A 120,096-nucleotide genomic window follows, 5' to 3' on the forward strand; every position below is an offset into this window, starting at 1 on the left:
AACAGAGCTAGGTTGAGAATAGTAATTCTGTTTCACAAGGAGTTCTGAAGTTTGGGGAGGTTCCCACAAATAGGAACAAAACCAAAATTTGAAATCTCAAAAATTCTCTGCAAAACAGAATTATCATTCCAACCCTCTCACATAAAAACGGTATAGAGCAGGCCCAACACTTTCTATTGCACTCTGTAACCCCCTTTTCATGGTTATCTAGCTACCTAATCTAGTATTCAGACTTTCTTTGAGGTTCTCAGTGGCAATCAAGAACAGAAGGGTGAGACTGTGGGAGCAGGGATGTCATCCCCATCCTCCTAATGTTCTCCTCCTCCGTAAAATACTTCCCTTCCCTGGGGCCTAAAATCTCTGCACTCTGACATGAGCAATGCCCAGGGAGTCCACATCACACATCGTAAATCGAGTCTAATCAAGATCGGTTGAACTGGGGTTGGAGAGTTCTGTTCACATACATCGTCAAAGTAGGCCCGGATCTGTTCGGTGAGGTCTTTGAAGGAAGAACCGATGTCCTTCTCTTTCAGCTCCTTCAGGACTTTGGCCAGTGCTTTCATGCTCTCACCAATCACTTCAGAACTGAAAACGTCATGTAAGGCCCGATCAGTATGTCCAGAAGAAACTTCTTGTACTTTTTCACCTGTACAAACATACGACATTAAAGAAAACTTATCACTGATCACACTTCTAAGAACTTTTCTTTAGCAGTTATGAAGCTGTGGGAATTTCATCAACCCTCTCTCCCTCCTGAGATCTATAGCTATATTTCAGACCAGGTGCTAGCTACAATGAGCCAAACTCAGTAACATAATACACGTGCATAATCCTATTATTAGATTTCTAGTTACTTAGATTCCAAGGCCAAAAGGGTTCATTGTGATTATCCGGTCTGACCTCCTGCATAACATAGAACTTCTCCGAAATAGTCTCTGAACTAGAGTACATCTTTTAGAAAAACATCCAATCTTGATTTTAAAATTGCTAGTGACCGAAAATCCACCACAACAACTTTTGGTAAATTGTTCCAATGATTAATTAAAATTACTATTAAAAATGTACGCCTTATTACCAGTCTGAATTAATCTAGCTTCCTTTTTCTCCATTGAATCTTGTTATACCATTGTTTGCTAATGTGAAGAACCCATTATCAAAATTTGTTCCCCATGTGAGTAGTTATAGACTGTCCTCAAGTCACTCCTTAACCTTCTCTTTGTAAAGCTAAATAGATTGAGCTCCTTGAGTCTATCACTAAAGGTATATTTTCCAATCCTTTGATAGTTCTTGTGACTCTTCTCTGAATCCCCTCTAATTTATCAGCATCCTTCTTGAATTGTGGACATCTGATCTGGACACAGCATTCCAGCAGCACTCACATGAGTGCCATATTCAGAGGAAAATAACTTCTTTACTCTTCTTCAAGATTCCTCTATTTATGCCTCCAAGGATCATTTCAATCCTTTTGGCCACAACTTCGCATTGGGAGCTTATGTTCAACTGATTATCTGCCATGGCTCAAGTTTTTTCTCAGCATCATTGTTCCCTGGGATAGAGTCTCCCGTCCTGTAAGTATGGCCTGCATTTTTTGTTCCTAGATGTATACATTTACATATGGTTACATTAAAGTGCACATTGTTTGCTTATGCCCAGTTTACCAAAGGATCCAGCTTGCTCTGTATTGACTGCAAAAAGGTGACTAGGGTATGGGAGAGAGCAGAATTTGGCCTAGTGCATTGTGTGCAGCCTCTGTAAACTCTGAGCAATTATTTCCCTTGGATTCTCTACTTATGTTGCATCCTATTCAGTATTCTCTCATACCTTCACAGGCGCCCCATTGACTATATTTCCCAGGCCTCTTACAGCCATCTGACGGACAATGCTGTTCCTATCCTGTGACCTTTCTTCCAAGATCATAAGACACTCTTAAGCAACTTCTTCTCCTGAGCATGGGATCAGTCATTAGCTGAAATAAAATCAACATGTCCATTAGCACCAATATGATCCTTAAGATTGGGAATAGAATTTGAGCCGGCATAGAATACACTAAAAACAACAAGGAGTCCTCCTATAGCCACAGTCTTGTGGATACAGACTAATATGGCTACCCCTCTGATACGTGGCACATAACACACTAACTTTATCATTCCACACAAATGAGAAATGTCTTAAAAACATGCAGCTTTCCTTTTGGGCACTATAATAGGGATCCACTCACCTCTTGAGAGCCCCTTAGTGGCCAGGTCTGGTACCACAGTCCTTTTCTCACCCCTGGTGCACCCTGCCAGCTGACCTCAGTGAGTCTTCTGTGGCTCAGGCCTCTGGCTAAGTCCCAAAGTCCAAATGAACCCCTTCTGGGCTAGTCAAGAACAGTCCCATTGCCCTCACTAGGGTCTCAGCCCCAACTCTGGGTCCTTGAAATTCTGCTCTTTGTTCAAGCTCTCCGTAAGCATTGTCCCCTTCCTGGGGCTTATGCCACTGTAAGTGGTAGGGGATCCAAGGCCTGCCCATAACTCTGGGTTCCAAACCATGGACCCTGTAAACAGTAGTTAGGCACCGCTTGATTTCAGTTCATTGTTGCTTTTCCTACCAGCCACTTTTAGCTTCACCCTCACCTCAAGGTTCAAGTTCTTAAGGACTCTCTTCCTGCAAACCCAACTTAAGCAAATGCTGCCAGAATCAAACTCTGGCAATCCCTGGAATTTCTGTGGCCAGAGAGCAGCATCGTTTCTTGCCCCTCAGTTCCTGGCAGGAACTGACCTGCTAAGGCCCTGCAGCTCCTTTTAGCTGAGCCTGATGGGCTCCGATTGGCTGCTCTCATGAGGCCTCTCTAGACAGACCCAGATTTGTGGCTCTTTTCCTGGGGCAGGGTGCAGTAGGACCATGGGGCCTCTTGTAAGGAGCCTCAAAGCCCAGGAACAGCCCATCCCAGGCACAGATCGATTGTTTTCCTTAGAACCAGATGAGCCCCTAAGATAGTTACTTAGCATAAGTGGAAATATGATGCAGATGTTAGAGGAGGGCTGTAGAAAGGGAGGATGGTCCAGCAGTTAACACACTTGTCTAGGACTTAGGAGACCCAGGTTCAAATTCCTGCTCCCTCAAAGACTTCCTGGGTGACCTTGGCAAATCACTTAGCCCTTCTGTGCATCAGCTCCCTGCCTGTAAAATAGGAATAATAGTGCTTCCCTACCTCCCAGGAGTGTTGTGGGGATACATACATACATTACAGAGTTTTGAGGTACTCAGATACAATCGTCATGAGAACCTAAGACAGATGTGAATGTATTTGTATGTTGCTTGTTTTATAGTATTAGGACACTAGGTTCATTCCGAAGATCTGCTGAGTGAAACCAAAACCAGGAGCTGTTGGTTAGTATCAGCACTGGGACTTGGCAGAAGAGGTCCAGTACTTCAAACTCTGTCTGTATCTCTCTCAGCCAGCACCTGTGGTTGTGTAGCTAGTATAGGCAATGGCAGCAATACAAATATCAGCGAGAGAATGACTCCGAAAGGTAGAATGAAGTTCCTTGTCAGGTTTCCATATAAAGGGGGACCCAGTCTACTATCTAAAATGACAGTTACTCCTATGAACTGAACTGTACAACTCCTTAAAAGAAAGGCAAACAGACAATGGTCTAATGGTGAAACTGCTCTTCGGAGCCCTGTGTCTTACCTGGGCAAGGAAAGCTGTGCCGGTGATTCGGAAGTTTTCCATTGGGGAATTCACCCAGGGGAGGAGGCTCTGGATGATCTCAAGTGTTATTAGTCCAAATCTTAGCAGACCACTGGAAGGCAAAAAACCGCTTATGGGGTCGATTGCACACTTCAAAAACTCAGCTGCTCTGAGCAGACAGCTCTGATATCTATGGGTGGGAGCTGTGTGTTTCCACCCAGGGCACCCCCCACAAAGCTATAAACTGGAGGTTCCCTCTCAGCCACTCTATTTGCTACTGATTCCCAAGGATAAAATCATGCCTCTTAGATCTCTTACCTCACCAGCAGACACACTCCCTCATGGTGAGTCTGGGGGTTTTCAAGCAGAATCCATGTTTTCTGCTTCCTGAGCACTCTCACCAGTCTCTCATTCCCAACTTTGGAAAGCACAGACTCTAACGCTTGGACAGAAAACCTGGGGAAAGAGAGGCACAGAACTGCAGCAATCAGTAGGAAGGTGCAGCCTGAACAGAGTCAGGAAGCCCAGGTTACTTGTCAGGTCTGCTGTTCATCGACAGTTCATCCACTGGCAATATCCTGGACACCAGTGTCCCTGGAAGGACTTGATGCCAGGAGGTAAGTTTCTGTCTCATACATCTCATATGACTAGTTTTGCTAGGGACAAAATTTTGCAGTTATTTTCACTTTCTGCAAGGAGTATGGATACTAGCAGAGTACAAGGATATAAAAAAGATACACGATCAGGACCCAAAAACTGGGGGGCATAGAATGTGGTGATCACTAGTGGATATTTTGGGGTTGTATCTCCAGATATGATGTGACAGAGTGCTGAGGGTATGCACTTGAGTCAGCACTCTGGTCACTATTAGTACTAATTCAGTTCCTTACAGAAAGCCTAATTGGACAGAGGTGTAGCTGATTACGAGGTCAGATTGGGGCTAGTGAGTCATGGAACCAATCATTCCATTAACAGGGAAACTGTATAAAAGGACATGGGCAGGAGCCCTTTGAGGGGAACAGACAGAGAAAGAAACTTGGGTGACCAGATATCCTGATATTTGGGGCTTTTTCTTATACAGGTGCCTATTACCGCCCACCCCCATCCTGATTTTTCACACTTGCTGTCTGGTCACCCAAAGAGAAACAGAAAGACAAAAAGCTGGGAGAGCCTGACAAAGTGAGCTCTCTGAGTGGAAACACCTTCCCCCCATTTTGGAGAAGAGTTTAGAAAGTTGAGATACAAGATAAAGGTGCTATGTATTGGTAGGGGGATTAAATAGACTTCACGTTGGTGTTTACAAGCAAGAAAGTCTCAACGTGGTCTGTGTTTGTAGAAGATGTGGGGGTGCAACACCCCTCTCTGTCACAGCTGGGGGCTCATCAGGGATTTCCCTGTTATCTATGCAAATAGAGAGCCTGCTGGAGAAGCCGGGGTAGAGGTCTGGCAGTCCAGGTGATGGAGGGAACACACTGAAATGGGTGGTGAAGCAGCAAGGAGAAGTCTAGAACAGGGTTCTCAACCTTTCTGTTTCTGAGCCTCCTCTCACCTCAACAAGCTATAAATACTCCATGGCCCACTCCCAGGCCTCTGCCCTGCCAGGCATCAGAGTTTGGGGCTCCTGGCTCTAGATTTTAACTCCACAGGGTGCAGGGGCTGGGGCTTTAGTGCAGGTGCTGGGCCTCAGGGCTCCAGCCTGGCTGGGCTCAGAGATTCAGCTTTCTGCCCTAAGCCCCAGCTAGTCTACTGCCAGCCCTGCTTGGCGGACCCCCTAAAACCGGCCCAGTTGAGAACTGCTGGTGTAGAAGACCCCACAGACCTTCTAACAATCCCACCAGGCAGAAAAACAGCCTTTGCTTGCCTGGTAGGTTTAACAGCAAAAGAGCCTTCAGGAATTTATACAGGAACAAGCCCAGGTCTGGCAACAACTCCTCCAAAGTCTGGCAAGTCCCGTGACAGGAAATGGAAACCAGGCACAGGAGATCAGACTCTGTAAAATGGGACCTGCGAACAACCCTGATCTGGTTTTGGTTACTCTTAAAGGAGCAGCGGTGAGACCTCACAAGGACAGAACAATGTGGGCCTTTCGACTGACACCCCATTTAACCGGGAAGCACATATATGGCTCTTAGTGATTAGCGGGCAAGAGATTAGGGCGTGATTAAGGCAGCCATGCTGGACGAGGTGGGGCCTGTCCACAGAAAAGTACTGCCAGAAATGGAGAGTTGAAAGATGGATTGAGGATTAGGCCTCTGTGCATTTGCATAGAAATTGAAAGATTGGACCACTTACTGGTAAGGCCACATACTCAAACTGTGGGGGAGATCATGGACTGCATGATTCTGGAAGTTTCTTCAGAGTCACCCTGAGCATATCTGAGTATAGGTTACGTGGCACCAGCCAGTTAATCTGGACCCGCAGTTAAAATTACAGAGGAATTTGCAGGCGGACATTCCCAGAGTGAGTCAGTGGTTTAAGGGGCTAAAAGATCACTAAAAGATTGCCATATGAGTCTCAAATAAAAGCTCATGTCACCAATATCATTGTGAAACACATCTACAGATGCTGTGTAAAGAGCCATGTCTATGCATTGAAAATTACATTCTTATGATCTGTGTCTAGGGACTAGTCACCAGGAAAGGTGAAAAAATGGTTTTCTTTAAGGCAAGAAATGTTTCTCCATCTGTTTGTTTACATGTAAATTAAGCATGTAGGGTTCACATTCAGTTCAGGACTGTGAGAACTTCAAAGAAAGAAAAGTAACAGGAAGGAGACAGGGGTGGGGACCCAATTTTGGGGTACACCTCAAAGGTTTGCTCTAGTATATTTGGGGGACAAAGAAGACACCCTGGCATCTTTCACTTAGGAAGTAGATGGACAGCGAGACGGACAGCGGGGTCACTATCAGGCTTGGTTGAGAACGTTGGGTGAGAAACATCTTTAGACAGGAGGTTAACCTGTTGGGTAAGTTTAGTCTCTAGGACCATGTTATGATTTCATTTGACATGTAACCATTTTTTGCTTGCATTCTTTCTCACTGTCACTGGAAATTCTGTTCTTTGACCATCTCTGTTCTTGTTTGCCCTATAAATATATCTAAGTGCTGTGTGTTTTGCACTATAGAGTATAAGTAATAAAGTATAAAGTATAGAGTCTAAAGTATAAGAAGTAAACTGGTGTGTACTGTTCCATAGGGAACAGCATGCCCGGTAATTCTGTGGGTGTTCAGTGGATAAAGGTCTGGACACTATACGGAATGGTCAGAAGACTCGGGGGTTGGTGTGTGCCTATCACTAACCTGTACAAAGAGACTGGGGTCTGAGGAGGCCTGGATGGCAGTGCTTGTTTTGCCAGAGCCTGGTCATTTTAGGGAACTGACCCACAGCAGACACAGACAAGACTTCCTCACTCTAAGGGCAGGCAATGGTAAGGTGCCTCATAACCCTGGAAATTCCTGGGGAGTGTCACACAACTCTATTGGAATTCTTTGTTTCTCTCCCTTCCTTCTAATTACCGGCAAGGGTTGCCCTCAGTATGTTGTTGGTCTTTTTGGAATAGGCTCCAGCTGCTTATCCTTGGCAAAGGCATCTTTTGTCCTGAGGTTCGGCTGACCTGCTGCAGGAGAACAGGAAACAGCTCTGGGAGCAGCTCCTGCACAGCTTTGCTCGACTGCTGTGCTGACACCACCTCAAAGATGGCACATGTTGCCTGAAAGGAGAGCATGGTAAAAAATGAGATCTCCTCCCAACACCATCACATCCTCTTCTCCCCTTCTGATATCAGCTGTACTGAATTTTCACTTCTGCCGGTAACTTGAATGACTGCAAGCAACTCCCTTAACTCGTGGCTCAGTTTCCCACATCTGTAAAAATGTGTATGACCTACCAAGGCATGTTGTGAGTCCTAAGGAATATTTGCAAAGCACTGTGAGCAACCTGGTTCAAAGACTCTCTAATTGCCAGATGTTATTAAGTAAATCAGCCACATACTCTAAAACTGCGTATTTGTTCCACAGACAGCAGAGCTGGACTCAGGGAAACAGTACATCAGAGGAGAAGTGCCCACACAGCAATATTCTACCACACTTCTAGCTTTCCAGCAGCAGGATTGTCTCAGGGCAGAGGAAAGCCTGAAAGGCGTGTCTGTCATCTAACTTACTGAGAGAGGTTCAGCAGCTGCCAAATGCCTGTCAGTTTCAGTCTCTGAGGTGATGCTTTCTTCTTGGCTTGTTGACGTCTTTATTTTTTCTATTAGGACCTGTAGGACCTGAGTGGCAAGCAAGGGGTCTCCCCCCAGAGATCTCCACAGCTCACTGGTGTAACTGCAATTTAACAGAAGTTACATGTGACCCCTGGACACTTTTGTGGCTCAGACTGAATGCGTCCTATTTAAGTAAAGACCAACTTTTCTCCTTGCCTATGAGGAGAAAGTTAGGAGCACTGTCCTCCTTTAACGCTCCTCCTGTTTAAATATTGAGTTTCCAGTTACAGAACTAGGTTAAGTGACCTAGTCTTACTGCAGCCTAACCATTAATACTAGACTTCCGAAGGACAGGACACAGAGCGCCAATCTCAGTTCCTGTTTTACCACTTCCCAGTAAATATGGAATCCTGAGCATGTGGCTCCCAAAGATCCAGGGTTTGGAAGGCAAGTGGATGAAAGAAAAGCCACATTTCTACTAACTGGACATACAATTATGAGAACGAATATTCATGGCCATCCTAGTTCCCCTTCACAAAGGGTGTCCCTACCCTCTGTTTGCCAGAAGCTGGGACTGGGCAACAGGGGATGGATCATTTGACAGTTACCTGTTCTGTTCATTCCCTCTAGGACATGTGGCACTGGCCACTGTCGGAAGACAGGACACTGGGCTAGATGGACCTTTGGTCTGACCCAGTATGGCCGTTCTTATGGTCTTAGATTCCAGCACTGATAACTGATAACCCAGTTGGGGACCTTTAAATGAAATGATGGATCTGCGTCCAGTCCAGTTTTAAATCCCAAGGACAGCAACTCTATTCTAGCAGCCACACCCTCACCGATACCAAGCGGCGGTCTGATGACAATATTGGCCCTATTCTTTGTAATCAGCCAGGGATTGGACTTGAAGCTGTCATGCTACCAGGAAATCAACAGCAACTGCTAATTTCCAAAGTGAGGTCAATTCAGGTGTCTAGAGAGCCAGGCCGGTTCCAGGCACCAGCCCAGCAAGCAGCTGCTTGGGGCAGGCAAAGGTGAGGGGCAGCACATCTGGGTCTTCGGTGGCAATTCGGTGGCTGGTCCCTCACTCCTTCTCGGAGCGAAGGAGTATAGCTGCACATCGCGATCGCAGGGGTTTTTTTTATCCCCCCCCTTTTTTTTTTGCTGCTTGGGGCAGCAAAAGCCCTGGAGCCAGCCCTGCTAGAGAAGTCGATGTTTCCAACAATACACTCCAGTTATACCAGTAAAGTTAGGTCTTTAGGATGTCAAAGCAGTTATGAATTAATGGAAACAGAATGACACTTAATTTCTCTCCACACCCCACCTTACCATGCTCTTGGACCTTCCTGGAGAAAGACCCAGGCTATTAACCATCAGGAATTATCCCAAAATGTCCGCTGCTTAAATAAAGCCCTACATCTCCCAGCAAAGCTGTGGGATCCATGTTTTACCAAGATGAATGCAATAGGTAGCGGTATATACCTGTCCATTGGCAGATGGTTGCTGAGTAGGCTGGAGATCACTGCCTCTAGGTGATGGTGAGCTAAAATAGACACTGCCTCCAGCAGGAATTGCCTCAAGCTGCCCTCCTGGATAGTAGCCATGTGGCTATATATTATATCCACAATAGCTGGCACCTGGAAGGAACAAAACCAGAAAGAAATGTCCCTTTTTCTTTCTCTCCATTCATTCTACAGAATCAAAACCTTTATTTAGACATTTGCTGATTTTTTAGAAATTCCTCAAGAAACAAACGTTCAAATATGTCTGTGTAACTTTAACCCACAACAATTGCCCACACTTGGCTGTAAAAATTAACACTGACACACACACATACAGCGAAACCCCGCTATAACACGATGATCAGGGTCCAAAAAATTGGATCGCGCTAAATGCGGGGTCGCGGTATAGCGGGGTTTACCATTTCAAGCTGGTCAGTTTCAAGCTGGTCGATTTCTCTTGGGCAGAAAACTACTTGCATTTGCGAACTGCCCACCGCAGTAACTGAAAGGGTGGAGCTCCAGCAGCGGGAGCTCTCAGCCATGCGGTGAGAGAGGGAAACACTTGGGGAGAGCAGGGGAGATGTGCAACGGGCAGAGGAAGAGAGAGGAGCAGCTGGGGAGAGAGTGGCTCTTCTCACCAAAAGGGTAAGCGGGGGCAGGTGGGAAGAGGCAGTGGGGAAGGCACATTCCATTTTTTGCTTTTTTTTCCCCTTTGGGGGCACTCCAGCCCCTCTCCCTTCACAAAGCCTCTCTCTCTCTCTCTCTCTCTCTCTCTCTTTTTTCTCTCTCTTTTGCGCTTCCGCAGCGCTCCAGCTGCTTTTTTTTTTTTGGCCTGGGGCGGCCGGAGCCACTTTACAATCGTGTTATAGCGGTCGCATTATTACGGGGCGCATTATAGCAGGGTCAGGGGCGGCTCTAGCCATTTCGCCATCCCAAGCACGGTGGCACCCGTGGCTCCGGTGGACCTCCCGCAGGCGACCGGCAGAGCACCCCCGCGGCGTGCCGCCCCAAGCACGCGCTTTGCGTGCTGGGGCCTGGAGCCGCCCCTGAGCGGGGTTTCCCTGTACATACCAGGTAATTTAATGTGGTGGTGCCCAGCTATGCATTAAATAAACCAGCTGGCATGCACAAAAGAAGGCTTTGCTTGCCCAGATTTTGCAGGTGTGATTTAAGCAGCCAAATGCAACCATTTGCCTCGAAGGATGCACAGTTCATAAACAACCACAAGCACAAAATATGCAAGTGCTTTAAACACAGTGTGCAAATGCCTGGGACTATGAACAGGTGACGACCTCTCATTCATTCCTAGCCCTTCACATCTTCGAAACACTGTGCAAACGTGGCAGTTCTGCTGCGAGGGTTCCCTGTCCTGAGGCCTTTCACCAGCCTTGATAGAAGATTTGTGGAGTGCTCCTTTCATCTAGCCCTAACGCACTGGGCTCCAGAATAAGGCATATAAATAGTGGATCCCAAAGACACTATAGTTTTCTCCCTCCCTCCTTCTATTCTTAAAGGGTACGTCTACACACCAAAAAAATCCCACAGCAGTGAGTTTCAGAGCTCAGGTCAACCTGGGCCTGAGGGGCTTGCACTATGTGGCTAAAAGTGTAGCTGTTCCTGCTCGGGCTGCAGCCCAGGCTCTGAAACCTGGCAAGAGCTCAGGCTCCAGACTCACTGGGAATGACTACAGGACTATTTTTATCCAGGTAGCCCTTAGCCATAGGCCTCCTAAGAACTGGATGCCTCCAAGTGCCAGTCATTCTGTCTTCTTGTCTTTTCCCCAGAGTCTGTTTTTTCAAGCCTTTCTTGGCTGAATACTGTGGCAACAAGCCAGACAAATAAATAACCAACCATCTTCCTTTTCCCTTGGATTCTCTCTGTCTATTGCTATTGATTCTGCCATTGCCTAGTTTAGGGTGGGAACAGAGATGGAATCGACTCTACGTCCGAGGGGGAGAAACAGCAAGATTTTTGTTCATTACACATGAGGGCAAAGATCTAAAAGCCTCGAGTTTAGGCAGAAAACCTCTCCAGTTTCCCGTTTTACCTGGTCCAGCATGGCATCTCCACACTCCTTCAGTATAACCTTCATCCACAGTCCAGCTGCCGTGGCACAGGTGGGGCTGGCAGACAGCATACTTTCCACTGTGGCCTCAATAAAGGCTGTGGCCTGTTCTGGGGGAAAGTACTCACTAACAACCTGGGAATAAATCAAAAACAGGAGAGACTGCAATGATGTTTGGCTCCAGCACTTGTAAAAATGGAGGCCTAATTTCTCTATGGAAAAAGATCTATGCATCAGCAAATTGCATCTGACGAAGTGGGTATTCACCCACGAAAGCTCATGCTCCAATACGTCTGTTAGTCTATAAGGTGCCACAGGACTCTTTGCTGCTTTTACAGATCCAGACTAACACAGCTACCCCTCTGATTAATTAACAATTTGTTAATTAGCCTCATGTCCAGCTAGCCATTTGGGATTAAAATTCTCTCCATAGTCTATATACTACATTTTTGTATTCTACACTAATGAGATCAGGTTCGAGGCAAAGCTTCTGTTGCACAGTTAGCACAACATTGTACCGGCTATGCAGGAGGTAAGTTTCCAGTTTGTATTCTCTTAGATACACTGCATCTTTTTACAACATATACAATGAAGTCAAGAGAGGCATGCTCACAAATATAGGCAAACCCACAAGGTGACAGAATGAAGACTGGATGGGTTCTCAGCTTGATGTTCCACTAATACAGTTTTTCTCATGGATAGCTGGATAGGTACATGTGTGTGCATCTGCGTGTGCATTTTCATGGGCGTGCAACATTCTGTGGAATCTGGATTTTACATGGCATTCACGGCACACATCTATGAAAAGCATCTTGCTGGTTACTAGCAATGAATGCCCCGCACCCACAGCTCGCTCCAAGTACAGAAAGGCATCATGAAAGTGTAAATGTAAAATGAAGGGTGCCTGGTCACTAGAACATCCGCACAAGTTTTTTGAGTCAGTTACCCTGGCCATTTTGGAAGATGCCTGAAACAGAGCCTCGGGGTCCGGAGCTGCTGTTAGTTCGTCACGGAGACATCTCAGCTCCTCCTCCGCTGACCCCAGGTTCATGGGCTGGCCTGGAGTGGAGAAAAGGAAAAAAAGTACTGTAACGACTAATGAAACTGAACCTCTACTGCATGGATATTCATACAGGAGGATCCATGTGCTAGGCTGTTATCAGCATAGTGTAAAATCTTGGCCCCATCAAAGTCAATGGCAAAACTCCTGTTGACTATAATGGAGTCGGGATTACACCCTAAATGTCTGAAAGTTAACAGTAGTGGTATGTTATTGTGACTGATACAGGATTGAACAAGCATCGTATTCAGCTTGGAGCAGCTTTCTGGGGGTGTCTGGTTTCAGTAGTGTCTCTGCTCTCACTATTTACATCTAATCTCACATTCAAGTACAACTCATGCAGGTAGCTGTGAGGTTCCAATGTAGAGGTGAATCCCTCCACCAAACTCTCAAGATGGGGCTGGACAAAACCTTCGGCAGGAAACCCATGCTCATCCGTCACTTCTAAACAATGCTGGGATTTCTATGTTGTACACTCAAAGACTGGAGTCCCTTATTCTGTTTCTGAATCACCAACACTGTTTTTAGGACTGATTAATAATAATTAGAAATAGGGTCACCAGATGTCCCAATTTTATAGGGACAGTCCCAATTTTGGGGTCTTTTTCTTATATAGACTCATATTATCCCCCACCCCCGTCCTGCATGAGTTTCACATTTGCTGTCTGGTCACCCTAATTGGAAATGGCCTTAAATAATAACCAAGATCTATCCCATTAGGTGAAAAGAACATCCTACTCCAGGGGTCGGCAACCTTTCAGAAGTGCTGTGCCGAGTCTTCATTTATTCACTCAAATTTAAGGTTTCGCGTGCCAGTAAGACATTTTAACGTTTTGAGAAGGTCTCTTTCTATAAGTCTATAATATATAACTAAATTGTGGTTGTATGTAAAGTAAATAAGGCTTTTAAAATGTTTCAGAAGCTTCATTTAAAATTAAATTAAAATGCAGAGCCCCCCGGACTGGTGGACAGAACCTGGGCAGTGTGAGTGCCACTGAAAATCAGCTTGAGTGCCGCCTTCGGCACCCGTGCCATAGATTGCCTACCCCGTCCCACTCTTTCACAAAGGGAAAATGGCCTACACTTACTCCAATAGCTTTGAATGCTCATGACAGAGGGCTGCTGCAAGAACTTTTTGTTTAAAGAATTATTCCAGGAAACCCCTCCAATACAGCCAGTGGCAGGGTAAAGAGAATGAAAATGTTTAGTACCAAGGGCTTGTTTACATGGAGAAGTCAAGAAAGCTAATCAAATTCATTTTCAAACTGCATTAGTTAAACTTCATTAAACACCTCTGGGGACACACTTATTTAGAATTAAAGGGGCCTTTTTTCAGGTTAGTTTAATTCATGTAATTCACTTAAATTAAGAAGGGCCATTTTCATTCAGAATCAGAGCATCCACACGTGTTTAATGACACTTTAAAATTTACACCTTTAGTTCATTTGGATTAACTCTCCTTAGTGTCCCTGTGTAGAAGCCCTAAGGAACTGAGCAGTTATCTACCTGGTGCAGACCATTTATTATTTGTACAGTTCCCAGAAGTGTGCCACACTCTTTACACATCATAATCGTCTCTTCTAATGAGCTATTTACAAGATGCCCACCACTCTGTTATCTAAGTGCCAACAGACAGGACAGAAAGAACTAGACAGGCAGAAAAATGGACATTACAACAGTGAAAGAAGCTGAAGAATTACTTATACCTGCTAATGGTCTCCTCACCTTGTATACAGAGAAGGCAGCTGATACAGTCAACCACCCACTGACGAGACGTGGCCAGTGAATCACAGCTGTATGGTGCTATTGCTCCAATCAGAGATCCAAACTGATGAAAAGTTTCCTGAGTCTAATTAAAAAAGAATGAAGAATGAACGTTCTCCAGCTGTACTAGACTTCACTTGCCATCTTTATTGTTGATACCAGTCAGCTCTGTGTTTTTGGGGAACCAGGGCACAGTATCTAGCTTGTGTGACTCCTGAAGGACACCCCAATTCCCATCTCTGTTTGAACCAAAACCGATCAGAGAAAAGGCTTGCAGAGAACAATGAAGGGTTTGGGGAGACACACCTAGACGCCTCCTGACAAGGGTGACAAGATTAAGACATCTCCATTTGCATACAGAATGAAGAACAGAGACAACTCTCTAGCCTCAACTGCATGAAAGATGGAATAGGGATTAGCATAAAGAATGAAGAACAGAGAACCGCACTGAACTCTGGGACCAGAAAAGCAGGGACGCATTGAATCATGGGAATCCCTGCTCCAGATGCTAATGAACCTACGCCTGCACACACTCAGCTCAGCAATTATCAGACCAATTCTAGTAATAAATCTTTGACTCATATCCCAAAATACTGAAGCAGCCTAGTTGCCTTGTGAGCTCCCCGGAAGAAAACAACACCCATAGCCAAGAATGATCAGCTCCTATTGACTAGCCTAAAGAAAACCCTTGAGCCATCAGTTTACCCATAAACAAATCTAGTGTTCTCCCTTGAACCATTGTATTTTCTCTACAAAACCCCTACCTATGCCCAGGTAAGGGTTCTGATGTATAGGCCCAAACTCTGCATCAGTTCCACCGGGATTCCATCTCCTGACTGATCGTGCTGGGGGCTCTGCCTGTCTCCAGCACTCAGGACCCTGAGCGACCACCATCACCTGGGAACCCCGACCAGTTCAAGCCTCATGGAGTGGGTGGGATCCATCTCTCTCTCTCTCTCTGTTTTCTTTCCTACCTACCTTTAAAATGTAGCTGTTATGTTTGTTTAGCCCTCCTGGTGTGGTTATCACTATGATTCAATCAATAACTGTTATGGGTCAGCTGGTTGCTTCTCTCTCTCTCTCTCTCTCTCTCTCTCAATTTTATTCTTTTGTGTTTTTAGCTTCCCCCATTTACTCTGCAGCAACGCTTCTTGTACCTAAGCTAAAGATCCCTGTAGTGCCCCAAAATACAGTGGGGTTTGTTCATCAAGTGGGTTACTACCAGTACAATTGTAATGTGAAAGTGTGATAGGAATGTGTTAAACTTGGGGCACATAAGTGGGTGGGGGGAGCAGTGGAAAGTGCTGCTGAACCCAGCCTGTTGAGACCAGGGACACATGAGGGTACCAGCTTGAAAGTGCTGTTCAGCCCAGCCTACTGAATGCAGGGACATATGAGGGGATCAGCTGGGGAGTGCTGATTGACTTGCTCTGCTAGTGTGTGCGCATGTTCGTCTAGTTCTACTTATTAGCCCTGGGGAACCTAGTCCTGCAGGAGAGCTCCATTGGGAGGGGACTTGTAGAAGGAAGGAGTAGAACACACAAGTGACATAAGCAACACAGTAATAGAATTACAGAACCGCCCCACCCCTCCCTTCCCCCACAGAAGAGTAACCCTAATTAATGAGCCTCCCCAAAGTAACGGGCACATCTGGTAACATTGTGCCTCTGATTCCTGTACTGAACTGGGTAACGCACATTGGAAAATATAATCCCAATTGTACATACAAACGGATGGGGTCTAAATTAGCTGTTATCACTCAAAGAAGAGACCTCAGAGTCATTGTGTACAGTTCTCTGAAAGCATCTGCTCCACATGCAGTCAAAAACGCTAACAACATGTTAGGAACCATTAGGAAGCGGATCGATAATAAGGCAGTAAATATCATTATGCCGCTATAGAAATCTACAGTACCCCCACACCTTGAATACTGCGTGCAGTTTTGCTCATCTCACCTCAAAAAAGATATGTTAGAACTGGAAGAAATACAGAGAAGAGTAACAAAAATTATTGGGCGTATGGGACAACTTCTCATATAAGGAGAGATTAAAAAGACAGGGACTTTTCAGCTAGGAAAAGAGACGACTAAGAGGGACTATGATAGAGATCTATAGACTCATGACTGGTGTAGAGAAAGTCAATAAGGAAGTGTTATTTAGCCCTTCACATATCACAGGAACAAGGGTCACCCAATGAAATTAATAGGCAGCAGGTTTAAAACAAAAAAAGGAAGCATTTCTTCACACAATGCAGTCAACCTGTGGAACTCATCGCCAGGGAGATGTTGTGAAGGCCAAAAGTATAACTGGGTTCAAAAAAGAATGAGATGAGTTCATGGAGGATAGGTCCATCTCTGGCTATTAGCTAACACGGTCAGGGATGCAACCCTATGATCTGGATGTATCTAAACCTCTGACTGCCAGACGCTGGGGCTGGGACTGTCCAACAGGGGATGGTTCACTTGACAATTGCCTTGTTCTGTTCATTCCCTCTGATGCATCTGGCACCCACCACTGTCAGAAGACAGGATACTGGGTAGATGAACCATTCTTCTGGGGGATCCAGGATAGCCACTCTTATGTTTTATGTTCTTAGCGGATTACATAGAAATTCAGCTTTAGCATCCTGGGAGCATAAGAACCAAGAATGCATTTGTGACACTGGCAGACCAGTCAACCTGAGTATGACCCATAATAACTTAACAAGAGACACTTCTACTGTATCAAGACAGTTCACGTGCATGTGAATTTCAAAGAGACGCATTAGACTAGCAATCATCAACTCATTCAAAAATGAACAATAGATGCTAAGTGTATTTGTCTGTGGTTATCTATACCGGGTTAGAAGTTTCACAATGTAAATAAATTAGCTTGTAGATGCAAATTCCCTTTCATGGCTTAATTGCCTTAATTATGTGTGCAAGGTGTTCAGTTAGCCTTAAAATCAAAGATGTAAGACACTTCAGGAAACCAATCATTTCTACATTATCTTCAGCTTAACTATCTGTGTTATAATGGAAGAACGGCTAATTACCTTATGTGAATGAATGTAACTAGTTTACTGTGTATGCACAGGAAATAGAAGATTATCTTCAAAGCAAAGTACAACAGGCCATCTGCATTGTGGGAAGGCCCTTCTGTGACAATTTCTGTGAGGTAGGCTTGTCAGCCTGGTAGAATAGCTATAAAAGAGAAGGCTCGGGCCTGATCCTATCATCTCTAGACCGTTTAAATGTTGAACAGGGACAGTGTAAGCCATAGGACAGAGATCTTCCAAATAATCATTTGGAAGAACCTGGAAAATGCCTGGAAAAACTAACAGACATTACATCTAAGCTGCCTTTGGATTCTGATCTGTTGGGATGATTCCAGAGAGACTTTTACAAACCAGCAGTTTATTCCATCACTGTTGTGATCCTGAACTATGAACATGGAAAGTCACTTGTCTGGATATTGATCTTTTAACCATTTGTAACTCTTCTTTCTTTTAACAATAAATCTTAGATTTAGTTATTAAGGATTGGCTGACAGTGTGATATTTGGGGAAGACCTGAGATTCACATTGACCTGGGGATAAGCATCTGGGTCTTTATGATCAGTGAACCCCACATATGGTGAATCAGGTTTCCAGTAACCCCTCACTATATTAGACATAGAATATCAGGGTTAGAAAGGACCTCAGGAGATATCTAGTCCAACCCAAAGCAGGAGCAATCCCCAAACAGATTTTTACCCCAGTTCCCTAAATGGCCCCCTCAAGTATTGAACTCACAACCTGGGGTTTAGCAGGCCAATGCTCAAAGCACTGAGCTATCCCTCCCCTCTCTTCCAAGACATGGCTGTTTAGATGGGAGCCAAGGTCTGGAATGCCAAAAAGGGACCGTGTTTGGCATCTCATTAACTAGAGTGGAAGCTCTTTTGTTGTTGACTTGGTGAATCTAATGATAGAATAAGCCGTCAGTTTGGGGGTTGTCTCCCTCTACTTCTTGCAGTCTGCCCGCAGTGTGGTCACAGCATTGTTGTGTAAACCTCTCTCTCACGGAAGCAGAGGGATGTTAGTCACCTTGAGATCCCAGCTGCTGTCCTGGAAGAGTTTTTCATGCATTTGCGTTGAGTGTCAGATCTGATGTAAGCAGGGAAGTCAACTCAAGGAAGAGTAAGGCTATACTCACTGTGCTATGAACTACCTCTCGATAGGCAGTCAGCAGCTGGGTGCTGGCCTGCAAGGCCCTCTCTCTCTCCCACTCCTTCCCTGAACTGAACCATGTCCTTAGGAGCTGTTGGTAGAGCAGGGGAATGGACAGAGTTAGTACCAGAAAATCCCTCCCAAAAGTTCCTCTTAAACAGGTTTAATTGTCACTAAAATCCCTCTCCAAAGCATCTGACCTCCATGTAGCAAAGGAATTACATGTCTAATGGAAGAGCCCCTTAGATATACAAGTCCCAGGGACCAGATTCACCTCTGGTGATTGAAGCCAAAGGAGTTACATGAGAGATGAATCTGGGCCCGTGTATGTGATGTCTGCTGTAGACTGTCTGATGGGAGCTGTCTAGCACATTGCATGCTGTTTGATGTCTGCTGCTGTGTTCTATTTCCTGGGCAACTTCTCCCACATTGATTGGCAAAATGACAGAGAGAAGCATTTCTTTTTATTAATTTGAATAAGAGCAGAGAAGTCCCCCCAGCCCAGCTCCTTTTATAACTTCATTTTTATACTGAACGTGCATCAAACTCCCACCCTCAGCCCTTCACAATATTCTGTTCATGTCTGAGGAACAGGAAGTTTCCTCTGAATGAGTTTCCATACACAGGGCTTAACTCAATATTCATGAATTCCTCTTAGAAGAAGTGATCAGTTTCAACTGGTTCTCTTGGATTTGGCTACTGCAGTGGTGATTTTCTTGCCGCTCCAAGTAGTGTCAATGACACTGTAAGAACTTGGTCCCAATCCAGCCCTGGCATAAAATGGCATAGCTTCTGTGGATTTCAGTGGGGCACATGCCCGCTTATCCCAGGAAGAATTGGGTGCTTTCTCCCTAAAATTCACTCCATTGTGGAAAATTCCTCCACAACTGAAGCTTGACCCCCTAAATCTCTGACTCTTCCCTGCTGTAACACAAGAAACAATCTCCACCACAGTTCAATGTACTACTCACATCAAACATTTCCTGGAACCAGTCTGCGGTTGGTTCTTCCTCCAGCAAAGTCTCCACTAGCTTGCCAAGGGCTTCCAAGGATCTCACATAGAGTGACTGAAACCAGAAAAGAAGGAGTGAGGCTCAGCACAGATCATTTGTGTGTGTGGGCTGGGGAAAGCTAACTATAACCTTGCAGGGGGGCCATGTGGGACTGCCATCACCCAGTGCCTGCTGGGCAGAAATACAGTGGATGGTGCCGGAGGAGAATTGTTGTCACGTACTTGTATATGCTGAGCATCCTTTGCTGTCCCGTCTTCCTCTTTCATCTTCTCCAAGGGAGGAAGGGGAAATAAACTTTTGAAGCACTGACCAAGGAGCTCACGGTTTTCCTCCAGGGTCAGAGATGGTTTGAGCTTGCTGGCAGAAGAAAGATAGAGAGAAAAGTCATGCATTAGACTCAGTACCACCTCCAAGTAAAAGAAATGGGTCCAATGACTAGAGATTGTCCCAATCTAGAACCCCAAGTGCAAACAACCCTTCACTTTGCACCTCTCTTAAGTATTGGCTCCTCTAGAAGTAAAGCTAAAACTTCAAATCTCCTTTTAGAGAAACCCACAAGCTTCCTCCCCTGCCAGCTAGCCAGACACCTCCTCCCCATCTGAACTCTGCTCCATTGTACTGCATGCCCCACAACCTCCAATCTTGTGTCTTTCGAGCACAAACCCCCAAATGGACACATTCAAATCCTTAAGAACTAAAGTCCTGCTGGTGAGCAGCATGTGAGCCACAGGGCCACCCAGAGGATTCAGGGGGTCTGGGGTCTTTGGCGATGGGGAATTGCCGCCGAAGGCCCAGCACTTTGGCGGTGGGTCCCGGGGCGGAAGTTCCCCCCGCGGCCGAATTGCTGCTGAAGACCTGGGCCCCCGTGAGAGTTTTCCAGGGCCCCGGAGTGAAGGACCCCACCCAGGGGCCCTGAAAATTGCCCCATTTGCTCCCAGGCAGCCCTGGTGAGCCAAACCCTGCAGGCTTTAGACTGCTCCCAACCTGACACTCATGAATTAACAAATAAGAAGGCATCACAGTGCCAAGAAATATGGCAGAAAATAGCCTACCTCAGATGTCCAATGGCAAGAACTGCCTGGTAGCGAACTGGAGATGCCAGGGAATCCAGTGGTTCCTGTTTAATGAAGTCCTGAAATGCATGAATGGGGACATCAAAAATGGGAAATGGATTTGAAAGGCAGAGAGGCCTTCCTCTCACACCCTGAAACAGGGCTATATGCCAGACCTGGAATAAACAGACACCGTGCCCAGCAGACTCTCTGCCTCAGAAATGGGTTGTAGGGCCATCTGCAGGCTATACAGAGGACAGAAAGAGAACTCACAAGACACAAGCCATTCCTTCCAGTTACAGCCCACAATATATGTTAGCATCCCTGCCAAGCTCAGAGTGGACCCAGCATTCTGGGTGCCATGCAGGTAGCTCATGAGACTGCAGTAGTACAGTCACAGCCAATGGATAAAATATCATCTCCCCAGAAAACCAGTCTCATTACATTACAACAAACTCTCCTGTACTTCAGTCCTCAAAGCTCCTAATCACTCACCAACATGTAGCCAAGGAGCTCCAGTTTGTATGAGAATTCGAACTCCTGGGAGTCTCTGGTCTCCAAGATGGCACAGCTAATCTCCATGACATTCTGGATGAGGGTTAATTTTAGGTTCATGTCCTACATAATCCAGAAGGAGAAACAAGAGGATGTGGATGAGAAACTGAGAGAAGAACCAGAGTCCAGAAGATAAAGATCAGGAATTAAATCTAGCCTCGGAGAGGAGAGAGGTGTCCCCAGACCCCAGAAGGTAGAGGACCCTGGCTCTGCACCCACCTCAGAAGAAGAGAAAACCCAGGTTCATCAAATAAATCCAGGCCTACTTACACCAGAGCAGCCAGGACTCCTGCTTGATGTAGCAAGGAAACCAAACTCTGTGCAATTTAAACAAGCAACTTGTGTACAGAAAATGCAAGAGCTGAGGGCAGATTATTTAGAATGTACCTTGTTCGCAACAGTGATGCCCAGCACCTGAAAAACGAAATGCAAAACAGCTATTAGCAATGTTGATAGTCCCACATAACACACATCCTCAAAATGTCCTGGCTGGTGAATATGGAGCAGAGAGAAATCACTATTGTTAAATCTTCCAAAAGGCAGGAAAGGTATCCAGAGGGGGTGTTTTGCAGAGGTCATTATCAGGGGCCATCCTCTGTAGTATTTGCATTTGTGAACTACTGGAAGATCTCAGTTTGGTTCAACTGTTTTTGGCAATGCCTAAGTGAGAGTCTCAGTTAGACAAGGCAGAACTGAATGGCAAAGTGATGTGGAGAGGTTGCATTGAGATGAGAGTCAGGACCAGCAGTCAGGCACCTGGGGAACAGAAATAACGGAGCACACAGACAAACAAGACGACAGATAAGAGGTAAGGGAAGTAGTGAGCAAATCAACTAAATACAGGCTAGCACTAGACTCTCTTGGGTAGCAAAAGATAGAGCTAGATACACATCCATATGAGGGGAGTTAGATTGTTATTCTGAATAGCCTGAGTGTCACTGCATCTGAATTACTGTGTAGCTGGGGTCTACAGAATTTCAGAAGAATATAGAAAAACTAGAGAAAATACAAAGAAGAGCAACAAAAATGATACAACATGTGACAGCTCACGCTCCATCCATTACAGGTTTAAATTTGAGTTATGTGACACTTATCACGCAAAAGCTCTTACCTGACAACTGGCTCTGTAATGGAGAAGGATGTTCCTTGTGATGTCTGCCTCTACTCGGGAGAGAAGCTGCTCTTTTGGAGCATGGACAGCCACGCTGCTGTAGGTCAGCATCAGGGTGCTGCGAGTCTGGCCTCTTCTCCCATGGTGGTAGTCCTAGACAATCAGAAAGTTCTTCTGATGCCTTTTGCTTTGGAATTCTGATCTGCTGCTGACCGAGGAATTCCTCACAGCAGCAATAGCAGCTTGCACTTGCAAAGCTCTTTTCAGCCAAAGATCTCAAACCACTTGCAAAAAGTATTTAAGCAATATAATAACTGTGAGGCGTGGAGATATTAGTATCTCCATCATTCCCACTAGGTAACTCTGACACAGAGAGCCTAAAATGCTGAACCTACAGCAGTGAAGTACATGGGAGCTTAGTCATTGACACTGGTGGGTACAAGATCAGGCGCTAAATGTCTTGCCTAAGGCTGCACAGTGAGTAAATGGCAGAGCCAGCAGTGGAAGCCCAGAGGCCTAGTCTCCTGCTCTAGCCTTTAGATCAGTGGTTTTCAACCAGAGCTACTTGTGTACCCCTGAGGGTCTGCAGAGGTCTTCCAGGGGGTTTATCAACTCATCTAGCTATTTGCCTAGTTTTACAGCAGACTACTAAGAATGCAAGTACAATATTTATATTCCAGTTGATTTATTTTATAATTATATGGTAAATGTGAGAAAATAAGCAATTTTCAGTAATAATGTGCTATGACACTTTTTAATAATTTTATGCCTGATTTTGTAAGCAAGTAGTTTTTAAGGGAGGTGAAATTTGGGGTACACAAGACAAATCAGACTCCTGAAAGGGGTACACTAATCTGGACAAGTTGAGAACCACTGCTCTAAATCACAGGTTCCATAATTGTCATCCGTAGCCCACTGGTGGTCTACCTAAAGCAGGTTGGTTGGCCACATGTTGCTTGCAACACCTCCTCATTTCCAGCCACTAACTGGGATTAAAAAAAATGCTAAAAATCCCTAAAGCTTTCCCATGCAAGCGACTGAGGTAGTTCCCACACATTGTGCATGGGAGGGGCGCTCAAGCCATGAGACATCAGATGATAAAAATCATTTGAGAGAACCCCAGCTCCAGAGTGTGCTCCTCTCTGCTTAACTGCAGGCGTCACGTAGGACGCACACACTGGGGGCACAATGCGAGCTGAGCAGAGCAGACACTACCCCGGGGCTGCTGCCCCTGTTTTAGAGGGAGAGGAAGTTGTAGAGAAGCCCCTGGCTCCTTTACCTTCAGGCGGCTGATGAACCCAGGAATCGTAACCTTGCTCATTGCAGCCCCAAACTCCTGAAGTGCGTTGAGGGTGAGGTCCAAGTGGCTCTCAGCAGAGAGTGCAAGGATGGAAATGATTCCCTGTCACCCAAGAAAAATACTGGTTAGGATCTAACCCACGAGTCCCTTCCTTTCAGCTGAAGAGGTGTAAAGCGCCAGTCAGGCGTCAGACACATGGGCAGCGGGGGCTGAGTGAAACAGCAATGAAGAGGATATGAAGCGAAATGGCATCTGTCCCAATCCAGCTCAGAGCTGAGCCCCACAGGGAGCATTCAGGGGTTACTTGGTAAACTGGGGAGAGGGACAGAGTCCTCACCTGTCTCTCAGGGGCTTCCATATAATCTGTTGCTTTCAAAAATTGATGAAGCTGGGATTTAACGTGGCCCAGGTCCTGACAAACTGCTAAGGACGTTCCTAGCGCCTTATACAGGAAACTCTGAAAGAAAGAGACCGGCACTGAGATACCAGTAACAGAACGTGCCAGTCAGTACAGACCCAGCTCAGCAACACTCAGGAAAGAACAAGATAGCCAAGTCCAAGCACCCATACTGCAGAAACATCCCATCATCTAGCCCAGCCAGAGAACCAACAATGCAGCACAGACAAGCAGCCTGTCCAAGCAAATACTGGAAGGGCAGGGGGGCAAGAGAGCAGGGAACAAGTAAAAACAAATTTTATATGCAGAATAAAATATAAAGTAATGAAGCCTTGAGAGAAGCCTTATGCAGCCCCCCAATCAGAATTTCAAGGGAAATTAACTAGAAACTAAGCCTTAACAGAGAACAAACCTTCTCACGGGAGGGGCTGGTATAGCTGGCCATCTGCTGGTTCAACTCAAGGCTTATCTGGCTGCTCCAGGCACTGTCGTCTATCATCCCCAGAGATGTTCTTAGGAACTGAGTGTAAAAGAAGAGAGTTAAAGCAGATGGTTAATTGCAAGAATTTGGGGGTTGTTGTGGGGTTTGTTTATTTGGTGTTTTTTTTTCTTCCTTGTTCTCTCTTGTAAACTTTCCAATATTCAGGTGTCATGGGAAGGTTATTTCCCTATTGAGAACTATAAACATCGACAACCCAGATTTCCTCTGCTGTTGTTTTTTAACCTTTGTGTGATGATTCCTCTCAGTCCCCAAATCCAGATGGACAGTGAATTGGAGAATGAGATGGAGCCAAGAAATCTGACCATTGAGGAGTGATTTTATAGTGGATGGAGGATGGGTCTAGTAAACTTTGAGCAAAGGGCCCTGGACTACGAAGGACCAGGCACCTTCTCTGAAGTGCTATGAACCCTTTATGCCACCTCCTGAGGGTCCCCAGGGTTGTGAGGTACCTCACTACCCCTGCCCTTAGCATGAGAAAACCTTCTCTGTGCCTGCCAGGTGTCAGCTCCTGACTCAGCCAGCCACAGGAAACACAAGCACACCCTTCTCACCCCATCCAGGTTCCACTCTCCTTCTACAGATAAGCAATCGGTACAGTCCAACCGCCGAGCCCTCTCTGCAGCCCCACAACGTCCAGCCCCTGTTCCACTGGACACTCACAGAATTCATAGGTTTGCTACACATCACCTTACCAGTTTCACCTCAGCATCACCGCTCCATTTCACACACTTAGATACATTTATAGTGAAAACAAGCAGAGTTCAATTGACAAAGATCAGAGAGTTGGGAAGCAGCAAGTAAAATTAATGTAAACAAATGGTTATGTGAAAATAAAATCCTAACACACTTCTAGAGCTTGAATTTAGATAACCAAATATTCCCCTGTCTCACAAAGGATAGCTCCCCCAAATCTCTCTCCCAGCATGAAACACCCAGACCAAAGATCATCCTCCATTCATAAGACAAGGAGCTGTCAGTTCGTCCAATAGATGAAGGATACTTCTGGACCTCCAGATATAGTTCCATGCATCCATTGTCTTTATTTGAAAACAGGGTACCCCCTATTGTTTGCTTGTTTTTCTTGTATCAAATCTCCTCTGGAGACTTCACAATCACTTGATTAGAATTTTCCTCTGTTGATTAGCATCCACGGTGAATAATTACTCACAGGCAGATAAGCATCTCCTGCCTGAAAGAAACTTGTTTATCACTTTCTGGTGAGCAGCCCCAACTCACAGACCTTAAAAGCATCAATTTCAGTATAGAACCATAACACCTTATATATTATCCATCCAATCACTGTGCAATGATTATGATGAGCCGTGTGGCACGGGTATCCAGTAAAGGCTTTACATGACACCCTTTGATTATATAGAGATCAGATCCAGGGAATCCTGGGAATAAAAGGTAATAATTGGAGATACACCAATCTCCTAGAACTGGAAGGGACCTCGAAAGGTCATTGAGTCCAGCCCCCTGCCTTCACTAGCAGGACCAATTTTTGCCCCAGACCCCTAAGTGGCCCCCTCAAGGATTGCACTCACAACCCTGTGTTTAGCAGGCCAGTGCTCAAACCACTGAGCTATCCCTCCCCAATCCTGTGGCCTCCGTCAGTGCGCACCCAAAGGACCCAGGGTCACACCCTCAACTCCCATTGAAGTCAGCCAGAGGTTAGTAACTCTCAGCACTTTGCTGTTTCAGGCCCGAATTTTGAACAGCAGCCAGGAAATCTCAGAAACCTCACAAGAAAACCTAATCTTAGTTGATTTTTTAGCCCAAAGAATTTCAAAGGAGGCTGGATCTGCAATGGGGAACTCTAGAGTGTAATCCAACCCCAAATGGAACTGCAAACCTTCTGGGGCGTATTTGTCACTAGGTCCCTTCCTTTCATTTTCAGCACTCGCCATCAAAGTGTTCCTTGTCTGGATTTACACAAGGCTGCAAAGAGCCTTTCTGAGCAGAAAGGCTTCTCCCTGAGATACAGTCACCAAACCCTGTCTTGTCTCTTTTCCTTTTGGGGTTTCTCACAGCAAATTTTCCTTTGAGTGGCAAAGAGAAAAAAAGAATCCTTTCAATGTCCCCCAGTGGTGCATTAGCACCATGAGCATGCTAGTTTTCTGGTTATGTTGTGTGTTGTTCCCAGTGGTAACGCAGAGTTATTTATAACTAGCGCTGGTTGAACAATGGTAAGTCCATTTCACAAAATAAGTGGGATTTTTTTGTTTTCTTGATTTTTCAACACACATGAAAAGTGAAAGAAACAAAAATATTTTGCTTTTCAAAATAAAAAATGACCATTATTCATTCTTTGTTTTCCCCCTTTCCTTCTCTTTATCCCTCGTCCCCAGGCCTTTCCTCCTCTCTTCCACTTTGTGACTGAAAAAGCCGGGGGAGGAGGGGGAGGGAGGGCAGAGGGAAGGAGACAAACAGGAAAGTAAATGAAAAAAAAAACCCAAAAAACCAACTTCAGTTACAAAAAACTGAACATTTTCCGGTTGGATTGTTTTGTTTTGTGAAAAAAAAAATTGAAAATGTCCCATGAAAATAAAAAAGGCCAGTTTTCACTGAACAAAATGAAATGGTTTGACCAGCTCTGCTTATAATGAATAGTTTATCATTAATATTTTCCCCAGCTGATACATTTGGAGGGGGAAGGGAGGGCTGTGACAATACAGCTGAAAACCATCTTGTACCTGAAGCAGCATGTGCTCCCACCGCGCGTGGTCCAGGGAATTCTCTGTGTTTCCTATGAAGCAGGAGGCAAAACAATAATGTCAGCTAGGTTAGCAAGAAGAGTCGTCCCAGGAATCTCCTTTGCAATCAGTCCTTCGAAAACCCCTGCTCTGCCAAGCTGTAACATACCTGGGCTTTCAAGGCTAAATGGGACCTATGCCAACTTTCTTTGTTGGACCAACAGAAAGTATCATATTATGTACCCTGCTGGCATTTTTATTCAGGGTCAGTCAACCCACCAGGAGTGAGATGCTGAGCACTCCCAATTCCTTTTGACTTTAATGGGAGCTGAGGGTACTTAGCATCTCAGAAAACTGTTCAGCACATCAGAAGACTGGGTTTAATGTGAATACAAACTTTTCCTGCATAATAAGAGATTCTGGACTTGATCCTAACTTGATGTAAATCGGTGTAGCTTCACTGAAGTCAATGGAATGATACTGATTTACATCAGCTGAGAATCTGGCCCTGTTTCTGAATGTCCAGCTCTAACCTACCCTTCTTTAATGTCGGCACAAGGCAGTACTGGGGACTCTGTACAGCAACAACAACTAGGGAAGATACAGCTCATTTTTAAAATCTTTTTTTGACTATCAAACCCACTTGAACATTGTGGGTCCGACCTTCACCAGAAACATATCGGGTTTGGGCTCCACGTAGGGTCTGTCATACTCCACAGAGACTACAATGGCACAGCCATGGCATTGGCGCTCTGCTGGCATTACCCCATAGTGTAGACGCAGCCTACACTGACTGAGGAGGTCAATAGATTCATACCACTGTAAAATTGCTGAAAGACATTATTAGGCCCACAATACCTAGAGTCTACATGGGCACCCACTTGCTTTTATGGCTCAGGTTTCCTTACAGAAAGGAAAACTCTGGGTTTTTTAATTGAATCACCCTTGAAAGTAAACATGGGGTTTAATTTTCAGAAACATTCAGTTTGCAAAATCAGACTATATATGGAACCCCAAAATATTTCACTAACCTCCAGCTTCACGCGTAATTCACCTTCCCAAACATTAACCTAGCAAAGGTGTGGGGGGAACTGCTGTAAAATTTCCATTCAGCTGAAACCTTCCTGGCCTGATTCTGCCTGGACTGAATTGGCTTCAGTGGTTTAACTCTAGATTTACCCCAGTGGTTCACAGTTATCCAGATGAAGGAAAAGTGAGGGCCTAGAAGCCCAATTCCAATTCCCCACTGTTCCCACATACTGCAACAGGAACGGCACAACACGTGTCGATACGAAACTGCATTTTCTGGCTTCCCTTCTATTCTCCATAGACAGCACTCCTCCTAACTAGCACTTTACCTTCAATGTACTGCAGCAGAGATGGGATCTTTACTACCCACATCTCACCCACTGCTACATGGATATTTTGGTGCAGGGCCTGTAGTAACTTCAAGGCAGCACATCCGTGTCCTTCTCCTGCATAAGGGGATGAGGCCACTACCTGTCAGTGAGAGAGAAAGAACAGGCTCAGTTTGGTCAGCACAATACCAGTGTGTTCCTGAAGGAGGGAATAGTTCAGACTCTCTCATTGTGGAGACCATACAATAGAGTTGTTGATTCTACTGCAGTGTCTTCCTGAAGAAGAAAGCATTCTAGCTAGTACGAAGATACAGAACAGTGTGTCTCAGGAGAGGGCAGAGATAGAGAGATCCAATCATACACATTCCTCAGCCTGTCTACAAGCATCTAGCTAGAAAACCCATTTTTATAGTTAACTGTCCCACTTCACATTCCGCAGAAAACCTGTTCTCATGGTCTACTCACCAGGAGTCGTGCCAGCAGCCCCTGGGGTGTAGGGAGTTTCACTAGGGAAAGAAAGAGAATATCATTAATTCTGCCAGACTTTCAGAGAGTCCTGCTGATGTTATTCACCTAGCCGTTTCCAACGTGCCCACCAATGTTGAATGCAGCTGATCATAATTTGCATTTCCATAGTGCTTTCAGTCTGAGCTTCTCAAAATGCTTTACAGACATGAATGAATTCCGCCTCACAGCACCTCTATGAGGTTGGCATTAATTACTCCTTCATTTCACAAGTGGGGAAGCTGAGAGAGAAAGATCAAGTGATTTCCCCAAGGTCACATCAGAAGTTTGGTGGCAAGCTGGGAACAGAACCCACATTTCCTAGCTCCCTCCCATGGCCATGTTGTAATCACAAGACCATCCCTCATTTTAGCCTTCTCATTGCAGATGAGAGAACTGCAGCAGCCTGAACCTGTTCATTGCGTAGTGTGCCTGGAGAGCATAAATGAAAGAGTTTCTGTTATAAACCTGGTCCACTGTAGTCGAGGCAAGCAGCTTCTTCTCCTTCCTGCTGCTTTTTCTCAGCCAGCTCCTTAAGGCATCTGCAGAGAGGCTTCAAAGTACCAGTGTATTGAGCTGGCACCACATATTCGAGAAGCCTTGGCCATAACACCTGCAGAGAAGAGTGAGACTGTTCAGTGTGCAGCTATTTCCATCCCCCCACCTCCAATATCCTGCTGTCGGAATCCCTCCCTCTCATGTAGCTTCTCCTTTTATTCATCTCTGACCCTTCCCTTACCTATCACCTCATCTCTCTCTCTCCCCATCATCTCACTCCACCTGTCCGGTGCCCCCTCACTCTGTCTTTTAAATACACGGCCTTCTTTGGTGAACAATTTGGCTTTCACCCAGAGATGAATCCTCTTTCCCTGCATTAGAGCACTATGGAGCTATTTAGATGGTACCATCAACTCACCCAGAACTTTACAGACCTATATAAGGCACAGTCCCACCCCCAGCATCTGTTCAAATCCAGGATCACCAAATCTAAATATCAGAAGTATTCATGGGGGACCTAAGGGGCAGTTGCACTCAGACAGTGGAAAGAATGAAGAGAAGATCTCTGCAACATGATTCCTTCCAGTTCAGTTGCTTTCTATCTTTTCTCTAATGTGAACCACTTACTCCATGATGAAGGGGTCACATCCCTGACATGAATTTGACATGCTGGTCCTCCATTATGCTGACTGCGCAAAAAGGTTCCTTGTGGGGAGGTACAAGGAAGAACGTCCCTATTTCAAGAAGCAGTAGCAACAGGTCACTTACTTGGGTCATTCCAGTGACCGAGGTGTCCAGACATTGCAGGATGTCAGTGCACAGGGTTTGGATCGTGTTTTCTTCCGGAATAGCCTGGGTGAGAAATGTGGTACTCTGCTGTGAGACAGCTCTATAGAACTTATTAGCTAGTAGCAAGACACTGGCTAGAGAATCAGTGTCCTTCTCTTACAAAGCCATCTTGAACATTGACCTATGCCTGCTTTTATATTGCACTGGAAGTGCACAGCCATCTGAAGGGAAGAGAATAATGGAAACTCCGAACTGGTGGGTCAGATCCCAGGCTTAGGAAAACCCTAAAGTGAAGGGAATGATTCTCTGAACACAAGAGTTTCCCCAACAGAGTTAATTTTCTTTAAATTTGAAAAACTGTTTCATCTTTTTATCTCTGAGGAAAAACATTCAGACTCCGCCCCATGGAAATCAATATGCAGAACCAGGGGGGTCCACTCTGTTTGTTCTGATGCCCCAACCAGCTTGGTCATTCTGGGTGTAGTGAGTGTGATTGTATCAACGGGCCTAATTCTGCTCTTACTTACACCGGACTAAATATTGATTGACTTTACTGATTTCAGTGTAAAGGAGAGCAAAACTGGCCCGAGAAGAAAAAGCAGCCTTCCTTAAGATGGGGGTGTGTGTGAGTGTGTGTGTGGAAAAAAGGCCCTAGGAGAGTATTGCCACAAACTCCAACTTTGTAGAAAAGGGGCCAGGCAGAGCTAAGATCTTCAACAACTTACTGTAAAGTTGAACTGTTTATGTTAATACAGATCATGGATCCACTCATGGAGCACAAAGTGTCTGGAGCCCCTGGCTGTGTCCATGGATAGAAATACGGATTGAAGATATTTTTAAACTAGTACATGTAGATTAGAGCATGTAGTGAGGGAAATATGCAGCAAGCTTTTCCAGGCTCTTGACAGTCTGTGATGCAACCTGCATAACCTCGGTGTTTTGCTGATAGTTTATGTTTGCTTCAACAGTCACAGAATTGGGCATCATTATGTTCTCTGGAGAGTCTATTGAAAACAAAGAGATGTGCTTCCTTGTGCAAGAACATTTCACTGAAAAATGGTGTTTTCAGAATTTTCAATGACTCATCAGAGGGTTGAGGAACCTAGATGACTCTGTTAGATGTAAATACCCAGTGTGAGAGTCTGATCTGTTACACTAGTATAAATCCAGAGTAACGCCACTAAAGTCAGTGGAGTTACCTTGACTTTACACCAATATAACTGATCAGATTCTGGCTCTAATCCTTCAGTCCAGTTGTCCTTGAGTCAAAACTCCCACTGAAGGCAAGGGGAGCAGTCAGCATGCAAAAATGGTAGGACCGAGTCTTAAGTGTTAAGAAGTCTCCTTACCAGTTTGCTGGTGGACACACTGAACTCCGTGAAAACATGTGCTACCATATCCCAAGCTGCACAGTTCTCCACACTTTGTAAGCTGAGCAGCCTCTGGATGAAATGAAGAACTGCCTTCCTCACCTGCAAGGGCAGAGATGACACACATGAGTTATTGTTATCCCTTCTGCCTGAGATAGGAGATAGGATATGAGAGTCCTTATGCTTTTGATTTGATCTCCTTGGCTTATAAACATGGATCCATTTAAACACAGGCAGGAGAATGACATGCCTTCTCTAGTCTGCAGTCTCTCCTCTGGATCTGAATGAAAGCTCCACCCAGATGTCCATTCATCCCATATCATTGAAAAAAAATTGAAATATTTCACTGCTCCACACACAATCTTACCGTAGCATTCTGATCACTGAAAGTGGATTTCACTGCCTTCACAATCAGACACTTTTTCGGTCTTGTCTCAGGCACTGAAAGATAAGGAGAGGTGTACAGTACTTCTTTGTTCCACACACTCACTTTCCACATTGGAATGAATCCTGGATTTCAAAAGGTCCTATTTAAGAATAATCCCAAGCTTCTCTCATACACACAATCAATGGGGAAAACATAGGACCAGACTCTGGTCTCAGTTACACTAGTGTAAATCTAAAGTAATTCCAGTTCTATAAATAGTGCCATCATGCTGCCATGATGGAAATAGTATAAAAGAATTAGATAGACTGAGGTCAATCTGTGTTTACACAGTCTAACAGAACTCAGAATCTAGTCTATAGTGTCTAATACTGACGATTATCGAGTCAGGGGTATTATTTTATTTTTGATTATTGTTAATGTGCATTAGCCCCAAGTCAACTTCTGTATCTGAAGTTGAAAAATATCTTGGGCTACATTCAGCACTTAGTTGAACCTGTTGATTTCTGTGTGGCCATAGGGGGGTAACTTAGGGCAGCATTTTGCCCCTTAATGGATATCCAGACCACTGGTGACTGTGTGTTATAGAGATTCTGTGCCCCATTTGCAGAGGTGATGAGTCTGTTACAGCCCTGCTGGGCTTACAAAGCCTTGGTTCTTTAGCTCAATCTATAGTAGCTCATGCTTTTAGCTTTGGATCAGGACTGGCTTTAGGCCGATTCCCCTGATTCTCCTGAATCGGGCCCCGTGCCTGACAGGGCCCCGCACATAACAGGACCCCGCGCCCAGTGGCCTTTTAAATTTTTACTCACCCAGCAGTGCTATGGGTCTTCGGCCGCACTTCAGCGGCGGGTCCTTCACTCGCTCCGGGTCTTCGGCAGCACGTGAAGGACCCACTGCTGAAGTTCCACAGAAGACTCAGAGCGAGTGAAGGACCCGCCGCCGAAGTGCAGCCGAAGTCTCAGGGCACCGCCCGGTGAGTACAAGCCCCACAAATCAGGCCCCGCACTTCCTAAAGCCGGCCCTGCCCTGGACGCCCCCAACTCAACCCTCAGGATGTCGGCCAAGAGGGCAGCTGGCACAGTTGCTCCTGTGTTACTTACAGTCAGCATCAACAATAGCTCTGAGCAGCTTCAAAGAGGTCACACGAACAGCCTCATTCTTAATCTTCAGCTGCGAGTTCAGAAATGCTATCAGATCCTCCGGAGAAGAACGGGCTGCAAGGGAAGAAATCACGTCCTCACTGATGACAGAACTCTTATTGTTACCAGACCTTACAAAGGTAAGGAAGTTACAAGGAAACTACTGTGTAACTCAAGAGTCTCTTCTCCTTACCTAGTTGAACTATACAATGGACCAGCTCTGTGTGATTTTCCATGCTGAGCGGCCTAGCTTGAGAACAAATCTGTGGGAAGAAGGGAAATGGTCAAATTAAAACTAATCAGAAGCAATTGAAAAGAAAACATTCAATTAATTTCTAAGCTTCCACTTCCTTCTTGTCCAACTAGAGGTCTGAACCCCAGGTGGATGGTACTGAACGCACAGCAAGAATCAAACACAATGTCCAAGACATTAGATGAGAGAAGCTAAAGTGTTTTGAACAGCAGAGCTCATCGAATCAAGACACAGCCACAGTGTTTACTGTGCAACTCTGACTCCCCCTGATAATCGGCTTATGGTAGAATTGCTTTACAAACTGAGCTGGATATTAGCCAAGAAAATGAGACCTCTACCTGCTTACTCTTGAGCCTGCAGAAATCAGTAAGACATGAGGAGGTCCCCAGGCTCTGCACTATCATTCCATAGATTTTGATTGTTAATATGCTTCAGATCTGCTGTGCCTAAGCTCAAGGGATCCAAGCAAAACCATCCCTCACCTGGTTGTGCAGAGCACTGCAGATGGCTTGAAACTTCTCGTTAGGGAGAGGGATCTTATATTCACCAGAGACCTCCAAGAGCTGGCTCAGACTCTGCAACAGAGGGTGAAAGTCAGATGGTGGCACACACAGGAGCAATATGTAGTGAAGCAGATTCAGGGGATTCGTGGATTCCAAGGCCGGAACGGATTATTGCCATCATCTAGTCTGACCACCGGTATAACACAGGCCACAGACCTTGCCCAGAATAATTCCCAGAGCAGAGTTTTTAGAAAAACATCCCAATCTTGATTTTAAAACGGTCAGTGAGGGATAATCTGCCTCGGCCCTTGGTAAATGGTTCTAATGGTTAATTATCTCACCATTAAAAATGGATGCCCAATTTCCAGTCTGAATATGTCTTGCTTCAGTTTCTAGCCATTGGATCAAGTTACACCTTTCTCTGCTAGACTGAAGAGCCCGTTATAAAACATGACTCCCTCATGTAAGATATTATAGACTGTCATGAAGTCACCCTGTCACAGGATAGGTCCACCCCGTCAGGTGGTACCAGGTTGTGGAGGAACTGAAGTAGATCTAGGGCGGCCCAGCTGGCCTAGTCTCCCTAGCCACCGCAGCAGTCCTGACTCCTAGGGCAGCATAGCCTAATGGTTGGGATCAGCGCAGCAGCCCTTCAGTAAGGGTCCACGGCCCAACAGCCTGAGTCTGTAGGGCTCCCCTTCTAGGTATGGCAGTGCGGCCTAGTGGCCAAAGTCAATGGAACCACCCTTGGCAGCAGAGCAATGCGGCCTAGTGGCCAGAGTCATTAGAACCACCTTTTACAGCAGGGAAGTGTTGCCCAGTGGCCAGCCCTTCTCCATTGGGTCCTACGTATTCCACAGGTCCCAGCCCAGGGCCCAGTCTTGCCGTAGAGGTATCTGCCACCAAATCAGCGGGGATCCTTCCAAAACATGCCAAGTCAAAGCCCGGTGCCTCAACTGGATCAGTGCTTAGTCTACCTAGGCTACTTCCCACTCAGGGATTCTGTGGTCTCTCCTCCATCTCTGGCATTGGGCGGTTGGGGGTCGGTTGCAGCCACAGTCTGGCTGGCCTCTGAATCCTGGAGCACTGGCAGTTTCTCTGCAGGAGCCTGCAATGTACCCAGGGCCGGCGCTTCCATTTAGGCGAGCTAGGCAGTCGCCTAAGGCGCCAGGATTTGGGGTGGGAGGGCAGCATTTCGCCAGGAGGGCGGCAGGCGGCTCTGGTGGACCTCCCGTAGGCGTGCTGCGGAGGGTCCGCTGGTCCCGCGGCTCCAGTGGAGCATCTGCAGGCACACCTGCGGGAGGTCCACCGGAGTCGTGGGACCGGCGGCGAAATGGGTAGAGCCGGCCCTGCGCCTAGGGCACCAAAAACCCTGGCACCGCTCCTGAATGCACCTCTGCTCTCTTCGGCAGCCAACCCAGACTGAGCTGAGAGGCTCTCTTTTATATCCTGGTTCCAGCTGAAGCATGCCCAGCAGAGATGAGGGGCCATGGCCTCCTTGACCCATAAAGTATAATTAACCCATGTTGAACCAATGTGGGGTAGGTAAACCCAATCACGCACCCTTTTACTTTCTGTTTGTTAAACTAAATAGATTGAGTTCCTTGATTCTACCACTGTAAGGCATGTTTTCTTATCCTTTAATCACTGTGGCTCTTCTCTCAATCTCCTCTCCAATTTATCCACACCCTTTTTGAGCTGTGGGCACTAGAACTGGACACTGTATTCCAACAGTCGTCACACAAGTGCCAGATTTAGAGGTAAAATAACCACTGTACTCCTCCTTGAGATTCCCCTTTTTATGCTTTTCACCTTTTTTGGCCACAGCATGAGCTCGTGTTCAGCTGATTATTCATCATGATCCCCACAATCTTTTTCAGAGTCACTGCTTCCCAGGACAGCATCCTCCATCATGTATGTATGGTCTAAATTCTTTGTGCCTAGATGCTCACATTTACATTCAGCCATATTTAAATGCACCTTTGTTTGCACCCAGTTTACCAAGTGATCTAGATCTCTGTGAATCTGTCCTCTCCATTTTTTACCACTTCCCAATTTTTATCTCATCTCCCAACTTTATCAGAGATGTTTTTATGTCCTCTGCCAGGTTATTGATAAAAAAGGTGACAATCGAATTCTTCCTGCATCTAAACACTTTTCTCCTTTGCTGCTTCAAGCTTCCAGAATGTCTCTGATGCCATCTACAGATTTTACTACATTGAAGCAGTTCTGTAGTGCTCTGATGCTATCAAACAAGTCCATCATGCATTGGTTCCCTCCAAATCATGGGTATTTCAACCCCAAAAGTGACCACATACTCTGTACCAGAAAGCTTCAACCAACAGAGATGGTGAGTAAATATCACTACCAAGAAGTTATAGCTGTCTCGTGAGTTCATTTACAACAGTGTAGCCGCACTGAAGACAGAATATGGCCCCTTACTTCTTGCTCATGTGGTACTCAGGGTAGATGAAATAGAGAGAGAAGGGGAGTGAGACAATATCTTTAATTAGATTATCTCACCCACCTTGGCGCTGTTGGGACCAACATGGCTACAACAGCACTGCATAGAACGGGAGGTGAAATAGACAGGCAATGCTTTTAGATCCATCTAGTTCCATAATCCAAAGCAATCACCCTCAAGCCTTCTTAGTATTAATTTTCAGCCATTGACCATTGGCTTGGTACTGACCAGAGACAACATATGGCAGACCATGCTCTGAGGAGCTTATGAACTAAAAGAGAGACGCAGAGTTGACAGGATGTACTGGGAAATCATGAGGGAGGATCTTGTTGGGGAGGGGGGCAGGTGTTTTGTTTTTTATCTCCTTATCATCCTCCCCAGGAAACAGAGGATGCTTTTCATAAGAGGCATTTACCTACAAATCTTCTTGCCTGGCTCACCATGTGTATAATCCCAGAACTCGTGTGGATATTTATTTTCTAACAAGTCACTGTCTCAACCAGGAAACCCCACTGGCAGCAAATTCCTTGTGCAGTTCATACATGCACACACATAGACAGTTACCTTAAGGAGTGGTACCTCACCTTGGTGACGTGAAAAACATCAGTGTTTTCATTATATTGCTCAAGGAGCCATGAGAGGTGTTCAAATATCTGATCTTGATACTCCTCTTTGTGTAGCAGGAGGCTCATCATGGGACCAAGGGCTTTGATGATAGCCTGCTTGAGCTGCATAGATGAGACACAGAATTTATGTTCCTACTAATTCATTCAGTATCATCCAATGGGCACACCTTTTCTACTTCCAATGCCTGCAACTTCCCTTGTTCCACTCTAGGAATGGGCCTATCTCAATATTTCCTGGTAAAGAACCGGGACTCGTAGGGTTGGTTTCAGAATTATATCCTAATGCACCTCACAACTATACCAGGTAAAATATTCCCCAGATTAGTATGCATTCTAGGCCAACTCATCTCTGCTGGAACTCCACTGGGGCTGAATGGAGGAATTAATTTAAGCCACTATCCCGTGTTTATCTGCACATTAGGTGCATAAAACTAGAATCCATGTACACTGTGTACTGACAGAATTTCCATTGTCGAAGGTTGGGGTATCGAAGGAGGACTTTCCGTAAGGACATCTGTCTCTGTTGGGCTCACGCCATCTAAACTTATTAACTGTGCAGTAGAATCAAATGCAAAGTGGTATTAAAAAAAGGCCCCAATAAGGTTAGTTTATAGCAGTACTAAAAACTGCTAAGTTGGCCAAGAAAATGCATAAGGTAATGCATAAGGTAATGCATAGGTAAATGCATTAAAATGCACCGGTGCTGAGGGGTTTTTACCGCCTCAAAAGGGGTTGTCATACCGCCTCATAGTATTGGTCCAAACCAGGTAAAAATGCATCATGGTTTAAAAAAAAAAGTAAAAAAAAAAAAAGTAAAAAAAAAAAAAAAAAAACCCTGTCCAAAACTAAAGTGACCCTGTGTCCTATAGCACTCTCTCCCTCCATAGTAATTACTAAAAAAATAATAAAAAATTTAATTTTGCTGCACCCAAACAAAAAGCAAAAACTAAGTTTTTCTTCAACACCATGATGTGGTGACATTATAAATGTTTGGGTTTTAGATGTTTTACATGACACTCTGTTCCATCCAAAAGGACCTACCACTAAATGCCATCATCACAATGAGTGTCAGACACATAGAATTTAACGTTACAATTTCTGCTAAAGGTTTAGAGAACCAGCAATTCTCACCTCCGGCTCCTCACAGGTCAGCCAGTTGCTGGTCACATGAGTGTAGACAGGAAGAAAATGATTGCAGAGTCGCAATTGGCCCACTTTGGGGAATGAGCACTTTTCCCAGTTAGCCAAAAAGAGACGTACTGCCCTTGACCATTGTTCCAGAACTGCATGGACGGAGAGAAGACAGGCAATGTGAAAAGGACACATTAGTAACGAGGAGAAGTTGCTTTATCCATGAAGACACCCAGGCCAAAAGTTTACTACAATTCCATGGCAGCTACTGCTCTGTTCAGGACTAGACGCTGAAATCCAACATCAATTTTGAGCTATTTCTCTTCCCCCCATTCCGTGACTTGTTTCTCAAAAGGCTTTTTAATTTGCAGATCTCAATCTTTTTTCAATTACCAGCATCTGAAGACAATTTTTTCTCCCTTCCTTGTTACCTCTTAATTAGAGCTGCTTGAAAAAACAGTTTAAATTAAATTACAAATCTTTACTGATGGTGATTTTTTCTTTCAAAAATGAAAAGTATAAAAATAATTTATATTTTTCAAAATCAAAAATCCAGCCACCTCTTTAGATACCCAGAAACACTGGATGCACACTTCCTGATCAGACTTGTCACTGACATTTTTCACATTTGTTTTTCATCAAATTTGGGGGAAAAATTATGGAAAACATAATTAAAAATCAAAATATTTCAGCAAGCTCTCCTCTAAACGACTCGTGTCCTCTGCAGTTATTGTTTATTTAACTCTAACACTGGATGATTTTATCTCGAGTTACAGTCTGTCTGAAAGATGTTCAGTGCCCCTAACTGCCATTGGCTTTACTGGGATTTGAAGGTAGTGGGGAGCACTTTGCCCTAAAGGTAGGTGTATCTAGTGTCCTTGCTAAGAAGAATTAGGGCCCAATCCTGTTGTCTATGAAGTCGATGGCAAAATTCCCATTTACCTCAAAGGCACAGGATTAACCCCTTACTGAGCATCACCTGAAAAGCAAAGGAAGAGAGAAGTGGAGAGGAAGAGAAGACAGAGAAAGAGGGTGAAAGGAGATGATGATAAAGAAACTAAGAGGAGAGAATGGGTGAAGGAGTGGGAAATGGGATTTTTAAATGTACAGTATTGAAATCTGTTCCCTTCACCTCCTCCCCCAGGAGACTGCCGGCAGATGGGCAGCTTCAGCCTTTGTGTCTGTTTATTTTAAATTATATCCATGAGTCATAAAGGGCTTGAACTTACAAATGCTCAGTGCCTCCTGCAAAGTACAGAGCACTCTCAACTTCACTGAGTGCTGCGGGAGCCAAGGAACGCACCACCTGGTGCAATCCAGGGCAGGGAGCACAGTTCAGGGCATGTTTGCAAACTTGGTCAGTCACTCCAATCTGTACCAAGACTCCCTAAATATCCATTTGGGGCACCTGCTGGCACTTACCACCGCAAAATGCTTGTCTCAGCCTGCCGTCCTTGACGAACTCCAGCATGGAGAACATGGTGTTCAGGGTCACTCTCACAAAAGGGATACACTTACGTGCTGCAGAAGAGAAGGAAGATAGATAATCGGCTGCTCTCCGCCTTCTTAGAACACACTTAGAAACACTGAGGGGCAGGATACTATGGGCTCCTGGGTCATTTTGCACTGTGTAAGCAGAGCAGACTGGCTTTAAAGGAGCCATTGAAAGCCAGTGGGGGATTCACCCTGAAGAGAGGAATCCTGCACCAGTGCACAGCTGTGCCCGATGCTCAACTCACTCCCAGCATAAGGGGAGAGCACTGGGGCCGGATGGGAAGTGGGGTGGAGAAGAGCTCCACTAGACCTGATCTTCCACTCATTCCCATCCTTAAGGAACTTCAGTTGGGGGCAGAAGTTAGAGCTTCCACTGCCGTCTGGACAGCTCATGATCTGGAAGCCAGAACTAGCAAGAGCAGTGAATCCTTTGTCTCTCCACACACGCACGCACACACTCAAGCAGAGCTCTGTTTAGCTGCAACATTTTTAGGTAGAGAGAGTAATCCCCTGTCCTTAAATGAAAGACGATAACTTTGAAACAAAAGATGGAAGTTACCATACCATAGGCTGATGACAGGTTGGCCAGCGTAACTAAAATAAACTCTTCAGGCAGCTTCGGTGGTTTCAGATGACAGTGTAGCTCATACATGACATGATCAAAATAGCAGCTTGCCAGAGTCACTAACGTGTTGCTAGCTGCCACTTTTACTTCATTTGTTGCTTCCTACAAAAAAAAAAAAAAAAAAAAAAAAAAGAGAAAGACTGAAGTAACTGAAGCCGGTTGCACTAGCCAGAGTTGTTTATATGAGTCAAGATCTTATTTCTGTGCATAAGTTCCGAATGAACTCACCCAACTTTCTGCGGATACAGTCATTAGTCATAAATATTCATTGAGTCGTTTGGCTAAACAATTTTCAGCCTTCGAGTTGCTTGCAAGCTGCTTAGTTAGACTATTCATTATTAGCTCCTTGTGGGTGGATGACTGGTCACCTTAGTCACGTGATATTTTGCCCTGCCCTTCCCTGAGGAGGTAGTGAGACACAGACAGCTTCAAGATATTCAGAGAGCTTTCCTGGAATAAACTGTCCCCCAAAAGGAGGCTGATTTCCTTTGGAACAAGAGAGAGATTTTTCCATGGGTTTTCCTGCTGCCAAACTAGATTCTAAATCCAATGCTGCTGCTTTTGGAGATAGCTCAGATTCTGTCTGTCTTAGATCTTTATACTGCCACTTATCCCTATAGTATCAGAGCGCCTCCCACATAACATCAGTATCAAAAATGAAATCCCTAGTAGACTTTGGGAAAGACGTGCTCATTAAGAAACCACAGGCCTGCCTCCGTGTCTGAGATCATGTGTCTCGGGTCCTGATCCTGCAAAGCACTTAAGCACATGTGTAACTTTCACATGTGAGTTTTCCCATCTTATGCATGTGCACAAGTGCTGTCTAGGACCTGGGCTTTGGTCTGGAGGAAGGTGTGGGCCTCTAACAGAAGAATACATTTTCATTTCAGTATATAGTTTACCCCCCACCCCAAAAAAAGAGAGTTTTAATTAGTTAAAGCTTTGGATTCTTTGATTAGTAGCTCAGGAGAACTAACTTACCTGAGTCTCTCTCATCTGGTCTGAGGCTAGGCTTACAATGTTTTTCACTAGCCTTATCTCTAGGCCCCCGGTGTCCTGCTGTAATACCTCCTCCAGGATATAGTAGATGGCTACTCTGTTTTGCTGGGGACAAACCAGAAAAGAGAAAAAAAAATTCGGAAAAGTTTTTCTTGATGACCACACAGTAATTTGACAAATAAGCCCCTGCCCTAAAGAGCTTCCAATCCAAACATGAAATGATTAGCCTAAGTCTTATCATAACAGAGCAGGTCTGTGGCCAGGAAGAGAATCCATATCTCCTGAGTCATTATCCAGAGTTCTATCCCCTAGGCCACACTGACTCCTCAGCCAGCGTGCTCACACAACTACTCCATTGACTTAATTGGTGTAAAACATGCCATGCCCTCCATAATCACCATATTAGCAGCACTTCAGAAGCAGCCGAACAATTGACATATTTTAATCTTCCTGCAGAGAAAAAAGCCAGAAGAAGCCTCCTTCACTGCCCCCTTCTCGAGTTTCATTTATTGAAAACAAACAATAAAAAGGAGCCCCTTGCCCTTGCTCTAGTCATTCCAGACAGAATTGGTAAATGTGTAATTACAAAATACCCAACTCCCGCAGTAAGTCCTCAACAGCTCCTAGGGGAAATTAGCTCAGCAGTTAGATCTTCATTGACAGTCGCACAGTTAAAGGTGTCTTTTATGAGGCCCTTCAGTGTAGAAATTCACAGATGATACTAAATATGGGGGAGTTTAGTATCAGCTGGGACAGAAAAAAAATAAAGAGGGACACAGAGAAATTAAAAACCTGAGCAGAGAACAAGATTCCTTTCAGAAAACTGCAAACTAGCACATCTGGAAAGGATGTAACTGACATAATGGGAGGGAGAAAAGTGGGAAGCAACAAGTGCCCTGGGGGTGACAGTGAAAAACCAAGTCAACATGTATATGCAAGGGGTGACGGCTACCACAAAGAGCCATGTGGGTTGGGTCTTTTCCACACAGGGATCATGGCACAAAGCAGGAAGATGACAGTTCCTCTCTGTTCATCTAAGGTGTGACTGCATCTGGATTATTGCATTTTCTAGCACCACATTCCCAGAGAGATCAACAAACTGGAAGTAATTCATGGGAGAGCAAAAAAGAATGCAGGGGATGGCAGAATTGACTTCTGAATAGAGCCCTGCAACCTGACCCAAATCCTATGGGACCTGACTACAGGCATCAGGGTCAGGTTGGATGAAAAAACAACTGGCTCTTGGGCTCAGGTCAGGTCGGCTCTCCTCCTTTAGCCCATGGGATCGGCACAACAGGGGGCAGTGTCAGAGGATGAAGCCATCGATGCACATCGTTGCCGCTGCGCTGCTCCATGAGCAGGATGCAGTGGCAATATCTGGTTTGGGGGGAAGGGTTGGGACCAGGATGGAAAATGATTCAACCCTCTCAAGGTGAGGTGAGTGGGCTTGGGGCCAGTTCGGGTTGGGCTTCAAAACTGGGCCTGAGCAGACCTCTACTTCTGAAGACAGACTGAAAGAACCGGTTGTTCCAGGACAAATGGTTCTAAAAAGCTTTTAAATTTAACAAAGGCTAGGGCAGCTGTCCACCCGGCCCGGCCCCAACTCACCTCACTCTCTCCCCTGAATGCTCCACCCTCCTTCTCCTCCCCTTCCCCTGCTTCCCGTGAATCAAATGTTCGCGGGAAGCCTGAAAAATGCAGCAGGCAGGTAAGCTGGGCGCGGGGGGGACGGTGTGTGCATGGCCCAGTCCTGCTCCCCCTGGCCCTGGCCGAGCACCCCAGCCAAGCACCACCGGCTGGGGCTGGTCCCGGCTGAGCGGCTCGGACCCGGCCCAGCTGGGGACCCGCAGCTCCGGCCTGGCCCGGGGAGTCAGGCACCGACGCCCCGGCCGCCCCGGCCCTGGCCCCCCCGCGCTGGCCGAGCAGCCCCCTGGCGCCGGCCGAGCGGCCCCAGCCCCGCGGCCCCCCGGCGCCAGCCGAGCGGCCCTGGCCCGGGGAGTCGTGCCCCGTGGCTCCGACCCTGGCGCCGGCTGCGGCCCTGGCCCAGCCCAGGAGTCGGGACCCGCGGCTCCAGCCCCGTGCCGGCCGAGCGGCTCCAGCCCGCCCGGGAGTCGGGCCCCGCTCCGGCCCCGTGCCGCCGAGCGGCCCGCCCGGCCCGGGAGTCGGGCCCCGCGGCCCGCCCCGTGCCGCCGAGCGGCTCGCCCGCCCAGGCTGGGAGTCGGGCCCGTGGTGCCGCCGAGCGCGCCGATGAGCAGCCCCGGCCCCGCGGCGCCAGCCGAGCGGCGCCGGCCCGGGGAGTCGGGCCCAGCGGCGCCAGCTGAGCGGCTCTGGCCCGGCCCGGCAAGTCGGGCCCCACAGCTCTGGCCCCGGTGCTGGCTGAGTGGCTCCGGCCCGGCAAGTCGGGCCCCGTGGCTCCGGTCCGGCAAGTCGGGCCCCGCAGCTCCGGCCCCGGTGCCGGCCGAGTGGCTCTGGCCTGGCCCGGGGAGTCGGGCCCCGCGGCTCCGGCCCCAGTGCCGGCCGAGCGGCTCCGGCCAGGGGAGTCGGGCCCTACGGCACTGGTCGAGGTCCCGGCAGAGCGGACCCGGACCCAGGCAGTGTGGTAAGGGGGCAGGCAGGCAGTGTTCGGTGTGTTGTGGGGTCCAGGTGGTCAGAGGGCAGAGAACAGGGGGATTGAATGGGGACAAGGGTCCCGGGGGGCAGTCAGGAAGGAGCAGGGGTTGGATGAGGTGGCGGGGCAGTCAGGGACAGAGAGAAGGGGTAGTTGGATGGGGCAGAGGTCCCAGGGGGCCATCAAGAATAAGAGGAGAGATTGGATGGGGCTGCAAGGGGCAGTCAGAGGACAGGGATGGGTCAGGGGTCCCAGGGGGGTGTCAAGGAACATGGGGGGTTGAATGGGGCATGACCCTGGGGCAATGACCCTCATGAGGTGAGGAGGAGGGAACCGGTTGTTAATATTTTGGCAGCTCATCACTGCATTTAGGTAAAAGTAGGAGTAATGGGATTAAACTAAAAAAAGACATACAATTTAGACTTTAATAACAGGAAAAATGCCTCACCTGTGAGACGGGTCTATAAGGTTATGACATAGTCTTCCTAGGAAAATAGCGGAAGTTCAGTCATTAGGGGCTTTTAAAATTAGTTTGGCCAAACCAGTGGGAAATGGCCATTTGGAATGGTTCTGCATTCACAGGGACATGGACTGGATGATCCAATAGATCTTTACCATCTCTGTCTCCTGGGAGTCTCTATATCTAGGTGACCTGCATGCCAAGGTCATAAAGCCCTTTGGAATGTTCAGAGCCAATCAGATCTCTCGATTAGCTAAACATTCCATTGGTGCTGCTTGAAAAGGAGGCTTCTGCAAACTGCAATCAGAACACACAGCTCCACTGGGGAGAAGCTCCTTCCATTCATTTTTAAATGTCAGGAGGATTTGTTTAATTGAAAATTGTCACTGATAATTTATGAATACATAAGCACTATGTAATACAAGTAGCTCTGGATTAGGCAATAATTTTATTCTTTAAAACCAAAAGAGATTCATCATTAATCAAGTAATTCAAATAATTAAAGTACTAGGAGGCCAAGACAAGCAGTTCGGTTCTGCTCATAAGGGCTAGTGGGGGAGGACAGACTGGGGCAGGGGCTGAATGGGAGTGGAGACCCAGGGTTACAGGGGGGAGGGAGGTTCAGAACCACATCGTGATGGGGGAGGAGGTGCAGAGCTACACCGGGACCGGGGATGGTTGGGTGGGGCATAGAGCCACATTGGGATGGGGGGAGTGGGTATCTGAGTGGGGGTGCAGGAACACATGGAGGCAGGGGCAGATGCCTTACTGAATGGGAGAGGTTAGGAGTCAGCCAGGGTCTGCATGGGGAGAGCTCCCTAACAATTCCTCCCCGCCCCTCCCAAAAAATCTGTTCCACACCTTTCCCATCCATACCCAGCAACCCTCCAAGTTCACACCCAGGCTCCTTCCCAGCAATTCACCTCCCTCTCCCTCAGCTCCTCCATTACCCCTGACTCCACCAAGCCATGAGGGGTGCAAGAAATATGGCTCTGTAGTGAGTTGAAGTGAATTGTTACTCAGAGTTCTGTATTAATATGCATAGTAAGGAATCTATTTGTCAAAAAAGATTTCCTCAATCCTTTTTGTTGTCTATTGATACAGACATACTTGCTGACAGGGATTTTGAAATAAATAATTTGAAATGGTGCAATTATATTGTATATTTGCAGAAATGTTAAAATACTGTGCGCATCATTTTTATTTTTTTGTTGCAGAATCCGCCCCCCCCCCGGAAAATATATAGATAAGGTCCCTTCAGTGCTATAATCTCAATAATCTTTCTTATGATGACATGAGTGTTGGTTAGGAATAAGAGCAGGGAGTCAGTTCACTTGGGTTTTATTCACATTCTTTTACTAACTTGCTAAGTGGTGTTGAGCAAGTAACTTAATTCCCTGTGACAAATCATCTGTAAATGGGGATCATGCTTACCATTCTCACAAGGGTGCTGTGAGTCTTAATTCACTAGTGTTAGGTAAGTGCTTTGAGATTTTTGGATGAAGATGCTAAAGAAGGGCAAAGTATTATTGGAAGAGATTACTGCAGGTCCTATAGTGTACTTTTACTATATACAACCCATGTACTCCACTGTGTGTAAACAGACAATGCTCTTTTTATAGAGCATTATATCAGCCTGATCTGTAATAACAGCATTTTGCATGATGAGGATAGAAGGGTGAATACAGATTATGCTGCTGGTGCACCAGGCCAAGTTCTATACTGAATTACCCCCATGCATTCCCCCAGGAAGTCAGGCAGAATTTGGTGTGGACACATGGAAAGCAGATTTAATTTCATGAAACTGCCCTACCTTATCCTGTTGCAGTTTCTCCAATAGAACGCTCACAACACTAGCCAGCTTGGTTCTAGCTATAGAGGCAATCCTGAGGGCAATTCTGTCCTTATCTTGGTCATCCATGTGTGCCAGGAGGGAAACAACCTCATTATAAACACCTGAAATTTAATAAAAGGATTTGGCTGGTTACCACTGATAGTAGAATTGGTGCTGGCCTCTTAAATTCACTATCCAGTAAAGATTCTGCAGGTGCCCAAACACTATGAGGAGAAGACGACCTGGGAATCATGTAAATTCTCTTCCTTTCGCCTGATGACCAGGTTTGTGTGCTGAAGGACCCAGTGTGTTTGGGAGGAAATCATAATGAAGAAAATTTGTTCCTTTCAAGTAGATCCCCATGTAAAATAATCTTCCTTTCCCTCTTTACTATCAATTGATGAGGTTTGATAGCATACAGAATAATAATTTATGGCCCAAATTTTCAAAACTGGGTGCCTAAACTTAAGCACCTAAATCCATATTAAGGCACCTACACCCTGATTCAGCATCCTAATCACATGTTTAACTCTAAGCCAACAAAGAGACCTAAAGTTAAGCACATGCTTTAAGAGTTTTGCTTAGTCAGACCTCCCCCATAACATTCAATAGAAACTCAGATTCTCAGGAAAGTTTCCAGGTCCACAGGCTGTAGGCCAAGTCCTCAACTGGTGTAAATCAACACAGCTACAAGGAAGACAACAGAGCAACACTGGTTTACAGCAGCTGAGGTTCTGGTCATACAAATGGAGAACATTACAACTAATCTATCTGTATGCCTAGGCTTTCTGAATGTGTGTGTGAATAGACTGGATCTAGAAAATACAATGCTGACCCTTACCTCTCTCAGTTACCTCCTGTTCACTCACAAGATTATTCATGTTTTAGTCTTTTTTCACCACTTCCTCCAGTCCTTTCTCCAAAGAGCTCCTGTACTGATAGGCAGCTGGCCTCTCAGTCTGTCATGGCCAGGATAGCCAGTTCAGATTATGCAAGCACTATTATGACATCAATGTGACTGCAGCATACCTCACAATCAGCTGCTGACCAGATATGTGCTGTAATTACATGGACAAGATCCTCAAAGGTATTTAGGCTCCTAACTCACACTGAAATCAGTAGCTTTTAGGAACCTAAATACATTTCAATATCTGGGCCCATACATGTAAGCAGTTCAATAGATGGCTACATTTGCTCCAGTGTAGAATTTCTCATTCTCTCAACATCACTTTGAATTTTGGTTTGGTCCCTCTCTCAGTTTACCACACTTTCCAGTATTGGTTTTTCCTGAAAATCTGCTCCTGGTTGAATTTATATAAATAAAAGCACCAAACAAAGAAAGAGAAGAAACTGCCTTGGAGAATGCACAGTGACCCTTGAGTGTGGTTGGTTGGTTTCCCTCTGCTTTTTAATTTGGTTGATCAAAAAGCCTGATGAAACCTTATTGAACTGTATTACAAATATTGATTTTATATTCTTTTACAATGAATTGAAATGTATACTTAATTTTCATGTCCTGACAGACAAATCAACTACATTAATTTTTATTGTGTTTGATACAGTGTGGTGTCATATGTAGAGCCAACTCTTGATTTTGGAAGTTATGTTGCCTTTAAAGCATTCAGAGTGATGACTATTCTTCCTATCTTTCCTTTGTATTGGCAGTTGTGCCTTTAATATTGTCTCCATGAGAAACTGCCAGCTTTCCTGAACTCCTTTATGCCTTAGATATTTTCCTTATGGGTGGCTACCTACCAATTCTCTGAGTATATTGAAGTGTGCTTTTTGTAGTCCTCCTTCTGTCATTCTCACTCCTTCCTTTCCTTAGAATCATGAAATCTATCATTCGTAATCACTTTCACCCAAATCACCTTCCACCTTCACATTCACAACCAGCTCCTCCCTGTTGGTCAAAATAAAGTCTAAAATGGTTGTCCTTCAGGTTACTACCTCCATTTTCTGAAACAAAGCATTGTCCCCAGTACATTCCAGGAATTTACTGGATAATTTTGTTTTTTGCCATATTTCTTTTTTAACAGCTGTCTAGGTAGGTAAAATCCCCCATTATTATCATCAGGATTTGTGTTTTGAATATTTCAGGTTTTTGTTCTAGAAATGCCTCATCTCTCTCCTCTTCCTGATTGGGTGGTCTGTAATAGACCCCTACCAGGACATCCCCCCTGTTTTTTCCTTCTTTTATCTTTACTCAGAGACTTTCAACTGGTCTGCTTCTCACCTCCTTCTGGACCTCAGAACAAGTGTACAATGCAATACGTCCTCTCTTTTTTTCCCCCTGCCTGTCCTTCCTGACCAAGCTATAGCCCTCTATACCAATATTCTAGTCCTGAGATTTAGCCTATCAAGTATCTGTGATGCCAGTTAAGCTCAATTATGACTTATGTACTAAAACTCCCAGATTTTACTGTTTAGTCCTCTTTATTATTACTCCTTCCATTTGTGTATAGACATCTAAGATGTTAAGCAGATACCCCCCAGGGATTTCCCTATTTTTACTCCTATAATGCTACTACAATTTTCCACATCTGCTTTTCCCCAAACATCTAGTCCTCTATTAAGGTCACCTTTTTTTACCTGGTGGCTTTTTTCACCCGCCCCCTCTGAACTTAGTTTTAAGCTCTTCTCATAAGGTTGGTGAGTCGGCACATGAAGATGTTCTTCTCCTTCTTGGTCAGATGGACCCCATCTCTTCCCAGCAAACTTCCTTCCTGCAATAGCAGCCCATGGTAGAGGAAGTCAAACCCTCCCATAGACCCATCTTCATAACCCTATTATGTGGACCATTGAGTGTGTATTGAGCAGAAAGCACACTCACTGCAGGAGATGAAGGGACTGAGTTAAACTGCAGATGTCAAGTTCACATACTTCCATTTTCAGTGACTAATCTCTTAAGCCAGTGGGAATGGCTACGGTACAAAAGTATTTCTGTAGATTGGCATGTGATTATTTGTATTGCAGCACTGCCTCATAGTCCCAGTCACAGACCAGGATCCCATTGCACTAGGAGCTGTACAGACATAGAACAAAATAGTCCTTAACTGTCATTAATTAAGACATAGTAACAGCACAATAAACAGACAAGAGGATAATAAAGCAAGCAAACAAATCCCCTTTGAACCAGGTACCAGCATGTAACTAATAGAATGCTACATATTTAGGGAACTTTCTCCCTGATTCAGGGTCTGATGTGACTAAGCCCCTGTTCCATACCATTGTGTAAACTGGGGACTTGTACAAGATGGAAGGTATACAGTGGCACACAGTCGAGGCCTACCCCATTTTTAGTACATAAACAGGAGGCCACTCCGTAAGAAGCTAAGGGCACGGTCAGCACAGAGAATTTGCCTGTCTCTGTGCTGATGTTATGCACCCCTCAGTGTCTACACCTGGCTCCATAAACTTCGGCCTTTCAAGAATGCAGCATTGTGTAGGAGCACGGGTAATTGTAATAACGCTTGTTCATTGCAGCTGTTAACATCAGGGCAAGGCATCCACATATAGGTCCACTACAGATGGACCAGTGATAGGAAGAGTGTTCATGCATGTGACAAGTAACACCATAAACTATTAAATGCCACAGAACAAATTAAGATCAATAACAGAACAACATTATGTGTGGCGAAGCCATGACAAACACTGTGCAGGCATCAAGGAGCTCGGAAATTAGCACATCATCACCCGAACACTGGCTCAGCTTGACTTAGATCTTGGGCAATAGTAGACCCTTAAAAGGAGGCCACAGCTTTACACCCATGGTCACTGTGGTGTTAATTGGCTGCATTTTACAAGAGCTGGATCATAGGTTGACTCTGAGTGTGTTTACACGGGGCAAGGTTTGCACAACACAAGCCTTGTGCACACACTTCCTCAGAGCAGCTGCGGGTGGAGGCCCGACCATTCCCCTCCAGCAGAGGGGGAGACACAGCATCTGCCCTCACTGCGCATGGGGTGATTTCCTGGCACAAACAGCCCATGCTGTATTCTGCGTGGGGGAAGGCCCAAGCCCCGTGCATGGGGTGGTGGTTCCCGTCACCTCCTTTCCAATTTCAATCCTCCCCTCACGTTAGTGACCTGATGGTATGGCCAGGTGGAGGCGGGGTGGGATGGCAGAACAGCTAGGGCACTAATGTGTCTTTGCGGTGCTGTCCTTCGTTGCTTCATTGTGTGTGACCGCTGCATGCTGGCATGTGCTCCTGCGGCCGGTCTGCCCCGAGAGGTCAGGGCAGCAGGAACCCTCTGTCCCGCAGCTCAGAAAATGGCAAGGCAGAGCTGCTGGAGAGTAGATTGAGTGGTTGGGGCTCTGGATTCTACTCCTCGCTAGGGGAGTATGGTTAGAGAAGAAGGGGAGGGGGCAGGACACCTGGTTCTCTTCCTGTCATGGGCTTGCTATGTGACATTAGCCAAGATGCTCAGAACCAAAATAGCAAAAGCAGCCTTTAATTCTGAATGCCTCTGATTTTGGGGGTGCCCAGTGTGAGCTATGAAGGCCTGAGTTTCACAGGGACTCAGCATCCACAGAGCCCATTATTGGCGCGACCTGGGACACAGCGATCCTACCGGGGAACCTGAGAAACAGCCAACCCTGGGAAACGGAAACTGCCCTGGGAAGCCTGGTATCTGGTTATTGGTTTGCTAATAAAGCCAACTTCCAGGAAGAGAGTGAAATTGGCCTTGTGTAATGTGTTTGGAACAGGCTGGGGCAATAGACAATAGATTATTTAGGTTAATTTTTCTGTCTACCCAGTGGGACGCACTGCTCAGTTTCTTTCCCGGACTCAGAGCTTGCAAGCTTGTCCTCCCAACCGGGGGCAGGGAGAGGGGAAAACAGCCGTCACCACCTCCTACCTGTAAGTGGCTGCCCCACGCCGTGGTAAGTAGTGGGTGGGGGTGTGGACAGGCAGCCCAGATGTGCCTACCTTTAAGATGCAAATACAGGCACAGTTCAGTATTTGCTGGTTCATTTGTTTTCCTCAGAATGCCGGGGGCATCTGGCATTAAACGCTGCGAGGCCATTCCACTTTCTGAGGACGCGCACAATTTGGCCAGTGGTTGGGGCTTGCGGCAAAACTCATGTGCCAAAATCTCTTGAGGCCTGGACTAGGAAAGCCCAGGCCCTCAACTGAAGCTCATCCTCATGGAGACGCCCTCAGTGGCACTTCACACCTGGGCTTGCAAACTTCTGCTGCTGCCCTGTGGCCACAGGCCGCTTCCTACAGACCTCCCTCCCGAAGGGAAGGCACCTGTCCCCTAGAGGACGTGGGAAGAGGAGAGCTAACACTGCCCCTGCCAAGACCACGTCCAAGTGGAAACGTTCCCCAACTTACTGGCGGTAACGTCAAAGCCGCAGACCCTAAGCAGGCAGGTGCTAAGGAGAGTGGGCAGAAAACCTCCTCCCTGGCACCCCAGCATCCACAGTTCCTTGCTCACCTCTCCTCGGTAGGGACACTGTTTCAGCACTTTCACTTCCATTCACTCCTCCAGCTACAGCCGCTCTTCCTTCCTCTCGTGAGGAGGATGAAGATGAGGAAGGGGAGGCTTTTTTCTCCCAGCACTCTTCACTGATGCAAGGCAGTGTTTGGTCTGCACATCAGGAGCGTCCCACACCTCCTCTAGGGCCTGAATTTCAAGGGTGGTCTGGTCACCTCCCCACCTATTCCCTTCCCACCTCAGCGGTCATTCTGGCACCCACAGGCAGCTTATACACAGTTCTGCTCTAACACCAGAACTGGCACCATGGAGGTACACAGATGCTCTCCACCAAAATGCACAGTGCCACCAGACGTCCCTGCCAAACAGAATTCTGAGGAGGCAGAAGAAATCTTAGATCAGGAGGCAGCTCCTGCTACCTGTAACTCCTCGCCAGAGAAGAATGTTATGCCCCCTCTACCCACTGCTGGGGAAGATCTCAGGAACTTCCAGGATCTCTTCAAACAAATTGCTGACATGCTCCAGATCACCTGGGAGGAAGTCTCTCTCTTGGACAAACCCCACATGTCCACCTGCTCCGAGATTGTCCTTCCGATTAACTCAGCACTCACGGAACCTGCCAAGAACATATGGCTGACCCGAGCTACCCATTCCGCCCACATCTAAAGCGGCGGACAAAAAATGCTACATCCCTCCAAAAGGGATGGAATTTCTATTCACACACCCTCAGCCAAATTCACTGGTAGTTGATGCAGTTAACAAAAAGGGCAAACAACACGTATCCAGAACCAGCTCTTCTGATAAGGAATGGAAAAGACTAGACTTACTTGGCCGCAAGGCCTGCTCATCAGCAACACTTCACTGCTGCATTGCCAGTTATGAAGCCCCCATGGCGAAGTACGACTACATAAACTATTCCAAATTTTCTGACGTTTTCGACTGAATACCAGAGGACAAAAAGAGAACAGTTTACATCGCTCATCTCTGAGGGTCACCTCTTGGCTAGGACAGCCCTCCAGACATCTTTGGACTCTGCTGACACAGCGGCAAGGACCATCACTACCGCCATAGTAATGCGCCAGGCCTCCTGGCTTCACCTCTCAGGATTCCCCAAGGAAGTCCAAGCCACGGTAGAGGACCTTCCATTTGAGAGTCTAAAACTGTTCGCCGACAAGACTAATGCATCACTCCACTTGTTGAAAGACTTGAGACCCACTCTCAGATCTCTTGGCATTTATACACCTACAGCAAAATGCAAATAAGGCAAGTATTATACATCAGAGTGACCCAGACAAATCCCATACACAAAGCAACTGAGACAATATGCTAAGCAGCGACATAGACAGACGCTGACCAGACGCGGCCCAAACTGTCAAATCTCCCCCAACTATTGCTGCCAACAATAGATCCCACCAACCATCTCTTCACCAACCACCTGATGCTGTTCTATCCAATCTGGCAAACTATCAGTTCTGATAGATGGGTTCTGGAAATCATCAGGACTGGCTACACTATCCAGTTTCTCTCCATCCCATCTACCCCCCATCCCTCTTCAGGGACCCCTCTCAGGAGCCCTTCCTGAGACAGGAAGTGGAACATGTCCTACAACTGGGAGCGGTAGAGCCAGTATGTCAGAGAGGGAAGGGTTTCTATTCCCATTATTTTCTAATGCAGAAGAAACCTGGAGGATGGAGACCCATCCTTGATCTCAGGAAACTGAACATATTTGTCAGAACTCAACGATTCAGGAGGGTTATGTTAGCTACAATCATTCCAGCACTGGAACAGGGGGATTGGTTTGCAGCCCTCGACCTGTAAAACACATATTTTCACTTTACCATATTACCACAAAATATGTGACAATTTGCCCAGTTTAAAGAAAAAGTCAGGACACCTGCAGGAGGGCTTAAATACAGGCCTGTCCCTTTAAAAATGGGATGTCTGGTCACCCCATGTATGGGGAAGCAGGCCTTTAAGGGCTGAACTTACCAGAGTCTGGGCAGGATAGTGTCATGCCAGGAGCCAGACTCAATTTAATCATGGTTTTCTACATAACACTGTATTCTTGTTGGTTGTTATAACCTTAATACATATTCTTCACAACTCAGAGATAGATGTAGGTTTCATTTTTAGAAGGTACACACTATACATTTTTAAAGTGATTTATTTTGAAAACTTTTCAGATTAGTTTTACAGCTATATCAGAAAATGAATGACTGTTTGGTTATTTCATTTACCAAAGGTAATTGAAGCAGATGTTAATGAAGTCATTGGGAGGTGAACTATCTCCAATTCGACAGGTTAATCATTAATAGTTGGAGGATTTTCTTGCTGTGCTGTATTAGGAGAACATCACCAGACAGACATTTAAATTGTTTTATTTAACTAAAACAACAACAACATTACGTATTCGGGATTTTTTTCTTCAACAACAAACATATAATATTTTAACAAAACAGCATATGAATTTTTGAATTTAGTTAAACATTTACATTTTTTTAAAATCAGGTTTGTTATTGTTAAAATTGTTTAACTAAAATAGTTAAATGAAATATTATAAAAAAAATTAAATCGACTATGTCAGCCAGGTCAACATGAGAAAATTAAAATATTGGCTTCTGCAGCTAACTCAGTTGTCTTCACCTTCATTTTCCTGTTTCTTCATAATCTGGAAAAGAAAAACAAGCTTTCCTTCTTTCTCAGGTCCCAAACAATTTCTCAAATTTTGAATGAATTAATCCAAAGGAAGAAAATATACCTATTTCTGTTAAAAGTGAGAGTATCACCTCAACAGTCTCTGAATCCAAGTGCTTAAGTGACTCCCACCAGTTCACTGGTATGACTTTCTTTAAAACATCCACAAACATATTTCTTGAATGGTTCTTATTCCCAAACTGGGTCTCTGTTACAGCCTGCTGCCATTATACACATTCCCTTCTAGTACGAGAATGGTATGGTAGATCTCAAATCAGTGAAGGCTACACTCAAAGTCCTCAAGACTTCCGGAATATGCTGCTCAAACAGTTTCACTTTTGTTTCTACTGCCTGTCCCAGACTTCTCCTTGTCCAGATCTATTCTGCCGCCAAGAATCTTCTATTCCAGGGGTAGGCAACCTATGGCATGGGTGCCGAAGGCAGCACGCGAGATGATTTTCAGCGGCACTCACACTGCCCGGGTCCTGGCCACCAGTCTGGGGGGCTCTGCATTTTAATTTAATTTTAAATGAAAACTCTTAAACATTTTAAAAACCTTATTTACCTTACATAAAACAATAGTTTAGTTATATATTATAGACTTCTAGAAAGAGACTTTCTAAAAACGTTAAAATGTATTACTGGCATGTGGAACCTTAAATCAGAGTGAATAAATGAAGACTCGGCACAGCACTTCTGAAAGGTTGCCAACCCCTGTTCTATTCACTGAACTTTTTGAAACTTTGCATTTTTAGAGAGACGTTAGGGATTGACTCTGTGTACACAAATTTGCAGAGGGACAATAGGGTTGAGGCCTGTTATTTCTCACTTTTATATATTTATGTATTTATTTAAAAACATCTTTACTGTTAACAAGCATATTATCTCTGGAGACACAAATCCACAGTTTGAGACCTGCAAAACTAAGCATCTCTGATGGTATCTTCTAGACTGAAGAGTGACATCGCTGCTCTCCTCTCCCTGCACATTCTTCAAAACCCCACTTTTTTGACAAAAAGTTGGGATGGCCAGGACAGGGCTGAAAAAAGGGACTGTCCCGGCCAAAACTGGTTGTTTGGTCACCCTAGGCACACAGTGGTACAGAATCAGAGAAGTAGCCGTGTTAGTCTGGTTCTGTAGAAGCAGCAAAGAATCCTGTGGGACCTTATAGACTAATAGACGTTTTGCAGCATGAGCTTTCGTGGGTGAATACCCACTTCTTCGGATGCAAGCAGTGGAAATTTCCAGGGGCAGGTGTATATATAAGCAAGCAAGAAGCAAGCTAGAGATAACGAGGTTAGATCAATCAGGGAGGATGAGGCCCTGTTCCAGCAGCTGAGGTGTGAAAACCAAGGGAGGAGAAACTGGTTCTGTAATTGGCAAGCCATTCACAGTCTTTGTTTAGTCAAGAGCTGATGGTGTTAAATTTGCAGATGAACTGGAGCTCAGCAGTTTCTCTTTGAAGTCTGGTCCTAAAGTTTTTTTGCTGTAGGATGGCCACCTTAAAATCTGCCATTGTGTGGCCAGGGAGGTTGAAGTGTTCTCCTACAGGTTTTTGTATATTGCCATTCCTAATGTCTGATTTGTGTCCATTTATCCTTTTCCTTAGAGACTGTCCAGTTTGGCCGATGTACATAGCAGAGGGGCATTGCTGGCATATGATGGCATATATTATATTGGTGGACGTGCAGGTGAATGAACCGGTGATGGTGTGGCTGATCTGGTTAGGTCCTGTGATGGTGTTGCTGGTGTAGATATGTGGGCAGAGTTGGCATCGAGGTTTGTTGCATGGGTTGGTTCCTGAGCTAGAGTTACTATGGTGCGGTGTGCAGTTGCTGGTGAGAATATGCTTCAGGTTGGCAGGTTGTCTGTGGGTGAGGACTGGCCTGCCACCCAAGGCCTGTGAAAGTGCGGGATCATTGTCCAGGATGGGTTGTAGATCCCTGATGATGCGTTGGAGGGGTTTGAGCTGGGGACTGTATGTGATGGCCAGTGGAGTCCTGTTGGTTTCTTTCTTGGGTTTGTCTTGCAGTAAGAGGCTTCTGGGTACACATCTGGCTCTGTTGATCTGTTTCCTTATTTCCTCGTGTGGGTACTGTAGTCTTGAGAATGCTTGGTGGAGATTTTCTAGGTGTTGGTCTCTGTCTGCGGGGTTAGAGCAGATACGGTTGTACCTCAGTGCTTGGCTGTAGACAATGGATCTTGTGGTGTGCCCGGGATGGAAGCTGGAGGCATGAAGGTAGGCATAGCGGTCGGTAGGTTTTCGGTATAGGGTGGTGTTAATGTGACCACCACTTATTTGCACCGTGGTGTCTAGGAAGTGGACCTCCCGTGTAGAAAGGTCCAGGCTGAGGTTGATGGAGGGGTGGAAGCTGTTGAAATCATGGTGGAATTTTTCCAGAGTCTCCTTTCCATTGGTCCAGATGATGATGTCATCAATGTAGCGTAGGTAGAGAAGGGGTGTGAGTGGACGGGAGCTGAGGAAGCGTTGTTCCAGGTCGGCCATAAAAATATTGGCATATTGTGGGGCCATGCGGGTGCCCATAGTGGTGCCACTGATCTGGAGATATATATTGTCATTAAATTTGAAATAGTTGTGTGTGAGGATAAAGGCACAGAGCTCAGCAACCAGTTGTGCTGTGGCATCATCAGGGATACTGTTCCTGACAGCTTGTATTCCATCAGTGTGTGGGATGTTTGTGTAGAAAGCCTCTACACAAACATGGTACAGAAGACTCTCTCCCAAATATCCATCCATGCGTATCTAGCCACCCATTCATGCTTGTCCATCCTAATCTAATTTAAGGTGTTTCTCATGCACCCATGATCCTAGTAGCTGGTTACTTATACAGTTCTATTGCAGACTATGTAAAGATTGGTAAAAAGTCACACAGCAGGCCAGGGTAAGAAATCAGCCTTCTATATATATATAGAAACAATAAGAAGAAAAGAGAGTGAAACCCCCAAAGAGGACAGGGCTAGTGGCGAGTGTCAGCAGCATTGGGACTCTGAGTGGAGATGTCTCCACCCTGAGGGTTATGCTCCATCTCAGCTCAAACTGTTCCCTTGGGGCTGCTGGGAAAGCTGGGTCCAAGTTTAGGTTGGGCAGCCAAACATGGTCATGGCTTCAGAGAACTCAAGGAATTCCTGGCAGAGGTTCTGGAAATCCGGCTTCCAGCATTCGTCCTCGTTGGGCCACTTCTCGATCCAGGTGTCCTTGCCAATGATGTAGGATAGCCTGGGATGGACAGGCAGAAGGGTGAGCAATGAAGCACAAAATGTGTTCAATTTGTTTGCTCAGTTCCTCAAGGGCAGCCGGGTTTGCCTAAGGGCATGGGCAGCGGGTATGGCAGGCCAGGGGAGGCTGAGCGTCCTCAAACAGCCAGGCGTGGCCCCACTCATGCTCCTCCCCAAGCCCTATTCTGCTTCCCCCTGGCCACAGCCCACATAGGGCTAGGGCTAGGGCTAGCATGGGCTGGCCTGCAGCTCAGGACTTGAGGCAGTTGGGTGCCCCTGGTGCTGGGGCCCCCCAGCTCTGGTGCTCCCTGGCGCTCCAGAGCTGGTGGCGCTTGAGGCGCTGGGGACTGAGCACACAGCGCTCCAGGGCTGGGGGCACTTGGGCTGCGGCACCTGGTGCTCTGGGGCTGAGGGCACTGGGGCTGCAGCACCCAATGCTTCAGGGCTGGGGGGGGCTCAGGTTGGCCAGCTGGAGCGGCCCAGAACTGGGGCCGGGCTGGCAGCCACGGTGGTGGGCTTGGGGCTCTGGTGGGAAAGGAGACTGGGGTCTAGCCTCCCCAAATAGGTGGCTCACACTCCACCCATGCCTAAGAGCCACATCTGACTTGCAGAGAAACAGTGGGTTGCCTCCCGTCTCATAGGTCCAGAGAGACTACAGATCCCAGCATGCAATGCTCCAGATACAGCATGAGGATGGAACTTTTAGGCCTGGTCTACACTAGGACTTTAATTCGAATTTATCAGCGTTAATTCGAACTAACCGCTCAACCGTCCACACCAGGAAGCCATTTAATTCGAACTAGAGGGCTCTTTAGTTCGAATTTGGTACTCCACCCCGGCAGGTGGAGTAACGCTAAATTCGCACTTGCTAGCTCGAATTACGCTTGGTGTGGATGCTAATCGAACTTAGCAGCTCCGGGAGCTATCCCACAGTGCACCACTCTGTTGACGCTCTGGACAGCAGTCCGAGCTTGGATTCTCTGGCCAGCCACACAGGAAATGACCCGCGAAAATTTGAATTCATTTTCCTGTCTGGGCGGTTTGAATCTGACGTTCTGGTTGCACATCGGGGCGAGCTCCGCAGCACCTGCAACGATGCAGAGCTCTCCAGCAGAGGAGTCCGGGCAATCCCAGACTAGAAAGAGGTCCCCAGCATGGACTGACCGGGAAGTCCAGGATCTGATCGCTGTGTGGGGCGAGGAGTCTGTGCTCGGAGCTGCGCTCCAACAAGCGAACGCCAAGACCTTCGAGAAGGTCTCTAAAGCCATGAAAGACAAAGGATACAGCCGGGATGCGATGCAGTGCCGCGTGAAAGTTAAGGACCTAAGACAAGGGTATCAAAAAGTCAGTGCGGCCAACGGACGCCCGAGCCCAGCCCCAGACATGCCGCTTCTACGAGGCACTGCATGCCATTCTAGGTGGGTCTGCCACCAGTGCCCCACCAGTGACGGTGGACTCCGAGGACGGAATAGTGTACCGGGACAGTTCCCCTCTCCTGTTCGCCGATGGGGAAGATGAGGAAGGGTCTTTAGAGGACGGCGCAGGCGACATCGAACCCACTCCCGCTTTCCCTGACAGCCAGGATCTCTTCATCACCCTCACAGAGATCCCCTACCAACCGTCCCCCGTTAACCAGGACTCGGAATCAGGGAAGGATCAGGCGTAAGTGCTACAAACAGGGAAACATTTATTTTTTAAGAAACAGGGATTTATATAAAAAATAGAAATACTATATAAACATTTTTAAATATGAAACTAAACAAACAGCAGGTCTACACAAACAGCAATGGAGCAATAGTCCTCTGGGGATATTTCAAAAAAGCTCTCAGAGAGCAGCTGGAAAAGCCTCAGCAAGAGGTTTCTTGGGAGAGGTGCTTTATTGGGTGCTCCGTTGAAGCACACTCTTCCGCGCCATGCCATCCTCAGGTAGAGGGGGACCATCGCCTCTACGAGCATGGCAGCGTAGGGTCCTGGTCTGTGCAGGGCTTCTATTAACATCCGCTCTCTCTGTGTGCGCCTGACACGCCTCAGGGTGATGTCGTTGTGGAAGTGCTGCATCTAATTAGTGGAATTAGTGTACTGTTACTATTGTGCATGGTAGACTTTTACTTTGCATAAGAATGACCCTCGCTTAACAGAGTTTTACTTTGCATAAGAATGACCCTCGCTTAACAGAGTTTTACTTTGCATAAGAATGACCCTCGCTTAACAGAGTTTTACTTTGCATAAGAATGACCCTCGCTTAACAGCCACTTGTGGCAGGCCTCAGAGGAAAAGCATACAGGGGTCTTTCCTGTTCACTGGCGGGAGATGCCGCATAACGCTCATCTTTTCTGCTTTGCACATTGCCTCCAGCAGGAGAGCACAGCTAAGCACTAACTGATAAGCACTCTGTACTGTAAGGCTTACCAGGACTTTGTGCAAGAGGGATGCAGCTGTCTCTGCTCGCTTGTGCGCTCTCCAGTGCAATGGCGCCGCCAATGAGAGCGTATTCCGAAATCTCGGACTAGTTCTGAGATCTCCTGAGACTTGGTTCCCTCTTTGGTCTTGTTCACTGAAACTGACTAGACTGTGTTTACTGTTGGCAAACATGTATGTGTTCAAGGAAATCACCTACTTTTTCACATCACACAGCTTCGGCTCCTTCCCGGACTGCCCGCCATCCCCACGCAGAGGCTGGCTCGGATTAGACGCAGAAAGAAAAAGACAAGGGACGACATGTTCCAGGAACTGATGGCCAGCTCCAGAGCGGAGGCGGCAGAGCAGAGACAGTCGAGGAGAGCCTGTGTCCGCAGCCTCGCACACACCTGGCACGGGAGGATAGGTGGCGGCAGGACGACCAGCAGGCGACTCAAACGCTGCTTGGTCTAATGAGGAGCAAGCGGACACGCTCCGGCGCCTTGTAGATGTTCTGCAAGACCGCAGTCAGGAGGAGAGAGCCCCTGCAGTGCATCTGCAACCGCCCTCCAACGCCAAGAAGTCCTGTCCCCCTCACCCAAAGTGACAAGACGGAGGCGGTAGGGGCCGTGAGAACGGTGCCTGCACCGCAGCACACCGATAATGTGAGCGACACCTGTCGCGCTGCAAAGTGGTACAAGCTCTTTCTTTACAGCATCAACCCGGCCCCACTCCAAGTTCAAACCCCACTGTGTATTACATTATTAAAAGCGGTATGGTGTTACTGACTGTTTCCGTCACGTTTCTGGTGTCAGAAGACTTTCTGTTGTTCTGTTTGGGGGGGGTAATTGTAATGTCACTGCATAGCCCACAGTGCCATGCTACAGACTTGGCTGCAGGGTCAACTGCAGGGCACACACAGACTGCAGTCACTAGGCACCAGGGACAGTCTGTGTGGTGTATGCTGCCCCGGGTCTTTCCTTGAGGTGTATGCTTGTGCAGGGTCCTGGTGCCTGACATCCCGAATGTAAAGGCAGGCTTCCCTTCACATGCATTTGGACCGTAGTCACGATCCTCCCCGGTGCCCCGAGCCCCAAAAATAGACCTCATCCAGGGGCAGATACTCACCCTTCCCCCACACCCCTCACCCCTTCCAACGCCCAAACCCACAGCCGTCATGGTAACCCCTATCCAAGGACGGCACCCCTCGCCCCTTCCTGCAAACCCACCCATCAGTGCACACCTTAACCAGCACAGAATGCTTCCATGTTTCAACGAATAAACAGAAATGAAAAGTCAACGAAAGATTTATTATTAATTACTAAAACATGTCCTTAGTTTTAAAACGTCCTTGGGAAGTGGGGAAAACTTGGTTTATGATCAGGCTCTCTTAAAATCAAGTGGACAGTCACAGGTTACCCTGCTCTGCGAGGAAACTCGCTTTCAAAGCCTCCTGATGCATATCGCTTCCGCTGGGATATTCTCTCAGCACGGGTGTCTGGCTGATCGTAAACAGCAGCCAGGCGATTTGCCTCAACCTCCCATCCCGCCATAAAGTTCTCGCCCTTGCTCTCAGTGAGATTGTGGAGCAAACATCAATCAGCAATAACTACGGGTATATTCTTTTCGCTGATGTCAGAGCTAGTCAGTAAGGTCCGCCATCTACGCTTGAGACGTCCGAAAGCACACTCCACCACCATTCTGCACTTGCTCAGCCGGTAGTTGAAGAGTTCCTTTTCAGTGTCCAAGGCGCCTGTATAGGGCTTCATGAGCCAGGGCATTAGCGGGTAGGCCGGGTCCCCGAGGATCACTGTAGGCATCTGCACATCCCCAACCGTTATTTTGTGGTCCGGGAAGAAAGTGCCTGCCTGGAGGCGTCTAAACAGACCAGAGTTCCTGAACACACGCGCCATGAACCTTGCCCGCCCACCCGACGTTGATGTTGGTAAAACGTCCCCTATGGTCCACCACAGCTTGCAGCACCATTGAAAAGTAGCCCTTTCGGTTAATGTACTCGCTGGCCTGGTGGGCTGGTGCCAGGATAGGGATGTGAGTCCCATCTATAGCCCCACTGCAGTTTGGGAATCCCATCGCGCGAAGCCATCTATGATGGCCTGGACATTTCCGACAGTCACTACCTTTGAGAGCAGTTGCTCAACGATTGCGTGGGCTACTTGAATGACAGCAATCCCCACGGTAGATTTGCCCACGCCAAAGTGGTTCGCTACTGACCGGTAGCTGTCTGGCGTGGCAAGTTTCCAGAGGGCTATGGCCACTCGCTTCTGCACAGTCAGGGCTGCTCGCATCCTTGTGTCCTGGCGCTTCAGGGCAGGGGACAGCAAGTCACACAGTTCAAGGAAAGTGTCCTTACGCATCCTGAAGTTTCGCAGCCACTCTGTGTCATCCCAGACCTGCAGCACTATGCGGTCCCACCAGTCTGTGCTTGTTTCCCGGGCCCAGAATCGCCGTTCCACACCATGAACTTGACCCATTGCCACCATGATCTCCACTGCCCGGCGTACCCTGCTTTGTGAGAGGTCTGCGCCACTCTCCTCACCGTGCTGCCGGAGCCTCCTCGCCCGGTTTCTCAGCATCTGACTGTGGAAGAGGTGGACGATAACGTGCGAGGAGTTGACAACGGCCATAAGTGCAGCGATGATCGCAGCGGGCTCCATGCTCGCAGTGCTGTGGCGTCCGCGCTGTAACCGACCAGAGAAGGGCGCGAACAGATTTCCCGCCGGCGCTTTCAAGGAAGAGAGGGAGGGCGGGATTGACGGTTCAATGACGACACATTTTTCCCCCCAGCATGCATTGGGGGGAAATCCCACAATTCCAATGGGCAGCGGGGAGTGCGGGAACTGTGGGATAGCTTCCCACAGTGCACCGCTTCAAAGTCAAGCTGGCCCGTGAATGTGGACTCAGAAGTTCGAATTTGTGTATTTAGTATGGATACACAAATTCGACTTATTAAGGTCGAATCCACAAATTCGACTTAAGTAGATTCGAAATAGTCCTGTAGTGTAGACAAGCCCTTAGCCTCTGTGAGCTGCATCTTTTTGGTAAAGCTCATTTTTAGGTGTTGTTTTTACTCTAATTAATTATAGTTCCACCCAGTTGAAACCGAAGTGATTTAGGAACAACTGTGGCTGGATGCAGGGACCATGAAATTGCACTGACAAAGTGATTTGTGCTGGTGAAATAGTTGGGTAGCCCCTGTGAGGAATGGTGGTCCAGGGTTAGACTACGAGGCGAATCTGGATTCAATTCCCCGCAACTCCAGAAACTTCCTTTTGGTACTTTGAAGATGTCACCTAAGGCCGGTCAGTGGGAGTTAGGAGCCTCAATACCATTGAGGACCTGGACCGTAGGCTGTCTGTGCCTCAGTTTACCAATCCGTTAAATGAGGGTAATACCGCTGCCCTGCCTCCCGTAGTGAGAATAAAAACCATTTGATATTGTGAGGCTCTCAGAAAGTACAGTAATGGGGGCCTGATAGGTACCTAAAATAGATAGGGTAATTAGTTAAGGGCGTGTGTTCTTGAAAGTGACTAAGGAAGGGTAACCACAGGAGACTACTTACTCAGCTTTCCTGGGCCACAAGTCGGTGCTGAGTCCCCAGATCAAGTAGTCTTTGTTACGCTCCAGCCTCAGAGACTCCCTGCATTTTATGTGGCTGATGAATGGGTGGGTTTTTCCTTGTGGATCTTCATCAGTCCCTAGGGCGGGGGTGAAAAAAGATGTCACATATAAGAGCAGAGTGAGGAGGAGATAATACGGGGTGGAGAGGGATGAAGACAAAAGGAACAGAGAAGAGGAGACTCCTAGGTGTTCTCTTGAGGTTTCAGTACAAATTCAGCCCTAGTGTGACTGCAACGATAACCAATCACTGAAGCTCCAGCAGTCATTAGAGACAGGAAGGACCGTCTTGTGGTTGTGGCACCGGGTTGGGCCTGAAGAGGTCAGGCCTCAGCTCCTGTTTCTGCCACAGACTTCTGGTGTGACCTTGCACAAGTCACTCGATCTCCCTGGGACTCAATTCCCCACCTGTGAAACGGGGCTAATAAAGCCACCCAGTGTCGATTTAGATTGTAACCTCGTCAAGGCAGGGGTTGTATCTGGATATGTCCAGTGCTTAGCACAAGGGGCCCCTAATCTCAGGTAATTCAAATAATTAGAACAGTCAAATCAGCTCCCAGTGAGTGAAGCCGCTTTGAGCTCAGTTAGATCCCTGCTTCCTTTGCCTTTATATTGATTTATAAAAGTCAGCACTGAGGAAGAGAGACTCCATCTCCCCTACACCAGCTTGGGCCAAAGGGCCACCAAGTCTGGGATCTTGACTCCCACAATGGACAATGCCAATTGCTTCAGAGGAAGCTTGAAAAAGCTCATAATGAGACTGACCAATTGTGCCAGGCTGACCACAGGGAGAGGTTCCCCCTGTTATTTTGTCTGCCTCTTCGTGGCATGGCTGCCTAGGTGGGTTGAGCAAATTCTTTCTTGTCCCCTTGTGGCGATAAATTAATGCCCGGGAGCATGAGACTAGATTAGCCTTGGGGCTTTAGCACTTCCTCTGGCTAAGAGAAATAGCTCTTATGCCGGCCTTTATCCCAAAGGCCATTCAGAGAAATTGCACCCTGATTGTAGAAGGGGAGCTCTTACCTGCCTTAATGATTTCCACAATTTCCATGATGTAGTAGTCAGAACTATCCACTTGTTGAATTCTAACAAGCCTGGTTTTATACACTTAAAAAAAAGGAAGACATACAAAACACCAGTCTGCAGTATTTTTCTGTAGAGAATTCACTGTGTAACTGACTCCCCAAACTGGCTGTGAGAAAGCTGGTGCCATGGTGAGGGCAATAACTGGAGACCGGGGTTCATTTCCCTGCTCCACCACAGACTAGCTGCATGACCTTGGGCAAGTCACTTAGTCACTCCATGCCTCAGTTTCCCCTTTTGTACCGTGGGGATAATAGCACTGCCCTGCCTCACAGGAGGTTGTGAGAATAAACATGTTAAAGATTGTGAAGTGCTCAGATACTAGGGAAAAGGGGGCAGGGGCGGGGAGTTATATACACTCATGGTGCCTGGGCTCCAGCAATATTCAGGGCCCAGGGGCTTGGTTCCACCAATGTTTGGGGCCGGGTCTCTCCCCTGGTTTCCCCTGGCTCCCACTTGCTGCCCCTGCTCACCTCCCCTGGGCCCCAGAGCCTGCAGCTCTCACTGAGTCTGCTCTGCCGGCTCCTGGCATCAACTGCTGCCACAGGGTCCGAGTGCCCCCCATCCTCTATTGGCAGGGCAGGCTGCCCTTCCGCCCTAGCCCTGAGCCTCTCCAACACCCCAAACCCCTCAACCCCAGCCCTCATCCCCCCCAATCCTCTGCCCCAGCCCTGAGCCCCCTCCTGCATCATGAACCTCTCAGTCCCAGGCAGAGTCCGCACCCCACACCCCAACCCTCTGCCCTAGCCCTGAGCCCCCTCACACACCCCAAACCCTTCATCCTCAGCCCCACAGCCCTCACCCCTGCATGCACCCCCTCCCCTTCACACACACACCTCCCCTGCCCCCAAACTCCCTCCCTCCTATCCCCAAACTCCCTCCCAGAGCATGCACCCCCTCCCCCTTCACGCACATCTCCCCCTGCCCCCAAACTCCCTCCCTCTGCACCCCCTCCAACCCCCAAACTCCCTCCCAGAGCCTACACCCCTCACCCCCTCCGACACCCCCACCCCACACCCAGCACCCAAACTCCATCCCAGAGCCTGCACCCCTCATCCCCTCCTGCACACCCACCCCCTGTCCCAGCCCAGAGCCTGCACCCAGCACCCAAACTCCCTCCCAGAGCCTGCACCCCTCTTGCACCCTAATCCCCAGCCCAGGGCCTGCACCCCAGACCTCCTCCCCCCACCCAAACTCTCTCCCATAGCCATAGGCAGGTGGGGGCAGAATTTGGGAGTGGGTGGGTTGTGGACACCACCAAAATTTCTACAAACCTGCCACTCGTGAATGGGGGCATAGCAGGATAGTTACCCCACTCCTGTGTAACTGACTCCCCAAACTGGAGTTGTAGGGGCAGCAGGTCCAAACCCCCCTTGCCTATGATGAGTGGCTTTTGCACTGCAGTCTGCCCCAGTGAGTGGGGGCTACACTGTGAGTCAGTTACACACTCCTGCTGATTGGAAAGGAGCCACAGCTGTGGCTGGCTTAATAAGGGCCCAGCTGGCCCTTATAAGAGGGCTGGGGGGCAGAAACTAAGACAGACTCTCTCTAGCTTTGAAAGGGAGGGATCTGGCTGCAGAGAGCTGAGAGAAGGTACCTAGACTGGAACAGGGCTGCGGGAGGCCAAGGGAGGTGGGGAGCTCCGGCCTGGAAATCCCCCAGGCTGTGGCCTAGTGGAAGGCGAATTTGTGTCACCATGCCCCCCCACAACTGGACTCCATGGATCAGCTGGCTTGGTCCAGCCCCCAAAGCCCTGATGGCCAGAGAGGAGGAACTGATGTTTCCTATACCCGCTCCCTCCTGGTGACCCAGCTGGTTAGTGTTACTACAGTACAACACCCACATGTGCTGATCCTAACAGTTTTCCTGGCTAATGCAAGGTATTATGGGATACTTAGCACAGGTGAACAAGATTATAGGAAGATACAGGCCACCATTCCAGGCCATGTAACTGCTAGAGGTGTGTATATACAATGTTATATGTGTTGTCAGAGAGCTTATTCCTTCACTCTCCCACTTCCCTGGTCCTTCTCGCATGAACAGAGAGCAACAATATCCGAAGTCTGAAGGTGCAACCAATTCTATGTTTATTGGGGTGAACTTCCAGCAAGCTTAAATTCAAGTTCATTTTTCCTTATTTTCAAATCCAAAGTTAGTTCCTGTTTGCCTTTAATTTATATAGTAATATTCACAGAACCAGAGAGAGACCATGCAAATAAACATACAAAACAATACAGAAGCGAGGATTTCACAACTACATCTATACAGACATAAGGGTTTTCCAGCTGTGTCTATTAATAAGTAAGTTCTTACCAGACAGAAAACTATCAAACTAAATTTCCGTTCATATCTTCTCGGCTCTTCCCTTTCTCTGGAGGTAATAAACCGGATCACCTCCTAACAGCCCCCGGTTGCCTTATTTCAATATGACTAAACAGGGCCTCCGACTGGCCCAGTGAGAGAAGGACCTTGCATAGATAGACAATGATTTTAATTCTTTGCTTTATACCTCTATAACAAGCTAAGGGATAAGAATACACCTGCATTCTTAAAGTATAGGCCTTTGCAGACAGGCTTGAATATCTATATCCTAACGTGTTAAGCACATGCTATCCATATTAATATATGTAATTTGAATCATACCTATTGATCATGTAATATATTAGCCCAGCATATATGGGTGAACACTTCAGAAATAGATTTAACCAGACTGATCCATAGTTATTCCCTGGGACTCAGTAGCTGTGAAAGTGGTGAAAAGCCATCTGGGACCCCTCCACGCTCTGGTCTGATAGCGAGCCCCAGGAATCTGGCTCAGTAAATCTAAGGGCTTGTCTACACTACAAGACTATTTCGAATCAACTTAGTTCGAATTTGTGGATTCGACCTTATGAAGTCGAATTTGTGTATCCATACTAAATACACTAATTCGAATTTCTGAGTCCACATTCACGGGGCCAGCGTCGACTTTGGAAGCGGTGCACTGTGGGAAGCTATCCCACAGTTCCCGCACTCCCCGCTGCCCATTGGAATGCTGGGTAGAGCCCCCAATGCCTGCTGGGGGAAAAATTTGCCGAGGGTGGTTTTGGGTAACTGTCATTATTGAACCGTCACTCCCGCCCTCTCTCCCTGAAAGCACCGGCGGGAAATCTGTTTGCGCCCTTCTCTTGTCAGTTACAGCGCGTACGCCACAGCACTGCGAGCATGGAGCCCGCTGCGATCATCGCTGCACTTATGGCCGTTGTCAACTCCTCGCACCTTATCGTCCACCTCTTCCACAGTCAGCTGCTGAGAAATCGGGCGAGGAGGCTCTGGCAGCGCTGTGAGGACAGGAATTCACAGAGTGGCGCAGACCTCTCACAAAGCAGGGTACGCCGCGCCGTGGAGATCATGGTGGCAATGGGTCAAGTTCATGGTGTGGAACGGCGATTCTGGGCCCGGGAAACCAGCACGGACTGGTGGGACCGCATAGTGCTGCAGGTCTGGGATGAATCACAGTGGCTGCGAAACTTCAGGATGCGTAAGGGCACTTTCCTTGAACTGTGTGACTTGCTGGCCCCTGCCCTGAAGCGCCAGGACACACGGATGCGATCAGCCCTGAGTGTGCAGAAGCGAGTGGCCATAGCCCTCTGGAAACTTGCCACGCCAGACAGCTACCGGTCAGTAGCGAACCACTTTGGCGTGGGCAAATCTACCGTGGGGGTTGCTGTGATGCAAGTAGCCCACGCAATCGTTGATCAACTGCTCTCAAAGGTAGTGACTCTCGGAAACATCCAGGACATCATACATGGCTTCGCCGCGATGGGATTCCCAAACTGCGGTGGGGCTATAGATGAGACTCACATCCCTATCCTGGCACCAGCCCACCAGGCCAGCGAGTACATTAACCGAAAGGGCTACTTTTCAATGGTGCTGCAAGCACTGGTGGACCATAGGGGACGTTTTACCAACATCTTCGTTGGGTGGGCTGGCAAGGTTCATGACGCGCGTGTGTTCAGGAACTCTGGTCTGTTTAGACGACTCCAGGCAGGAACTTTCTTCCCGGACCACAAAATAACGGTTGGGGATGTGCAGATGCCTACAGTGATCCTCGGGGACCCAGCCTACCCGCTAATGCCCTGGCTCATGAAGCCTCCCTACAGGCGCCTTGGACAGTGAGAAGGAACTCTTCAACTACCGGCTGAGCAAGTGCAGAATGGTGGTGGAGTGTGCTTTCAGACGTCTTAAGGGGAGATGGCGGAGCTTACTGACTTGCTCGGACATCAGCTAAAAGAATATCCCCGTAGTTATTGCTGCTTGCTGTGTGCTCCACAATGTCTGTGAGAGCAAGGGCGAGACCTTTTTGGCCAGATGGGAGGTTGAGGTAAATCGCCTGGCTGCTGTTTACGCTCAGCCAGACACCCGTGCCGAAAAACTATCCCAGCGGGAAGCGCTGTGTATCCGGGAGGCTTTGAAAGCAAGTTTCCTCAGAGAGCAGGGTAACCTATGACTCTACACTTGATTTTAAGAGAAGCTGATCCTGGGCCTGTGTCTCTATGTTTTGAGTGAGATCTGCGGTTACATACCCTGTTCTCCAAGTTTCCCCCACTTCCAAAACACGTTTTTAAACAAATTAAATGGAACAGTTATTTTTAATAAATCTTTCCTTTACTTTGCATTTCTGTTCAGGGTTTGAAACATGGACGCATACTGTGCTGGGTACGGTGTGCACTGATGTATAGACCGCTTGCACAATACAGGACGGACAGCCTCCTGCTCCTACATAGGTCTCTGGGGTGGGGGACGGTTTCAAGTGGTTGTGCATGTAGGGGTGGGTTTGCAGGAAGGGGCGAGTGGTGCCGTCTTTGCATAGGGATTTGGATGCAGGCTCTGGGCTGTGGGTTTGGGCGTAGGAAGGGGTGAGGGGTGTGGGGGAAGGGTGAGTATCTGTCCATGGATGAGGGCTCTTGTTGGGGCTCAGGGCAGCGGAGAGGATCCCCCCTACGGTGGAAGTGCATGGTAAGGGCAGCATGCCTTAACATTAGGGGGTGGCAGGCGCTAGGACCGTGGACAACCGTACACATCACAGAATGACCCGGGGCAGCATACACCACACAGTGGGACCCTGGTGACTACTGAATGCAGTCTGTGTGTGCCCTGCAGTTGATCCTGCCCCAGATAGTCTGTACCCTGTTAATGTAGGCTATCCCGTGCAATTATAAATCCCCTGCTCCCCCCCTACATACACAGTCTTCTGACACGAAAGACGTGACGGAAAGAGTGAACAACAACAAACAGCTTTTATTAATCTACTACATAGTGGGGTGATGAAACTTGGATTTGGGACTGGGTGATCCTATAAGGGAAGCGCTTCTACACAGTTATAGCGTCAGAGGTGTGTGGAACATTAGCGCTCAGCTGTGGTGCAGTGACAGTTCTCACGGCCCCTACCGCCCCTCCGTCTTGTAATTTTCGGTGAGGGGGGGACAGGACTTCTTGGCGTTGGAGGGTGGTTGCAGATACAGTGCAGGGGGGCTCTCTCCTCCTGCCTGCGGTCCTGCAGAACATCAACAAGGCGCCGGAGCGTGTCCGTTTGCTCCCTCATTAGCCCAAGCAGCGTTTGAGTCGCCTGCTGGTCTTCCTGCCGCCACCTATCCTCCCGTTCGATGTGTGTGCGATGCTGTTGACATAGGCTCTCCCTCCACTGTCTCTGCTCTGCCGCCTCGGCTCTGGAGCAGGCCATCAGTTCCGCGAACATCTCTTCCCGAGTCTTTTTCTTTCGCCGCCTAATCTGAGCCAGCCTCTGCGAGGGGGATGCCGGGGCAGTCCGGGAAAGAGCAGAAGCTGTGTGATGGGAAACAGTAAATGATTTCCTTGAACAGATACATGTTTGCGAACAGTGAGCACAGTCTAGTCAGTTTCTCTGAACAAGACCATACAGGGCACCAAGTCTCACGAGATCTCAGGAAAAGTTCGAGATTTCGGAATACGCTCTCATTGGCGGCGCCATTGCACAGGAGAGCGGACAAACGGGGAGAGACAGCATAATCCGTCTTGCAGACAGTCCTGGTAAGCCTTACAGTAGATCATGCTTATCAGTTAGTGGATAGCTGTGCTCTCCTGCTAAAGGCAATCTGGAAAGCAGAAAGGCTGAGCCTTTTCCAGCCCCTCCCGCCAGTGCATGGGAAAGATCAATGTATGCTTGTTCTCTGTGGCCTCCAGCACGTGGCTGTTAAGCGAGGGTCGTTGTTATGCAACCTAATTGTAAACCGTTAACAATAGTAACAATACATTAATTGCCCGACCTAGATGCAGCCTGTCCAGACCGACATCACCCTGAGGCGGGTCACTCGCAGTCAGAGAGAGCGGATGCTACTTGAAGCCCTGCACAGACCAGGACCATATGCAGCAATGCTGGTGGAGGCGATGATTCCTCTGTATATTAGGATCTCCTGGCGCGGAAGAGTGTGCTTCCATGGAGCACCGAATAAGGCACCTCTCCCCAGGAACCTCCTGCGGAGGCTTTTCGAGCTGCTCTCTGAGAGCTTTGTTGAACTGTCCCAAGAGGATTACTGTTCAATCCCTATATGTGTGGACCTACTATTTATATAGTTTGACATGTAAAATTTTGTACATAGTATTTCTATTTTTTCTATACCCCTTTTTAAAAAAATAAAAGTTTCCATGTTTATAGCACTTACCGCCTGATCCTTCCCCTGATTCTGAGTCCGGGTTAACGGGCGGGGAGGGTTGGTAGGGGATCTCTGTGAGGGTGATGAAGAGATCCTGGCTGTCAGGGCAAGCGGTATTGTGTTCACTGTCGCCTGCGCCGTCCTCCACAAACCCTTCCTCATCTTCCCCATCGGCGAACATCGCCGAGGAACTGTCCAAGTACACTATGCCATCCTCAGAGTCCACGGTCACTGGTGGGGCAGTGGTGGCAGACCCACCGAGAATGGCATGCAGTGCCTCGTAGAAGCGGCATGTCTGGGGCTGTGCTCCGGAGCTTCCGTTTGCCGCTCTGACTTTTTGGTAACCTTGTCTCAGGTCCTTGACTTTCACGCAGCACTGCATCGCATCCCGGCTGTATCCTTTCTCTTTCATGGCTTTAGAGACCTTCTCGAAGGTCTTTGCATTCCGCTTGTTGGAGCGCAGCTCCGAGAGCACAGACTCCTCGCCCCACACAGCAATCAGATGCAGGACTTCCCGGTCAGTCCATGCTGGGGACCTCTTTCTATTCTTGGATTGGCCGGACTCCTCTGCTGGAGAGCTCTGCATCGTTGCAGGTGATGCGGAGCTCGCCCCGATGTCCAGCCAGGACGTCAGATTCAAAGTGCCCAGACAGGAAAAGGAATTCAAATTTTCGCGGGTCATTTCCTGTGTGGCTGGTCAGAGAATCCAAGCTCGGACTGCTGTCCAGAGCGTCAACAGAGTGGTGCACTGTGGGATAGCTCCCGGAGCTACTAAGTTCGATTAGCATCCACACCTACCCTAATTCGAGCTATCCATGTTGAATTTAGCGCTACTCCACCTGTCGAGGTGGAGTACCAAATTCGAACTAAAGAGCCCTCTAATTTGAATTAAATGGCTTCCTAGTGTGGACGGTTGAGCGGTTAGTTCGAATTAACGCTGCTAAATTCGAATTAAAGTCCTAGTGTAGACCAGGGCTAAGGGTGTTTCAGAGAATCTGCCTTGAGTCTCAGTTGGTGCAACGTGAGCATTGGAGGGAGCAGAGGAAAGTGCACATTACACCAATGTCGCGTATGCCAAGGTCTAAACTCTAGCTTGAGGAGGCATACCTAGCTGGCATGCCAAAAATTGATGTGTGGCTGCGGTTGACCAAGTAACAAGAGAGGCTACCTGCCCCGACTACGATCCCGTTGAAAACCACAGGTACAGACTCAGGGCGGCCAGTCCCTCCTGCCTCCATGGTGACACACATATTTCTAGCAAGATGAGAGCGAGGGTGACTATGTCTTCTTGAGCTGGAACATTCACCTTCCAGCCCCAGTGCAGACAGACCCGTAGGCCCACCAGACTCTCCTAGCCCCACCCAAGTTCAGCCCACGGACTTTGTTCCACTCACCCAGTGAATACACATCACCTCGGTGGCTCAAATGCTATCAGGGCAGTAGGTCAAATTCTGAGGCTTTTGAGCTTTGCAGCCTCCTAATCTTTGATAACTTAGACAGGAAGCCAAGCTGACTCATGTCCTGTTACATTATATCGTATCAACCAACAGTACTACACACAGGAAAGCTCTGTCTTCTCAGCATGCCCTGCTCTCCTCCCTTCTGACCTACCACTTCTCCCAGCCCCAAAAGCATTTACCTTGCTGAGAACCTGATACCCTATGGGGGGAAATGACCACAGTGCAGAGGGTCTAGCACCACTTCACAGAATCACAGAAATGTGGACTTGAAGGGACCTCAGGAGGTCAAACAATCCATCCCCATGTGCTGAGGCAGGGCCAAGTGCACCTAGACCATCCCTGGCAGGTCTTTGTCCAGCCTGTTCTTAAACTCCCCAATAACAGGGATTCCACAGCCTCCCTAGATCACTTGTTCCTGTGCTGAACCATCCTTAGAGTTAGAAAGTTTTTCCTAATATCTAACCTAAATCTCCCTGGCTGCTCACTAAGCCAATTCATTCTTCTCCTACCCTTGGACATGGGCACCAATTGATCACAGTCCTCTTTATAACGACCTTTTGCATATTAGCAGATTATTATCATGTCCCCACTCAGCCATCTTGTCTCTGGGACAAAACATGCCCAGTTCTTTCAACCTTTTCTCACAGGTCATGTTTTCTAAACCTCTGATCATTTCTGTTGCTCTCCTCTGGTCTCTGTACAATTTGTCCTCATCCTTCTTGAAGCGCAGCACCCAAACCTGGACATGGTTCTCCTGTGCTGAGTAGAGTAGAACAGTCACCTCCTATCTCTGACCCACCCCACTCCTGGTCATGGTGATCCAGGTGCAGCAGGAGCCAGAGATTGCTGCCAGCATGGCCATCAATGTCGCCCACTGACCCTAGCAGCATAGAGCCTGGAGACCAAGGAGCCTACGCCAGCCTCTGGGCCTTGAAGCTGGGGGAGCCAGAGATGCTTGGTGGTGGAGACGGCCTTCCCCATCCACACCACTGTGCCCCACGCTGCCCCCTTCCATGGCATCAAGAAGATCAGCATCATGGCCAACCCCTGCGGGCCTGGGCATCGGAGCCTCTCCAGGTAGGGCCCAGTGCACATGTTGGGGGGGGCTGGCACTCCATGGCCTTCCTCCCCCATCAGGCTAGGGAGCTCCCTGCCCCCTGGTCAGTTGTGGGGTGGGGATTATTGGGGGACAGAGCTAATTGGAGGGGAAAGGCTTCATGTCTGTGACCTCCATGACATAATTGTAGCCTTAACCATGAGAAAACTCCTACCCCAGAATATATTGGACAGTGTCCTTTGTCTCAGTTTCTCCCCTTGCGGTGTGAAAGTCCAACAAATGCTCCTTTAACCTGCCTTTGCCCTTTCCCTCCCCTGCACCCCATTTGCCAAAACTTCCACCTTTTAAAGGATCCCTTTTTGCCTCTCACTGCTTCCTTTACTTTGTTGTTAGCCATGGTGGTACTTTTTTGGTTCTCTTAGTATATTTTTTAATTTGAGGTATGCATTTAAATTGAGCCTCTATTAAAGTGTCTTTAAAAAGTTTCCATGCAGCTTGTAGAGATTTCAATTTCAGCACTGTACCTTTTAATTTCTCTTTAACTAACTTCCTCATTTTTGTGTAGTTCCTCTTTCTGAAATTAAATGCTCCTGTGGTGGGCTGCTGTGGCGTTCCCCCCACCCGGGGATGTTATATTTAATTATATTATGGTCGCTATTACCAGGGGTTCAGCTATATTCACCTCTTGGACCAGATCCTGTGCTCCACTTAGGACTAAATCAAGAATTGCCTCTTCTCTTGTGGGTTCCAGGACTAGCTGCTCCAAGAAACAGTCATTTAAGGTGTCAAGAAACTTTATCTCTGCATCCTGTCCTGAGATGACATGTACCCAGTCAATACGGGGCTAGTTAAAAAGCCCCATTATTACTGAGTTTTTGATGGTTATAGACTCTAATTTCTCTGAGCATTTCACAGTCATTATCACCATCCTGGTCAGGTGTCAAGTATCAGAGGGGTAGCCGTGTTAGTCTGGATCTGTAAAAGCAGCAAAGAGTCCTGTGGCACTTTATAGACTAACAGACGTTTTGGAGCATGAGCTTTTCGTGGGTGAATACCCACTTTGTCGGATGCATGTAGTGGAAATTTTCAGGGGCAGGTATATATATGCAAGCAAGAAGCAATAGAGATAACGAGGTTAGTTCAATCAGGGAGGATGAGTCCCTCTTCTAGCAGCTGAGGTGTGAAAACCAAGGGAGGGTAGTTGGCAAGCCATTTACAGTCGTTGTTTAATCAGGTGGTCGGTCGTATATCCCTACTGCTATATTATTATTTGAGCATGGAATTACTATCCATAGAGATTCCATCAGACAGTTTGGTTCATTTAAGATTTTTACTTCATTTGACTTAACACTTTCTATTGCCACTCCCTCACCAGCATTTCCTGTTCTGTCCTTCCAATATATTTTGTACCCTGGTATTACTGTGTCGCATTGATTATCCTCATTCCACCAAGTTACTGTGATGCCTATTATATCCATACCCTCATGTAATACGACATACTCTAGTTCACCTATCTTATTGTTTAGACTTCTAGCATTGGTATATGAGCGATTTAAAAACTCATCACTTTTTAGCTGTCTGCCATTACATGATGTAATTGAATGGGACTCTTTTTTATTTGACTGTTTCTCATCAGAGCCTACCTGTATTTTATCATCTTCCATCCTCTCCTTAGCCACCTCCTTACTAGGACATAGAGAATCTCCAATAATAGATCCGCCCCTGTGATGTTATGAGTGTGATATAATATCTCATTGAAAGGTGACAGGGCCAGAAAGAGTTAATTAACTCATAGACTGATCTGACCCATGGGTGAACCTTGAGGACTGGTTAGGAAGATATGTAAATGAATAGAGCTTTAAAATGCAAGTCTGCATTGTTAGAGGTAGAAGGGTAGATGTTTGCTCAGGTCTTGTGATGTCAGCAAAAAGTCTTGTCTATTGCTATAGTTTTAATTCAAAGATCAAAAAAGGAATATTAACATTTATGATGATACTTGAGTGAAATAGTATTATTGTCTATGTGTCTCTTTGAAAGTTGTGCTAACCTGTATCTGAACTGTGTAATGGATAAATTACTCTGTGCTAATTGCCAGGATGTTTGGGAGAAGGAGTTGAGCCTATTGTTTTCTCAGGCCGAAAGGCTGCTGGAAATGTATAAGAAGCCTAGGACACGATCCTTCTTCATCTCAGATCTGCTTTGGGTTTCAAGAGGGGGAAACCTTAAGCCATAAGGATTGAGATCCCCAGTCATTGACTGGAGCCACCCTGAATATGGAAATTGGACTATAACCTATGGACTATTTCTAAAAGGACTTTTGGCAACTACAAGCTCATCTCTGCTGTGTGTTTGAACCTCAAGAATTGAATTCAAGTCTGTCTGTAGATTCATCTTTTAACAACACTCTCTCTCTTTTCTTTGTTAATAAATTTTAGCTTAGTTAATAAGAATTGGCTATAGCGTGTATTTTGGGTAAGATCTAAGTTATAATTGGACCTGGGTATGTGGCTGATCCTTTGGGATTGGAAGAACCTTTTCTTTTATATGATGAAGTAAGATTCTCAGGAATCATCATCATATCTGACAGGTGTGTCTGGACGGAGGCCTGAGGCTGGGCACTTTAAGGAAACTGCGTGGTTTGGACTTCTAAGTGACCAGTGAGGTACTGTAGAAGCTGTTTTGTGCTGGTTGTTAAATCTAAGTATTGGAATAACCACCAGCGTTTGGGGTTTGTCTGCCCCGTTTGGTTTGCAGTTCACCCTGATTGAGTGACCTCAGCTGGCTCCCACGGGCAGCACCATCACAGCCCCTAAGGGATGTCTCTGTCCAAACCACATGCTCCACCACACATGTTGGCTTTCCCTCAGCCCTTAGTTTTAAAACTGCTCTATGACCTCTTTAATTTTAAGTGCCAGCAACGTGGTTCCATTTTGGTTTAGGTGGAGCCCATCCTGCCTGAATAGACTCCCCCTTTCCCAAAAGGTTCCTCAGTTCCAAATAAATCTAACCCCCTTGTCCCTAAGCCATCCTCACATCCATGCATTGAGACCTTGCGTTTCTGCCTGTCTAACTGGCCATATGTGTGGAACTGGAAGCATTTCAAAAAATGTTACCATGGAGCCTAAATTTGGCCTCCAGGATCTCTCTCCCATCCTTCCCTATGTTGTTACCCAGAGGGATTCTATGATTCTATGATAGACTCCACTGGCCAATGGCAAACAGGAGAGGAAAAAATTCATTAGCCACAGGGAATGTGTTGTTCTAAAGCAGACAGAGGAGGAAATAAGGCAGGTGAACCACACCCCACTGCTCACCACAATCCAGACAGGACAGGGATAACCACCAGGAAACACCTGAGAAAGGGGAAGTCACTGAGCAGAAATTGACTTTATATGGGCAAAACCCACTTGTGTGTGCAGTGTTTTTCCTCAATGGAAGGTTGATCTAGTTGGAAGAAGCACGTTTGTGACACTGATTGGACCAGAGCTGTTCCTCTAGGAGGGGTCACAAGAAAAGGGGACCTGGTAAGACCCACACATGAGAGTGATCCTAGGAAGAGGCGCTTGTGTGTATTTCTTTGCCTCTCTTCACGTTGATCTTATGGACACCAGGATGGGAGGACTGGAGAGCCTCAAGTGCTGAGGAGTCCCTCCCTTGAAGAACCTGCCATATGGGACCATCAACAAGGACCATCTGTCGGGAATCAGGGCCTGCAGCAGAGCCAGTCTCCAGGCAACCTAACGAGCTCAGGTAGCCTGTACCAAGCTGACTGATTGGTGGGAAGGGTCAGCAGAGAGGCTCTTAAGCCCAGCAGTGGCAGTTCAGTAGCTTCTCAAAGCTTTTGCCCACAGCTATGGTAGCTCTGGCCTTGGTCCAGCCCAGCTCCTGCCTTGCCTCTCTCCAGGTAACCTGGTTCTGACCCTCAGCTCCGATTCCTCATCTCCAGCTTTGGCTCCGACCCCCATTCTGACCCTGGGTTCCGACTCCTGGCTCCCGCCCCTGGCGCTGACCCTTGGTGCTGGCATTTGGCCCCTGGCTCTGACCCGCAGCTCTGGTTCTTGGCTGCAGGTCCTGCTCTGACCACTAGACCTGACCACCCACATCCCGCTCTCTGACACCGTCAAACATGGATAGTCGCTAGCTGCCTCTTCCATCTTCTTCCTGTGTTAACCCTGTTACTATGGCACCACATGGAATGGGACTGATGTTCTGTCTGTGTCTCCAAGATGACAGCTGCAGCCAAGAGCTACAATCACAGCTGAGACTTGGACATCACCATCTCACTCATAGGGAGCCGCACTGTGAGCTGGATGAAGATGTGTTCTTCTGTTTGTTTCTGTTAAGAAGAAAGTGATTCAGGCATTACAGCTGCACCACCTTAGATGACTGCTTACAGCAAGACTCATTAACAATCCCAGGACACGGATATCTCTGAGCATTATGTCAGCAACCAGCCACTCAGTATGGGCACCTCTTCAGTTTTACTGAATGCAGGATTAAAAAGGTTAGTTGTGTCCAGATCCTTCACACCAGTTAATTTTAATAAGAGGGAAGGAAACTGTCCCGAATAGGGAAATAACAGATAAGTTAACAGATAAAGAATATTTAGATAAGTTAGATCTCTGCAATTCGGCAGGGCCTGATGAAATTTACCCTAGAGTACTTAAGAAACTTTCTGAAGCAATCTTTGAATCAGTGATTGTCTTACAGAACTCCTGGAGGGTGGGTGAGGTTCATAGCAAGGGCAAACTTCAAAAAAAGGAGCTCTAAGGGAAGTATAGACCAGCGAACCGATCTTAAATACGCAGAAAGATACTGGAACAAATGATTAATCTACCAATGTATTAAAAGCTAGAGGATAATAGGTGAGAAGTAAGAACCAACATGGATTTGTCAAGAACAAGCAGGGGCGGCTCTAGGCACCAGCAAAGCACGCACCTGCTTCGGGCAGCCCATTTGCAGGGGCGGCAGAACCAACAGGGGTCTCTGGGAGCTGTAGTTCCTTGGTTAGCTCCCTGCCTATAGAGCCAGCCCTGGAGCAGGGAAAGAACTACATTTCCCAGCATTCCCTTGGCCACTACCACCTGGAAAGGAAGGAGGGGGACCTCATGCGGCAGCCTGCTGTGAGTGCTGTGAGTGGTAGGGAGACCATACTTTAACATTCAAAAAACAGGACACTCCATGGGGAGGGAGGGGAGCCCCCCCCCGCCACCATCCACTCCCTCCGACTGCCCCTGTCCCCTGATCACCCCCTCCCGGGACCCCTGCCCCTAACTGCCCCTTGGGACCCCAGCCCTCCCTTCTCCTTGTCCCCAACTGCCCCCTCCTGAGACCCCCCCAACTTCCCACCTAGAACCCCACCCCCTACCTGTCCCCTGACAAACCCCTGCGACTCCCATGCCTATCCAACCGCTGCCTGTCCCCTGACTGCCCGCCCGAACCCCTGACCCATCTAACCCCCTTCTCCCTGCTCCTGACTGCCCCCCGGAACCGCCTACCCCTTCTCCAACCCCCCAGTCCCCTTACTGTGCCACTCAGACCAGCATGTCTGGCTCTGCGCAGCGCCAGACACGCTGCTGCATACATGCTGCCATGCTCCCCCATGGAGCCCACAGCCCCCGCGCACACACACACCCAGCACCTGCCTTCCAGATTTGAACACCTCAAAATTCAGGAGTGCTCAAGCTCAGTTTGGGCAGCTGTTACTTTATTTCTCCCAGATCAAATATACTGATCCACTGTAACTTGCTGTAGAAAAACTAGGATAAAATTGAGTAAGAAATGCTTCCCAGTGGTTATTAGGACTGGAATTGCTATTTTCAACAGCCATTGCCTTTTTGTTTGTTTGTTTGTTTGTTTGTTTAAAAGGAAGACAGTGATATTGCATTGGCAAATTCCCCCTAGAAAGAAAGAGTGGAACAAAAGAATAATAAAGGCACCTCAACTTTTCCTCATTTATGGATGACAGTCTTATAATAGGCATCCAGATATCCTCCAATCCCACAAGCTGAAAATTGTTCCACTTTACTGCACCTCTGTAACCATATGGGACCCAATCCTGTCTGTGTTTTGTGCACATCCAAAATTCCTGCTGAATGACCCACCCTGGGAGCGAGTTACCAGTGACCCAAGGCTGCGGCGGAAGGAGGGGACAGGTGGGGGGAGAGGAGAGCCCAGGGTTGGGGTAGCAGGAGGTGTGGGGGGCACTGGTGGGGGGGAACGGGGGAGCCCAGCGCTCGGTTGGCGGGGGGGGAGAGCCCAGGGCTGGGGCAGCAGAGGGATACGGGGGGGAGCCCAGGGCTGGGGCAGCAGAGGGGTCCGGGGGGGGGAGCCCAGGGCTGGGGTGGCAGGGGGTGTGGTGGAGGGGAGAGCCCAGGGCTGGGGCGGCAGAGGGATGCAGGGGGGAGCCCAGGGCTGGGGCGGCAGGTGGGTGCAGGGGGGGAGCCCAGGGCTGGGATGGGGAGCAGCCAAAATTTCTTTTGCTTGGGGCGGAAAAAAAACCTAGAGCCGGCCCTGAGATCAAGTCTTGACAAACAAACATTATATCCTTCTTTGATTGGCTACCATGTCTAGTGAATTGTGGGGGAAGAGGTTGACATGATGTATCTTGAATTGTGTCAGTCTTTCAACACAGTCCCACATGACATTTTCCTACTCAAACTAAGAAAATATGAACTAGATGAAACTACCACAAGGAGGGTGCAAAGCTAATTGGAAGTCATTACTTGCAGGGGAGGGATGGGGACTCACTGGCTTGGCAGCCACACTGAAGAAAAGGGTGTGAGGTTTCTGGTGGAGCACAAATGGAATGTGAGTCTGCAGTGTGATGCTATTGAAAAAAGGCAAATGTCAGGTGACTGTTCTCCTCTACTCGGCGCGGGAGAACCGTGTCCAGGTTTGGGTGCTGCGCTTCAAGAAGGATGAGGACAAATTGTACAGAGTCCAGAGGAGAGCAACAGAAATGATCAGAGGTTTAGAAAACATGACCTGTGAGGAAAGGTTGAAAGAATTGGGCATGTTTTATCCAGAGAAGAGACAGCTGAGTGGGAACATGATAACAATCTGCAAATATGCAGAAGGTTGTTATAAAGAGGACTGTGATCGATTGGTGCCCTTGTCCACCAAGGGTAGAACAAGAAGGAATTGCCTTAGTGAGCAGCCAGGGAGATTTAGGTTAGATATTAAGAAGAACTTTCTAAGGATGGTTCAGCACAGGAACAGGTGACCTAGGGAGGCGGTGGAATCCCTGTTATTGGGGGTTTTAAGAACAGGTTGGACAAAGACCTGCCAGGGATGGTCTAGGTGCACTTGGTCCTGCCTCAGCACGTGGGGATGGACAGTTTGACCTCCTGAGGTCCCTTCAACCCCACATTTCTGTGATTCTGTGAAGTGGTGCTAGGCCTTCTGCACTGTGGTCAGTTTTCCCCATAGGTACTCAGGAAAGTAAATGCTTATGGGGCTGGGAGAAGTGGTAGGGCAGAAGGAAGGCGAGCAGGGTGTGCTGAGAAGACAGTGCTTTCCTGTGTGCACAGTGCAGTGCTGTGGGTCGATACAATATAATGCAACAGGACATGAGTCGACTTGGCTTCCTGTCTAATTTCTCCAAGATAAGGAGGCTGCAAAGCTCAAAATCCTCAGATCTCGACCTGCCCTGACAGTGTCTGAGCCACCATGGGAACCCGCGGTGACGTGTATCCATTGGGTGAGTGGAACAAAGTCCATGGGCTGAACACAGTTGGGGCTAGGAGAGTCTGGGGGGCCCATAGGTCTGTCTGCACTGGGGCTGGAAGGTGAATGTTCCAACTCAAGAAGACAGTCGCGCTAACTCTCATCTAGCTAGAAATAGAAGTGTCACCATGGAGACAGGAGGAACTGGCCGCCTTTGAGTGCGTACCTGCGGTCTTCGACGGGATCATAGTCGGGGCAGGGAGCCTCTCTCGTTACTTGCTCAACTGCAGCCACACGTCAATTTTTGCATGCCAGCTGGGTCAGAGCAAGCCTGGGTATTTCTCCTTGAGCTAGAATTTACACCTAGGCATACGCTACATTGGTGTAATGTGCAATTTCCTCTGCTGCCTCCATTGCTCACGTTGCACCAACTGAGACTCCCTCCAGACTCACTGAATTGCCCTTAGGTTTACTGGGCCAGTTTCCTGACACTGGCTGAGATGGGCTCATCTGAGATGGGTTTACTCTGAGACCAGAGCACGGAGAGGTCAAAGATGGTGTCAGGCTGAGTCCCCACTCTGGCACCTCGAGTGCAGGAAGTCGGGGCCCACAAGAGTTTTAAAAATTAACACTGGCCACTCCAGGCTTGTATCACACCCTCAAGGTTACAGCTTTTCTCTGACCTTGGCTTGGTAAATGCTGCCACCGCCCAAATGCAAAAAAACCCTTTGAACTCAGGAAGGAGAACTTGGGAATTCCTCCCTGTGGGGTACCCTCAAGCCCTTTCACCCCCCCCCCCCTTTGGGGAAGAGCTTGTGGGCTCTGGGCACATCCCGGCACAAGGGGCAGGGCCGGATTTCCGATTAGGCACAGGAGGCACGTGCCTAGGGACACCAGCATTCTATGGGGCACCTAAAAATTCAAATTTTGTCGCTCCCGGGTCCCAGCAGGGGGCAGGGCCGGCTGAAGGGGAGACAGCCCCACACACCCCTGCTGCTGGAGCGCTCCTCCCTCCGCCCGGCAGACAGCGTCACCTCCCGGGGGGCCAGTGAGGGTGGGCGGGGGGTAGGGCTTGGGAGTGTGGGTCTCTGGGGGAGTTCATGGGGCAGCTCTGGGCAGAGGGGGTGGGGGGCACTGGGCAGAGGGGCACTGGGCAGCTGGGCACCTAAAAGTTAAAAGTGGTGGGGTTCCCCCACCGCCTGTGGTGGTTAAGAGCTTACGGGCAGCAGGGGAACCCTTCAGCTCCTGGCTGCCTCCAGGCAGCAGGGCCACCGGAGCTCCAAGGCAAGGGGGTGGGAACGCCGACCACTGAGCCCCTGTGCCTAGGGGCGCCCAAAGTATAAATCCAGCCCTGCCAATGGGGGCTCCTGGTCTTTGTTGCTCATACACACAATACAAGACCCAGCTGCCCTGGCCAAAAGTCCAGTTCCCAACTGGAACCAGTTAAAAATATGACCAGGGATCCCAGCTGGGGCTGATTTCCCAGCGCACCAGGTTTCTGCATTTTTAATTCCACCATTGGCAGGGCCCTGACTGGCCATTGGCCCGGGATTGGCAGGACTGGGGCGGCTGGGGGTGTGTGCTGCTGAGTGGCGGTTACCATCTGCCCATGGGGCCTCACCCTGTCTCTGCCTTCCAGGGCTCTGCATCGCCCTGTGCCTGTGGGGCACCGTGGCCCAGACTCCTGGCATACAAGGTAAGACCGACTCCTCCTGGCTAACCTTCCCCAGCGCTCCCGGCTGCCCGGGGTCTCCAGCCTCCGCCCCCTCCAGTCCCTTTCCCCGAGGAGGGAGGAGAGCAGAGTCAGGGGTCTGGCGAGCCGGGAGCAGCCCCTTGGCATGGCTGTCTTGGGGTGGGTTTACAGAGCACAGTGGGGGTGTGCAGGGGAGAGGAGAAGGCCCCTGTGTAGCCCTCCCCTTCCCTTCCCAGCCCCGTGGCCATGTTGCCGGCACAAAAAGGCCTGAGGCTACCGCAACAGTGATTCGTTGCCCGGAGTGCCTTGCTCCAATTAGACACACCAGGGTGGAGAAGCAAAAAAAAAGGTTTATTTGAGATCTCAAAGCGCAGGATGCTTGGAGGAACACACCTCAGATCAAGCACACCTCATACAAGCAGCTCTCTGTCTTTATACATAATCTTAGCTAAGCATGTCTATTACCCCCAATGCCCAGCTCCCCCCTCCCCCCCCTTCTCCCTCCTTTTCAGTTCCCATACAGCAAATACATTATAACGTAGCAATTACTCTAAACAGGTTAGATCATACTTGGCAAAAAACATATTATCTCGTTAGTAACTTTTCTTGACCGGTCATTCTGTTTCACTCCCTTTAGCCAGGTGCAAGCAGGCTGTATAATTGCCTCCTGGTACTGATAACTAGTTGCCACACATTCCATTCTTTCCATCTAGCCTGTGGAGTTAATTAAAGTCTAAACATGGACGCGGTTCGGACAAGCAGAGGCCTAATACAGGGAGCCTTCATTGGCACTGTCATTTTCCACCCCTCTGTCAACACTGGGTCATGCCTGGTGCCACCAACAATTCCCTCCTTTGAGAATACTCAACAAACCTTTGGCTGAGTGTTCTCATATACTGTGGACAAAACATAATTGAGTTCTATGGAGCTGGGGCTGTCAATGAGAGGGTACATAGGGACCTTCGGGGCACGGGGGGTACAAAGTTTACGGAGGAGCAGTTAGAGAGATTAAACTCTTGGGCAAAGCAAATCTTCAGGTTCTCATACGTATTTGACTCTAATTTGTTAGGGATTCCCCTCCATCCCGCATGTGCCTGGGGAGAAACGGGAGTCAACGAGAGGAGTGTTCCCATAGCAAAGAGTAACATTGTGGCAAGCCCTAGGCCTGGATCCATACTGGGCAAGTGATCCTAAGGCCCAACAATTACAATTCCCCAAATACCCACAAAATTACTACTACTAGCAACAAGCAGATTAAAAACAAAAGGGACCAGGCCCACAGGTTAGGCTGGCCCTGTGAAAATAAACACAGCCAACGCTCAGAGTGTTCACGGGGAGTGCGCTGTAACTGTCCAAAGGGGTCACAGGGCATTCCCAGCAGGCCTTACTGTCGCCTGAATAACAGCTTAAGTCCCAGATCGTCGTTGGCAGTCTTCTCCGCAGGTTGGACGGTCCACCGTTCAGGAGCTGGCACTGCTTTCAGACGGGAGTAGTGGATCCAGTTCTTGTATCCCTCGATCTTTGCTGCTGTGTGGGTGATCAGCAGGACGGTGTGAGGTCCCTTCCACTTCTCTTGGAGAGGCTCGTCCTTCCAGGTACGAACGAGAACGGAGTCACCAGGCTGCAGGGAGTGGACAGGGGCATCCAGCGGGAGAGGCTGCAAATCTTTGGTATACCTGTGGAGAGAACAGAGAACAGCAGACAGAGAGCACATGTACTGAGATAAGAAACCGCAGCCTACTCCCACTCCCCTAACAGAACCGGTGTACCATTCATAGGCCATGCCCTCCCAAACATAATCTCGAAGGGACTAAGCCCTAACCTGCCCTTTGGGAGAGCACGAACTCGGAGCAAAACAAGGGGTAAGGCATCAGGCCACCGAAGAGAAGCCTCTTGGCAGACCTTTGAGAGATGCCGCTTGAGTGTCTGATTAGTACGTTCCACTACTCCACTGGCCTGTGGTCGCCATGGAGTGTGGAGCTTCCAGGTGATTTGTAGAACATCCGAAATCCCCTGAATGACTTGCGATGTGAAGGGTGTTCCATTGTCAGATTCCATCCACTGGGGGAGTCCAAAGCGAGGAATGATCTCCTTGACAAACTTGAGAGCCACTGTTCTGGCAGTGTTGTTTCGGCATGGGAAGGCTTCAGGCCATCCGCTGAATCGATCCACCATGACAAGGAGGTACCTGAACCCTTGGGTTCGGGGGAATTCAGTGAAGTCTACTTGCCACACCAATCCTGGCCCTGGGGTAGGTTCCAGAGTGGCTGGTGGCACTGACACTCCTGGTCGAGGGTTGTTCTTTTGACAGACTAAACACTCAGCCTGTACCTGGGAAGCCAGGGGTCTTAATCCAGAGGTTAGAAAATACTTATTCATAAGCTGGGTGAGAGTCTCCTTCCAGCGTGAGTGGTCTGATGTAGTTTCTGTAGTACTGGCCGTATTAGGCTTTTAGGTAGGAGGATTTTTCCTTCTGTGGAGTGGAGCCATCCCTCCTTTTCCTGGAGCCCAAGGGAGTCGGCCAGATTCCTTTCTTCACGAGAGTACTGAGGGGCTGGGAGCTCACCCACTGATGGGATGAGGGCATGCACATGGGCCTTCTCAGCTTCCAATGGTTCCAGGGTGGCAGCCCGCTTGGCTTCCCTGTCGGCCCTGGCGTTGCCCTTGGCTACGTCCTGGTCTTCTCGTTGATGAGCTTTGCAGTGCACCACTGCTACCTCTGAGGGGAGCTGCACCACTTCCAGAAGCCGGAGAATCTGTGTCCCATGCTTGACCGGGGACCCCTGAGCTGTAAGCATTCCCCTTTGTTTCCACAGACCTGCATGAGCATGTAGCACTCCAAAGGCATATCTGAGTCTGGACGGCTGGAGTACTGGGCATCTATGATTTCTAAACAGTCATGTTCCTGCTCCTCTGTTTCTGGTAACATAGTGGCTGGGTTGAGGGAGGGGCAGGTCTGCAGGGTAACTTCAGGATTTTCTAGGAGTTTAGCCTGGTACCGAGCTACCCGAGCCTGCGTGAGCCAGAGACCACCCTTAGTGTCCAGCAGGGCTTGAACCATATGAGGGGTATACACCTGCACAGTCCCCCCCAAAGTCAGTTTCTCTGCTTCACCAAGCACTAGGGCAGTTGCCGCGACAGCTCGCAAGCAAGCTGGCCACCCCTTGGCAACTTGATCCAGTTGTTTAGAGAAATATGCCACAGGACGTTTCCAAGTGCCTAATAATTGAGTAAGCACTCCCAGGGCTACTCCTTTTCTTTCATGCACATACAGTTGAAACGGCTTAGAAAGGTCAGGCAGGCCGAGTGCCGGGGCTTCCATTAGCTTTCTCTTTAATACTTTAAATGCCTTGTCAGCTTCTGAGGACCAGTGAAAGGGGTCGTGATCCATTCCCTTAACACATTCATACAAGGGCTTAGCCCACAGTCCAAACTCTGGGATCCATATTCTGCAAAAGCCTGCCATGCCCAGAAAAGCCCTGAGCTGTTTACGATTGCTTGGGACAGGAATCTGACAGATTGCTTCCTTCCTTTCATTTGAAAGCTGTCTCTCCCCCTGTCTTATGTGAAATCCTAAGTACTGTACTTCTGAGAGGGCAATTTGAGCCTTGCTCTGAGCTACCCGGTATCCTCTGAGTCCAACAAAGTTCAGGAGGCTCACAGTGGCGTGGAGGCAAGGGGTTAATCCCACCGCCCCTATTAACAGGTCGTCAACATACTGCAGGAGGAGAATCCCGTCCGGAGTATTCCACTCCTCCAGGTCTTTGGCCAGAGCCTGGCCGAACAGCGTAGGGGAGTTCTTAAATTCCTGTGCTAACACAGTTCAGCAAAGCTGCTTTTTAACCCTTCGGTCGTCTTCCCACTCGAAGGAGAAAATCTCCTGAGATTGTGTGTCAACAGGAATTGTGAAGAAAGCATCTTTCAGGTCTAGGACTGAAAAGTGGGTGTACTGCCCTCCTATAGATGCCAACAGTGTATATGGGTTTGGAACAAGGGGGTGCAGAGTCTTAACCCGTTCATTAACTGCCCTCAGGTCCTGGACCAGCCGATAGGTGCCATTGGGCTTTCGAACAGGCAGGATGGGGGTGTTCCAGGCTGACTGACATTCTCGCAGTACCCCGTACTTCAGAAACTGATTTATAGTTTCCTGCAGCCCTTCTCTGGCCTCCCTCTTGATCGGATACTGCTTGATCCGCACCAGACCTTTTCCTGGCAGGAGCTGAACTTTAATGGGGGTGTGATGTACTGCCTTTCCTGGGACCCCCGATGCCCATACTAGAGGAAAAACCTGGTCCTCCCACTGGCTCCACTCTGGGGCTTGCATGGCTGAGGGCTCAACTGCAAGAGTCATTATCCAGGCATTCTCTGGGGGCAGGGTGAGAGTGATTTCATCTTGGGTGAAGTGCAGGGTGGCACCTAAGCGACAAAGCAGATCCCGTCCCAGTAGAGGCATTGGGCAGTCGGGGAGGTAAATCAGCTTGTGGGAGAGAGTTCTGTCTCCCAAAGCACATTCTGCTGGGGCATACACTGGACATTTGATTCCTTTTCCTGTAGCGCCGACCACAGTGAGGGAATCTGCCACAGGCAGCTGGAGGGGTTGATTTACAGCGGTTCGAGCTGCTCCAGAGTCTACTAAAAAGTCTATTTCAGAATTTCCCACCCGCATTTTTACTCGGGGTTCCGGGGGCAGGATAGTCCGTCTCCCCTGACACCCCTAGTCTTGATTCTCTGCTGCCATCATAGGGGTATCTTCCCTCTCGGGGCACTCATTTTTCCAGTGTCCCTCCTTCCGGCATATGGCACACTGATTGCGACCCAAACGCCTTTCCTGTGAGCCAGGGCGCCCACGTCCACGATCTCTCATCCCCTGGCCCCTTCCACCACCTTCCTGAAACTTCCTCTTGTCACTGGCCTGTACTGCTGCAATCATCATCTTCACCTGCCTTTTTTCCTTCTCTTGCCTTAGCTATAACCTGATTCCTCTCCACTTCAGACAACAGGGTCCTCATAAGGATATTACAGTCATCCCAGTCAGGCTTGTGACTGGCAAAACATCCCTCAAAAACCGAAATAAACTTGCTGGGATTCGTGGAGAATTCCCCTGCCTGTGCCTTAAAGGCTGCTAAGTCCACTGGGTTAAAAGGCACATGTGAGTAAACTAGCATAGTAGTGGCCCGGCGCCCCTCTGCTCCCGGGCGAGCCACCACAGTCTCAGTAATCAACGGATAAAATCCCACTGAAGGAGCAATCTCTGAAACCTGAGGCACCTGGTCTTTATACGGTGGGGGTGTAGGAGCCGAAGGGGACACCGACTCTGCCATTACAACCGGGGAGGGGTTCGGGGAACTAACAACAGTGACTGCCGAGCCTGTCGGAGTCAGATTACACTCTTGCAACAGATCTGACCTATCTCTCAACAACATAAACAACTGTGCATATATAAATTCATTCCACTTATTCATTCGCTGACAAAACAAAGCTAATTGAAGGATCGTGTTGTAATTAAGTGATCCCTCCGGTGGCCACCTCTCCTGGCCCTCTAGCTGGTACTGAGGCCAGTTTACTGTACAGAATCTTTTCAGTTTACTTTTAGTCAATGGATCTTTTTCAAACACTTTCCAATTCATCAGAATGCATTCTAAGGGTGTACACCGTACCCTGCCTGTACTCTGTCCCTGCCCCATAACTATGGGAAGACACTGGGCGTCCCCAGGTCTTAACAGGCAAACAAAAGGTTAACAGCACTGGACTGTTCCTACCTTATTCACGAGACCGGTTCCCCACCGTCGCCCGCAGCTGCTTCTCCACTATCTGAGCGCGTTGCACCGTAGTGCCCTCCGGGGTCGACCACACCGCGTCTCCGCCGAGGCCCCCGATGAAGTCACCGGTGCGCGCTGGGCATCGGTCGTCGCCGCAATCCGTCGACCTCCAGGAGGGGTCCGGGCAAGGCTAAATTTAGCCTCAAGCCCACCCAGGGACGCCAAAACTGTTGCCGGCACAAGGCCTGAGGCTACCGCAACAGTGATTCGTTGCCCGGAGTGCCTCGCTCCAATTAGACACACCAGGGTGGAGAAGCAAAAAAAAAAGGTTTATTTGAGATCTCAAAGCGCAGGATGCTTGGAGGAACACACCTCAGATCAAGCACACCTCATACAAGCAGCTCTCTGTCTTTATACATAATCTTAGCTAAGCATGTCTATTACCCCCAATGCCCAGCTCCCCCCTCCCCCCCCTCTTCTCCCTCCTTTTCAGTTCCCATACAGCAAATACATTATAACATAGCAATTACTCTAAACAGGTTAGATCATACTTGGCAAAAAACATATTATCTCGTTAGTAACTTTTCTTGACCGGTCATTCTGTTTCACTCCCTTTAGCCAGGTGCAAGCAGGCTGTATAATTGCCTCCTGGTACTGATAACTAGTTGCCACACATTCCATTCTTTCCATCTAGCCTGTGGAGTTAATTAAAGTCTAAACATGGACGTGGTTCGGACAAGCAGAGGCCTAATACAGGGAGCCTTCATTGGCACTGTCATTTTCCACCCCTCTGTCAACACTGGGTCATGCCTGGTGCCACCAACAGCCAGGAGAGAATAGACCCTGGGGCCCAGGGCTCTACGCTGGGGGCTGGAGTGAGGGGCAGGTCCCCTTTGTAGCCAAGGGCCGGGTCACTGACCAGCCCAAATCAAACCCCTAATGGCTCAGATGTTAGAAGTGGCATTTGTTGGTGCTCCCCCCCCAAATCAGGCTGAACTGAAACCTACGACCCACGTGCCCAGCTGAGGGGTGTTTGGGATCCGGATTCTGTGCCTCGAGCCCAGCTCTGCTGTGAATCCCAAGATGGGATTTGGGCAAATTCCCATTGACCCACTGGGGTCCCCCAGTGCTGCACCCACCCAGCTCTGTCTGCTCCCACCCCAAGCCCTGCAGCCGGCTAAGCTGTGCTGGGATCCTTCCCCTCATGCTGGTCAGATGGACGGATCCCAGCGGAGCCCCAAACACCGGGCAGCTAAAGGATCCAGGAGCCCCTGTAGGCAGGTCACAATCTGGGTCATGGGAGGCAGCTCAGGATCCAAACTAGCCTCGCGCCTGATTCCGCTCTCAGTCAGTCCAGAGCAGAGCCGGGCAGGGATTTCCATGGGAACCATTTTTTGCCAAAAAATGCCGATTTGGTTCAGAGGAATGTTTGGTTTTACTCAGGGGGAAAAATTGCATGGGCGGGACAGGGAATGGAATAATTTTCAAAACTAAACAAATCCCGTTTTCCAGTTTGAAGCGAGGTTTCGGTTTCAAATTGATGCCAATGAGAGTAACGACGACAGCAACAAAAGGGGAAAAAAATGGGTGAGATCAAAAACGTTTCACGTGAAGAGACGCCAGGTGCCGGTGGCTCTGCCTGTCTGTGCCGGGGGCACCCCGGAAGCCAAGGCCTCCTGTGCAGCCGAGGGCAGCTTGTGGCCAGGCGGTGGAGGCGTCGGAGCTGTTTGCCAGGCGCCCGGGGATGAAAATCAGCGAATGGGGCGTGTGAAAGGAGTCGATCCCCCTGTGTGTGTGTGGGGGGGGGGGGGGCGGAGCCGCTCTGCACTGGCTGACCCTGCCCAGCTGTTCCCGCCCCTGCAGGTACCACTGGGGACTGCAACAGCCATATGCTGTGCCCAGCAAACGCCAAGTGTGTGAACAGCACCCACTGCACCTGCCTGGATGGATACCAGCCAACGGGGAATCGCTTCTTCACCGACACAACAGAGACCTGTGACGGTAACGGGGCTCCCACGTTGTCCGGGGGAGCTGGGACAGAGCAGGGCATTAAGGGCCGGAGCAGCCAACTCCACTGACTCCAGGGCCTGCTGGGGGTGCTCAGCCCGGCTGGGGAATGGGGGGGGCAGCAGCTCGGGTGAGGGCTGCCCTCCTGGGGATCGAACCGGGGCCTCCAGAGTGAGCGGCAGGAGCCAGGAGTGTTGGGCTCTGGGAATGAGGCACGGGGTTGGGGGGGCCCATCACACTGACCCGTCTGAATCCCAGCCTGGGCCCTAATCAGCCCCTGGGTGTGCAGGGGCAGAGGGGCCCCATGTGAGCAGAATGGGGCAGCCCTGGCTATACTGTACTCCCCCTTCCCCCCCCTCCATTCGCAGGGATCTAAGGAAGGGGGGGACAGAGGTGAGGCAGCTTGTCACACACACACACACACCCAACACACAGGGATCCCGGAGCCCCAGGGGGAGTCTCCCCACCCTCCCCTCACATGGGGGATCTGGGTGTTTGTGGGGCTGAACCCCCCGTACCTGGGACAGGAGGCTGGGCGGCGGTGGGGGCTGTTTCTGACATTCCAGCAGCAGAAATGGGTAACTGAGAATCCGGCCCTTAATCACTAACCGCTCAGAGCCCCAGTTGCCTGCATCCCGTCACCCAGATCAGTGCAAGGGGCTGGGGGGAGGGTGATACGGGGAACTTCTCCCTGCCAGGACTGTACAGAGCGTCCCCTCTTGCATTACAGATATTAATGAGTGTCTGGGGCCGAGCCCGCCAGACTGCGGACCCAACACAAACTGCATCAACTTGGCTGGGAGTTACTACTGCCGCTGCACCGATGGCTACGAGCCCAGCTCTGGGAAAGCCAACTTCATGCACGCGAGTGAGAACAGCTGCCAGGGTGAGCTCTCCCCTGGCCCCACCTGCTGAGACCCCCTCCTTGCACACACAAATGCTCGTTCCAGGCCTGGTGCTGCACCGGGGCTGCTGCTGGCTTTGGCAGTGGCCCGAGGCCTCAGCGAGGCTGTGATGAGACGTGAACCTCACCTGCTCCCGCAGAGCATGGGACCGGGCTCACCCCTGTGCCCGGCGCTTGGATGGGGAATAAACCCTCGGGGTTAGAAACAGACCCATGGAGCAAACTCCTTGTGCTGCAGTGATGTGCTGGGGAGAGGGGAGGGGACCCTCGCTGGCCCCAGCACGCAGCATCTGGGCTGCTCGTGTCCTCCTGACCCTGGGAAGGGGCCTCGTGTATCAACCATGGAAATACCACAGTGCGCTTTGCCCCCTACAGGCCCTGGGGAGGAGAGAATAGCCACAGCACAGTGTGCCCCTGCCCTACGCCCGATCCTCCCCCATGGGTCCTGGAAGGTAGGGAATAGCTGCAGTGCTGGGCCCCGGTCTCATCCCCTACATCAGGGGCTAGGAGCAAGGTGGGTGCAGGACCCCGACAGCAGTTCCCCACCAGCTGGGGTGGCCCCTTTTGCAGGGTGGGGGATTCTCCAGTGGCCGTTCCTCTGCCAGAGCAGCCTAGTGCCGCATGAGTATAGCTGAGAGTCAGGCCTGTGATTGTTAAGCTGCTGAGGGCCCAGTCGCCTGGGTCCCGTCACCCGGCTCAGTGGGGGGGCTTGGGGGAGGGTGATGCGGGGAATGTCTCCCTGCCAGGACTGTACAGAGCGTCCCCTCTTGCATTACAGATATTAATGAGTGTCTGGGGATCGCTGGAACACCTACCAGGGTGAGCTCTCCCCTAGCCTCCACCGCACCCTCCTCAGTTCCCCCCACCACACCCACACACACCCCTCGGCTCATTCCAGGCCTGGTGCTGCGGCAGAGGCTGCTCCCAGCTGCAGCAAAGGCACCCGATCCACTCACTGGGGCTGTGATGAGCTGTGACCCTCAACCTCTGCCCCAGCATGTGGGGGCCAGGATCTCCCCTGCCTCGGTGTTTGGATTGGGAATAAACCCCTAGGTTTGCAGGGAGGGCACCGGAGAGATGGGTGGGGCCCTCGCTGTTGCCAGCACACAGAATCCAGGCTGCTAGTGCCCCTGAGCCTGGGAAGGGACCTTGTGTATGGTCCACGTACAGCACAGTGCACTCTGCTCCCTAAGGGCCTGGGGGGCAGGGAATAGCCCCAGCGCAGGGCACCCCGGCCACGCCCCCAATCTGCCCCCTCCCTCAGGGCTGGGAACAGAGCCTTTTCCAGCCCCACACTGACAGGGAAACCCCTGGGTGGGAGGGTGTTTCCTAGGGGGCCATTATGCCCCCTTAGGCAGCCAGGGCGGCCTGACCGGAGAAGGGGCCGGGATGCTCCAGGCCCTTGTTTGCGACATTCAGCCGGTAGTTAGAGCTTGTGTCAAGTCCCAGCCGGCCACTCCCATGGAAACCGCACTCTACACTCCCGTTTGGGGGCGCAGAGCACCAGGTCCGTAGCACTTGGACAACTCAGGAGCCCATTGGTTCAAACGCTTCCCCTGGCAGAGACCTCGCCCAGCCATTCCTGCGCCAGCCCCAGGCCGCGTGGGATAACCCCAGCCAGTGTCCTGGGGCGGGTCTACGCACAAGAAGAAATCAGCGCCGCAGGTATCTCAGCCAGCGTCCCGGGGATTGTGTGGGGATAGCTGGTATCGGGAGCCGTGTGGAGAATCCCTAGGGCTTGTCCCCGGGGGGATTGATGGCGATCGCTGTTCTCTTTGGAAGCGCACTGATTATTCCAGACCAGAGTGTCCGGACGGGGAGCGATTCCACAGGAGCTGTTACCCTCAATATCTCCATGTACTTAAGCCGCTAGAGACACCCAATCTCAGAGCTCCCTGCAACTCGGAGCGAGTTTGGAAGCCACGGGACACCCGTGTGCCCGAGGGAGGGGAGAGCTCTGGCTGCACCACCGAGAACCCAGCGCATGGCCCCCCTTCTCCAGCAGACAGAGCGTCGGAGCTGGGGAAAGCGCTTTGGAGCAGTGGCTGTGCTGTGGCTGGATGTGTGTACAGCATCTGGCACCACAGGGCCCCAGCTGTGGCGCTACCCGCTATAAACATCCCAATGGAACCAGGACGGGATGGATAAGGACACTGGAAGCTCTGTTCTCAGTCCGCATTGACCCTTGGAAGCCTTCGGGGGCAGAACCCGATTGTATGTCATTTCCAGAATAAAGCAGGTTCTGGAAATGCGGAGCCGCCTTGGTGCTGTCTGGAGAACCCGCGAGTGTCGCAGGGTCGAGGGGCGGAGGAGGCAGCACTTGGCAGGATGCAGCCGGTAGGTTCTGACAGGTTCAGTCTGCCCCGGGAGCAGCTCAGCCTCTGAAGAGGCAAAACCCTGGTGCAGGCCAGGCTGAGACACAAGTAACGCTGGCACCTGCACAGTACAGACGGGATCAGAGCTGAGGCCCATCTAGCCTGGTATCCCAGCTCCAATGGGCCAAAACCAGATGCTGCAGAGGACGGTGGAAGAGCCCTGCAGTGGCAGCCGGGGGATAATCTGCCCTCATGTCCTGATCTCTAATACTCAGCTGAGCTGAAGCCCCACAGCAGGAGGTTTTCTCTCTCTTCCCAAATGTTTGTGCCCTTTAACTATGATCTTATCTGGCTGTTCTCATCGTCCTTAGGAATGTCCAGTCGCTCCTTGAATCTTGCTAAATTCTTGGCCTCAGTGACTCCTGTGGTGGGGAGTTCCACTGGCTAATCGCACATTGCGTGAAACAGCCTTTCCTTGGCTCCGTTCCGAATTTCCCCTCTTCTCACTTCCCTGACTGTTATGAGGTGGAGAGAACAGAAGCTCCGCATCTCCCTTCTCTATCATTTATAGAGTCTTAGCACGTCCCCTATTCTGTTCACGCTAAGGTGACAGTCCCAGTCTTTTCAATCTCTCTCCGCAGAGGGTTTTTCCAGCCCCTGATCATTCTCATTGCCTGGTTCATACCCCTCTGGTTCTGCACTGCTCTGTGTGCAAGGGGGTGCCCAGGGCAGCTCGTGGGTTGCAGAGGAGGTCACCCCATTGACTGATATCCAGGCATTAGACCAGCCCTCATGTTATTTTCTATCCCCTTCCTCCAAAGTAGCTCCCCATTTGTCCCCTCCAGGGGAGGACGCCTCATTCAGGCATTGCCGTCTGCACTGATATTGCGGCACTGGGCATCGCCAGATCCGCTTGGGAGCTTTAGGAAGCAGCAGGCACGTGTACTGGCAGGGCTGCTTTTCCCTTCCCTGCTGGAGCGGCTCATTCCAGACAATAGCCACTTGCTCCCATTCGCTGACCCAGTCACTGAACCCCTGGCTCTAACCAGCCCCGTCTCCTCAGAGCACGGTGCATGTCGGACGCCTGGATTATCCCCCAGCAGCGTCACCCCAGTGCCCAAGGTCCAGCTCCTAGATCAGCCTGTCCCAGCGCTTTCTCTGTCCTTGCAGACATTGACGAGTGCCAGCAAAATGCCACAATCTGTGAGCCCCACGGGAACTGCATCAACATGCCAGGGAGTTACATGTGTAAATGCAGAAAGGGATTTGGGAAGCGTCTAAAGGATACGGCTAAGATCTGCACGGGTACAATGGGAGCTGGAAACAGTTGTGGCAAAGGCGTGATGCTTCTGGCTTGTCTGCAGTGGTGCTAATGCGTGATGTTGCTTTAAAGCCCCACCTCCCGGTGTCACATGATTCCGCTTTTGGCTACAATCAAAATTAGGGCCTGGCCCACCTGGTGGAGGAAAAACTGCCAAACTTTACACTGGGGTGACCGACAGCTCCCAAACCAGAGTCAAACAAAATGAAGCCAAAATGGATTTTTTGTTGGTTTAAAAATCATGAGATTTTTTTAATCTTGTGACTTTTTTGCAGCCTGGCTCAGAGTTTGGGGCTTTTATTGATTGCTTGGCGTTGGTGATGCTGTTAATGCACCGTCACTGAGCTGACCCAGGATCTCTGACACTAACCCGCATGCCTGGATGGTGAAACTAACCAGGTTGCCCTGAGGTTTCGCTCTTTCTCTGCGCCCCACCCGGGCAAAGTGTCTGTTCTGACTCCCAGCCTGTCTTACAAACTGGAAACTGGGCCCAGGGACTGAAGGTCGCCATGTCTCTTGCCAGGCTGCTTAATTCCATCGAGGCAGGGGCGTAGGACACTGGGACTCTCGTTAGAAGCTGCAACATCCCCCCAAACCTGCAGCTACAATCAGAGCCCAAGATGCTCTTTCGTAGCAGAGCTTTGAGGTGGGGGCAGGTCAGGTCTTTGCAAAGCAAACTGGGCTGAGACAGAGCCAAGAACTCTGTGTTGGATCAACCTTTAATACAGCTTGGGCTCAAAAATGCCCATTAGTTTCTAGAACCTCATTAACCAAACCCTCAGCAGCTGCTAAGGAGCTGGCATCACAAAGGAACCAGCTTGGATCATCAGCAGGAATCAAACCCAGACCCTGCCTGCTGAAAGTACACAGCTCAGCTGCTGGAGCTAAGGGAGTAACTCCATTAGCCAGTCATTGTAGCAGGCTGTTATCTACTTATGGGAACCAGCCACCAGAGCAGGACAAACTTGCTCTCTCCTTGTTCCGTGGCTCAGCGGCCTTTGCTAGAGGCTGGCACATACAAGCCCCCTCACAGGCATGGCGTAGGCCCGTTGCCTTCCAGGAGGTTTAACAATGGAGCAAAAGTTGAGTTTCCTGCCAAAGGAACAAGGGATTTTTTCCAGCCCTGATGCACTCCCGGCCATGAGCCAGGGGACACAAAGCTCCTCTCAGTGAGAGGGAGCAGAGGGCAAAATCTGCATGGTGAGGCAGGGGAGACACATTCTTGGCCTTCTATGGAGGAAATAAGCTGAAAGAGACAGGTCTAGTGGGTCGGGTGTGAGACTCAGGAGACTTGGGTTCTCGTCCCAGCTCTGTTCCTGCTGGGTGTCCTTGGGCAATTCCCTGCCTCAGTTTTCTCTCCCACCTCTTGTCCATTTAGACTGGAAGCTCTTTATGGCCGTGTGGGTGCAGCGCTGTGGGTGCTGCCTTTATGCAAATAACGACCGAGGGGAAGGGGCGTAGTGGGAAATAGCAAAATGCTGTCACGGGAAAGAGAGAGAAGAGCAGTCTGAGAAAGAGCTGCTGGAACTTGGTCCAAGGGAAGGATCCGTGAGCGCTCTGGATTCTCCCTGCTGACTATTAGATAAATGGCTATTAGCTAGGATGGGTAAGAATGGTGTCCCTAGCCTCTGTTCGTCAGAGGATGGAGATGGATGGCAGGAGAGAGATCACTTGATCGTTGCCTGTTAGGTTCACTCCTCTGGGGCACCTGGCATTGGCCACTGTCGGTAGACAGATACTGGGCTAGATGGACCTTTGGTCTGACCCAGTACGGCCGTTCTTATGTTATATTCTTATGACTGACCTGTTTGCTGATGTCTGGCGAAGGGGATTTTACCCACAAGGATTTCTGTAAGAAGCAGAAGCGTTATGGATAAATATCAGGGAGAGCTTAGCGGCCGGAATGAGTGCGTCTCTGCCCGTACAAGCCGGGTCCCTAGATAGAAAACCCCACTCCCTGCATGGAGTGAGTGACCCCGCTGCACCATGGAGCCCCGACATTCCCTGTGTATCCCCTCTGCCCAGCAGCTGGCGCTACCTGCGTTGGCAGCCTGGTGGGTGTCCGTCCCTCCAGCGTTTGGCTAGATCACGGCAGGGCTCTCTGTGCCCGGGCAGGGCGGGGCCCGTCTGTCAGATCAGAATCTCCACAGTGGTGAAAGGCCCCAGGAGCCAGCGAGGGCAGTAAAGTCCCCTCTGTTTGGGGCCGGATTGGTGACCTGCAGGGTGGCGACTCCGTTTGGGGCTATGCTGGGGGTCAGGCTGGGCAGGTCTCTTCCGGCCTCAGCTTCCACAGGCTGGATTGGCAGCGAGTGTCGAGCTGGCATCATCCGTCCGAGGGCTTGGTGGATTCGCCCCGCGAGGCCCTGGGTCTGGAGGTCACAGCAGGGTCCAGGAATGGACTTTGTTGGGCCGCTGCTCACTGCGCGATGTTAGGAATAGGGGGATCCCCTGAGTTCAGCTGGCTTCCAAACAACCCATTTACCAGCCGTGCAGGGCCTGGCCGCATGTCGGGGTCTGCGGGCTTCTGCCATAGACCCCCGTGAGCACAACCAGAGAGCAAAGAAACTAGTTTAAAGGGACATCACCCAATTCCCCTGCACTCCTCTCGGCAGAGCCCACCCACCCTTCTCCTAGTGCTCCAGGGGAGGGGCGGGACTGGGTGTATCCCGAACGGGGAGGGGACCCATGGGGCTGGGGTCTGTAATGCTGAGTGTGGCGCCCCCTTTCTGGTGACTAGCTCCAGTTCAGCGCCCCCTTTCTTCTCCTCCACCATTGCAGCTCCTGGAGTTGCGGCTGCCCCGTGTCTCGGCCGTCCGGCCAGGTCACGCTGTGATCCCCATTCTGGGGGAGCCTTTCAAAGTCAGACCCCTCTAACCCTTTCTCGAGGGTTTCCTAGCCCCCCTTGCCTCAGGCCCCCACCTCTGGGCCCAGCCCTCGGGCTGTAGAGAAGCCCCACCTGTCCCCTCCCAGGCGAGCTTCCTTCTAGCCAGCGCCCTGCACGCAGCCTGAGTCACTTCCCCTTTGCAGCTTAACTGGCTGATCGGCCCCCCCTTAACCCCGCTCTGTCAGGGCTGGTGCAGGGAGGGGATCGCAGGGTCCTGGTCTGGAAAAGGTTGGGCCCCCCGATCTGGTGGTGGGGGAGGGGTTGTGCCGCAGGGATTGGGGCCCTGCAAATAGCAGGGAAGAAAGGAGAATAGAATGGGGGGGGGGTGTAGATGGAGCAGACAGACTGACCGACAGACCACGCCCCCTGCAATGGGTGGGAGGTGCCTCCATGGTCATTCACCCCCTAATGTGCCCCCAGCCGTGCTGTGTGCGACCCCCTCCCTCCGCTTTCCCCTCTCAGACATCGACGAGTGCAACAAGACCCCAGATATCTGCGGCCCCAACGCCACGTGTATCAACACCATCGGGAGCTACTGGTGTGAGTGCCGGGCCGGCTACGTCCCCTCCAACAGGAACATGACCCTGTGCCAAGGTGGGTCCTGCTGCGGGGGGCACGGAGGGGGCACCTGGGGGGCTGGGCAGGGCCTGGGGTTACACAGGCAGAGGTCTTGGACGAGGGGGCAGCGAGCTGGGAACTGTTCTGGGATGGTGCAACACAGGGGCGGCTCTAGCTTTTTGGCCGCCCCAAGCAGTCATGCGCGGGAGGCGCCCCGGAGCCGCGGGAGCAGCGGACCTCCCGCGGGCATGACTGCAGAGGGACCGCTGGTCCCGCGTGGCTCGGCTGGACCTCCCGCGGCTGCGGGCGGCTCGCGGGTCCGGCGGCTCCGCTTGAGCTGCCGCAGTCATGCCTGCGGGAGGTCCAGCCGAGCCGCGGGACAAGCGCCCCCTCCGCAGTCATGCCTGCGGCAGGTCCAGTCGTCCCGGGGCTCCAGCCAGCCGCCCTCCCCCGGCAGCAGGGGACGCCCCCTAGATGTTGCCGCCCTAGGCACCAGCTTGTTTTGCTGGTGCCTAGAGCCGCCCCTGGTGCAACAGCCCCCCCACCCCTCCCCTGACCCTCATGGACAGGGTCCCTCTGGGTCTCAGCCCTATCCGGGGAGGGGGGGGCTCAGTCTCCAGGCTCTCACCTCCCCCAGCCCAGCCTGTCCGTCCACTGGGGTGTTTCTGGTTGGCTCAGAGCCACAGGCACCAGCTAGCCCAGGTCTGGCTCTGGGAGCGGAGCAGGGCCAGGCCGGGGAGGGGTGAGCAGGGCAGCCAGGGGCCGGGTGTCTTCCCCCCAGCAGTGCCTGTATTCCTGCTGCACGGCTGGATTCTCTGCCCTGGGAAGAGGCAGCAGGGGGCGCAGTCTGTGCCTAGGGGCCACTAGAGGCCACTGTGGGGCCAGCCCGGGGCTCCCTGATGGATTCTCCCCCTACAACACACCCCAGAACCACCCACAGCTGGGGGGAGAGGGTTGAGGGGAGATATGGCTGGGATGATTCCACAGCCCCCACCCCCACCCCACTGCGGCTCAGTCCCCCCAGGATGGAGAGGGGAGAGGGATCCTTTCACAGAGACCGGCTTGTGGGCAGAGGATGGGGAGAAGGGGCTGCGCACATGTGTGGGGCTGTGTGTGTGTTGGGGGGGGGTCACTGCTCCCCCTGCTGGAGGGAACGAGTCCTGCTCTCTGTGCCTGGCTCTGGTGCATGCACCTACCCAGCCAGACCCCGCATTTCCCCCGCCCATCTCTCACTCCTCCTCCCTTTCCATCCCCAGAGCTCACCTGCCCCCCGCTGCAGGGTGATGACAGCTCTGCCGGAGCCAAGGTGAGTGAGGCACAGACACCGGGGGCGGGGATAGACCCCGATTCCCCTTTATGTGACATGTTGCTTTTCACTGATCTCACCCAATGAGGCTTCTGGGGCCAAACTTGCCCCTGGGCAAAGAGCCAGTGTCCCTGGAGCCCCTGCAGTCCAGCCACGGCCCAGGCCTTTGCCCCAGGGGTGATTCTCACCCTCCAGGATCAGCAGCATCAGGCTGCGGCAACACACTTCAGCTTGCAACCACCATCCTCCACCATCCCTTGCAAACGCTGTGAACCCCCTAGGGGCCAGACGGGGCATTGCCCGCGCTCCCTCTGGCGCCTGGCTCCTGAGCCGAGGGATCCTCTAGGGACTGGGGGAGGTGGGCTGCGATTCTGTGATCTCTTTTCCTGAGCCAGGCCTGGGCCTTGTTTTTCAGAACCTCCTGGGCAGCTTCCAGGCACAGGTGGGACGTCTCTGCAAGGCGGCGCTGGAAGAGCTGAAGCAGATGAACTCTCAGAATGCCGAGGGAAAGCTGCAGGTGCCAAGCCAAAATACGGGGCCTTGCTGGGTTTTTTCCCGTTAGGGGGAGGAATTGCTGCTCCTACTCAGATCTAGTCTCAGGGTGATCTATAGGGATTCAGCACCTGGAACAGGAGATAAATAAACAGCAGCATGGCCCAGAAATTCCCATGCCTGCCTCTTGTCTTTCCTTTCAAGGGGATTGTGGGAAGGCAGTGGCGGACTAGCAATCTGGGAATGGGGGGCGCGGCAGAGGCTCAGGCACTGTGACACCAACACCCCCCACGTTTGCTTGACCAGGGCTTCTTGAACATTCTGGAGAAGCAGATAAATCTGGTTGGGCAGCAGAGCGAGAGCGTGGAGTGGAGACACCGGATTGCGACGGAGCTGATGGCCATAGTGGAGAAGCTGCTGAGAACACTGGCCCTGACCGTGCATGACAGCATGATCAGCATCGCATCCCCCATGGGCACAGGTCAGCACCTGGCCACATGGCCCCAGTTGGGCTTTCATCACACACAGTCTACACTCCCACCCAACTCCCCACAGTGCCCCCTGCTGGGAGACGGGAGCTCCCCCACACAGCCAGTGGTCCCGCCCTGATCCCCACAGCACCCCCTGCTGGGAGAGTCTGGGACTGGAGTAGCTGGGAACTCCCCCCACAGCCAGGAAAGCACCTTGCCTAGCTACAGGCTTCCTCTCCATGTTCTCTGGTGTGAGCCCTGGCTGGCATTGTGGTTGCAGAGCTGGAGCTGGCGGTCAGGCAGGCTGGGAACCAGAGCCAGGAGACCGTGACGCTGCAGCAGAGCAAGACACAGATGGACTTAAAGTGGGCCGGAGCTCCAGGGCAGAAAAACGAAGGTATGTGGTCATCCCCTGTGCTGGGGTGTGTATAGCGATGGGCACAGCCAGGGCATTGGTAGCAGCAGCACAGCGCCCCCTAGTGCCAGGCTGGGGTGTGTAGGGGGATGGGGCACGGCCAGGGCATTGGGGGTAGCACCCCCAGCAGCACAGCGCCTCCTGGCAGCAGTCTGCCCCAGGGCCCCTTCTGCCCCCCATTTCATCCATCTCCTCCATCTCTTGCAGGCTTCACGCTGGCCGGGCTGCTGACATACCAGGGGATGAGCCCTATCCTGGACGGTGCTGGGCGGGTGGAAACGCCCGAGTGGGACGAGATCGGCCGGACGGGGAAGTGGGTGCAGGAGCCGAGGCGGCCCAGCTACCGTGTGCTGTCTCCGGTGGTGTCGGCCTTCATCAGTGACCCGAACCCCCAGGCACTCGGCCTCTCTGTCAGCATCCGCTTCAGCCACCCAGTGCCGGTGAGCCCCTGGGCTGGGCATGGGGGAAGGAGAGCCTGGGGGGCAGAGCCTGGGCCCATCTCTAGTAACACCCCCCACCCTGGGCAGCAGGCAAATCCACCTCCCACGCAGGGACAAACTGATGCTCTGTGCCCCCAGCCCAGCCCAGCCCCACTACACTCCCCTAATCTGCCCTCTCGGGGCCTGGGGAGTCCTGCCCCCTGTGTGGCCCCAGCCAGCCCCCCATCTTGCTCCTGCCCCCCATGCACCAAGTGTCTCTCTGTCCCCAGGAGAAGAAGACCGACCTGCGCCTCTTCTGCGCCTACTGGGAGCCTGGCAGCAGGCGCTGGGCCACCAACGGCTGCACCCTGTTGAAGTTGAACGCCACCATCACCCGCTGCCAGTGCAACCACCTGACCAGCTTCGCCGTGCTCATGGCCTTCTCCGACCTGGAGGTAGGTACGAGCAAGAGGAGCGTGTGGCAGTTTAATCCAGGGAGGGCGAGGGCCTGTTCTGCCCATGTTGGAGCCGTGGGGAGAAGAGAAATCAGGCCCCCGCCCTCCCTGGTTAACTCCTGCTCCATTGAAAGCAGAACATCCTGGCTCCATTTGGAAAGGGCCAGGGCTGAGAATCCACCACGCCCCCGGGGAAGCTGTTCCGGGGTTAATTTACCCTCCCTGCCCATTTCTAGTGTGATGGTCTCGCTTCCAGCCATTTGGCTGCTAGACTGAAGAGCCCATTATCACAGTCCCCACAGACTGACCAAGTCACCCCTTCCCTGTCTCTCTGCTAATCGAACTGAGCTCCTGGAGTCTGTCACTACAGGGCAGGTTTGCGAATCCTTTCACCATCCTCACGGGCCTTCCTACTATTAATGAAATAATCTTATTTATCATTACTGATCATTAGTACACAAGGAGACTTCAAACATTAAAGTTCAGCACCTGCTTTACCATGGTGCCGATTCAGAATTCTTTTCCACACCCCAAGCAGGAGCTCCTAAACCTCTTGGGAGGTTTACTAAACCTTTTAGTAAAAGCCCGGTTTAAAGTGCCAGTTTCATTTCCTTTGACTTTGTCTCATTCCTCCCGGCTTGTCCTCTCTGTTAACCCCTGGAGCTCTCTGCTAACGAGATGACGCACAACTGAAAAACACAACCCTGATTTGTTTATATATATATTTACATCTACACACACACTAGATAGATAGAAACCAGCTTTTTAACACTAGCAGTAGCAATCTGTTGGGTACGTTTGTTTGTTTTTTGTTTGTTTTTACTAATCACTTTAATATGGAATTTTATGTTATTTCTTTTTATTCTTTTTTTATTTCTTTTTTTCCAATAAATCCGGGGTTTGGATTCACCCACGAAAGCTCATGCTCTAATATGTCTGTTAGTCTATAAGGTGCCACAGGACTCTTTGCTGCTTTTACAGATCCAGACTAACACGGCTACCCCTCTGATTCTTATTTTTAAAAATTTTTCTTATTTTTTCCCCCTACCTATTTAAAGAAATTAAATTAAGCAAAAGCTGCACTCATGGTCTTTAACTCGATCTGTTATTTCCAGAAGGGGAGGGGATGCAATCGATTTTATAGATTTATTTTGAATTTGACCATCTCAGCCCTTTGTGGAGATTTCTAGTTTAACGTACATACCAGGAAGGGCAGGGAGAAAACGAGGTTTTTCCAACAAGCATTGCAGCTGTCAGAGGCAGCAGTAGGAAGCCAGTAAATTAACAAATTGATAATTGCTCAAGAAACAGCAGCAGAAATAAATTAAATAAATAAAAGAGGAGACTAAAGGGGGATATGATAGAGGTATATAATCATGAGTGATGTGAATAAGGAAAAGTTATTCAGTTGTTCCCATAATACAAGAACTAGAGGCCACCAAATGAAATTAATGGGCAGTAGGTTTAAAACAAATAAAAGGAAAGTCTTCTTCACCCAGCGCACAGTCAACTTGTGGAACTCCTTTCCTGAGGAGGTTGTGAAGGCTAGGACTATAACAGCGTTTAAAAGAGAACTGGATAAATTCCTGGAGGTTAAGTCCATTAGTGGCTATTAGCCAGGCTGGATAAGGAATGGTGTCCCTAGCCTCTGTTTGTCAGAGGGTGGAGGTGGATGGCAGGAGAGAGATCACTTGATCATAACCTGTTAGGTTCACTCCCTCTGGGGCACCTGGCACTGGCCACTGTCGGAAGACAGGATACTGGGCTGGATGGACCTTTGGTCTGACCCAGTATGGCCATTCTTATGTTCTTGTGTTCTTATGGGGTAAACCCAGATCCCGTCTCCATTCTGAAAATTTACCGTTTATTCCTACCCTTTGTTTCCTGTCTTTTAACCAGTTCTCAATCCATGAGAGGATCTTCCCTCTTATCCCAAGACAACTTAATTTACGTAAGAGCCTTTGGTGAGGGCTTTCTGGAAATCTAAGTACACTATGTCCACTGGATCCCCCTTGTCCACATGTTTGTTGACCCCTTCAAATAACTATAATGGATTAGTAAGACATGATTTCCCTTTCAAGAAGCCATGTTGACTTTTGCCTAACAATTTATGTTCTTCTGTGTGTCTGATAATTTTATCGGCACTGACGTTAGACTTACTGGTCTGTAACTTCCGGGATCATCTCTAGAGCCCTTTTTAAATATTGATGTAACATTAGCTGTCTTTCAATTATTGGGTACAGTAGCTGATTTAATGGACAGTTTACAAACCATAGTTAATAGTTTTGCAATTTCACATTTGAGTTCTTTCAGAACTGGTGAATGCCATCTGGTCCCGGTGACTTGTTACTGTTAAGTTTATCAATTAATTCCAAAATCTCCTCTAGTGACACTTCAATTTGTGACAGTTCCTCAGATTTGTCACCAGCAAAAGATGGCTCAGGTTTGGGAATCTCCCTAGCATCCTGCACCCTCTAGTGGTGTTTGTCTGTGTCTATGTGCACATGCCCTCTAGTGGTGTGAGTGCATGTTTGTGTTTGTCCACCCACATGTGCCCTCTAGTGTTCAGAACTGTTGTTGTTCATCAGAGGTGCTATAGTGCTAACAGTTAATGGGGATTCTCCCTCAGCTCATCTGTCAGTGACCTGAGTTTTTCAGGCAGGAGGATCCCTGCCCTGTCAGACATTTCTGAGCAGCTGCCAGATGCAGCATAGAGACAGTCTAGGAAGCCGTGAGCTTGTGACAATGTTGTTCCCTGTCATCTGTAATGGAGGGACGGGGGAGCAGGAGTGAAGAAGGAAGGCCAAAGGGTTCTAGCCCCAGTCAGGTTTAGGTCCCAGTGGGGCCCCAAGTCAGCCTCAGTGGACTCCCTTTGTATAGGGCTCCCCCTCTGAGAGTACTTCAGCCCCATTGGCTGGGAGAGGCTGTGATGCCCGATGCTCCCTGGGAACACACGGGACGTGGCACCTGAACCCCTGGACTCCTCACTCCCAGGGATTTTCCTTTCCTGTCCCCAGGAAGCGATTCTCAGTTTCAACATCATCACCTACATGGGACTGACCATCTCCCTGCTGTGCCTCTTCCTGGCCATCCTCACCTTCCTCCTGTGCCGCTCCATCCGCAACATCAGCACCTCCCTCCACCTGCAGCTCTCCCTCTGCCTCTTCCTGGCCGACCTGCTCTTCCTCACCACGGTGACCCGCCCCGGCAATCAGGTACGGCCTGATTCTCCCCTGCTCTGTGCCTCCACTCGCAGCAGGGCTGGGGTGTGTGGCTTTGAACCCCTTTGTGCTCCCTGGATTCTGGGCTGTGAAGGACACTGGGGGGATTCCCGGGGGGCTGTTTCCACCCCATTAGGCCCCTTCACACTGGGCGCAGTGCTCTGAGTGTCTCCAACCCCTGGAGTTCAGCCAGTTCTATCCCTATGTCACAGTCTCCCTGTGCCTCAATTCCTCTCCTACGTGACTTGCCCATGGTTACCCAGGGACTCTGTGGCAGGGCTGGGAACAGAACCTGGATCCCCTGAGCCCTGCTCCCTTGCTCTAACCACTAATCTCTGCTCCCTTCCTGCATCAGCAATGTGCACCCACAGGACCCTCCATAGACCGAGGAACCTGCCGTCTCTGGGTCACGGAGCGCTGTACCTGGAGAGCTGTGCTAGCAGGAATCCCCGTGTGACCCCCCGGCAGGTCTCCCCCATACTCAGCATTTCCCTTCCCCACCGCAGTGCCCCGGGCTCTCTGTCTCCCCCAGGTGGCGTGTGCTGTCATTGCTGGCCTCCTGCACTACCTCTTCCTGGCCTGCTTCACCTGGATGTTCCTGGAGGGGCTGCTCCTCTTCCTCATCATCTGGAACCTGAAGGTCGTGAATTACACCAGCACCAGCCGGTTCAAGAAGAGATTCATGTACCCGTTCGGCTACGGATTCCCAGCCCTGGTGGTGGCTATTTCTGCAGCAGTGAATCACAAAGGCTACGGAAGTTCCACACAGTACGTGCAGCGCCCATCCCAAAGGGGAGCTGGGATGTGGCTTCCATTCACTTTTCCAGCTCACCCCAGGTCTGACTTGAACCTAGATTTCCCGGCTCGCCCTGCCTGGCAGCTGAATGTCCCCCTGGGACCCTTCCCATCCCCAGGGACACTAAGCTGCCCCGAGCGCTGCAGTTGCATTGCCCCCTGTCAGACATCTACACTCCTCACCCCACTGACGATGCGGAAGAACAAGCCAGAAAGATCCCAGCTTGACTCTCAGCTCCCAGGCTGGGTTTGTGGGGCTGGTGGGTAGGAAACAAATGCACCTTCTTCCTGTGTGCAAATCCCTGAGCATCCCCTCTCTAAAGTGAGCGACTCCACTAAAACAGGGTGTAGCGTATTCTAGACACCCCAGGCGAGATCCTCAGCTGGTGTAAATCAGGGCAGCTCCACTTCCTTCAGTGCAGCTGGGCCAAGGTCCATCCGCTGCATGTCTGGCCCTCCATCAATACTGCGCCCATCCACCAGAAAGGGTCATGTGAGGAGGTGGAAGAGGAAGTGGTGGCTGAAAGCAGGAGATGCTGAGGTACATGGGAAGGGCTGTTTGCCTGGTGCCCGCAAGAGAGTCGGCCATGTCACAGGCAGGCTGAGATCCATCTCGCTTTTGAGACCCAGCTGCCCTGTGACACCCCCGCTCTGCCCTCAGGACTGAAAAAGGGCAGAAACCTCATTAAAGTCACCTTCTTCTTCCTCCCTCCCTGTAGCTGCTGGCTCAGCCTGGAGAGGGGCTTTCGTTGGAGCTTCTTGGGTCCAGTCTGTGCCATAATCCTGGTGGGTACCTCACAGAACCACAGGGCCCCATTCTCCTCTCACCTCTGTGACCCCATTGATTTCAGTGAAGCAGGGAGGGGAACGTGGCCCATAAAACACAAGGAAAGACCCAGTTATGCCCCACCTGGCTCACCTGCTGTGGTCAGTCCCAGGATTAGTCCCTGTGCTGTATCCCCAGGCCCACAGCCGTTACTCGGGCACAGCTCCCAGGGACGTCAGCAGGAGTTTTGCCAAGTGAAGACAGAAGAGTTTAGTCTAGTCGCGTTAATGACCCAAGGAACGAGGAAGGGAGAGGGCTCCACTCTGCAGTGGTTTTTGTAGGAGGGGAAACAAATGTCCCTACATATTCCTCCCTACCCCCTGGGGAAGTTGGGGACGGGGGGCAGGGGGGATTTGTTACAGCCTGGAAGTGGCAGGAAGTATTCTAGAGGCAGGATCTGGAATCTCTGAGCCGGATCCTGCTCTCAGTTACACCAGTGTAAACCCAAAATAACTCCTGACTCCACTGGAGAGGCTCCATATTGAACTCTGAGCAGCATCTGGCCTCTGTGATCCCATTGATCCATCTAAGCCCTGGCTGTGCTGACAGCTCTATGCAAGGGGATGGACCAAGAGCTGCCAGGGGATATTACAGGAGAGGGGATAATTCCCACCGGAAATGAGCAGTCCCCGATTCTGCAGCATTCGTCTCGGTCCCGTGGGATCGTTCTCTGCCTCAGCTGGAGTCACCAGCCCCAGATGGGATGTTTTATGGGAAATATTTCCCACTGTTCCTATAGATAAATATAACGTTCTTTGTGCTGACCCTGTGGATCCTGAGAAACAGACTCTCCTCCCTCAATGCAGATGTGTCCACTGTCAGAGACCACAGGTAAGAGGACAAGAAGGGTCAGCTGCCTTGTTGGGGGCAGGGATAGCTCAGTGGTTTGAGCATTGGCCTGCTAAACCCAGGGTTGTGAGTTCAATCCTTGAGGGGGCCGCTTAGGGATCTGGGGCAAAAATTGGTCCTGCTAGTAAAGGGCTGGACTCGATGACCTTTCGAGGTCCCTTCCAGTTCTAGGAGATTGATATATCTCCAATTATTACCTTTGCCTTGGTTTGGAAGGTCCTTGGCACCGGGAGGGTGAGAGGGATTGCAGGAGGGGAACAGCATATCTAGGATCCATAGGAATGAATTCTCAGTGTGTTTGCATTGACAGTAACCCTGTCCCACATAGGAAAGCAGGGGCCGGTAGCTCCACCCCACTCTGCCCAGATCCTCTTGACCCAATTGCTCTCCATAGGGTTATTGTAACGGGATCTCTCCATCTGCCTTTACCCAGGTTACTGACCTTTAAAGCCATCGCCCAGCTCTTCATTCTGGGCTGCACATGGAGCCTTGGTGTCCTCCAAGTCGGCCCAGCAGGCACAGTCACGGCGTATTTATTCACCATCGTCAACTGCCTGCAGGGAGCCTTCATCTTCCTGGTGCACTGTCTCCTCAATCGCCAGGTAACGCCCACGGCCCGTCAGCGCCCACCCAGCACCTTCACCAGCCTCACAGTGGCCATGTCTGATCTTCTCAACGTTAGTTACATAGTGCAGTGACTGTGTCCCTCACTCTCCAGGTGAGAGAGGAGTACAGGAGATGGATCAAGGGATTCCCAATGTTCAGCACGAAATCTCAGCCATCCGATCTGTCCATGTCTGCTGTCCCCACCACCAGCACCAAGACGGTAAGAGGTCCTCTGCTCTGCTCCAATACCAGCCTGTGACACAGTCATCTCTAGCTGTGTCTCATCACTGCTGTAAAGGTGATTTGCCCCCCGAATGACTCAGGATTGGTTATGAGCCAGCTGGGAACATCACTGCAAGTGTTAGTGAGAGTCGGTCACTATCGAGGGGTATCCTAGATGTCTTAGGCACCAGAACAGAATGTCCTGTCCTGGCACCTCCACGTTCCCTTCCCTTGGCTCTCCTGGGAGCTCTAGGGGTCACTCACTGTGGACTAGGCAGGCATTGGCTCTTGCAGTGTAATGATCTGATTATATCAGATTGTCCCCTGGGACTGAAACCTTGTCAGTGCAGACTGATCATCCCCAATGAGCAGTCAGCACCGTGAAGAATTTCCCTTGGCTCCATTATCCCGATGGGTCAGGATCCAAGGGCTTTGTGTGTCGCCTCCCAGAGACAACCCACCAGTTCGCACATTACACTCTCAGTGGCCTTGGAACCTATTGTCATTTTTCTGCTTTTCTTGCCAGATGTAACCCGTCTGCCAGGTGGAGGTAGCAGCAACCAGGGCCGGGTTCAATACCTAGGGGTTCCAATACAAAACAGAACCAGCTGGAGCCCCCTGTGATGTTGCACTCCATGTGCTTTATGGAAATATGCTTATGAATATGACATGATTAGAATATACTTTACGCTAAATACCCCTTCTATGGTGTCTTTAGAAAGCTTGTAATCTACTAAGTGTGTTCATCCTATTTGTTTGCATGTGTTATTTCTATATCTGCACTTAGGAGACTAAGCTATAAACTTGTATCACTGATGTAAACATATTAAGTGGAGACCATTAAGGGTGCTCCAGAAACAATCCGTTGTAAATGGCCTTAGTTACTTGAAAGCCTCGCTGTGTATGTGTGGGCCAGCCCATGGGGAATGGAGACTAGGGGTCTTACAGTGACATGTGACCATGTCACCTGATAATGAAATCCATCTTAATCTGGTACTTTTCCATTTAGAAGGAAGGGTAGGGACCGAGAGAGACAAAAGATTCCCACCTTGCGCAAAAGTGATAAAAGGGGGTGGAGCAGGACAAAGAGCTGCCAGCCATGAGAAAACCCCTGCTTACCACCTGAGATGTCTCCTGGATCTAACAAAGACTGTACCAGGGGAAAGGTTTGGACCCAGACTAAGAAGGAGTCTAGTCTGTGAAAGAAGCTTATTGGAACATCTCTGAGGGTGATCTATTACCTGTAATCAGTTTCTTAATGTATTTGCCTTAGACTTTTGTGTTTTGTTTTATTTTGCTTTCTGACTTACTTTGTTCTGGCTGTTATTACTTGAAACCACTTAAATCCTACTCTTTATAATTAAACAAAAATGATTTTATAAATAAACCCAAAGTAAGTGATTAATACCTGGGGGAGCAATCAGCTGAGCATATCTCTCTATCAGTGATACAGAGGATGAACAATTTACGAATTTAACCTGTATAAGCATCATACAGAATAAAATGGATGTATTTGGGGTTTGGATCCCTTTGGGAGCTGGGTGTCTGGGTGCTGGAGACAGGTAACCTGCAGAACTGTTTTTAGTTAAAGTCTGCAGCTATGGGGACATGGCCCAGTCCTGGGTCTGTGTTGCAGCAGGCAGCGTGTTTGGATCAACAAGGCAGGGTCCTGAAGTCCCAACCTGGCAGGGAAACAGGCTCAGAGGTAATTTCAGCACATCAGGTGACAGTCCCAAGGGGATCTCTGTGACTAACCCATCACACCCCCACCCAGTAATCTGGGAAAACTTCAGACCACCCCAGGCGCCTCTAAGAGGCAATACATCCCCTCTCGAGTCTGTGTATAACAAAGAGAACTTTTAATAAAAAGGGGAAAGGAACCTGGTAGTAATCTGGGAAACCCCAGAGCCACGATTCGAAAGCTTGTGACCATGAGTAAGGCAACGATATTTTTAATAAAAACCACGGCCAGGTTGTGGGCAATAAATAACAATTCACGGAAGCCTCTGACCTATCTTGACTTTCACTAAAAATATCCTGACAAAATGGGGAGGCAGGTTCACCTCCGCGCCCACTGCATCTGGAGCTCCGGGGTTCCCCACCGCCACTGCCCCACTTCAAAGTCCCCTGCTCCCTATGGCAGCTGAGCATTTGTGGGGGATCTCACCCCCTGTGGCAGCAGGGAGCTCCAGTTCCCCATCAACTGCGACAATTGGGAGGTCTAGGGTCCCCCACTGCCACCGGGGGCTGGGCTGCTGCAGGGTCCCCTCACCCTCCTCAGTAGCTGAGAGCTCCGGGGGGGTCCCTCCTCTTCCCGTCATGGCTGGGCAACTGCAGAGGGTCTCCCGCCACCAGCCAGAGGGGAGCCAAGGACACTTGGTGGTGGAGACGGCCTTCCCCATCCACACCCCCATGCCACATGCTGCCCCCTTTCACAGCATCAAGAATATAAGCAACGTGTCCAAGCCCCTCGGGGAGGAGCCAGGCCCGGGCAGCAGGGCCTCGCCAGGTAGGGCCCAGCGTGGTGCCTCATAGCCAGGGCCGGCTTTAGGCACCGCGGGGCCCGATTCGAAGGAGCTGCCGCCGAAGTCCCGCCGTTGTCTTTGGCAGCATTCCGGCAGAGGGACCTTCCTCCGTGGCAGTGATTGAGCTGCCGCCAATGACAGTGGCAGGACTTTGGCGGCAGCTCCTATGGGACGTTGCGGGGCCCTCTGAGTGGTGCGGGGCCCGATTCTGGGGAATTGGCCGAATCGCCTTAAAGCCGGCCCTGCCTGTAACTTTCCTCCCCCATCAGGCTATGGAGCTCCCCACCCCCTGGTCAGTTCTGAGGTGGGAATTATTGGGGGGGCAGAGCTAATTGGAGGGGAAAGGCCTCATGTCCATGACCTCCGGGACATAATCATAGCCTTAGCCATGAGCAAACTCCTACCCCAGAATATATTGGGCAGTGTCTTTTGCCTCAGTTTCTCCCCTTGCAGTGTGAAAGTCCAACAAATTCTCCTTTAACCTGCCTTTGCCATTTCCCTCCCCTGCACCCCACTCACAGTTGCTGCCCTTGGTCAGCGAAGGCCCAGAGTTCAGAGCGTTCACGGGATTTCAACTCCCGCCCAGGGCCAACGCTGGCTTTTTTGCTGCCCAAAGCAAAAAAAACAAACAAAAAAAAACCCTGCGGGGCGGCTGGAGTGGTGAAGCAAAAAAAAAAAAATCCCCTGGGGGTCGGCTGGAGAGGTGAACAAAAAAAAGAAAAAAAAAGGGTGGCCATGTTGCCCTCGGTTTGGGCAGAATGCTGCCCTTTAGAATCTGCCGCCCCAAGCACGAGTTTGCTTGGCTGGTGCCTGGAGCTGGCCCTGCTCCCGCCAGTGGGGTGGGAGGTGTGGAGATGGTGTCGAGAAATGCCTCAGCCGCTGCTGCCACCACCAGGCCTGACAAGAGGGTGGAGAAGCTGGTACAAATTACAGGGGCCCGGTGGTCCGGAACGGGGCCTGGGGCCTGGCTTCCCTGGCTTTGGCCCTGTTTAGCGAGTCCGCCCTTGCTGCGGATCTTAAAAAAATGTTTTCACCGAGGCCTGAACCCGCTCTTGGTGGCCCTGGTCACCGCAATGTTTACAACTGAGGTCTGGTCTGAACTACAGACCTATATCGGTGTAATTACATCGCTTGGGGGGTGAAAAATCCACACACACCCACCCTCTGTGCGACGTAGTTATAGCAACCTGACCTCATGTAGACAGCGCTGTGTGGGCAGGAGAGCTTCTCCCATTGACACAGCTACCGCCTCTCGGGGAGGTGGATTAACTACACCGATGGGAGAAGCTCTCTTCCGTCAGCTTAGAGCGTCTCCATTAAAGCGCCACAGCAGCACAGTTCCCTCGGTGCAGCTGTGCCGATGCAGCGTGTTAAGTGTAGACGTGCCCTAAGGCTCTGCGGCTAGACCTGGTTCTCAGTGATTTCAGCTCTAGCAATCACTGAACAAACCAAACACTCTCCAGTGTCTGATCAGCTCTGTCTTTACACAGTGGGGAGGGAGAGGGTGAAATGGCGTCTAGGACTCTTTAGGCAGAGCCCACACCCCCGGACACAGACACCTGTCCAGACCCTCTTTCTCTCTCACTCTCACGGGGATTTGGCATCTCTACTCCCCTGCTTAGCGAGTGAGCGTCACTCAGGGCAGGCTAAGCACAGTTCTGCTGCCCTTTCCTCACACAATCAGGGTGACAACCTGCCATTCCCCTGCACTCCCTACTAAAGTGATTTGTAACCCAGCACCCGCCAAAAGGGGGCACTTTGGCAAAGCAGTTCCCTCTGCTGAGTTCCTAGGCACAGTAGGGTGCTTAGGCAAACACAGTCTGCTCCTGGAGTCTGTTCCCCCAGCTCATCACTCCACGTCAGAGGGGAGCTCAGTCCAATCCCACCTACACAGCAATGAAGAACGTGGAGGGAAAGCGGAGCCTTGTGTGTCTGAAATACCTCCCTGCTCCTGCCCAGCTCCAGACACTGCAGCCTTCACATGGGAGAGGGAGCTGCTGGTTCATTAGAAACAGCTGATTGCTGCTCCTCGAGGTGAGAGAAGGGAGCAGGAACCATCCCCAGCAGCTGGAATATTCCACAGAAAAATTAGGCGTAACGCCATTGTTGCCGGCACAGAGGGCCGAGGACAGCAACAGTGGGGGTTCGTTGCCCGGTGTGCGTCACACTAATTAACACACCAGGGTGGAGAAGCAAAACCAGGTTTATTTGAGCCCAGATAAGGTGCAAGGGAGACATAGCAATCTCAAATCCTGCACCCAGATACAAACAGCTCTCTCTCTTTATACATGATTTCAGCTAAGCATTTCCATTCCCCCCACACTCCTCCCCCTTACCCCCTTTCTTGCCCCTCCCGTCTATTCCCATGTACCAAATACACTTTGCAATAGCAATTACACTAAACAGGTTAAATCATACTTGGCAAAAACCACTTTAGCTCGTTAGTACCTCTTCTGTGAACAGTTATCTGTACTTTCCCACCGTGGGGGCTACGTTCTCATGCATATAACTTTAATTACAGCATCTGCTTTCCGCCTATCTTATTTAGTATTGGCTACATCTAGTGTCAAGCAGCCTTGCAGCTGCCAGTAGTCAGCACATAACACAAGAGGTTACAAAAGTTTAGTAAGGCTAACAAAAGCACTTTACATAAAGGTACTTTGGGTCACATAGGCCCAAAGCCATCCTCCCGAGTTACCTAGATTTATGCCTAGTGACACCAACACCATTGAATTCAGTAGAGTTACTCCTGCCCTGCACCCGGGTAAACGAGAGCTGGTGTCCCGCAGCTCTGACTCATCTCCCAAAGCCCTGGGAAGTGGCCAGTCTCCAGTCTTAAGGGTGTTTTCTCAGGGGAAGGAATAACCGACGTCCTGGTGAGGAACCCAAAGGGAGATCGTCCCTAGGACATTACAAGGCCTTATGGTTGAGGAGATACAAAGAGCCTTTCACCACCAGAGCAGCAGCTGACCCCTTGTTGAGTAGAGGGGCCAGACCAGCCTGTGCTGGACCTGCACCCTAGGACTACCTACCTCTTCTGTAGCTCATTTCCTCAGAAGGTCTCAATGTCCTTTACAAAGGAGGCCATTATCCGTATCCCCATGTTACATAAGGTTCCTGGGAAGCAAGTGGCAAGTTTTGGAATTGAAGGGTTGGGAAGCGCAGTCCCTGGGGATTGTTAGATAGTGTTGGCAGACTCTCCACACCCGAGTCTGGTGACATGGAGCTGAGCTGCATCCACACTTCAAAACGTTTGTTTGGACTTCAGCTCTGACCCACTCCTAGCAGGCTCTCCAAGCCTGAGTCAAACTAACTTCTATGTGGACAGAAGTGGGGCTTGGTCTTAAACCTGAGTCAGAGCCCTGGCTGTGTAAACATAGCACTGGGGTCTACCCTCCAGGAGGGCCAGATTTCCAAATAGGCATTGTAGGCACATGTCTAGGGGTGCCAGGCATTCTAGGGGTGCCTGACCTCTCTAAAACTGTGTGCAACATGAAGGTCAGCTGTAGGCAATGGGGATGCTGAACATGTTGTGCCTAGGGGCGCATAAATTGTACATCTGGCCCTGCCTTCTGGGGCTTGAGATCTGCCATTGTAAAGTTACAAACTTATGCAGAAGCACCTCTCAGGCGCCTGAGTCACATTGATTATCCCTGCATTTTAAATGCAAAGCCTGTACATTTTTTCACTGCTGATCCCATTGCTGTTGCTCAGTTTGTTGCTTTGGACCAAGTTATGTCCCCTTCTGCCAGCAATCGTCTTTGAATTCCCTCATTGGTTTGTGGTGTCACTAATCTGCCCCACAGCACATAGGACGTTTCCAACCAATCGCTAGTCAGTTAATATTTTTAGCTCTTCCACAGACACAGCTACGGTTTCACCTTGCTCCTCACTCTATGATGACACTTGAAATGTTCTACGGTAACACTTGGCTGTGGTGTCTGTGCTTGCTCTGTTCTGATCTCTTGTAGATCTTCTGAAGTTTTACCTCCTGCTTCCTGGGAGTGCAACAAACTCCTGAAGAGGGAGTAGGTTTTATTTAAGCAGCCCCTGAGGAATATCACTCCGTTTGTCTTTTATTTATGTAACCCTTCTGCCCGTCAGACTTAGAAACATCAAAGGCCGGGTTCAGTATCTAGAAGTTCCTTTTCAATAACACAACACAAAATTGGCTCGAGCCCCCACGCAGAGACCTGGGACAATTACATACCACCCGCCTGGGTGCCTCTAAGAGGCAATACTTCCCCTCTCATAAACACAGAGTCTGAGTGTAGCAAATACCTTCAGAGGGTGACTCTTAAAGTCCCACCCCTGGTCAGAGTGTATCTGGGCTGAGAATCCATAAACTGAGAAATATTTCTGCCACAGGACTCAAGCAACAGTGGTGGCCTTCTGATCACGTGTGGGATATGCCACACATAGCATGCAAAATGGTCAGTCACTACTAGAATGTTCCTGACATTCCTTTTGTCCACTCCTAAAGACAAGAAATCAATGCATACCAGCTCCAAAGGGTTGCTGCTGGTAACATTCTTCAGATATGCAGAGCCCATGGGCAGAGTTTTCCTTTTAACACATCAAGCGCATGTCTCATATTGCCTGTGAACATCTTCAACCATCTGGGACCAATAGAACCTACTACAAATAAATTCCAGGGTCCTCTCCATCCCTAAATGTCCAAAGTCTTCATGCAGGGCCCTCATGGCTGGGGCTCTGTACTCTTTTAGCAGCACTAGTTGTGCTAGTTGCTTTTGCCACAACTCTCTGTGGGGTTCTGCTCCAGTCCTCTCCGCCAGCCATTTCGCTAGCCGTGCCTCTCCGCCAGCTGCCCAACTAACCACACCTCTTCGCTAGCCATCTCGCTAGCTTCACCTCTCTGCTAGTCCTTGATTCACATAACCAGGATAACAACCCTTTATTGCTCCTGCCCCAATAACAAAGAGACTGGGGATCCCACAGCAGCCAAAGTGACCATTTGGGCAGGCAGTCCGTCATGCTAGGTGGGGTGGGTGTGCCCATGAAAAGAGATCAGCCCCTGAAGTCCTTCTCCACAGCTCACCACTAGATGTCAGGGGAGAGCTCATTCCGGCTCTGCTTACATCTTGAATTATCCAAATGAACACAGGGCTGGGGTCAGTGTCACCTGCTAGCAGAGCAGGCCTCGTGACAGTACGTACATTGTTTGAGGTCCAAGGTTAAATCCATTTGTCTTTTATTTATAATCTCATTTGCAAGGAAATTAGTGGCTCCGGCTTTCCTTAGATAAATGCTGATCCTCACTTTCTACAGGAAACTCTTCAATTTTCCCATCACTCCCCAGTCTTACGTATTCCTCATCACCAATGCTGTAAAGTGACTGCTCAGTGCAACCAAAATAAGTGCTCAAGAGAGCCTGCTGGGAACTCGCTGCTTCACTTAACTGCATCCTCACAGAATGTGTGTGTGCATAGGCGCCAACTCCGTGGGTGCTCAGTACCCACTGGGAGCCTGTGGATCAGTGCCACCCCCTCCCTGCTGCGATCAGCTGTTCAGCAGCATGCAGGAGATGCTGGGTGGGAGGGGGTAGAGAGGGGAGGGAAGAAGTCGGGGGAGGGGTTAGGGGTGTGGCTGTGGGCAGGAAGAGATGGGGTGGGGGTTTGGTGAAAGGGTGGATTGGAGGTGGAGCAGCCTCCCAGGAACTGAGGAAGTCGGTGCCTGTATGTCTGTGTGAGAATTCTAACAGGGGGGTGGTAGTGTGGTATTGTGAGTGGGTGGGTGGGGGGATCCCACTGACTAAAACAGGAAGTAAGTGGCACAGAATAGCACAGGCTGAGCTAGCAACTCAAGGCAGAGTAGGGCAAGGTTATATCCCATAACGTTCTGGGCAACTCTGCCAAGACCATTTTACTACACTCCACTCCTCCTGCCCCAGAGCAATGGGGCAGAGTCGTGGGCCCCACTTTCCTGCCCCCAGGAGCAGCAGCGGCAGTGTCTCTTTTCTCCCACAGAGCTGGCTCTCCCCATATTTACCTTGGAAACATGGGTGTCTCTGGGAGAGAGGGAGGGGCAGGCATGCTGAGCTCTTACCTTCCTGCACCATCACACAAAACCCCCTGCAGGGGAGGGCTGGCAGAGGGAAGAGCATCTTCACAAGCAGGCTGGCTGACCTAGTGAGGAGGGCTTTAAACTAGGATCACCGGAGGAAGGAGACCAAAGCTCTGAGGTAAGTGGGGAAATGGGATACCGGGAGGAAGCACCCATCCCTCCTGCCTCACACTGAGAAAGCAGGATGATCAACGAGTTATCTTAAGTGCCTATACACAAAGGCAAGAAGCCTGGGAAACAAGCAGGGAGAACTGGAAGTCTTGGCAAAGTCAAGGAATTAAGATGTTATTGGAATAACAGAGATTTGGTGTTCAGGAAGGACTGAATGCGGGAAGCAACCTAGTGACAGAGGATGTGAAAAAAGCTAATGTACTCAATGATTTTTTTGCCTCTGTCTTCACGAACAAGGTCAGCTCCCAGACTGCTGCACTGGGCAGCACAGTATGGGGAGAAGGTGACCAGTCCTCTGTGGAGAAAGAAGTGGTTCAGGACTATTTAGAAAAACTGGACGAGCAACAAGTCCATGGGGCCGGATGTGCTGCATCCGAGGGTGCTAAAGGAGTTGGCGGATGTGATTGCAGAGCCATTGGCCATTCTCTTTGAAAACTCATGGCGAACGGAGGAGGTCCCAGATGACTGGAAAAAGGCTACTGTTGTGCCCATCTTTAAAAAAGGGAAGAAGGAGGATCCGGGGAACTACAGGCCAGTCAGCCTCACCTCAGTCCCTGGAAAACTCATGGAGCAGGTCCTCAAGGAATCAATTTTGAAGCAAAGGAGAGGAAAGTGATCAGGAACAGTCAGCATGGATTCACCAAGGGCAAGTCATGCCTGACTAACTTAATTGCGGTTTATGAGGCAATAACTGGGTCTGTGGATGAAGGGAAAGCAGTGGATGTGTTATTCCTTGACTTTAGCAAAGCTTTTGATACGATCTCCCACAGTATTCTTGCCAGCTTCTGCAAACTTGCTGAGAGTGCAGTTTTTCTTCGACAGTGGACTGCACTCTCAGCAAGTTTGCAGATGATACTAAACTTGGAGGAGTGATAGATATGCTGGAGGGTGGGGATAGTATACAGAGGAACCTACAGAAATTAGAGGATTGGGCCAAAACAAACCTGATGAGGTTCAACAAGGACAAGTGCAGAGTCCTGCACTTAGGACGGAAGAATCCCATGCACTGTTACAGACTAAGGACCGAATGGCTAGGCAGCAGTTCTGCAGAAAAGGACCTAGGGGTTATAGTGGACGAGAAGCTGGATATGAATCAGCAGGGTGCCCTTGTTGCCAAGAAGGCTAATGGCATTTTGGGCTGTATAAGTAGGGGCATTTCCAGCAGATCGAGGGACGTGATCATTTCCCTCTATTCAACATTGGTGAGGCCTCATCTGGAGTCCTGTGTCCAGTTTTGGGCCCCACACTAGAAGAAGGATGTGGAAAAATTGGAAAAAGTCCAGTGGAGGGCAACAAAAATGATTAGGGGGCTGGAGCACATGACTTATGAGGAGAGGCTGAGGGAACTGGGATTGTTTAGTCTGCAGAAGAGAAGAGTGAGGGGGGATTTGATAGCTGCTTTCAACTACCTGAAAGGGGGTTTCAAAGAGGATGGATCTAGACTGTTCTCAGTGGTATCCAATGACAGAACAAGGAGTAATGGTCTCAAGTTGCAGTGGGGGAGGTTTAGGTTGTATATTAGGAAAAACTTTTTCACTGGGAGGGTGGTAGAGCACTGGAATGGGTTACCTAGGGAATCTCCTTCCTTAGAGGTTTTTAAGGTCAGGCTTGACAAAGCCCTGGCTGGGATGATTTAGTTGGGAATTGGTCCTGCTTTGAGGAGGGGATTGGACTAGATGACCTCCTGAGGTCCCTTCCAGCGCTGATATTCTATGATTCTATGATAGACTGGCCAATGACAAAGAGGAGAGCAAAGACATTTCTTTAGCCACAGGGAATGCATTGTTCTAAAGCAGACAGAGGAGGAAATAAGGCAGGTGAACCACACCCCACTGCTCACCACAATCCAGACAGGACAGGGATAACCACCAGGAAACACCTGAGAAAGGGGAAGTCACTGAGCAGAAATTGACTTTATGTGGGCAAAACCCAAATGTGTGTGCAGTGTTTTTCCTCAGGGGAAGGTTGATCTATTTGGAAGAAGCACGTTGGTGACACTGATTGGACCAGAGCTGTTCCTCTAGGAGGGGGGGCACAAGAAAAGGGGACCTGGCAAGACCCACACATGAGAGTGATCATAGGAGGAGGAGCTTGAGTGTATTTCTTTGCCTCTCTTCAGCTTGAGCTCACAGACACCTGGATGGGAGGACTGGAAAGCCCCAAGTCCTGAGGAGTCCCTCCCTTGAAGAACCTGCCATATGGGACCATCAACAAGGACCATCTGTTGGGATGCAGGGCCTGCAGCATAGCCAGTCTCCAGGCAACCTAACGAGTGCAGCTGGCCTGTACCAAGCTGCCTGATTGGTGGGAAGGGTCAGCAGACAGGCTCCTAA

At 49.6% G+C, this 120,096-nt stretch overlaps 2 protein-coding genes and 2 long non-coding RNA genes across 4 annotated transcripts; 1 reads left to right on the forward strand and 3 right to left on the reverse strand.

The window, feature by feature from the left end:
• Window positions 1-4,118: 4,118 nt before the first annotated feature.
• On the reverse strand, window positions 4,119-7,895 carry LOC120391453. The gene is made up of 3 exons (XR_005591327.1): window positions 7,835-7,895; window positions 7,191-7,384; window positions 4,119-4,154 (listed from the first exon to the last, which is right to left on the reverse strand). It is a non-coding gene; the product is annotated as an uncharacterized LOC120391453 (long non-coding RNA).
• A 14,413-nt stretch (window positions 7,896-22,308) lies between these two features.
• Window positions 22,309-23,883, reverse strand: LOC120391443. Its single transcript, XR_005591317.1, has 3 exons — window positions 23,821-23,883; window positions 23,463-23,585; window positions 22,309-22,336 (listed from the first exon to the last, which is right to left on the reverse strand). It is a non-coding gene; the product is annotated as an uncharacterized LOC120391443 (long non-coding RNA).
• Window positions 23,884-57,150: 33,267 nt separating this feature from the next.
• On the reverse strand, window positions 57,151-77,952 carry LOC120391220 (A.superbus venom factor 1-like). Its single transcript, XM_039514692.1, has 5 exons — window positions 77,900-77,952; window positions 65,885-65,949; window positions 64,551-64,634; window positions 63,472-63,607; window positions 57,151-57,495 (listed from the first exon to the last, which is right to left on the reverse strand). Exons 1-5 carry the CDS (start codon window positions 77,950-77,952, stop codon window positions 57,354-57,356), a joined length of 480 nt encoding a protein of 159 aa, XP_039370626.1. The 3' UTR covers window positions 57,151-57,353.
• Window positions 77,953-81,463: 3,511 nt separating this feature from the next.
• On the forward strand, window positions 81,464-109,831 carry LOC120391383 (adhesion G protein-coupled receptor E2-like). The gene is made up of 18 exons (XM_039515026.1): window positions 81,464-81,500; window positions 83,106-83,162; window positions 90,782-90,919; window positions 91,656-91,811; window positions 98,812-98,943; window positions 100,164-100,213; window positions 100,629-100,730; window positions 101,012-101,186; window positions 101,456-101,572; window positions 101,798-102,030; window positions 102,300-102,464; window positions 105,482-105,679; window positions 106,218-106,453; window positions 107,200-107,266; window positions 108,046-108,137; window positions 108,589-108,757; window positions 108,874-108,981; window positions 109,510-109,831. The coding sequence occupies exons 1-18, from the start codon at window positions 81,470-81,472 to the stop codon at window positions 109,513-109,515; spliced, it is 2,232 nt and encodes a 743-aa protein (XP_039370960.1). The 5' UTR covers window positions 81,464-81,469; the 3' UTR covers window positions 109,516-109,831.
• The last annotated feature ends 10,265 nt before the right edge of the window (window positions 109,832-120,096 follow it).

The sequence above is a fragment of the Mauremys reevesii genome, linkage group 25 (assembly GCF_016161935.1).
Source record: "Mauremys reevesii isolate NIE-2019 linkage group 25, ASM1616193v1, whole genome shotgun sequence".
Lineage (NCBI taxonomy): Eukaryota > Metazoa > Chordata > Testudines > Geoemydidae > Mauremys > Mauremys reevesii.

Coding starts and splice junctions, on each gene's coding strand:
- LOC120391383 (XM_039515026.1), top strand. CDS start 81,470: ATGGGAACCCGCGGTGACGTGTATCCATTGG. Junction 98,944..100,163: donor GAACATGACCCTGTGCCAAG/GTGGGTCCTGCT, acceptor TTCCATCCCCAG/AGCTCACCTGCCCCCCGCTG. Junction 102,465..105,481: donor TGGCCTTCTCCGACCTGGAG/GTAGGTACGAGC, acceptor TCCTGTCCCCAG/GAAGCGATTCTCAGTTTCAA.
- LOC120391220 (XM_039514692.1), bottom strand. CDS start 77,952: ATGGAAGAGGCAGCTAGCGACTATCCATGTTTGACGGTGTCAGAGAGC. Junction 65,950..77,899: donor ACGGTGTCAGAGAGCGGGAT/GTGGGTGGTCAG, acceptor CTACAACTCCAG/TTTGGGGAGTCAGTTACACA. Junction 63,608..64,550: donor TGTGGAAATCATTAAGGCAG/GTAAGAGCTCCC, acceptor CCCCCGCCCTAG/GGACTGATGAAGATCCACAA.